The 104891-nt window shown below is 44.2% G+C and overlaps 1 protein-coding gene across 2 annotated transcripts; it reads right to left on the bottom strand.

The window, feature by feature from the left end:
• Positions 1 to 28338: 28338 nt before the first annotated feature.
• On the bottom strand, positions 28339 to 83448 carry LRRC32 (leucine rich repeat containing 32). 2 transcript variants are annotated; one of them, XM_075592669.1, is made up of 3 exons: positions 83363 to 83448; positions 47939 to 48029; positions 28339 to 30759 (listed from the first exon to the last, which is right to left on the bottom strand). In XM_075592669.1, exons 2-3 carry the CDS (start codon positions 48023 to 48025, stop codon positions 28825 to 28827), a joined length of 2022 nt encoding a protein of 673 aa, XP_075448784.1. In that variant the 5' UTR covers positions 48026 to 48029; positions 83363 to 83448; the 3' UTR covers positions 28339 to 28824. The 2 variants fall into 2 exon arrangements, with proteins under 2 accessions (XP_075448784.1, XP_075448783.1); XM_075592668.1 differs by lacking the exon at positions 83363 to 83448 and adding an exon at positions 58920 to 59059 and having other exon boundaries at positions 28340 to 30759.
• Positions 83449 to 104891: the final 21443 nt, after the last annotated feature.

Raw genomic sequence — 104891 nt, 5'->3', positions numbered from 1 at the left:
CTTTCGAATGAGTGTGATTAACTTCAGTTGTGCTATTCAGGTTGTAAGAAAGGTATTCCCTTCCCCAAAAAGCCTAATCAGCCACACCTTTCAATGACTTGAAACAGGTGCAAATGGTGTGAACTAAGTTGACCGTGAAATGAGGCTGTAATTAGTGTGTGTGCTGAACCCCACCCCCTCTGTTGAAGTGTATGCTGTGATGAGATATTAATTGCAGCTGCTTTAACACAATTGTAGATGAGCTAAGTAGTCATCTGCAGTGTTTAAGTTATGAAAACAATGACATAACATATGATACGTGTGCCTCATTATGCTGTCTGTATATGACATAAAGCAAAAATGGACCTTTTCATAAGCAACTATAGATGTGTTAGTGCCAGTGATGTTTGTAGGCCGTTACATGCAATTTCTTTGATGCATGCTTAAAATAGGCAGTAATGTCATGTTTGTCAGAGTAAAATCAATAAAATACACAATAATATGATACATATTTCTGTTCTGTACCTGTAGCTACTAATAATTTCTCATGAACATGTGTTACACATGTGTACTACCCTGTTGTTCCCCATCTTCGCCCACCATCAATTGCTTCCACTGCAGCTATGCATTTTGGGAATTCACATGTAAATGAGCACGCAATGGCACGTGCTATATTAGTTACTGCTTTTAGTAGGACTACTACATATATGTCTATTTTGAGATATATATATACAGAATCAGACATATACATATATAGATGCAGGTATGCTTATATTGTGAAGACAGTATAAAAAGCAGTGTAAATATGCAAAATAACTGTAAGCAACGACACGCCTAGTACAGTAATATTTATCACCTGCTGGAAATTGTGACGGATAAATTCCAATGTCACGGTCACCAGCCAAGCCTTCCACGACGACGGTAAGTAATTTTGGCCGAAGCAGCTCCTCCAATGGAGTCAATATGAGACGTTGTGGTGTGGGCCCACCTCCAGTGCCAGTAGCATGCACGCGTTGGTCTTGTATTTTCTTTTTCAATTTGGACCTAATATCATCAAATCTTTTCCGACAATGATACTTGTCCCTGACACTATTCCCACAGGCATTGACACCAATGACTATTGTGTCCCACATTTCTTTTTTGCTTGCTGCACTTGTCCGCCCTTGAAAAACATATAAAAGATATGAGGTAAATTAATAATAATATAAGCACCAGTTTCCTACACTGCTAGCTGTTCCAAGAGATAGCAAACATGCTGTTTTATGTGTAATATGTGCAGCACATGAGCATTCACTACTAAACCTATACATGTAAGCAAGGTTGCATTCATATTGTATGCAGTTCTGGCAAATTGACCGCCTGTGTTTATTTGTCCTTGTAAGGCATGATAAAAAGCTGTGTTTCCACACTAATGAACATAGAAAGATATTGTGTACCCATATTTGCATATGAACAAAACTCAGATGACCTAGGATCACATGTATTTGAATAATAAATGTAAAGTTACACTTACCTACTAAATGTCCATAGAGACTGTCATAGTGCTCCAGAATGCCAGTGACAAGAGCCCTATTTTCCTGGTCATTGAAGCGAGGATTACGTGGCTTCTCCACACGTTTTTTCCGAGCAGGTTTAGGGTCAGAGCTTGGCTGGTGCTGACTGGACTCTCCTTCTTCCAATGGAAGAGCCTCCAAAAGCTGGCCACCAGCAAGCACGCCACCACCAGACACCCCATCAGCAACTGCGCCACCAGCAGCACTCCCAGCACCAGCACTCCCACTCCTAGCACCAGCACTCACACTCCTAGCACCAGCACTCACACTCCTAGCACCAGCACTCACACTCCTAGCACCAGCACTCCCAGCACCAGCACTCCCACTCACAGCAACAGCACTCCCACTCCCAGCACCAGCACTCCCACTCACAGCAACAGCACTCCCACTCCCAACAACAGCACTCCCACTCCCAGCAACAGCACTCCCACTCCCAGCAACAGCACTCCCACTCCCAGCAACACCACTCGGTGCACCAGCAACATCACTCCCCTGAACAGTACGTTCACTCCGACGCGTACTCCCACGAGTAGCACTCCCACTCCCACCAGCATCACTCTTCCCACGCTTTGCGGGCATACTTCCAGCACTCACAAAAAACAGACAAGAAATGTACAGGCAATCACACGACCCACTTCCACATATAAAACAAGACAAAGATGTAAACAAAACAACAAAGGACAAAGCTCACCCAATACACAACAAGTCTCTCAGTCAATATGCAAATCTTCAATCGTCCAGCTCTGTGCGTCTCTCTCTCTCACTCCCAACAACACAGAGAATGATTAGCAGTACACGTTGCCTTTAAATATGGCGCGCAATCAAAAACATGCTTGTTTCGCCTGATTCAGCAAGATTTGTGATTGTGCAACCTAACAGCACCCCGCCACGCACGCCGATACACCTGTGTGTGATCGGCTCATCATCGTGAGAGTGGGCGGATTTGTTTTCTGGTTGATTTTGAATGTATTCGGCACTTACTGCATACGGAGAGGGAAAAACGCCAATAACATGACTAATCGATAAGCTTGCCGATTTCACATAATCGTCGCTTACTGCATGAGGCCCTATGTGTACTACTCCCCTGAGGGAGTCGCAGAAGAGCAACTCCGTCGGAGCCAACGAATCCGGTACCCTCCAACTCGGGTAACCTACGATCAAATGGGGGCACCCCATTTGAGGCTCAGCAGTGTTCTTGGAGTAAGATACAGTCTGTGATTGTGATGCTCACCGAGTTATGCAACCTCGTTTAGAGTTATACCTGTGCTAAGTTATATATTTTGATGCATTTTTATTATATAATTTCTGTACGGTTTGAGTTAATTATCCCAAGCGAGGTCGTTGGGGTTTTTCACCAGGGGGAGGATGTAGCCAGGTCCCCCGTGGTATAGTTGCCCCCCCCCTTCTGCCAGCGCGAGCAGCATTTACCTGGGAGTTGCGGCCGGTTGCCGGGGACGCGAGCGGAGCGGTTGCTAGGCAAGCAGCGGGCCGGTTGCCGGGGACGCGATCGGGCCGTTACTAAGGCCGCGGTCGCGTTGCGAGGGTACCGGCGGCTCGGGAAGCAGGGCGCCGCCATGTTCAGCGCTGTTGCGCATGCGCAGGAGGCCAGCTAGCGCGAGAGGCCCCCAAACAGCTCGCGCATGCGCAAGGCGGGAAGGACAGCCCCCAGGGTGCACAGGGGCAGAGCCACATGACTCCAGGGAGCCAATAGGGCTGCAGATCTCCCCAGAGGGATATAGATACATTTCGCGGGGTTTTGCAGCCACGCAGGCAGTCAGGATCCGGACCAGCTAGGGGTAAGAGGTGGATGCAGGGGTCAGTGACCCTCTGCATTAGGCCAGCAGCCCCCAAGGTCCCAGTTAGGTCCTGAGCCACCTAGTAGCTTGTGGAGAGGACAGGCCCTAGATAGGGACACTGCCCCATTAATTGGTTACTTAGCTAGGGACACAGTGCTGAATCCGTGCGGCCCTGCGAGGTGGGTTCTGGGCTCAGAACCCCACCAACGACCCTGGGACTAAGGTGATATTATCCACACTGGAATTCACCCAACGCGGTGTGGAGGACAACGTCGGATCGGGCGGATCTCCAGTGATATCGCGGTACCCGTGGCTGGAGCCCGGGCAGGTAACCTGCAACTCACGTGCACCAACCAGGCCTATCACCAGACATAGTGGCTGCGCAGTCACACATACACATGCACAGTGGTATTTGACTTTGGGTGTGCGAGACATTTGGGTGGGGTTACTGGACACGGGGTGGGATCACTCTGTGGGAGGTTAGCGTCCGCCGTGACGCCTAGAGGTGGTTAGCGTCCGCCGAGACGCCTAGAGGTGTTAGCGCCCGCCGTGGCATAGAGTGGTTAGCGCCCGCCGTGGCGCAGAGTGGTTAGCGTCCTGTGAGACGCCATGTGTGGCTCCTCTAGAGAGGAGTCATGGGTATGTTGATGTGTTATGCTATGCAGTAAAGGCAGTTCTGTTTTATATTTGCTCGCTTTGTTTGGTTGTTTCCTGTGAGGGTCTCCTCCCACTCCGTTGGGATCCCTCCCAGGTGGAGGCGTTGCACCCAGAGATGTATAACATGCATGTAGAGAGAAGATGCTGTAAGTGATCACCCTAGTACAATTACCCCAGGTTCCCCATGGCGGAAGCTCAGCCCTCCTGTGAGCCAACAGGTAATGCACCACACCTGAGTAACCTTGTATGTTCCTACACCTCCACAGTATTATCTGCGAGTGGGTGGGGGAAAACCCGTTACATATGTTTATATGTTTATATGTTTTTCTTTCCCCATTTCCTCATTTATACTCCACACTTCCATTCCCTTTGTATCTCTCTTTCCCCCCCCCCCCCCACTTGTACAATAATTAGAACAGTATACTTTGCATAAGCAGTCAGTTAGCATTTCCATTTTTGTGTATTTATCTGTTATTTACGTGATTAAATTTGTGGCTTATTCTGAGACTCTTTACGTTTTTCCATTTAACTGACTGTGCTGGAGCTAACTTTGGGGTTTCTATAGTAGAAGGTATGTCTTACATGAGGTAGCAGAAATGTCCTTGTTCAAGTCACTGGTGAGTGTATATTGGTAAAATCACTCACTTTTTCAGCCGTGGGAAACTGGTGCTGCCGGCTTGCTCCTACCGAGGGTTGAACAACAGGAGGAAAAGCTTTGTGAGGCGATGCAGCCGCCTTCGGGAAAAATTGCAGACCGGGACTGCTCTTATGTCGGTATTTAAACTTTAATTGGCACATTGCAACAAAAAATCCGCTCTTACGCGTCTCACACGTCAGCCCGCACTCTATCACTTTATAACTCTTTGATAAAGTGCGTGCTGCCGCGTGAAACGCGTAAGAGCGGATTTTTCATTGCAATATGCCAATAAAAGTTTAAATACCGACATTTCCGGTATATAGCAGTCTCGGTCTGCAATTTTTCCGAAGGCGGCTGCATCGCCTCGCAAAGCACTAAGGTAATGAAGCTGTTTTAATGTAATTTTTATTTATAGTGTGTGGGAGCAGGGGGTCTCCTGAGCTGAAGCGCTTTGATTTCTGCCTCAGGCACCCCCTGCTTCCTGAGTTTCAGGCCCTGGTATGGGGCATCGGGTAGTGGTATCGCCGCCATTTTTAAATCTTCTGCGTCACTTGACCATGGGATTTAAATAATGAAGGAGATACCAATACCCCATATCTGGGCCTGTAACTCGGGAAGCAGGGGGTCCCCGAGGCTGAAATCAATGTGGTTCATCTCAGAAGACCCCCTGCTTCTGCACACTATTAATAAAAAATTACATTAAAACCGCTTCATTACCATAGCGTATAGCTGCTATGGTAACAAATTAGTTCAATTTTTTATTTGGGTTTTAATACTAGTGTATTGTAGCAGGGGGTCTCCGGAGCATAACCTCGTTGATTTGAGGTCCGGGGACCCCCTGCTTTTCGAGATACAGGCCCCGTTATGGGGTGCCGGTATCTCCTATGCATTTTATTCCCATGGTCACGTGACTGTGGGAATAAAATGCATAGGAGATACCGGCACCCCATAACGGGGTCTGTATCTCGGGAAGCAGGTGGTCCCCGGACCTCAAATCAACGCGGTTCTGCTCCGGAGACCCCCTGCACAGCTACAATAGTTATTAAATATATATTAAAAACATTATTTTCGGGCAAGATTTGCGCAGGAGAGGCGACTCTCTCTGTGCAGCTCTCTCTGCAGCAGAAAGAAATCGCAGGGTTAGGCCTTTTCAGAGAGGCGATCATCACGTCGCCGGGAACTCGCCCGCTTTGCGAATGTTGCTAACACAGGTATTCTGGGCTTTCTGCATACCGTGATAGCAACGCTGTCAAAAATGGCGATTTAAACAGCCCGGCGATTTCTTTATCGCCGCTTTGTGCAAGGACCCCATAGTTCATTGTATTGATGTTGAATATATTTGTACAGTATATTGTTGTCATATCCCTTCTTAGATGCCTTTTTTTCTGTAAACAAATCTGAATTAGCAAGCCTCTCCTAAGTAAAACTTTCCATCCCCTTTATTAATGTGGTGGCTCTTCTCTGTACTTTTTCCATTTCCATAATGTATTTTTTTTAAGTAGTGCCCAAAACTGTACTTCATATTCAATGATACTAAGGATTTAGGGAGAAATCCAATGAGGAAAAACGGAGCACAGCAAGTCCAAAAATCTGGGGCTAAGCAGCAGTAGCAGGAGGTAAAAAAAAGTTACCTCCATGATGTCAATCCACTAATAAAAGTTTATTTTTAATTGCTACTTCTGCTTAGCCCCAGATTTTTGGACTTGCTAGGCTCCGTTTTTCCTCATTGGATTTTCCCCTATTTGCTACGTGACTGGATGCACGCCTTGCAGGACAGCAACACCAGAACTGTGAGTAATTTATGTGATTACATATGCTCTAGGGGGATTTGCCTATTCCAAAAGGATATGTTGAGCCACAGCTGTTTTCATACATGATGGCTCTGGGTCTTCAATACTACAAAAGGCATTTCTTCACCCCACCAATGAGCTCTTCAATCAAGCTGCTTCATGAACTCACTGGTTGTTATTATATCTGTCCATTCTTCAATTAGATGTTTATCATATATATCATCATGTTATCGTTAGTCCCTGAACTTTGATGCACTGATACTTGAGATTCATTTGACTAAGGATTTAACAGTGGCTATATGCTTTCTTCTCTTCCATTCATAGCCTGTTTATCCAAGATAATATCTAATTTGTCTTTGCAGCTACTGCTTGACATTAGTGTATCATATGTCATATGTGGCCAAGTTCCCCTCTGGGTTCCCCATGTTCCCCTTTACCTCCCGATCCGCACGGAGGAGGGGCAAGGGAGCATTCGGCGGTAGCGGGTGATTGCGGGGAGGTGCCGGGAGCTGCGGGGAGTAGTGGCAGGCATCGCGGGCTGATAGCTGAGGCAACCGGGTCACCAGAGGTCCCCGGCGGCACCCTTCACAGGGCGCCACCATTTTGGTCTGATTGCGCATGTGCAAGGTTTGCGCATGGGCAATGCGGTCGTGACAGCAGCGGCCATTGCCAGGAGCCTCCGCAGCGGAACTACAAGCCCCATCATGCATAGGGGTAGGATAGGTCACATGCAGCCATACAGCCAATAGGGCTACAGCTTCCCTAGCAGGGGGAGATTGATATATTTGGCGCGCTGCGAGCCATGCCAGTCGGAGCTGGGACATCAGAGGATGAGGGTGTAGGTGCAGGGAGTCAGTAGGCCCCTGCACTAGGCCAGAGACCCCAATTAGGCCCCAGCTAGGCCCTTCACCATAGTTTGTGGTTGCTTCAGGGAAGGCCCCTTAGATAGGGACGCTTCCCCAATTACTGTCTAGTGTCAGGGACAGTGAAGACGCTGCACGGTGATTGTGTCCTATGGTCTGGGACAGACTACCTCCCTGTGAGAGACTGCAAGGTGATATTATCCATGCCGGAATTCACCTCACACGGAAGCAGACGCCATCATGGATAACAACGTCCGATCAGATGGATCCTCTGTGTTAATCTGCATCACCCGGGTGGTGGAGCTCCCGGACAGGTACCCAACTAACTGCATGAACACTTCACGAGATAGCACTATCTCCTACACTTTGGGTGGGCCTGACATTGGGGGAAACGGATATTAGGGTATTGGTGCTGGCACCCAATGTACTTTGGGGACACTCATTGGTGGTATCAGGTTGAGGTCTATTATACTGTGGTAATGGGTACCGTTTATAGAGTGTTCAGTAAAGGTTATTATTATATACGTGATTGTGTGTATCATTGATATTGTTCCTGTAAGTGCTTATCCCATTCAGTCGAGATCCCTTCCAGGTGGAGGTGCTGTCACCAGACGAATCAGGTGCATCCCAAGCTCCCAGCAGCGGAGGTTCAGGCCACCTGTGATCCACAGAAAATGCACAACACGCACCGTAGCCGCCATATTGCTTATAGGGTGGGGGAAAGTGCGTTACACATATAACATTATTTGTCAGTTTCTTTCAAAATACTGCATAACATTCCATGAAACCTTGAAATATATATATATAAAGCTAAGTATTATTATGATTCAGTTTTACCGTCCCCATAATGACTGTGTATGTCCAAAGTTGGAGAAGAATAGGCGAGAGCAAGCAATACTCATGGGAGGAAAACCCCACTGTGGAGGAAACTTGTTCTGACTAACCAAGGCTGAACTTCTGCCCTTCCTCTGGACATGCTAAAAAGAAGAAAACTAAAATATAGGGAACTAGATCTGATAAGATAAATATAGCGTACCCATGGAAACTGAAACTACTACCAGTTCTTGTTGAGCGAAACATAACCAAAGATGGCCAAATACTGTATATGTGCTGCTCGCAGTCCCAGTGGAGCAATGTATTTGTGAGTGATGACACCAGTGTGTTCGTTGTATGTAAAGGAAGCAAAACATTGCTTTGGGGAAATAGAAAAGGTGAGAGACACGGTGGGTTTTTTCCTTGGGTACTGGGTGTGACCCTAGAAATCTGCTGAGTAGCAGGACACACGGATCCATTTTCTTTGATAATTTTAGTAGTCTTTTTGTTTTAATATTGCCCACGTTTTGCCCCTTGTAAATATGTCATGTATAAACATCTAAAAACAGAAATGGGTGGTAGGTAAGATCCAATGACCTAGTCGGTCCATTTTCCTGTATGTTGTGAGACCTCCGAGCCAATTCGATGCTTTGGTTGCTGTCAAATTCAAGATACCATTGTGTCCATTCCAAGCAGTTTTAATGCCCTTACTGGGTTACCCTCTACCACCTTTTGTTGAAGGCTGTTCTATGAATCCACCACCTTTTCCATGAAGTACTTCCTCCAGACAGATGATCATCTCTTGTTATACTGTAGCACTTCTCTTTCTCTGAAATATGCTTCCCTCTTGTACCTTGTTTAAAAAAAAACCTTGATGCATTAGAAAGTTTTTATCATAGTTCTCCTTTCCCTTCTCTTCTTAAAGAAAGTATAATGGTAACCTTGACCAGTCAGTTTACAGAGGTTAGTACGAAGTAGCTTTTGGGGAGCACAGATGCCACCATATGTTGAAAAAATATAATATATATATAGTGTAGTAATTTCCAAATTGAGTCGAGTTGCAGTAGGCTACGTGTGTTCCCGTGATTGCCCTGTGCCAGCCGTTTCAAAACCGGGACCGATCGCAACCGGAAGTGACGCGACGGATCGCCGGAAGTGACGCGACGCATCACAAATGCAGGGGCTTACTGTGGACAAACGAGCCACTCATCTATAGTTTTTATGTGTCAATGCTACATTGTGCAAATGTAAGTTCAATATTTCTTGCCTAAATATACATATTTATTGAACATGCAATGTTGCACTGGGTGTTATCTCTATTACATCAAGGATAATCACGCTGAGACAAGTTGCCTTCTACTAATTGGAAGAACCCAGACAACTTTACCTGATTGGGAAAGTGTAAGTCCCCATTTTTTTTTTTTTTATAAAAATATTTTTTCAGGAAGTAATACATTGAGAGTTACCTCTCGTTTTCAAGTATGTCCTGGGCACAGAGTTAAGACAAATAATACATGGTTACAAATACAGTTACATAAATGAACAGGGTATACATGACTGCACCGACACACTTTATTCGAGCAAATACCCGGTATGTACCTGGCAGATACCTGGAATAAGCCACTACTAACCTCTGACAAGCCCTGTTGCATTTGCCTTCCCAGCCTGGGTTCATGCCTGGCTGATGGGCGGCTGATCTGTTAAATGATAATGATTAGGATTTAATAGGCTGCAATGCTTCGCGTGTCTACCAGATGGCATAAATTCATGAATTGTAATGCAGTTTATATATATATACTGTGCAGTATTGCAGCCAGCGGGAATAAAATGCTTCAATCCCTGCTTGGAAAATAACTCAATGTACTCGGGCAGAAAACAGTCACAAACCTCAATACACCCGGGTATACCCGAATTCGTGGGACTAGCCAAGCTCGAATAAAGTGTGTCGCCAGTGTGATATACAAGACATTGCATGCACAGTTAAAGAAAATATATATTATGGGCGTATGAAACAGTTACAGACCAGATTAAAATGTGAGACAGCTTTAGATTTGAAAGAACTTAAACTGGTGGTGGATGTGAGAGTCTCGGGTAGGTTGTTCCAGTTTTGGGGTGCACGGTAAGAGAAGGAGGAGCGGCCGGATACTTTGTTGAGCCTTGGGACCATGAACAGTCTTTTGGAGTCTGATCTCAGGTGATAAGTGCTGCATGTGGTAGGGGTGAGGAGCTTGTTCAGGTAGCTGGGTAGCTTGCCCATAAAGAATTTAAAGGCAAGACAGGAAAGGTGAACTTTTCCCCTAGACTCGAGTGATGACCAATCTAGTTCTTTGAGCATTTCGCAGTGATGTGTGTTGTAGTTGCATTGGAGAACAAAACGACAAATTGAATTGTAGCGGGTGTGACGTTTGCTAAGGTGGTATTTCTGTGAATACCTAGTTGTCGTTTAATTTGGAATTTACTACACTATACATATTATATTTTTTCCACATATGGTGACATCAGCGCTCCCCAAAAGCTACTTCAGGAGAACTTGGGGTTCATAGGGTTGAGCTGTGACTTTTCACTTTATACACTTTGTATATTATTAATTTATATACTGTACACATTAGCACTTTCATAAATAAGTTAGAGTGTGCACTTTAATAATTTTATATGTAACGGTGCTTCCCTAAGCCCTTCTGATCCTGACCCCTATGTGAGAAACTGCCCCCCCCCCGTTACATGTCATGTTATGTGGTGCACCTGCTGGCTCACAGGACTCCTGAGTCTCTCGCTCGATGGTATTGGGGATTTCACCAGGACTGGCTCGTGAGGTAGTGCTGAATTCTACTCACAGTTGGTACAGCGCCTCCATCTCTTCCAGGTCCCCACGACAGCAGGGAGGAGAAGCTGGAAGAGAACCCCTGGGTGCAACTTCTCCCTGATTAACTCCAGTCTCAGGCAAGAAGTTTCTTTGAATCATGGACATCTTTATTGACATCATCCACGGCAGACTGCCCATCACAGAGGCTGGTACTTAGCCGCACATCAGCATAGTTGCCCACCTCAAGGAAGTTCCCTCCTGACTCTGTAATAGAGACAGGGATATCTTGGCCACCTCTGCCCTAAGGGAGGGCCCCCATCTGTGCCAGAGCCCTGGCACATTGTGGGGTCAGATTGTCACACTCTGCAACTGACACTTGAACTGCACAGATCCAGCTCCAACTTGAACACACTAACTTTAGGAAGTGATGCGTATTATATAGCTCCAGAAAACCCACCCCTATGTCACTGTTAGTGGACACAGGGCATGCTGTCACTTCCTTTGCTACATATTACACCTCACAAGGGGGTGAGGCCAATCCTCATGATAACTTCTGGCAAACCTGCCCTCTTAACAGGAATTACTGCACAAAAGGAGAGAGGCATGTAACCACAAAATTACACAGGGCGACATATATATCACTGTCAATACCTCTTAGAGGAGCGCCTCACCAATTTCTTGCACTTGTCTTGTTTACAGAGGTAGCAGACGCGTGCCAGCGGGTCCAATAACTCATTAGTCCTGCCCCGTCAAAGATACTGTTGTCTGCTCCTGCTGATGTGTTGTGTGTGTCCCCAGCTACAATGCGCCAGGGGGAACAATAACATCTGCTACATCTGTATGGGAAGAGGAAACCGAGACAAAAAAAGGGGGGGGGAGGAGACCGCACTACCAAGGTGATACTAAACCACACTAATGTGACAGGAGGGGTGCTGAGGAATAGGTCAGAACCAAACACATAAAGAGAAAGAATCCTCTAGCAAGCACTCTTCCTCCACTAATTTGGAAAATAATAAATTGTTTATTTAGTAAATGAGAGAAACAAAAGCAAGTACAACCTAGTAGGTGCTGAGTAGTAGTACAATAAAACTGTATATAAATACATCCATACAGTAGTACGTGTACCTGCTATCTATGTGTATAGTCAAGTATCAGTATTTGTCTACTGTGTCTATAATAGCGCCTAGAGAGTAACACACATCCCACTCCAGGTCAAAACATGCAAGCTGATATCCTTCAATGTAATGAAAGGGAGTGCTGAGTGGAACTGGGTGACACAGTGACACCATACCCTTAACCCCAGATATACACAGCCCTATGGTTGTGGGTATAAACCCACTAAGGGCCTTATTCAAAAAGCCTCGATAAGGCCCTTATCGAGCACTTATCGACCAAAATGGCTATTCGTATTCAGAAAGCCTCGATAACTGCTCGATAACGGCCTGTTTCGACGCAAAATTTTATAACCCACAGAAAATCGCCAACTGAGCGGCGATCAGCCGCTTATCGACCATTTTTGGAGGGTTGATAAACTCGCGCGATTCAGAGACGCGCGAGTCGGCTGTCGCGGCCTATCGCAGCCCATCGCAGCCCTAAAAGGCGTTCTTCTCCCCAAATACAATACACAACAAACTTTTTGGTAAATTGGTGGGGAGATGGCCTTGATGAGCTGCGATGTGTCGGGATTTAGAAAAAATCAGGCCCCTTTCCTGCCTCGGATTTATGCCGGGGGTCTCCTGAGCTGATAGCCATTAATAGCAGCTCCGGACACCCCCGGCATGCATCCGAGGCAGGAAACATGCATGTACAGCAACTTCATTACCTTAGCGGCTAACCGCTAAGGCAATGAAGGGGTTAAACACCCGTGCCAGGCTTACTGTAAGAAACATACAATACAATACAATACTGTGGCTAGCGAGGGTGGGTGAAGGGGGAATGTGGCCCTTAGTGGCTGTTTAGGCCTTGCGGGGGGGTTGTGGGTATCCCTCTGCATTGAAATGTCCCGCGTCCCGCGTCACGTGACCGGGACATTTCCTTGCATAGGAGATACCGGCACCCCATAAAGGTGCCTGTATCTGGGGAAGCAGGGGGTCCCCGGACATAAACCAACGTGGTTCAGCTCCGGAGACCCCCTGCACCTCTACACTATTAAAGAAATGTATATTTAAATAAATAATTTTCGGGCGACATTTCCGCTGTGAGAGGCGGCTCTCTCAGAGCAGCTCTCTCTGCAGCAGAAATGAATCGCCGGTTCAGGCCTTTTCAGAGGCTCGATGCTGTCGCTGGCAGCAACTCGCCCATTTTGGGAATTTTTCTATCACTGGTAATCGAGCCTTTCTGAATACCTTGATAGCAACACCCAAAAAACGGCATTTTAAATTCCCTGGTGATTTTTTTATCAACCCTCTCTGAATAAGGTCCTAAGTGTTTATAGGTTCACAATACCCACACACACCTAAACCAGAAAACCTCCACTAGGTAAATACATATAGTGGGGAGATGGAGGGCTAAGAACAGGCAGAGGAGCCTGATAGGGGGGAATAGAAACGGGGGATATGGACAAGAGGGTATATGGGGATATAAGCCCCCTACTACCTTACACCACAGGGTGCTCACTGTGGGGAATGCATATACGGCACTGTGGTGATAGAGCAACACCAGCGTTGGTTAGTGCTGCCTCATGCTGAGTACCCAGGAGGCAACTGTATCCACAGAGATAGCTAGATAGCTAAATCCTAGCTAGTGGATACCTCCTGGGGCCCACAACTTAGTTTAGCTAGTCCTAAATGCCCTCCGTGGTGATAAACTCAAGGAGTAAAACAACTCGGAGACCGCAGCCTAACACTGCGGTCGCACCTATGACGTCACACGTGTTGCATCATCAACACCCGACGCGCATTTTGTCTCCGTGGAGACTTCGTCTGGGGTGGGCGGCCACTCTATCCTCTGCCTCCTTTCTACCCCATGGGCTGCCGTGATTGGTTCTAGTGACATCCAATCAAAACGGCTCCTCACAGATAGTGGGAGGGGGAAGGGGGCGGGATTAATGTCCGTCCTATACAGAGTAAAAAAGTATAAAAGCTTAGAAAACATAAACACAGAGATGACTTTGAGACACACTAATTAAAACCCTCTATTATGCAACTATACAGAGAGAAAACAGTCAGTAGGTACAAATTAAAATATACTTATGTAACGGATTTTCTGGCCTAGCCTGACCCACCCAATCTCACATTGGCCCCTGTGGTCTAACCAGTCCCCATTACAGTGTAGTGTGTGGTGGTGCACCTGTTGGCAACAGGACTCCTGAGTCTCCCGCATGATGTTGTGTGGGGATTGCCAACCCAGACAGGCAGCTGAGGTAGTGTGCATGAGTCCTACCTAGATCCAGTGCAGCGCCTCCACCTCATCAGGATCCCAGCGTCCGCTTGTGGATGGTCCTGGTAAGGAACTCCTCTGTGGTGCACTCCCCTGTGTACTCACTCCACACTTACACACGAAGGTATGATTGAACAAGATCATCTTTATTGCAATGCGGTGGGCCAACTGCCCCTCACAGCGGTTGTACTCAGCCGCTCATGATCATCGCACTTCCCTTTGAAAGGTGTCTTTTCCCAAATTGGTGGATTCCCTATCTCCCCTCAGGGAGATATTCCCTGTGTCAGGTCCCTGGTCACAGTCTTATGAGCTGTCTCCTCCCAAGTCTGTACTCAGACTTGCTCCTTACTCCAACTACTACAACCAACTCTACTGAACTCCTCTCAACTTCTAACTTTAGGCAGTGCTGTGCCTTATGTATCCTCTGGAGGCAGGCACAACTCTGACATCACTAATTATGGATTCAGAGTATGTGGCCACTCCCATCCACACATAGGGCACCTCACCAGGGTGTGAGGGCAAACCTCCATGGGCATACTGCTGGCATGCCCATAACTTACCAGGCTTTACTGTCAGCAGGAGGGATGACTGTAATCCATTTAACAGCATGGTTACATTCTCCCCCTGGTGTACCCCACGACCCAGCTGGGACCTAAATTTGAAGTACCTTTCTTCAGGAAGCACTGTAAAATGAATGACATACATAATTAGTCACAACATTGACAGATTTCACAAAACATTGCATCAAACAAGCCCTGACCAGCAGCCACTAACTTACGCAACAGCCATCCTGTTCCCCCTAATAATAGTGACGAGGATCGGGTTTCTTAACTTCCCGACCCTCCATGTCCAGGACTGTCACACTGTAATCACGTGGCAACCCCCTTTCAGGTCGATACACCACTTTATGCTTATAGACATTCCTGCCTATACTCCACATCCGCATAAGGTGCGCTATCCTTTCCTCGGCTCTGCTGCCCTTAATGGCACCCCCCTTATTTACCATATACTCTTCTATGGTCTCTCGCAACCACCTGTCCCTATTGTCCTCGATCTCCTGCATGAGGGGTTCCCATGGCTTGGAATATCCCTACGTTCCGGAAGTCTTATGAACTGTCTCCTCCCAAGTCTATACTCAGACTTGCTCCTTACTCCAACTACTACAACCAACTCTACTGAACTCCTCTCAAATCTAACTTTAGGCAGTGCTGTGCCTTATGTATCCTCTGGGGGCAGGCACAACTCTGACATCACTAATTATGGATTCAGAGTATGTGGCCACTCCCATCCATACATAGGGCACCTCACAAGGGTGTGAGGGCAAACCTCCATAATTACTGCTGGCATGCCCATAACTTACCAGGCCTTACTGTCAGCAGGAGAGATGACTGTAATCCATTTTACAGTATGGTTACACTTATGTAACCTAAGGCATAAATTCATGATGTAAATGAAAAATGAATGACAGCTATCAGCCCCTTGTTAATAGTGCTAGCAGCTCACTGCATGACCTCTTGGCAGTAAATGTATATGGCTTCATAATTGTATATGATGAATAGATGTATAAATACAATTAAATGCTAGCCAAGTGCAAAAAGACTGTAGTTTACTAAATCAGATGTTATTTACACCAGGTCTGGGTAGACTACTGCTCGAGAAAGACCAAGAATGTCATATGGTGCAGTGATAACTTTTACCAAAAGGCTGTATAACCATAGCCCTCATTGAGACCGTGTGGTACTTGAGTGCCTAACAGGTAAATCCACCTGGCTTCTGATCTTAGCAGTAAAGTATCCAAATCCCCACGTCTGGCTCCAAGTGTAATGTGGTCAATTCCTTGGAATGATATGGCTGAGGTATCACTATTGTGGAATTTTATGACATGTCTTGCTTCTAATTTTGATTGACATCTCTGCTGCTTTTGACACCATCTACTCCTGCACATTTTTCCATTCCCTTCTGTCCATATCAATGCATTCTCCTGATTCTCTTCTTAACTTTCTATCTGCTCCTTCAGTGTCTCAATTGCAAGCTTTTACGCTTATCCAGTTGGCCTGTCTGTAGGTGTGCCTCGGATCTCTGTCCTGGGACACTCCTTTTCCCTCTATATACACTCTTATTTGCGAATCTCATTAGCTTCTTTTATTTTAAATATTATCTCTATGCAGAAAAACACACAACAATTATTCAACCTTTAAGCTAACTCTTGAACTCCAGTCCCAAGTCACTGATTGCCTCTCTGCTTTTTGGCTGCATGGTCCACTATTGCCTGAAACTTAACATGTCTAAAACGGAGCTCATCATAATCGCACCTAAACCAGGCTTAATTATGTCCTTTTATGTCAAAGACAATAACACTACTGTTCGTCCAGTCTCACTAGTATGCTGCCTGGGTACAGAATAATATCTGAGTCCTATCTTTCCTTCTCCTTTCACTTAATGCTGTTTCTAAATCCTTGCTGATTTTTCAAACGCAAAATTGCCAGAATTGACCCTTTCCACTGTCACTCTATAAATAAAACTCTCATGCACACCCTCATTACCTTTAGACTTGACTATTCCAACCTTCTTCTCTTCGGCCTATCTGCCTCTCAGCTGCAAGCTCTACAATGTATTCAAAATGACGCTGGTACAGTTATCTCACTATCTCCTAACTGTGTCTTCCTCTCTCCTCCTGAAATACCTTCAGTGTCCCCCCATCAAATTCTGCATCAACTATATCATTATCCTTCTCTTCTTCAAGACTCTACATTCTTCTGCTCCCTCTCACATCTAAGGCCAGGGCCATGGTCCAAAAGACAGTGCTGACCCACACTGACCCACGCTGAGCCGCGCCACTTACCCCATCATCCCTACTGAGTGTGGCTTTAGATAGCGCTTCCGTACGCTTCCGCAGGCGTGCGGAGGCATGTGGAATTGAAGCCGACAGTACAATTTAATTTTTCCCGCTGAGGGATGCGGAGGGCCGGTCACGTGACTGCCAAAAGTCAATGGCAGTCCGTGACGTCGGCGCCTTGATGTGGAACGCTAGCCCCGCCTCCCGCTCCGCCTCCTGCCCGCCTCCCACCCGGCACACAAGCGTGCTCGCTGACACTCATGCAAGGACACAAAAAAGCTCCTGCTTGAGCAGGAAAGCATGAGCATCAGCGCTGCTCAGTGCTGTTATGTTTACCATGCCCAAGGCCTAAGGCTACGGCCCCCCCGCTGCCTGCGCTGCAGCGGGTCTGCGAGGCAGGTGGCGCGTGCAGCTGAGTCCCCCGGTCTGCAGTGAGCTGCAGGGGAGCTGACAAGGGTGGGGCGTGGCAGGGGAGTGGCCGTGACGTCACCCGGCAGGTTCGCCCTCATTGGCTGAACCGCCGGGGGACGTGGCCTAACGCTCAGTTGCGACTCATTATCTCCCTTTCTCCTAACTGTGTCTTCCTCTCTCCTCCTGAAATACCTTCAGTGTCCCCCCATCAAATTCTGCATCCGCTATATCATTATCCTTCTCTTCTTCAAGACTCTACATTCTTCTGCTCCCTCTTACATCTTTGTGCTAATCTCCATCTATACCCCTTCTCCTTCCTTATGTTCTGTTGAAGACTGTCTCCTCTCTGCTCCATTAGTCTTTACAGCATTCTCAAGTCTGAAACCTTTCTCACTTCTTAGGCTGCGCTTATAGTGCCGGCGATAGCGATGCCGCGTCAAAACAAATACATTGCCGCCATCACGTGCGCTTCTAGTAAGCGCGACGCGGTGGCGCGAAGTAGTGACGGCTTGGTCGCGATTGCTGGAAGTCATCTCAATTTGATTTATACAGCGACCGCGGCCTGATGTCACCGTCGCGTCGCTGTCACCGGCACTATAAGCCCAGCCTTGGTCCCTACCTGTGGAACTCCTTCCCAACATTTGGCAATCTACAATCCTCCCCATCTTCAAATCATGCCTGAAATCTCACCTCTTCATCAAAGCATTTGACTACTTTGGATGTGTGGCTACCCCTCACACTCCTGATGCCCTTACTTGGCACTATTGTGCTCTCCAAGTCTCCCATTATCCTGTTTAGATGATAAACTCTGCAGGGCAGGGACTTCCTGATTCCCATTGTTCAACTTCCTGTTTAATGCACTTGTGAAACTTTGTATATATCATGTACCTGTACTTTGGAGCAGCATAAATAATATATATACATACATATACAGTATATATATATATATATATATATATATATATATATATATATATATATATATATATATATATATAAAAGCTACATACATCCAATGTAATACACGGTGTCACATGCTTTAAGCCTTAATGATGATGATGGTCTTTTTATAGCCAGTCTGCATCATTGTATTTGCAAACTGCATTTTATTTACACGTCACCATGTTTGAGATACTTTCCCACGAATCATGGAGAAAAAGTGTCTTCTTACCACTTTCAGATGTTCCATAACTTTTTCAATTTACACTATTGCTTAAACCTGTCTGGGGTATGTAACCAAAATAAACATCTCCAAAGTCACTGTAATCAAATACTGTAGTTCTGTTTAGTAACCTAGCATTTTATATAACTCATTTCTTTCTAACAGAAGGAGAACTGGTAAGAACCAGATTTCATTTTCCAGTCTGTCATGTTTTATTTCGGATAATGATTGATGAAACATTGCTTACAAAAGTAATCTTGTAATGTAACTCGAACAGTAATTCCCATATAACATTTATCCAATGCATTTTACATCACATAGCAGGGTTTATCCCCAAAGCAATGATTACCATATGTTAATACAGATTTTAATGTGGTTTCTTATTCTGATTAATATTATCAGTATTTTTTTTAAAATAATAAGCCAACTTATTCCACAGAAGCAGCAAAATGGGGTTGGAAGACAAAAGCATTAACATAAACAAACACTGGTCTTTGTATCTGTGTGAGCAGGGTTGGTTTAACCATGGACTTGGTGGCCGCTCAGGGTAGCAGAGTTTGGGGTGGCAGCTGCCTAGGCTGCGCTTATAGTGCCGGCGACGGCGACGTAACGTTGCGGCAAAACAAATGTATTGCCGTTGTCGCGTGCGCGTATAGTAGAATTGACGCGACGGTGGCGGCTTAGTCGCGATCGCTGGAAGTCAAGTGAATTTGATTTTTTCAGGCGGCCGCAGCGTGACATCACCGTCGCCGGAGACGGCACTATAAGCGCAGCCTTACTCAACAGTAGCCAATCAGGGTGGAGGAAACTGCCCATCTCCCTAGCAACCGGCTTGCTCTCTTCTTGCTCAGGAACAGTTAGGAAACTGCATTTGCATCCAATCAGGAGGAGCTGTCAGGAGCCTGGGGGTTATACATATATACACCTGTATGTTTTCATATACTGTGTATATCAGTGTATTTGGGTATACTGTACATCAGTGTCTGTGTGTATCATTGTGTTAATGTGTACTGTATGTAGTAGATATACACTACGCACCAGGGTGTTGGCATGTAAATACTGTGTGTGTAGTTAGTGAATTTGTGCATTAGAGGTCCTCAATTATAAATGGCAGAACTGACAATTAACCTTCTCACTGCCATAGGGAAATATTTGTTTGTAATTTCTAGATTTTAAGCCATAGACAAAAATGGCTACTATTTCTCCTTTGGGAAACCTCAGGTCTTCTGCTTTATGTTTTAATGTGTATAATCTTACTTCTAAGGAGGAACTGAAAGAATCAGAGTGATTGTACCTCTAAAAGCAAAGTTGGCCAAGGCATCTCTATGACCTAAGTATTACAATATGTGTTCTTAACGAACAGTGGAAGTTTGAGCGGCCTTTGGGAAAATGGTTCTGTGATGGTAATGGTATCCGATTTTCATCGTCTACAGTATCTTTTTTTCAAACACCCATGTTACAAGTCTCGTCTTTTCTCTCTACTCATCTGCTCTAAAGGACTCAACTTGGATAGTTTACCCACAAACTGGCGGATTTCCCATTTGGCTCAGATTGCGCATGCACATGAGCGGCTGGCAAGTACTTAACGCGCATGCGCGGCCGGCAATGTGGTCACTTGGCATCACGTGGTGCGGCTGGAGGAGGAGGGCAGCACCAGGTAAGTACCTAAGTGGCAGCATTTTTTTTAAATCCGACACTGCCCACAAGTGAACAATTTTTGAAGAAAACCTACAGCAATGCTGACAAATCCTATAGTATGTTTGATCCTGTTTCACATGATGCAATTAGTCATACCCTCCCTATTCCCTATTCCCTGCCAACATCCTCATGTGCTGGGATTAATTTTCTAACTCATCAGACCCTCAGCCATATGAACACCTTGCCTCCTTCTTTTCTACCTACAATATCCTTGTCCTTTCTTGAATGAAGTTCCTCCTCAAGAACTTCCAGGGAATTATTCACCTTAATGATTCTACTGGGCCAGAACACTCCTCTTTATTAAGCCCGGAAAGCAAATCATTCCTTCAATTACCTCTTCCTCAGCCCGTACCTCCTGCAGGTCAAGCTGGAGCTGAAAACTTCACCACCTACAGGAAATCTGCACTTGTTATTTTTATTGGAAACATACTTAGGCAGCGCTTGTAGTGCCAGCGGCAGCGGCGTGACGTCGCGTCAAAACAAATGCGTTGCCATTATAGTAAGCGCGACAGAGCGGCGGAGCGACGGCTTGGTCGCGATTGCTGCAAGTCATCTCAATTTGATTTTTCCAGCCTGACGCGACCGTCACGTCAAAACAAATGCATTGTTGCCGTCGTCGGCGTTTATAGTGCACGCGACGGAGCGACAGTGCTACCAAAAATCTGGTAGTCACTGTTATTTGATTTTTTTCGGCGACGGTCTCCCCTTGCAGCCAATCAGGAGCTTCTCCGTCCCTCTGCCTTCCCCCTTTATGACGTCGCCTTGTAGCCAGCGACGTCGCCTAAATTAGAAATATAACTATCCCAATGGCGACGGGTGACGTCATCGGTCGCGTCGCCGGCACTACAAGCGCGGCCTTAGTTGTTCTTGTCTCCTTCATTAAAATCGAACTACATATTGCCTGTTTGAACTGTTTGAACACCAGAAAAGTATAAATTGGTCTCTGTAAAACGGTTGCCTTTTTTTTTTTTTTTTAGATATAATTCTTACTATTAAAGTGTTAGTAAGAGAAACTTACTAAGCGGACACTACCCTTTCTGTGACACTATTTGAGTGACTCATTTGATATGTAGAGGTCCTGGACCTCTTTATTGGACCAAGTACATTTCTATGGTTGGGTATTGGGAGAAATGAAACCTTAAATCATGCAATGAGCAAGGCAAACTCTAAACAGGCAGAGGTGCGCAAACTTTGGGCGCACGATTTTTTTTTGGGGGGGGCGCGGCAGTTGCAGAGGCCCCGCGTTATTCCTCAAAGCATTTCATTAAATGCAGGGGGACTGTGCGAGGTCTCTGTAACTCACTTACCGTGATTCAGCCAGCTTCGGGCAATGCAGCATCAAATGATGCCGCGGGGTCACGTGATGTGCCATCACGACCCCCGCGGCATCATTTGATGCCAGCACAAAGGTAAGGGGGTGCACGAGCAGTGGGGGAGAGCAGGCAGGGGGGCGCAGCACCAGAAGTATGCGCACCCCTGGGCTATAGTACAGTGTAGCCAGTACTAGCAATAATACAGTATTATTCACCGGGGGCGAAGCACTCTTTAGAAAGTGAAGTTTTGGTTGCTGTGTCGGTCCCCACCAAGTGATATCTCGACGGTCTAGTAGGAGCTCAAATATCAATCAATAAATACATAACTTTCTTTGCAACCATGACATACTCAGAGAGCAGCAGAAAGAGAATCTTGCGTGATGCCCTAACACCCCAAGTGCAACAAATAATTGTTATAATTCAGAGAGCAGAAAATAAGCATATGAAGTAATTATTACAAAATAACTTTATTTATTTAAGTAAAATACATTTGGAAGACAAAGATACATTCAACAGCTTTACACATTTCAGATATCAAAAATCCTTTAGACATGCACAATAATAATAAAAAAAATATTAACTCAACAACGCACGTGTTCTTTCTTCATTTCTGGACACAGTGCATTCTAATCGATTAGTTGTCTGTGGCTGAACGTGCACAGCCCATTTGCTTGATAACATTCAATAGTGTTCAAAGGCATTATCTATATACAGTATATATATATATATATATATATATATATATATATATCCAGTGGTCGACAAATCACCAAAAAATCTACTCGCCAAACAAAAAAATCTACTCGCCACCTAGTACCACACGTGTGCTGCTTGGGCCAATAGGAGCTCGCCACGATGTTAAATCCACTCGCCCGGGGCGTGCAAATGTATAGGTTTGTCGAACACTGTATATATCTATATATATATATATATGTACTCAACTCCAGTCCTCAAGACCCCCCAACAGGTCAGGTTTTCAGGAGATCACTGCTTCAGCACAGGTGGTGTCTTTGACTATGCCTCTGTTTGAGCCACCTATGCTCAAGCAGGGATATCCAGAAAACTTGACCTGTTGGGGGGACTTGAAGACTGGAGTTGAGCGCCCCTGACATAAGACAATAGGAAATATTGGAAGGCACAGATGACATTCATGTTCTTCTAAAGACAATATACTTTGTTTCAAAATCAGCAATTCAATAGTAAAATAAACATGTGTAGCATGCTCACCCTGATTAACATTGCAAAGCCTCTTCCAGGGAAATGTGTGTGGGGGGGGGGGGGGGGGGGGGGGAATACAGGAGATTTCTAAAAACAAACAAACCATTGACTGGCTTTGGGATGAGGGACATTTTCAGGGAGACAGGAACGTAACAAGATAAACTGATGCCAAACGAGTTCATTTGAATAAGCATCACTTTGCATCAATGTACGAGGATGGGTGTGGGCTTTGGTACTTTCAGGTTCCAGTTTCCCATTCGTTCATAAGTACACTTCTGTACATTTTAACATCATTCTCTGGGCCAATATTTTTGAAATTGTGTTTTTATTTTGGAACGGTGCACCTCTTTTGTTACACATTGGGCCATATTTACTAAGACGTGTTACCCACATAAAACACCTTCTGTACTAGAAGATACTGTACAGCCCCGTTCAAGTGAATGGGCCATGTTTACTAGACGGGGTTACTCCATAAGTTACCTCCTATGCCGCTCATTTAATGTAATATGTTGTGCTAAAAGCTGTCCTATGGTCAAAGTACAGGTCAAAGTGTAGCTGAAAATGTCACAATCTACAAGAAATCAACACGCTGTTTATGTTGTTGCAAATATGGTCCAATATGTTTGTGATATTTTGCCCCAGTGTGCAATCTAGAGAGGGTTCCATAGAGCAATACGAGAGCTGGGTAAAAATTATGACCATCATTTTCCTCTTTTTTCCTGCATTTGGCAACACTAAAGTGCTGTGTAATAATTTTATTCATATGTTAAAAAATTTAAAAATAAATCAACAGGCTTCTAACATTTGACACAGCTACAAGTAGAAAAAATAAGCTTGATGTTCACCTACCATAAGTGTACTTCTGAGATGCTTGGTATAGCACATAGACCCTATAATGAGAACTGTAATAAGACTATAATCCTAATTATTACTTCCAAACGTACATCTGGATAGGATTATCACATCGTATTATCCGAGGGGCTATAACTGTAGGAACCCAGTCTCCAGACATTTATATTTACATGAGAAAGTTAGTATTCAAAGACATGCTGTAGGTTTTTGCAGGTTGAGCCTTCACATGAAGGTGTTTTGTAACCTTGTAAACTCATGTAAATCAACTGTAGATACTGGACTAATTCAAATTTTTTTTTTTTAGTATCTGGACCTAAAAAATTGTTTTACTTCGAGCCCAAAGACAAAAAAACCCTTTGCATGTCTACATTGTAAAATGGTGCTGGGAATATGCCCTTATTTCAAACACCATAAGCTTACATACGTTTTACTCTATTTCTCATCCAAGTAGTGCTTATCCTATCTTTAGACGTAGTTGTGCAATAAGTAACATTCAGAAGTTGTGTACATTGTGATGCACAGTTGTGTTACTGCCCACACAATAAATATTCCCTTGCTTGAGGTATTTCATATGAAAGATCCCATTGATTTGTCATAATGGGATATTTAACGTCTATCAAAATAAACCCCTTTGCTCCCCATCTCAAATGAAGTGCAATCTACAGATGAAGTGAAATTTGCTGTCCAGAGCCGTGGCTGAAAAAGCTTAAAGCCGCAGCTCTGGAGATAGCGCTGTCGCGGGTGCGCTGTGTGGGACCCATGCTTCCGGATCAAACTCTCCACAGTGATAGTCCTCCAGCATTGGGACAGCCGTGGTTGCGGTCCTGCGGCTTACCCCAGTGCCGAAAACAGTAAGTCTTGCTACATCTGCACAAGATGGAATAATGTCCCATATTGTGGATGGCAGAGTGAGCTACTGTATGACTCACTGACTGCACATTTACCACCCACATGACCTCTTCACGTTATACACTATGTACATATAACTTAGAATAATGACTTACTGCCCATGGTGAAGAGACAGGACTGCTTATTTGATGCCACTACAACATATTCCCATATATACAGCATATTGGGGGTGATGCATCGAAATGGGGCACTTTGCTCCGAAACATAGAGCAAATATTTGAACGGCGTCAACATGCAACAGTGGTTTGCAGCAGATCTCTCTGGAGCAGAAGCTAATGCCACCTAAACCTGGCAGATTTATTTGAAGCAACTCTTGATGCATCTCATAATATTGCGCTGACTCACTCCTCCCCTAACTCCCCCTATAACCACTCCCCAAAATGCTCATGGTGCAAGTAGAGCAAATCGGGGCAACTAATGGAGCAAATCACAAAGACACATTGGCGCAGAACCACACAGTGTTACAATGGCACAAATTACAGCGGTTTTGGAACAATGCTCCACTTTGCCTTCAATAACACATAAAGTGCTATATAGTAACAGCATTGTGTATCACGCGGAGGTCAATTCTGTTTGTTATTGTCCACTATTATTTTAAAATAAGAATTAAAGATACGGTTTATCTTATTCATCATATCACAGCACATCATTAGGGTTAGAGTGCTATTTCACAGGAGATCCTTCTCTTGCACCTGCAAGTTTTATTCTGTTGTTCCTATATAGTAACTCTATATATATTAAATCATCTTTTTATCTGGACCTTCTAACCAACTAAAAACATGGTAATCAAAGACTGCACTTGCAAATGTTTGCAGATATTGATAAAAAGCTATTGCATTTCTCAGGGGATTATAGTTTAGGCATATATATATATATATATATATATATATATATACATATATATATATATATATATATATATATATATATATATATATATATATATATATATATACAGAAAACAAGAAGAAAAAACAGGCGCACTCCTAGGGTGATAAAGTATAAAACAGTATTTATGGGATTGTAAAATATAAAAAGCGCACTCACAAACAGAGTAAAATTAATAGCATTTATGAGATATACTCAATCGCCTTGAAGCTGTGAAGGAATGTATCAGCCTGTCCCGTTGGTGCCACCTCTGGTGTATCCGTTGGTTCAGCAAGGTGCAACGGATACAAACGGGACAGGCTGATACATTCCCTTCACAGCTTCAAGGCGATTGAGTATATCTCATAAATGCTATTATTTTTACTCTGTTTGTGAGTGCGCTTTTTATATTTTACAATCCCATAAATACTGTTTTATACTTTATCACCCTAGGAGTGCGCCTGTTTTTTCTTCTTGTTTTCTGCAGATATCCTTGGGATTTGGTGATCCTTATATACGGGCAGCAAAACTACAGTGGACTAAGTACATTTTTTGAAATTTCAACTGACATCTGGTTTTTATTTTATTTTTTATGTTTCATATTTTTTATTTTTGCTATAGATTTCAGTTGTTTTTATCACAAATTTGCCCTTTTGGGGATTCTTTGGTCAATAGCCTTGTTAACTCTATCTGATTTACACAGCTGATTTATCCTTATCAAGCTTCCTAAGGCGCTACTCCAATTTGTTTGTTTTATATATAAATACATATATATATATATATATATATATATATATATATGTATAGTAGTTTTTATTTACAAGTAAGAGTATTGCTTTGCTGGTCTGTGACAAACTATTTTTATATCATACAGCATATTTTTAATGATATATCAAATGCAGTGGTTACTTGTGCTTGTTTCCCTTGTCATATATGGAATCTTGGCAATGAAAGTATTACGCAGTGTAAATATATGAAGAACTTTAATGATGGTCCTACCATGGTGGTCCTACCACAGACATGATGGTCCTTCAAGGTGTTCCTACTGCAAAAATGTATAGTTACAGTACCTAGTATAACTTTCTCAAAACACCACTGTAACAGTGAAAAAATGTTTTGCAAAGGGAGCCTTAAATAACAGAGAATACGTCTGTTGAGCTGAAGGTATGATACTATTGAAAGCCTTAGTTGTGACATATCAAGACAATTTGAGCAAAATTGATTCAGTGGGGGTTATCATTAAACTGAAACAGCGCACTATTGCATGGGAAAAGCTCCTATTACCCTCACTGGGAGCTCTTATCACCACTATCACTGTTTAATGAATAACCACCAAATGCTGTTTTTGTTTTGCATCTCTTAGCGTGAGTTTATCAAGGCACTTTGCATTAGTATTACTGCGTGGGCATCATCTTACAATATGGGGAATGCTATGATAGAGATAAGGGAACTAACTTACATATTATAACGGGATATATGGAATTCTGCATCTCTATGGGTCGCCCAAAACAATTCTTAACAGACATTTTCTTAAGTGTGCAACATGTATTTACCAGCTTCATAATCACAGGCTGGATACAGCAGCACACCAGCAATGCATAGTAAACTACTGGACATTTGAACATAATGCCACAATATTATATTAATTTTTGTCTTCATGCTAAAAGGCCACTTAGTTTAGCCACGATTTATTTTCACTTTAGTCTCGTTGGAAAATAATACCATTTATTTATTAAGTACAAACAGTGTGCTCCACACTGGAGTTATCAATTCATAGTCTAGTGCAGGGGTGGCCAACTCCAGACCTCAAGGGCCACCAACAGGTCAGGTTCTCAGGATATCCCTGCTTCAGCACAAGTGGCTCAATCAGTGGCTCAGTCATAATGGCATAGTCATATTTGCCCTTGAGGACTGGAGATGGTCACCCCTGATCAAGTACATAACCTCTTTTAAGAAAATATGAAATTGGGAACATCATGTTCAGTTATAGCTTGTGCCAAGGTTAAGTTCTGTTTACTAGTTATAAGCACGATAACCACAATACAAGGAGTTTTTGTAAATGGAATGACCAATAAAGGGAGACAAATGAAGGCAGATGCTGTAAATAAGTGGACATGTTCAAGGTCAAACACAATGCTGGTAAAAGGTTAAAAAAACTAACCACAGCGAAAAATCCATGTTGTAGAGAAAATGAAGGCCATGGTCCACGTGAAGAACACCTTTTGCAATATGGAGATGTTATTTATTAAAGTCTCCCAGTTGCAAAACTGGGGAAAAACTCGGTGCAAAAACAGCATTATTTTATAAAAAAAAAAAAAATAAGAAATCCCACTGAAAGAATTTGGCTTTTGCGATGATAAAAAAATGTTTGCTAGTAGGTAACAGTCCCATCTTTATGATTGTGTGTCAGTTCCACTGATTCTGATTCACACGTGGAAGATCAGGAACAACCCCTTGTCAACACAGATACTGTACACAAGCAATGGGGCTGCTTCAACTCAAGCAGCAGGTACAGCACTGTACACAAGCAATGAAGCTGCTTCACTTCAAGCAGCAGGTACTGTACTGTACACAAGCAATGGGGCTGCTTCAACTCAAGCAGCAGGTACAGCACTGTACACAAGCAATGAAGCTGCTTCACTTCAAGCAGCAGGTACTGTACAGTACACAAGCAATGGGGCTGCTTCACCTCAAGCAGCAGGTACAGTACTGTACACAAGCAATGGGGCTGCTTCACCCCAAGCAGCAGGTACTGTACACAAGCAATGGGGCTGCTTCACCCCAAGCAGCAGGTACTGTACACAAGCAATGGGGCTGCTTCACCCCAAGCAGCAGGTACTGTACACAAGCAATGGGGCTGCTTTCCCCACAAGCAGCAGGTACTGTACACAAGCAATGGGGCTGCTTCACCCCAAGCAGCAGGTACTGTACACAAGCAATGGGGCTGCTTTCCCCACAAGCAGCAGGTACTGTACAGAAGCAGCCGGTTCTGTTGCTTCAGGCCCACAGAGAGACTCTAACCATAATGAGCAACAGGGAACTACAGTATATGAAAAACTGCAGCCATGATGCGCTGTGCCAGGAGCTGAGATTCCTGACCATTGATGAATAGTGTGCTGTTTTTGCTCTGGTTTTGCCGTCGGGAGTAAACAGACCCTATGCAGACATATGTATTGAGGTAAAAGGGCTGCAGGTTTAATTTTTCTTTGATACATCTTGTGTTGTTTTGTTGCCCCAGAGTTGCACCTCCTTTGCCTTGATACATGCCGCCCTATGTCTTTAGAATCTACTAAGCTTTAAATTGCTGGTTAAATTTCTGTCTGCGAAAGCAGCAGAATGACCCCAGACCGATAGCAATCCCTGACAAAATCAGCACCAAAGTTAAAATAATGACTACGTTCATTTTCTTCAAGTCCTCTTTATCACAGATGTCAGGCCGGATTTGGCCAACTAATATTTCTTCTTGATATCCAAAACCTTTTGAATAGTGGCACGTTGTTACGTCCAATGCTGCAATTGCCACGATCGCTCTTTGAATCATATGGGTGATCCAGGAATTTCCACAGCAACTGAGAGGGTTTCCATTCAGGGAGAGGGTCTTTAAAGTACCTTCTAATGCTGGCATATTGCTGTCTTGTAAATTAATGAAACTGTTGTGGCTTAGGTCGAGAATTTCTAAATGACAATCTTTAGTCCACATTGGTAACCAAGTTAGTTGATTCCCCGAGAGGTTTAAATACGTAAGGTGAACAAAAAGGGGCAGATCGATGTTCAGCAGGGCTAGAGAATTGTCTTCTATAGACAACAGCTCTAGAGAACTTTCCAATCCCGCCAATGCTCTCGGTTTTATTGTAAGTCCTTGGTTCAATGACAGATCGAGAACAGTCAATGGAGTCTCATAAAAGGCATATTGAGGTACATCGTTAATCATGTTCATTCTAAGGTTTAAATGTCGTAAAGTAGGAATGTTAAAAAATGATACACATCCATGTTCCTTTTCGTCGTTTCTTTGTTTTGCCACTCCCAAAGTCGTACTGCACAGACTAATCTTATTGCTTTGGAGGTCAATTCTCACAATGCTTGGCAGACCTGGAAAAATGCTGGGTTCTAGTATATGTAGGTGGTTATTTTGTAGGTAGAATTCTTGTAAACTATGAAGAGAGTTCGTACTCCCTGATATGTTCTGTAAGGAATTGTCACTTAAATCAAGAATGACTAATGAGCTCAAAGTACCAAATTGGCCAACGGAGAAGACTTTGAGGCAATTTTTGCTTAGGTTTAAAAACCGAAGAGATGGCATAGTAACAAAGAAGTCCTCAGGGATGGATTTTACTTCATTATAACTTAAGTCTAAATGGCTAAGCTTGGATAAATTTACAGGGATGGTGTTTTTAAGGTCCTTATTTTCACTCTGATTTAGAAGGCGGAATGGATCACCCATCCACTCCATTTCATCATGAGATGCGTCTGCACCAAGATGTATAAAATTCTTTGATAGGTCTAGGAAAATCAGATTGTTCACCCTCGGTAAAACAGGAAAACGAAATAGTTTATTCTCGCTCAGGTCCACGTGTTCAAGTTTGTATTCATCCTCCGAATCTGATGTATGAAACATTTCAATGCTGTTTTTGCTCAGATTAAGAGTCCGAAGCTGTCGAAGGCTAAAATCTGAGATACAGGTGATGGAGTTCATGGCGAGATTTAGATTGATGAGATGTTTTAGGTTCTCAAAAGATCCTTCCTCTATATCCATGATAATGTTATTGTGAAGATCCACGTCCGTCAGCAATGGGCATCCAAGAAACATCTTTGGTGAAATCATCGTAATGCTGTTCTCTGACAGTGAAAGAGATTGAAGAGATGGGGCTTGTTCTAGAAAGTAGTTAGTCATGTCAGTGTACAGGCTGTTTCTTGACAGGTCCAACCTGCTTACATGGGGTAATACTCCAATTCCTGATGCCCCATTTTGGACAACTCGATCTAAGTAGTTCCCTGAAAAGTTTATTACCTTCAAATTGGTCATGTGCTTGAAGGTATCATGCTGAATAAAGCCTATTTTGTTTGCACTTAGATCAAGATTCTCTATAGATCTATAAAAAATCAGTGGCTTCTCTGTTATATTCTGTAGTTCATTTTTGGATAAGTCTAGTGCTTTTATGTTTGGATGAAGTCCCAGGGGGATTTGGTGAAAATACTTGTTCTGACAAAATGCCTCCATATTTACCTGTAGACCAAAGAAAAATGAAATATAATTAATAACAGAAGTTGACATAATTGAATTACTTTTTTTTAGTGTTAGTGAAAACCTGGAACAAGAAATAGTCGTCGTTACACGGATTCTAAGTTCTATTTTAAATATTCAACAATACTATTAATATTATTATAGTTTATTTATACAGTAACGACATATTCTGCAGCTCAGAACAACGGGGGAACAGGATTAGATAACTTACATAAACCAAATAACATACCAAATAAGGACAAACGAACACAAACAGAGAAAAAAGGTACTGTAATGGGGGCCCTGCTTGAGAGATCTTATAATGTAGAGGGAGGAAGGTGGGTCCAGTTGAAACAAAAGTTTAAGTGGCTGTTCATTGTGGGACTGAGTGTGTCTCAGGATGGAGTTTGGTCCAGTCACAGGGCTGGTCCCATTCAGGTTTGCGGGTGTGGATGTTTGGGGGTGTCAGATGGCATGGAATTTGGTACAGCCACACAGCTGGTTCCAATTGGGTTAGAGGGTGTATATGTTAGAGGGCTGCCAGACAGGCTTCCTTAAAAAGTTTTCAGTGAGCTTTTAAAAGTCTGAAAGCTGTTGGAGAGGCTAATGGTGCGTGATCGGAAATTTCAGAGAGGGTGCCGCACGGGAGAAGACTTGTACGCAGGAGTGAGAGGACATAATAAGGGAGGAGAGATCAGGGGTGTTTGGGGAAGTATTTGTATATAAGGGCTGAGATATAAGGGGTGGAAGGAACATGTCTTGATTCTAATTGTTAATACTGTATGATCTGACTATGATACATGTATTTTACACTGTTGAAGGAAGACATATTTTAAAGAAAAAAGTGAAACATTAGATAATTTCTACTCTGCTTTTTTCTTTTGCATGTGCCCCACCTTTTACTTTTTGGCCATGTTCATTTTAATATAGGGCCACCATGCTGTGTGGTTGTAATTTGCAGCAGGAAATGCAATAATTATAGCAAATGCAACTGGAAAAGGTAACACTTGCCAGATACTTCAGTATCACTTTGTAGTCTATGCATCATGCTCCAAGAGAGATCACTTTGGCATGTACACCAATCGTCAGATCTACTAAATGGCTGGTATTTACTTAATATGTAGATTTGACAAAATCTGTATCATCAATGGACCGCAGCATTAAATGCATTCACTAAGTATACTATATATAATATTTTAATAGAATGAGGGAGTAACATATGCAAGTCTCCCAGCTTCACTACTGATGCATTCACTGCCATACTTATCATAGAACATCCATAGCTTTCAATAGAATATTTAACATTGTAAATCTGCTGATACCTTTCGCCAGCTGATTTACAGCCTGGAGATTTCAATACATAGAACCCAGAGTTTTTTATTTTTAGATTGTAAGCTCCTTGGAGTAGGATCCTTCTTAACTACTGCACCCGGGTACATGTAGGTTTCACTTTTATTCTTATTGTCTTCAAACACCCATTGGAACGCACCGCAGAATATCAACCAAAAGTGCTTGTGGCGCAAAGTGACCATAAATAAACAATAAGATGTGCAAATAAACCCAGTGATTAATAAACACTCAAAACGCATATACTGTTACTCCATATGTAGATCCTCTGGTTCATAGGCTCCTTGGTGACCTCATAACTTTGCGCCACAAGCACTTTTTGGCTGAGTTCTGTTATAGTTGCGGTTTGGGGAAACCGCTGGTGTTCAGGCAGCCGCTTGACTTTATCACTATATTTGTTGCGCTTTATCTCTGTTTCACCGCAGAATATGTTAACATGTTAGAAATATAAACAACATGTGATAATGCCGGCAATTTCTTACGCGTGTATTTTCTGCCATGCACTAGATATCATGAAAAATCAACATCACGCTGCAATATACACAATTTCCTTACATACCAGGCCAAGTCTAAAATACTGTAGATTATAGGTAAACTAACACACATCCATTAAACCTTTTATGAGGCAGTATGCTGCAAATATAGTATAATATCCAATATGGATTATAAATGTACAGAACTATATTTATTTCTGAATCAATAAATGCTGAAATGCATGTAAAAATGGCCTATTAGGAGAGAAAATTGGTTATATACATATTACATTTAAGTGGAATAATACACAATATTATGTAATGTTAATCATACATTAAAAGATGTTTCATGGTTGAGGTATTTATTTTCTGGCATAATTGTATACTGCACACAGCCCCCTGAAGAAACAAAGGCCTCCTTCACCCACTCCCCTTACTGTATGTTTATTGGCTCTCTGATAACGACAAGTGGGGAGGTAGAGGAAACACTTAATTGACAAACCCTATCACAGGTCCCTTGGAAATGGGATTTGCACTGAATTCCCCCTAAAAACGAAATCAATCAAATATTTGCTTTAAGTATGGTTACATTTGTTTAGGGAAACAACTAGGCAGTGTTTCACTAAGCTCCCATAACAGGTATTAGAGCCCAATCTGAGTTACAGGGCGTTGAGTTGAATGGCCGTTAATGCCGATCGAGCTCTGATACCCGTTACCCGAACTTAACCTCTCAGATTGTTGAATTATTAACAACATATTTTTGGGGTCAACTACCAGCTATTGTACCTCTAAGCCCATTAAATCGCCATATTTAGCTTCCTATCCACCTACTGTAGTATGACTTTCTAAACTAATAAAGTAGCTGGCTCTGCCCTTAGTAAATGTATATATTTAATTGTATTGCAAATTGCAGACAGACCATCTCCTTTGCGAGATACATCATTTACAAAGACTGTGCTAATGCTTTACACATTGCTCTTATATTAAATGTAGGTTTGGCAATGCCACAGAAGAACGGCTGAGATTCCCATGACCATAACATAGTGAGTTTGTGAGTTTAATCAATCACTGTAGTAGGAAGACATCTGCCCGGCATTAATAGTCTGGAGACTCAATAACAACAGATGTTATTGCCCAATCCTAATGTAGTCCGCTCATGTGCCTTACAGCAGCACTGCATTAAGGCCTATTTCTATAAGCAAAGTAATATGTAACTGTGAGTTGTTGTCTAGAACTGAAAAGATGTCTTCTATTGTAAATGTCATTGTGTTATTTGGGTACCATAAGACGGTATGCCCAGCTCCAGCCCTCAAGCCACCCCAACAGGTCAGGTTTCCATAGGGTTACCAGACGTCCCAAACATACGGATTGTCCCTTATTTCATTGACTTGTCCCGTTGTTCCGGAAAGGTCTGTCGGGACGCGTTAATTGTCCCATATTTTAGTGTCTTCCCGTGCAGTGCCTGAACTTTACATTACTTTAATGAAATCGGTTCTAAAACCTTCTTTCGTCTTTCCCTGCCAAGAGCAGAGAGGATAAATACCAGAGTACAGCAGTCAAGCAGGAGATACCATTCAGCTTGAAGCTTTTCCAAATCTTTTGTCACGCATTATGACATCACACTTTGATACTGGATTTCAGCGTCCCGTATTATAAATACTTAAATGTGGAAACTCTACATTTTCAGGATATCCCAGCTTCAGCACAGGTGGTTCAATCAGTCACTGCTTCAGCATAGGTGTATCAATGAGAGCTTCACTGGAGCCTGCCACCCAGATGAAGACACTGGTGTCTTGAAATGGGTTGGAAGGGGAATGTTTCCCTGCCTGAGTGGTTTTTTTAAATGGGAAGTAGATAAAATATACAGTGTGTTTCCAATTTTTTTATTACGAATGGGCAAATTCGTGGGTTAAAAATTCAAACCCCCCCTGGAACTCAATAGGTCTGAATCATACTAAACTCGATGTATGGGCCAGTATGCAAGGCAGGAAAAAATCTAAATCTCAGATTTGGTTCTGGTCCCCCTACCCTGCGACCCTTTCAATAATGGCCCCTGAGTAACTGTTAAAACTGTACGCTTATAATATATATTCTCTCTAACTGTGCATGCAATGTCTTGTATATAATGTATAACCCTGTTAACTTATGTAACTGTATTTGTAACCATGTCATCTTAACTCTATGCCCAGGACATACTTGAAAAGTGAGGCAACTCTCAATGTATTACTTCTCTGGTAAAACATTTTATAAATAAAAATAAAAAAGTCCTCCGAGGACCCCTATCTCCTCCAGTGCAGTTGTAGGGTCCCCATGTTAATTGCAAGCAGATTCTGCCCACCTCCTCTGATGCAATACTTTCCTGGTGTCAGAAGAGCCCGGGGAACAGCAGGGGAGAGGAAGCCTATCAAGCCCCTGATTGAGTCACCTGTGCTGAAGATGGGATATCCTACAAACCTGACCTGTCGGAGGGGCTTGAGGACCAACGTAGAGCACCCAATTTTGTGATGTCCTGGAAATGCTTGCCGAACACAAGTGCCACAGACATACAGTATAGACCCATATTTGGTGGTGCTAATCCACAAAACCCCATCCAGCAACATGAGAACTTATTGCCCTTTGATGTGGGATTTTCACTACAAAGTTTTGTTACGGTACATCCCTTTTCAAACAATTAGCAATTATAAAGTCAAAACAATTGTTTTTGTAGTGGAAAGCAGAATGCCGATTAGTGTTAAGGGCATTTTGATTGTAAGGGTCTCACGCTACGGTAGAGCTGGACGCCATTCACTTCAATGTGCCTAGTGTGCAACATTCCCTGCAACCTGTGCACAAAGATTGTAGCAGCACCCACTGATCTCTCCCCGACGTGCTCAGCCTCTGAGAGTCTGTAACTTCCCTTCATAAATGGAGAGCTGAATGTTATGGGAAATTGCACTAATTTCTATGAAACTCCAAAACGTTTCATTCCATAAATTGACTCCTGACAAAGCTACAACCTTAGTGAAACGTGTAGGGACCCTGATGGCGAGAGCCGAGAGAGGATCCAGAGAAGTGCGGTCTGTGTTTCCGGGCAGTCGTAACCGGAAAGGACATCAGCAGACAGAAGTGACATCAGCAGACGGAAGTGACATCAGCAGATATCCAACTCGAGTAGACCTCAGTGTTGCGGAAGCGGTGAGATCGCGACTCACCATACCATCGGGAATTACCGGTTTTATCTGTTTAAGACCTTAAAGAATGACCTTCCTGTAAGCGTTCAATCTGGAGGGCTGCTTTGATTTTGATAAAAAGTTGATCACTATTTTATATACTGTCAGCACCATTATTCAGTTTCCTCTTTTTTGAGATCACCAACCCACATGACATCTTTGCCACTGATTGTGATATGCCCATTTGCAATCACTCACATGAGTAGAACCATTGGAGGTTACACAGCGTCATTGCCGTTTTTTACTTTGCAATATTACACCATTTGCGTTCTCTCTGTGTCTCTTTTTCCCCTCTGCGCCATCTCCTGCTCCCCTTTTTTTTAAAAAGAATCTTCATTCCATAAATGACATCATAACTTCAATATGCTTTAGAAAAAAACAAAACAATGTTTGTTTAAAAAGAAATGAAAGAGTATGAAAAATCTTTAGGGTACAGTCTGCCTTTAATCAAGCCCAACATATTCCCAATCTTTGACCTTTTGCCCCCATTTTCCAGTGAAGCTGTCCATTCTTATCGTCCTTTGTTAAGTATTGTATGCATGGTCCCATGTTGTGTATATATAGATAGAAAGGTGCTTGTTGAGTTAGGTGTGATAGAGCTGATTCAGCACTACCACAGGGAAAGTTCCATCAAGTCAGTGGGGTTTTCATTGCAGTAGTGCCGAATCTGCACTATCACACTTTACTGAATAGACCCAATATACGCCAACCAACTTTATTTAATTTTGGGAGTGCACAAGTTTTTATTAATTAATAAATTAATTTTATATATATAAAAATGTATATACTGTATATATATATATATATATATATATATATATATATATATATATATAAAGAAAAGAGCGCAACCCCCATAGCGTAACAAGTAAATTTAATAGGATGGGGGGATGGGCAAGGGTGGGCAAAAGGTGCACTTACAAGTACAGTACTTATACAGTTATAAAAAGCGTTTGTGAATATATCACCGCCACAATGAAAGTCCTCTGAGGAGATACTGCTGCACGGCTCTGCTCACAAACAGCTCACAAGTCTAGATGATAAAAATGTCGTGTTATAAGACAAGCTCACTGCTTGTAGCCTCAATACAAGCCCTGGACACGATCCGGCCTTGACCGCGTCTCCGCGCAATGACATAATGCCATTTTTAGAAGAGTCCTAACGTGTTTTGTTGCTCACGGCGACTTCATCAGAGGACCCTAAAAAGGTGTTTAAACTTGGGAGGTTTTTCCATTTTGCTCTATGGGCATGACCTACTATGGTTGTTCCCCCTCATACAGAGGTAAAAGGAAAGGTTCACAGTGTAGTGTTAGTAGTGTTAGGACCTGCAAATTTGGTTATGCCTTGACGTTAGCATGCAGACTTATAGCACTTTGGCCAAAGGGTTTAACTAAATGACCAAGAAAATATTATTATTGGAGATTTGCAACGCTCTGTAGAACTCCTTTTGATATATATATATATATATATATATATATATATATATATATATATATATATATGTATGTATATATATGAGCATACAGTTGTATTTACATTTGCATATTTGCTTTGCTGTGGAGGGTTTTTGTCACTTTTTTTACTCACCATAACTTAACTCAGTATTATGGTTGGCCCATCCTTTAGCTTCTTTGCATACCCAGTTAATCAACCCCACACTGATGAGACCCATTAAGGTCGAAACGGCTGTCTGTGGGTGGGTTTTCTGGGTATGCACCTTAACCCTGTCTGTGCTCAAAGCTGTGACCATGCAGCAAGCTTAAGCCTATAGGGAACCATGTTAAAAATGGTTTTTGAAGCAAAAAGTGGCACTGTGTGCTCATTTGCATGTCATTTCCCAGAATCCCTTGCTGCAGTGGAAGTGCTGTGTGCTGGGTGATAATGGGGAAAGGAAGGGTTGCAGACCTGCCTAAGACATGCAGATGAGCATGCAGTTGTATTTACATTTATATATATATATATATATATATATATATATATATATATATATATATATATATATATATATAATGTGGTGGTGTTGGGGTTTGCGCTTGCTGGGAATGTGTGTGTTAATTCATAGATATATACATATATATTTTTTTTATGTGAGCTTTTTTAATTGTTTTGCATAGGTTTGTTAAAAAAGTGTTATACCTGCAAAAAAAAAAAAAAAAAAAAAGTTTTATGACATGGAATACATTAGCCTTAATAACCCATCAAGAAGCAATATTATTGTATTTTGGATGTATTACATATGAAGGATATGTTTTTATTAAGTGAGATCAGGCTAAAGTATTAATTACTGTATTTTTGTTTTCAAGACTTCAGTGCAAGAAACATTAGTTATACAAAATTATTGCACATTAAACAAATTCCTTCAGTCGCTGCTTGCTTGATTTCTTTGATGTTGTTAGATAGAGTTCATAGTTTAGAAACAGATGCTGGGAGGGAAACAGCAGTCATTATGGAATGGTAAACATCTACATTCAAAAGAGACTTTACATTCCAAAAACAACAGTTCCTAAAATACTTTCTGGAGAGGAGATGATTAGGCATTTTTCACAGGGAATTAGTAATGACTGATTCTAGTCTTCAAGGAGAGAGGATGCACTGAACATTTCGAGCATAACTACTTTTGGAAAGTTGCAGTATTGTCAAAACCACTGTACACCCAGGTTATTATGAGATTCAAGTTAAGTCCGGGATCAATGAGTTTCCAGAGTCCATCAAAATATAGGTCTCTCACCCGGAATGTATTGCAATTACCTTAAAAAGGGAGGACTGGATTGAAAGCTCAAGATGACATGGAGCAATGTTGGGGATACTGGAGTTGGTATTTCTCTGCATGTGATATTTAGTATTGCTAGTCTAACTCCATGTCATCATGAGATTGTAGTCCAGTTCTAGTTTTCCAAATCTCAGATGCCCATAGAAATACACTGTAAATATATTGCTTCTCTGAGATTAGAGTTAGAAAACGTGGACCAGAAAAAAAAAAGGATTTCAGTATTAGTGGATACCTTTTATATTTGGACTAACACTTTATATTTTAGGACAGGGTTCCCAGAAAACTTGTCCTAAAATATAAATTGTTAGTCCCCCCAAAAAATATCACCGGATACTGAAGTACTCTTTTTTTTTTTGCACCGGGCAAATGGACTAACACGGATAACTCAAATTAAAACATAGCGTGGCGTCTACTCTTATGATGACATGGAGAAAGGTTGGCAATACTGCAGCTGTTTCAGCAAATAATAGCCAAGACCAGAGGCATGTATGTATGTCTTTATTTATATAGCGCCATTAATGTACATAGCGCTTCACAGTACTAATACACGTGATAATCATATAAATAACAAATAATATAAATAACAGATCATGAGAATAAGTGCTTGAGACATAAAAGTAAAATTTCGGAAGAGGAGTCCCTGCTCCGAGCAGCTTACAATCGAATTGGTAGGTAGGAAGAACGTAAGTGTGTCTGCAGGGGGCCAAGCTTTATGTATGAGGTGTATAGTATTAGGCATGGTGCTACTCATATGCTTCTTTAAGCAAGTGTGTCTTAAGGTGGTCTTAAAGGTGGATAGACAGGGCGCTAGTCGGGTATTGAGGGGAAGGGCATTCCAGAGGTGCGGGGCAGTCAGTGAGAAAGGTTTATGGCGGGAGAGGGCTTTAGATACAAAGGAGGTCGAGAGAAGACATCCTTGAGCGGAACACAAGAGTCGAGATGGTGCATAGCGAGAAATTAGGGCTGAGGAGGAGGAGCAGAAGAGTGTAAAGCTTTAAAAGTAAGGAGGAGAATTGAGTGTGAGATGCAGGATTTGATAGGAAGCCAGGAGAGGGATTTCAGCAGGGGAGACGTTGGGACAGATTTAGGAAAGAGTAGAGTGATTCTGGCAGCAGCTTTTAGGATAGATTGTAGGGGAGATAGGCGAGAGGCAGGAAGGCCGGACAGCAGGAGGTTACAGTAATCGAGACGGGAGAGAATGAGGGCCTGAGTCAAAATCCAGTCCTCAACCCCCCCCCCTCCAAACTGGTCAGGTTTTCAGGATATCCCTGCTTCAGAACAGGTGGCTCAATCAATCCCTGCTTCAGCACAGGTGACTCAATGAGTCCCTGCTTCCGCACAGGTGGCTCAATCAGTCCCTGCTTCAGTCTTTGATTGAGCCCCTGATTAAGCCACCTGTGCTGAAGCTGGGATATCCTGAAAACCTGACCTATTGGGGGTCTTGAGGACTGGATTTGAGCTGACCTAGACTCATGACTATTGACCGCAGATAAGAACCCCTTGGCCCACCTTGGCCCACCTAGTGAGCCCATTCTCCTACTTCCTGTGAAGACCCTCTTAGACCCTTTTGGTATCTTTCATATTTAGGATAGCCTTGTGTTTGTCTCAGTTTTGCAGCTAAGAGACTTGGGTCAACAGATCACTGTGTATAAAGGATAATGTCTTGACAAAAAATAGTGGTTTGGATTAAAATCTCCCGGGTTCAAAACGGGGACAAAATGTGGAGCAATGTCGAATATTGCAACTTCTTTTATTGACTGAAAGTTCTGAAATACATACAGCAAAGACAGGATGCGGACAACAGCTACAGTCCATGTTAAATAGGTACATTTTGAGGAAATACTTAATAAGTAGAGATGGGCGAATCCGTCCAAATACGTTTCTTGGGTTTTCTCTAATTTCCCCCTCCCTCCTACCCCCCCAATTACCATTTTGCGGTGTAAAATCTGCGGACCGATTTGGTCGGTTTTAATCAGTGCGGTTTCATCAAAATCCACCATTGGATACACCCCGTGCATGGATATGTAGAATCCAATCCGCGGGTTCAGCAACTCGACAGATTATTAAGCCTCTGCCAACGGATTGCTGAATCCGCCGATTGAATTCTGCAAATCCGTCCACGGGGTGCGGAATCCGTGGAGTGTATTGGTAATAATAATGAAAAAATCCCAAAACGCAAATCGCCCTTTTTGAGATTGATCCGCGTTAATCCGCGCACCAAAGAAACCGTCCGATGCGCTGCGGATCCAAATCCGCTAAAAAAATTCACCCATCATTATGGTTAAGTGGCTGCAACATTAAAAGTGTCTTTTGGAAAATCAAATAACTACTCCAGTCTGAGCATTTTTTGTCAAATACCAGTGCTAGAGTTGGATTATCAGCAGATAAACACACGCTCCTGTACTGTATGTAATGCACCTCTGTTGTTTGTTTAAGTGTGGCCATATGTACCCCTCAAAATCTCTCAAAACCTACGAGTTATCAAAACAGACGAGCAACTCACTCACTCAACGTGACAGGCAGAGATTAAAAGGTCACCTAAAGGTGAAGTAACATTTAGAAATATATTGCCCAGCTGAAAATAAGAAAACTATTTCAGTCACTTTGTTCTCATGTTAAAGGTTTTATTATTTAAGAAAAATTTAACAGACTTTCAAGTGCAAAAGAGTCTCACTGCAAAAATAAAAATCAGCTCTCCAAATGATGTGGCATTCGGTAAGGGTTACTTAGGTACCTACAGTATACAGTACAGGCATACCCTGGTTTAAGGACACTCACTTTAAGTACACTCGCGAGTAAGTACATATCGCCCAATTGGCAAACGCCAGCTCACGCATGCACCTGTCAGCACGTCCTGAACAGCTATACCGGCTCCCTACCTGTACCGAAGCTGTGCGCAAGCGGGGAGACTATAGAGCCTGTTACAAATGCGTTATTTACATCAGTTATGCACGTATATGACGATTGCAGTACAGTACATGCATCGATAAGTGGTAAAAAAGGGAGTGCTTCACTTTAAGTACATTTTCGCTTTACATACATGCTCCGGTTCCATTGTGTACTTTAATGCGGGGTATGCCTGTACCTATCTAAGCAAGGAAGGCAGGAGTCAGTACGTCAACTCTCCCTGTGAGTCGCATTGATCCGGATCAGTCTTACAATTTTTGTATGGCTGTGCACTGCAACCCGGTAATAAAATGCAGGACAGAACCCGTTCCAAACTATTCAAAACTATTTATTAAGGCATAAACAAAATCACATATCTCCAGGAAAAAGACTCTGACGTGTTTCATACCACAATGGGTACTTTATCGAAGAGTAACTGGATACATTCATAATTTTAAATGCAGCATCACTGATAGAAATGATACTTTTACATCTAAATACTTTTTTTTTTTTTTTATGGTTCAGAAACCAGAACTGATTTCGATCCTTGGAGGCCGACATCTATTCCAAGTTTAGAATTACGCAAATGAAAATATCACGTGTGAGCACATTCACATGTCTCAGAGAGGTCTACAGCCCTGCTTTCCCCCGTTATCTCCTGGCATACAGTGCTTCCACGGCAGCAAGGGATTCTGGGAAATAACCTGCAAATGAGCACACAGTGTCACCTTTTGAATTGATTTAGGATTGCAATTGACAACTGCAGACAGTGGTTCCCCTTTGCTCCGGCAAAGAATGGGATTTAATGAGGCAATCCATGCGGGCGATTGTTTTTGAGAATTGTTTTATTTTTTAACATAGGTTTGAAGCAGGGGGTCTACGGAGCTGAACCACATTCATTTCAGCTCCGGATACAGACTGCTTCTGGAGATACAGACCTCTGTAGAGGGTGCCGGTATCCACTCTGCATAGCTAGCAGGGATCACGTATTGGCCAATTTTCAAAGCTGTCACGCCCTGCGGGCCAATAGGAAGCCGTGACATCATCTGGCGTGGTTTCTTATTGGCCCACAGGATGCAGGAGCTTTAAAAAGCAGAGAGATACTGGCACCCACATCGGAAGTAATTATCTCTGGAAGCAGGGGGTCTCCGGAGCTGAAATTAATGGGTTTCAGCTTCGGAGACCCCCTGCTTCAAACCTCGCCTGGGAGGATCGCTCTTTCAACAAGTAGCAGAATGAAATGAGAAAACGACTAGTCAATTTCACAAAGATGTACAGTATCTGATCAAGATGGGGAAAAAAAATATCATTTAAAATGTGTTGCATTTTCAGTCAGTCAAAGCAACATCAACTTTAACAGATTGGCCCAGATTCACTAAAAGGTGCAACACTATAGCACAACCGAACTTCCATTGCTAATGACCATATTGTTATTGATTCTTTAGTGAATATGGGCCATTCAGCGCTACAACATTCTCTATACCAGGGGGGCTCAACTCTACTCCTCAAGCCCCCCACCCCCAACAGGTCAGGTTGTCAGGATATCCCTGCGTCAGCACAGGTGCCTCAATCAGTCCCTGCTTCAGCACAGGTGGCTCAATCAGAGGCTCAGTTTTCAACTGAGCCTCTGATTGAGCCACCTGTGCTGAAGCTGGGATATCCAGAAAAAACTGGCCTATTGGGGAGGGGCTTGAGGACTGGAGTTGAGCCCCCCTGCTCTATACCAGCAGGGCCGTTTTAATACCTTCGTAGGCCTTGGGCACTTTTATTTCTAGACGCCTGTGTGTCCGATATTTTTACTCATTTTTATGCTAATTTCGTTTGCTTGTTTCTTCCGATACTAGCGATATTTGGCATCGATACTTTTGTTTCGATATTTAAAGGTATCGATACTTCGAAGGCATTTTAAATTATTTTGTTTTCTCTTATTTTGTGATTTTATTTTGTTTAGGTATTTTTTCAAGTGAAATATTGTAGGCCCTAAAAGGTTCGTAGGCCCCAGGCACTGTGCCTACTCATCCTAATGTATACCAGGGGTGCACAAAGTTTTTAACTTGTGCCCCCCCTACCTGCTTACCTCCTGCCTCGCGCCCCCTCTCCTCCTCGGCTCCGGCGTCAAATGACGTGGCGGAGTCATTTGACGCCAGTTACCATGGCGACGCGTCGCCAAAGATCAGGTAAGAAAAGCTGCAGAGGCCTCACGCGATCCTCCCGGCACTTAATTTAAGTGCCTTGGGGGGAGCGTGGGGCCTCTGTAGCCACCGCGCCCCCCCCCCAGGAAATTCTCCCACCTCCCCCTGGGGGCCACACACCCCCACTTTGCGCACCGCTGCTCTTTACTACATTTCTCTCTTTCCAGACTCCAACATTTCTTCCATCTTCAAAAATGTAAAAGAAACAAAAAAGCTCAGTTAGGGCATACACACTGATCATAAGGACGTGCTAAATGAATACATGCAGTACTTTCTCTGCCTTGCACAATCTCCATTATATAAGTGGAGAGTTTGCTGGTAAACATTCACTTTTTTTTGTCTGTGTGTGTGTGATGTTGCAACTCAAAGCCAACACATTATATTAGGAGCACATTTTTTAAATTTTCTATCTCTGTTACTTGGGCTTAGTTGGGAATCTGTTTACAATTTCCCCTGATTTCTTTATTCTGCAGACCATGGCTGGAATAAACATGCACTCCCCCCCACCCCCTCCAACCCCCCCCCTCCAACCCCCACCCCAACCCCACGAGTTATTTTCATACAGGGCAATGTGAATTCGCTCGAAACTCATTACGTGAGTCATCTCGAATGGGAACTGAATTAGTAGGATACATGAAAAGTTTGTACTATTCTTCTGCAACCTTATTTTTAGTTACTACTTCCTCAGTTCTGCAGTTTCTTCTACGTATGTTTTTGCGCATGTACCAATGTATTAAGCAAAAAAACAGAAGGGCTCACTATTATGTGTGGTCATTTCTTCTTAGTGTCACATGAGAGTAAGCAGGGATAAGTTGAATAGGTACCTTCTTAGGCACAGTTTATACACTCCGCTTGCTAGCGAGAGTGCGCGCTCCTGCTGCGCCGCTGCAGCACAAGTGATTCCTGGTCCTAGTGCTGGCGGCAATGAGGGGGTGTGGCGGGGTTGTGGGGGACGTGTCACAAAGCTGGTTCGCCCTCATTGGCTGAACCAGCTCACGTGATGCTAACTTCACTCGGAAGCCGCCTGAGAAGACAACATTTATTGTCTCCTCAAAATGCTGCCGTATCAACACGCCTTTTCGCCTGCAGGACTATGAAATACTTAGCCAATTAGTGAAGTGTGGTTGACGCGCACGCACGCGCACACAGCAACTCCGACACTATAAGCTCGGCCTTAGAATTGTGGAAGGATACACACACCGGCTCATAAATTCATATTGGGGACATCATTCACCTCCCACTTGTTTTGAGGAAATGCCCCTTTATTATGTCTTCATTGATGATATGAGTGATAAGAAATGCTGATAATTACCCTAGAGTAGGGATGGGCAATGCCAGTCCTCAAGGGCCACAAACAGGTCAGGTTTTGAGGATATCCCTGCTTCAACCCAGGTGGCTCAATCAGTGGCTCAGTGTGTAAAGCAATATGATTGAGCCTTTCAAATACAGAAAGTACGCCTATTTCATAGACATATAAGAGCTAGCACAAGAGCTGGAGGGTCGCCGGCTCAGTGGAAATGGGAGGAAGTACTTCTTAACAGAAAGGGTGGTGGATTCATTGTATAAACAATTTCTTCAAAGTGCAGGTCTCCTCAAAGACAGATAGAAAGGAGAGCTCTACTCACAAGTTCATAATGAAGTTCTCCATTTAATGTGACAGCAAAGAACAGTGGAACCACATTTCAGGTCCCTTCCTTATTTCTCTGGACCTTTAGGACCTTTCATCATCTCTGTCTTTGAGGAGACCTGTACTTGGAAGACATTGCTTGTCTGTGTTGTGTTGGTTGCACAAGCAGGACTCTCCTCACCTGAGGCTGTTTCCCCGTACGTTGGAATTGGATTAATGGTGTAGCCTCCCAAAAATGGTGGTACAGTAGAGGGGAACATGGTAAGGAAATAAAAAAAATGCTTGAGATAGACATAAGACTAGCCTAAAAAACAAACAAAAAAAAACAAATCCAAGGATCGAAAAGAGCTACAAAGCCCAGAGTGGTGGAGTGTTTCGCATAACAACTTTTTGGACCTGATGGATTGTACGAAGGTAACCCATGGTAGTGTTTAATAGAGGGGAGCTGATAAAAAAATGCCCACAGGAGAAAAAAAAAAAGAATTAAATAGAACAGACTGGAAAAGTACAGGCATACCCCACATTAACATACACAATGGGACCGGAGCATGTATGTAACACAGGCATACCCCGCATTAACGTACACAATGGGACCGGAGCATGTATGTAACACAGGCATACCCCGCATTAACGTACCCTTTTCCCCACTTATCGACGCATGTACTGTACTGCAATCATCATATACGTGCATAACTGATGTAAATAATGCATTTGTAACAGGCTCTATAGTCTCCCCGCTTGCGCACAGCTTCGGTACTGGTAGGGAGCCAGTATTGCTTTTCAGGACGTGCTGACAGGCGCATGCGTGAGCTGCCTTTTGCCTACTGAGCGATATGTACTTACTCGCGAGTGTACTTAAAGTGAGTGTCCTTAAACCAGGGTATGCCTGTAGTAGGTAGATGAGATGTACTGTACTGAAAAAAGGAACGGGAGAATTCATTTTGCATTACAGGATAGTATGGGCTGGCATGTATCGTATGTGCTTTACTGTCAATGTTTGACACTTCCCCTAATCTCTTACAGCAAGTGTCCCTGGTGTATACTATTATTTTCCAACTGGCACCTAACCGGATGTTCTTGAACTTGCATGTTATTTAGGAAACCCTTCCTATTAAAACTGCTTTAACAGCATATTTTTGTCTCTCCCCTGCCTGCTGACACTCTGGTTTCACACTTTTTATACCTGTCTAGTCCCCTATGGGTTCAGGGTGGAAATGAATAAGAACTCATCAATGTGCACATCACAAACACTGCAATGCATTGATTCACATAGCAGTGAACACATTCAATAAATGTAGTCTCGTTATATGAAGCAGGTTTGTCATTTTTCATACACTTATTTTAGCCTCTTCATTTATTAATATAACTAAGAACAATTAAAGCCTCTTTACCACGCTGCTGATAACAAAGCATGGTAATATTGTAGCTTTTCAGAAGTAAAATTGAGTTTATCATATGGGCAGTAATATGAATATGTATACCTAATTCTGTGTTGCATTATAATACAGTAATGTGAGCACATGTAATGTGTGCAGGACATTTCTATTATAGGACGTTGTTTAATTTTGGAAGGGATACATTATTATCAATTTCACAAAGAACTAGCAACCTTGTTCCAGATAAAAAAAATACAGTAACTTTAATTTTGTAATACTATTAAAAGTGCAGACTCCACAACCACATATATAATGGTGCCTTCCCACTATGCTTCCAAAAATCTACTCACCACTGCGTTAGTGAGTGTAAGGGTCCTCCGTCGTGGCCGTTCCCCTTCGGCACCAACACATCCCTGAACTCCTTGCCTCTAGCAAGATGGACAGCATGTAAGGTTGTTTTGCCCTCGCCCAAGATGGCCGAAGTGGATTCATTCCGCCCTCAACCTGGATGCAGTTGTAATCGGCTGCACCTGTTCCTGACCTTTATAAGGAAGCTATTTCAATTCAGCCAGCACATGAGCAAGGTGCCTTATCCCATGTGCTACTGGACCCTGTCTGGTATCCCACTGCGCTTTGCCTTGCTGAACCTCTGACGTTACTTGGACCTGCCCTGACCTTGAAACCGTGACCCCCGACTACGCTGCTGCACCTTGCCCTGACCTGGCTCATGACCCGGATATTGTCCTCGATCAGGACTCAGTCCTTAGGCCTGTGGTCAGTTCCCATATCCCTTCTCGGCCCTGCGAATTGACCTCCTGGTTAGTAACGAGCACTGTCACATTGTCCTATTCAACATGGGCCGCCTACATTCTTATGAATGTAAGCTACTAACGTACAGTACACGTGTTACATTATAAATTTGAAAGGCAGTACAGGTTAGTAAATTACATACAGGTTGTAAGACCAATGCTATGTATAGGAGTGAGTGACTTGTACCATTGGCTATTGGCTACCATGCCATGATGTGATTTATTGCACATGCCTTGCTATTCAATCCTATGGAAAATCTGGAATATTGTATGATATACGGTCAGATATTGTAATCGAAAGGTACAACATGTTTAACTTTATTTCTATGTTGGTCCAATAAAAGATTTAATATCCTGGACTATATTTGGCGTTTTCTTGGATCAATATTTGGCTATCCATGAAAGAGCAAAACTCATAAGAATAGCAGTTACATGGAATGCAACTGTGAAGATAAAGATCAAAGTGTAGCAGAGTGAATGCCATTGTTCGTACCATTAAACAAGGTGATTCTTCCCAGGGGCGGTATGTTGAGGTCCCTTCATTCACCACTGCCAGGAACAGTATGAGATATAGGCGCATGGCTCTGTGTAGAAACAAATACAAATGAGATTTCAAAGGGTTTGAAATGAAACTTTGAACTTCGATCAGGTTAACCAGGTGCAGTGCTTTCTTGGCAACAAAAACTTTACAGTGACCCACATACTGTATCTAAAGTTTACTAGTTATTGCACATTGCAACGCCCTCCTTAAAAATGTAACTTTAATGGTGATCATATTTTTCTAAGTAAGTCAACTAACTGATACATTGTTTAACAAACATTGTATTTTTTGCTTGGTATGCCTATTGAACACATGCACGTCTTTCTTGGGTGCCTCTGGGTGGGTCTTTGCTACCTTTCCTGCATGGGAAAATAAGTCTGATACTGTAACCTTCATTATGCCATCTGTCTTTCCTATCTCAGCATGCGGCAGCAATCCTGGGCAGGCCGGCGCTTTCTCCACCCTCTTCCCAAAGGAAACTGTCACAGAGTGTCAGGTCATCCTGTGGTCGGCATCTTCCTTTGCAGCCTGTCACTTGTTTCCCCCGCTGGCTACTTTGTCTGAGGCTCCCATTTACTACACTGTAAAGAAGAGCTCAGCTCTCTTTATTTCAGTGGAGTGGAACTTTTCCCCACTCTCGAGCACAGGCAATATGTAATAGGGGCCTGGCCTACCCAACAACAGGAGGATGGAACCTTTGAAGAGAACTAATGACAGGCTAAGCATAATGACTCTAAATACTGTACAAAGCAGGAGTGACCCAAGATAAGCATTTAAAAGTGGAGCCTGGTGCTGTTTGCAGGAAAGGTGGAAGAGATTGTCTGATCTTGCGGTTACCTGGCAAGGGAGGGTTAACCTATTAAATATGCCACTGCCATAAGTTTATAAAGATAATTTAAAGCAGCAATCACCCCTGCTTACTATAATTTTTAAAAATTGTTTTAACCAGATGTATCTGCTCTTCAGAACCCACATAGGGCAAAACTGCTTCTTTATTTCAGGGCAGATTCAGTGTCAAATTCCAAGGAGATTGATAGAACAAAATGGATAATTGTGAGTCAGGCAACACATACAGTAAGGAAAATGTTGCTATCACCAGTGGTTCAAATGCCTTAAAAAAGTAGTCTTACTATAACTGACCTTAAGATATTCTAAAATAAGTTCTTAAATAGGGTAAGATAGGGAGAAAGATATTATTAAAAAAATAAACCCCTTTTCTTCAAAACAGAAGTAGTATTGTTGGTTTGTAAATATAAATGTAGTAATACTCAGGGTTTTTTTACCCAGTAGTAGGCATCGCACTATGATCACTGGCTTTCACACTGCACGTATTCATTCATTAACTGCTCAGTTCTGCTCCCTCTAAGATAACATAACGGGCACTGCTGCTGTGTTATTAAAATCTCATTCGAGATGGTGGTATTTATTTTGATGCTATCTCCGATGTCCTGCGAACAGGCACACTGCAATAATTGTGAATCATAAGTTCTTCCCCCAAAACTCATAAGGAGAATGTTAACCAACCAGTGGTTTGTTTATTTGAGATTCACACCACTGAATCCAGAAAGGACCTTCCTTCTCCCAAGCATTCTAACAAAAGGAACGTTTGAATGTTTCCTTTCTCCGAAGCTGTCCCCGTGAACGTTTCCTGTTTTCAAAATGAGTTCCTTGAAATGAGCGGGGGAAAAATTCCTGCTAGGAAGCTTGTACAGAGAATGTATCTTTTTTTGAATGAAACTAAATTGAAACTAAATGCAGGGGCACAAATACTGATCTATTATAAGGTTTTTAATTAAGGGAGCACACACTGGGTTTTTTCCACATGATGTAAGGTAATATAGAGTATCTTTCGAGGTGTCATTGTTATGGAATGTCACCTTGACTTGCTCTCTTTGTTTGTGTTATTATAGTGATAAAGGCTTGTTACAGCTGCATTCCCCACCCCCCCCCCAGACATTTCAGAAGCAGGTGATTCCCAGGCAAGGTGATGTAAGGAAGGATTTTTGTGTGTCAGGCATTGTTACTTGTGGACCTGCGCAATAAACTGAAACTCTGAAAGGCTTGGATGTGAATGCATACGCTAAGGGCACACCCCTCCACATTTCTGCAGGAGCCTTTCACAGACATTAGTAATTGGGAGAAGGTCACTCTGCTGTCTGGGATAGAACAAGACGGCAGAATTTAATCAGCTGAAGCTTAATTTCTCATCAGATATTGTCACTGCCCTCAAATGTGTGGGATAGCCAATAAACAGTGACAACGATGAGACAAGATGGGGATTTTACAAGTGGTGCCCCACACCCCTGCAATGTCCTTCCCCTCAACATACAACTGGCACCCTCTATCTCCACCTTTAAGACCTCTTTAATGAAGCATATTGGTATCTCCGCTGGCTGATACTATACATCTCAGATGCACTGTCCTTGGCCCCCTGCAGACGCACTTACCAGAACACCCTCCTACTGTCTCTGTACGTTCTCCCTAATTACCACTTAGATTGTAAGCTCTTTGGGGCAGGGACCCCTCTTCCTATTGTTACTGTCATATCTGAAGCGCTTATTCCATTATGCCACGTGTATTACTGCTGTGACGCGCTACTGTATGTACATAAATGGTGCTATATAAATATACATACCATAGGTAGGCACAACTAGGCAGGCTCCCTAACAATCCTTCCAATGGTTTATTCCAGTAGATTCTCAGGACTTTCAAGCAAAAATAATCTCAGCTCTAAATGTAGCTATTAGTTTAGTCTCATGTATTTGTAATTGACAATACTTTCACATATAGATTATCTAGGGCAGGGGGGCGCAAACTTTTTTCCCTGCGCCCCCCTGCCGGCGGTTCCCTCTCTTCCGCGCCCCCCCTAACCACCAATGACCCGCCCTCCGGCGTCATGACATCACGTTGCCATAGCAACGTGACGTCACATGACCTCGCGGCGTCATTTTGACGCCGCGTTGCCATGGCGACACAAGAAGGAAGCCGCCGGAGTCACGGGTAAGTATGGTTTACAGAGGCCCTGCAGCTCCCCTGGCACTTAATTTAAGTGCCTTCGGGAAGTGCGCGGGGCCTCTGTAAACCCCGCGCCCCCCACCGGCAGTCTCGCGCCCCCCCTGGGGGTCGCGCCCCACAGTTTGCGCACCGCTGATCTAGGGGACGGGTCTCAAACTCAGTCCTCATAGGCCACCAACAGGCCAGGTTTTATGGATATCCCTGCTTCAGCATAGATGGCTCAATCAGTGGCTCAGCAGGCCAGCTTCAATAAACTATGTGGGCTATTTACTAAAGTCGCTCGGCTGCAAAACTGAAGCTAAAACCAGCAAAAAACAATAGCAGCAGATTTATCAAAGGAAAAAACTGCAATTACTATCAATATGATTCCTGTTCTTTGATACATATGGTGCTATTCCTGCACTGCTTTTGGCCCAGTTCCCTGGAGACATTAGTAAACAGACCCCAATGTTTATTAGGCAGCATTTTTTACAATATGGGGGTTATCTGTCCCCAGTTTTAGAACTATGAAATATTAATATATATATATAGTAAATTTTGTTCCATGAAGTAGTCTTTGCATGGAAAAACAGATTAACTGTCCGGCAAAAAAATGCACCTATCAAATGTGGAGCAAGTGGCACAAGAAAGGAGGTAAGAGATTGTGGCCCATATTACATATACAGATGTTTGCCAACATTATTTCAACCTGTGGCGCGCTGCAGAGAGACGTACACAATGCACCAGCAGGAGAAGCAACCATTATTTTGAGTCAGCTGCGCGCAAAAGGCAGGGGGCCTGTTGTGTCATTTCACCCGCAGGAGTGCGCCTGGAGCTGCATTATGATTGGCTACATCTGTATATACTAAGCAGACCTGCCACAAGTCACCTTCCGGCACCAGAACATACCGTATAGGGGTGCCAGGTATCCAGTATTGAATCGGACTGTCCTGTATTTGGACACTGTCCAGTAAAAATGAGAGGTAATACTGGACATATGTGTCCGGTATCACCTCTCTGGGCATAGTAACCTGAATGGCTTGTCCCCTCTGGCTCCCCGGGTACCCGCCCTCTCTCCTCTTAACTCCGCTGCTGCCGGGTGGTTGCGGGTGGCGGCGGGCTCACCAGCGGCCCCTCTGCAGGGCGCCATCATGTTGGAATGGTGTATACGCATGCGTGGAGGCTCGCGCATGCACAGAGAGTGTGTGGCGGCCATTAAAAGGTTTCGCATGTGCAGTAGAGTGAGCGCACGTGGCTGCCCATAGGCATAGGATCCGCTGGGACTACAAAACCCATAGTGCTCAGGGGCAAGGATACCATGTGACGCCAGGGAGCCAATCACGCAGTTAGTTTTCCGGAGACAGGAGATAGATATGTGTGCGCTGGAAGAGGAGGAGTAAGTCGGAGATGGGACAGGACAGGGGTAAGAGATATATGTGCAGAGGTCTGTGACCCTCTGCACTAGGCCAGATTTCCGCCTAGGCCCCACCTAGGCCCCGACTCACGCTGCTAGATTGTGGCTGCTACAGGGACAGGCCCTTAGTCAGGAACCCTACCCCTTTAGCTACATATATAATTCAGGGACACAGCTGCACGCTGTGCGACTCTGATACCAGTGGTCTGGGACCAGGCTACTGTGGCAGAATCAGAGACTATCATCACGGTGGGACACTCCAGCGGGATACCACCCCACGCGGAGGCGGACGCCCCGTAGAGGACAGGAGGACAGCACTGGATCGGCGGATTACTAGCTGGTTTCTTGCCAGCGTGCCCGGGTGCTGGAGCACCCGGCAGGTACCTTGCAACAAGTGCACCAACTATAACTACAAATTAGTGGGCCGCGCGGTCACACACACTGGGTTTGGGTGTGGGACACTGTGGGACTGGGATTCTCAGGACACGGTGTGGGGTACACTGTGGTGGGGATACAGCCGTGTGAGGTGCATGGGTAGTTATACATTTAGTCCTATAGAGTATAGACGTTATAGAGCAAGCAAGTCAAACTCAAAGGCTAACCCGGGCCAAATAAACAAGGTTTAAGTTTAGGTGGGCCGCAAAAAAACAAAAACTTAAATTTTCATAGAAATGTAGGTTTATTTCGAAAAGTACACTATAAAAAAAAAAGAACAAGAACAACGATAAAATTAATGTTTTCTTCCTGACACTTGGCATCTCTGACTCTCTCTCACTCTCAGACTCTCTCTCACTCTCTGACTCTCTCTCACTCTCTCACTCTCAGACTCTCTCTCTCACTATCAGACTCTCTCTCAGACTCTCTCTCTCTCTCAGACTCACTCTCTCTCTCAGACTCAATCTCTCTCACTCTCAGACTCTCTCTCACTCTCAGACTCTCTCTCTCTCACTCTCAGACTCTCTCACTCTCCCTCTCAGACTCTCTCACTCTCAGAATCTCTCACTCTCAGACTCTTTCTCTCTCTCACTTTCAGACTCTCTCTCTCTCACTCTCAGACTCTCTCTCTCTCTCTCTCAGACTCTCTCTCAGACTCTCTCTCTCTCTCTCAGACTCTCTCTCACTCTCAGACTCTCTCTCACTCTCAGACTCTCTCTCTCACTCTCTGACTCTCTCTCACTCTCTCACTCTCAGACTCTCTCTCTCACTCTTAGACTCTCTCTCTCAGACTCTCTCTCTCTCTCTCAGACTCTCTCTCTCTCTCTCTCTCTCTCAGACTCACTCTCTCTCTCACTCTCAGACTCCCTCTCACTCTCAGACTCTCTCTTTCTCTGAATCTCTCTCTCTCACTCTCAGACTCTCTCACTCTCACTCTCAGACTCTCTCACTCTCAGACTCTCTCACTCTCAGACTCTCTCTCTCTCTCTCTTTCAGACTCTCTCTCTCTCTCACTCTCAGACTCTCTCTTTCTCTCTCTCTCTCTCAGACTCTCTCTCTCTCAGACTCTCTCTCTCTCTCAGATTCTCTCTCTCAGACTCTCTCTCTCAGACTCTCTCTCAGACTCTCTCAGACTCTCTATCAGACTCTCTCTCTCAGACTCACTCTCACTCTCAGACACACTCTCTCTCAGACTCTCTCTCTCTCTCAGACTCTCTCTCTCTCAGACTCTCTCTCTCAGACTCTCTCTCTCAGACTCTCTCTCTCAGACTCTCTCAGACTCTCTCAGACTCTCTCTCTCAGACTCTCTCTCTCAGACTCTCTCTCTCTCAGACTCTCTCTCACTCTCAGACACACTCTCTCTTAGACTCTCTCTCTCTCTCAGACTCTCTCTCTCAGACTCTCTCTCTCTGACTCTCTCTCTCTCAGACTCTCTCTCTCTCAGACTCTCTCTCTCAGACTCTCTCTCTCAGACTCTCTCTCTCAGACTCTCTCTCTCTCTCTCTCTGACTCTCTCTCTCTCATACTCTCTCTCTCTCAGACTCTCTCTCTCAGACTCTCTCTCAGACTCTCTCTCTCAGACTCTCTCTCTTAGACTCTCTCTTTCTCTCAGACTCTCTCTCTCTCAGACTCTCTCTCTCTCTCTCTCAGACTATCTCTCTCTCTCTCTGACTCTCTCTCTGACTCTCTCTCTGATTCTCTCTCTCTCTCTCTGACTCTCTCTCTCTCTGACTCTCTCTCTCTCTCTGACTCTCTCTCTCTCTGACTCTCTCTCCCTCAGACTCTCTCTCTCTCTCAGACTCTCTCTCTCTCTCAGACTCTCTCTCTCTCTCAGACTCTCCTCTCTCAGACTCTCTCTGTCTCTCAGACTCTCTCTCTCTCAGACTCTCTCTCTCTCTCTCTCTCTCAGACTCTCTCTCTCATACTCTCTCTCTCTCTCTCTCTCTCTCTCTCAGACACACTCTCTCTCTCTCTCAGACACTCTGATACACTCTCTCTCTCTGACACACTCTCTCTCTGACACACTCTCTCTCAGACACTCTCTCTCAGACACTCTCTCTCAGACACTCTCTCTCAGACACTCTCTCTCTCAGACACTCTCTCTCTCAGACACTCACTCTCTCAGACACTCTCTCTCTCAGACAGACACTCTCTCTCTCAGACAGACACTCTCTCTCTCAGACAGACACTCTCTCTCTCAGACAGACACTCTCTCTCTCAGACAGACACTCTCTCTCTCAGACAGACACTCTCTCTCTGACAGACACTCTCTCTCTCAGACACCCTCTCTCTCTCAGACAGACACTCTCTCTCTCTCAGACACTCTCTCTGACACACACACACACACACAGATACAGATACACACACACAGATGCAGATAAACACAGTTGCAGATACACACACACACAGATACACACACACAGATACACACAGATACACACACACACAGATACACACACACACACAGATACACACACACACAGATACACACAGATACACACACACAGATACACACACACACACAGATACACACACACACACACACAGATACACACACACACACACACACACACAGATACACACACAGAGATACACACATACACACACAGATACACACACAGATACACACACACAGAGATACACACACACAGATACACACAGACACACACAGAGATACACACACACAGACACACACACAGACACAGACACGAGAGCAGCAGTGGAGAGCAGAGGCAGCCACGGATGTGAGTGACTGGGGGGAGGAGGAGGGAGAAAAGGCATGCGATCGATCCGTGCAGGACAGGCACATTTACAACTAACTCCCTCCCCCCCAACCCCCCTACCTTCTCCTATCACCCGGGGCATAAGGGGACAGGACACCGCGCAGCCACCAGCAGGCAGAGGAGCGGGGAGGCAGACACACACACTCACCGTGTGCTCTGCACAAAGCGGAAGCCCCGCCCCCGGCTTCCTCTCTGCCTGCAGCCAATCCCCTGCGGCATGAAGGAGGGATAATGGGGAGGGATAAGCGGAGGGATGGTGGGGAGGGATAAGCGGAGGGATAAGCGGAGGGATGGTGGGGAGTGATAATCCACGTCGCACAGATTGGGGACCACTGGGCTGGGCCGCAAATATGTTCGTTGTGGGCCGCATGCGGCCCGCGGGCAGCAAGTTTGACTTGCTTGTTATAGAGTATAAGATATGTGTTCCAGTAAAGGCCATTCTAGTTTACATTGTGTGTGTTCATTGTTTGGGTCCTATGAGGGGCTCCTCCCACTATGTTGGGATCCCTCTCAGGTGGAGGCGCTGCACCAAGGTTGTAAGCATGTCACCTCAGGCTCTCCGTGGCGGAGGCTTAGGCCCCTGTGAGCCAACAGGTTAAGGGCAGCACCAGTAGCCATCTTGTTTAAGGGGAAACAGGGCTACATAGGGTTGCCAGGTGTCCAGTATTGAATCGGACTGTCCTGTATTTTTACACTGTCCAGTAAAAAATGAGAGGTAACACTGGACATGTATGTGTCCAGTATCAACTCTCTGGACATAGTGAGCTGACCAGCTTGGAGGGCTGCTGGATTTCCCTGTGAGGGGAGAGAACAGGGCTGTTTCTAGGGGGATGGGCAGCTTCCTCCAACCTGATTGGCGGCGGTGTCAGGAGCCTGGGGTTGGGGCCAAGGAGAGGAGGAAACAGCATGGAGTGGTGAGGTGTGTGTCTCTGGAGCACATTGTGTCCAGTATTTTTGGAGAAGCCGCCTGGCAACCCTGCTTACAGCTCATTCAAAGTCAATAGATTATAAAGCATCTTCCAGCACCAGAAGTTGTCTCGTGGCAGAAGAATGGTTTATATCAACCAGACGTTGTGTTAAAATTCTACTTCTAAATAATCCGGCCAACTGTAATTACTGCAGCCCTGATATTGCCAGCCACATTGATGACTTCCTGGGTGCAAGTAACTTATGCATAAAACAAACTATAACATGTGGGGGGTGAGTAACTTTTCTTTGATTGGCAAATGTCAGTGGTATTTGTCAATCCCTGAATGTAAGTGCATTGTTGAAGGTTGTTATGTGAGGCATATTACTGCATGTGCCACACGTGATCACTGTGCAATTCATACAGTGAATAAATGTAACGTCCCTGCATTACAGAATTCAATGAAACAGCAATGCAGATTTTATTTATTGAAGACTTGGAGTTATGTGATGCCCTTTGTCCATATCACATGCACCATTAGATATTTGGATGCTCCAAACCTGAAAACAGAATTTGTTTTCCTCTTTGTGGTCAACTGGGAAACTACAACAAAATAATGTGCTGATCCTGTGCCAAAGGACGGTCTTCTTTTAACTTCTGCAGCCAAAGGGTTATTAATATTTATTATTATTGTTATTCATGGAACTGCTTGTGCGCTGCTGTGTACAACAAATGCACCTTTAGCACACTAGCACATTAGGTAAGTTAGTGAGCAGTTTCACAAAGTTATGCTGATTTCTGCACATAGATCATTAACACTTGTATGTACAGTAGTTGATATTACAGGCATGTTATAATTAACCGTTTCACTGCCTAGGGGGTGTTGCAGTGGAATCATATTATACATAGAAAGCATGAAAATAATCCTGTAAGGGTTGTCTAGGTGTTTTCCTTTTGTAATATAATATCTGCTTCTGCAGCTTAATTACATTTGCCTTGGCTTTTCTTTGGAATTTATAGGTGCGTTTTCGCCTAGGGATTTTCTGCACTAGGTAGGTGGCAGGGGGTCTCCCGAGCTGAACTGCATTCATTTCCACTCCGGTCACCCTCTGCTTCCAGAGATACTTGCCTCCGTTGGTCATGGCAGTAGCAGTCACGGATGACATTTTAAAGGTCCTGTATCATGTGGACCAATAGAAAGCCGCAATGGATCTATTGGCCAGCATCACCCTGCATGAGATACTAGGATCACCTACTACAGAAGTATCTCAGGAAGCAGGAGGCGCCTGAGCTGAAATTAACACTGTTCAGCTCTGAAGAGCCTCTGGTTCCCATATGGGGGGAGGGGGGAAGGTATGCCCCTTTAAGTTGAGTAATAGTCAAATAAAAGAAAATATGATACATATATATTTTACAATTATGTCATTATTTATTATCTAATTAACAGCCAATGAACAAGCAGCCATGTGTCTCAGAGTAAACAGGTTAGATGACATATACAAAAGTTCCTCCTTTCATTTAGAAATGAAATACAATACTTACATCATGTCTTCTGCTTATATAACACTGATATCTACCTCCCTATAGCTAACAATAATTGCATGCTGTGGCATGCACCTCTACAGTCTCTGTTGGTTTCCCATCATACAAGTGACAGTGTAAGCTTTTTCCACAATGTATACATTACATTAATAGATTTTTATCTGATGCAATTACTTTAGCCGGGTGGTATATTTTCCTATATTATGTCCTGTATACTATGTTGTGTAGAACACTGTGTACATAGTGCTGTAGAGAAATACCAATACAAATACACACATGCATAGTAATATGATTTGCTTGATTAGTAAATTGACTGTCAAGTGATTTTACAACACACTCTTTTCTTCTGTGTGACCTCCTTACTGTATCACTCACTGCAGAAACACCATGAACTCCAAACTCTTAGCTTCTGATAACACTGTGAGTCTCCCTTATACTGTACATGAGCTGTTTGTTTTGCCAGCATCACTGGTTTTCAGCTGACAGACTTACATGTTACTGCCTTTTCCTTCTTCAATCTAGCTAGCAGTTTATATGATAGACAGACAAACAGACAGACGATAATATTATCCAAAAAGTCCTGTAGACAGACAAATCAATCTCTAACATCACAAGATCTTTGCATAGAGCTAAATTCATGTTAACTGTAATACAATCACATGTTATATAAAACTATCCGGCTACATTCCTGTGCTGTCAGTAGAATCCATTGCCATGCCTAAAGGATGCATTGAAAATTCACTTATAGAAATCAAATATCTGCATGACATGCTCCTCCAGCGTTAATAATAGACACGACCACTAAAGTAGCTGAAAGCAACACAATGTGTTCTATATGGAAATTCAAGAAGACTTTACCTTATCTGAAGAAGAAGTTAATTTCCTCCCTGGATCTTTTAAAAAATAATTTGGCAAGCTTCTTGAACTCATTCATTACTATTGCCTTGCTGTTCCTATGTGGGAAGCGTCAATGGAAACTTTGCCATCTGAACAGGAACTAAGACATTTTAAGGGAAATATCCTGATATCCTTATATGGGACGCTCTCTGCTTTTATGTTATGTTAACTGCAGGATGTGAGCTAGGTCTTAGTGCTAGTGGTGTTAATGGAGAGCGATTGGTACTGTGTGGTGGAGACCTTCACATAAGCACCAGATACATTTCCATCATTTCCTCCTTAAAGCATCACAAGGTGTCTTATGGAGTAGCACTACTTAGTAAATATGTGCCAGGAACTGTTTAGGTGTATGCAATCTAGGGTAAATGTAAAAATAATGGTGGGGGGCGAGAGGGGGACCTACACAAATGTAGTGATCCTCTACAGCAGGGGTCTCAAACTCAGTCCTCAAGGGCCACCAACAGGCCAGGTTTTATGGATGTCCCTGCTTCAGCACAGGTGGCTGTATCAGTGGCTCAGTCTTTCACCTGTCCTGTTGGTGGCCCTTGAGGACTGAGTTTGAGACCCCTGCTCTCCAGACGTAACAATTAACTATTTGCAGTAATTAAGAGGCATGATGTTCTGTCCTGGTAGGTTTGGATGCATTTTACTGCCGGGTATTTGCTAGTCTCACAACAAGGACAGTAGATCATAAAACCAGGGCAATGGACAAGAAAAAATGAGATGGGGCTTCCAAAGAGCCAATTAACAAATTGCCCAACTACAAAACCGGGGCAAAAAACGGCACCAGATTTATCAAAGAAAAACAATGTCATTGAAACCTGTGCGCTTTGCCCTAATTTTGCTGCAGGGAGACTTTGATAAATTGCCAATTTAACTACAGTATAGCCATAGTAAATAGTGATACATCTATCTATAGTATATCCAGGCTGAATAGGAGACATTAACTTAGAGGGTGTTTTACCGTTAGCACCTACATAGAAATTGTAGAATAACGTACTGCGAGTGTGAAATTGCCATTTGTTCTTCCCATGCATCACATGTATCTGCATATGTTTTGTTTTTTTTAAATCACCATTTTTTTGCCATTATAGAGCTCAGATAATTCCAGATAAAATATGCAGAGACTCGCTGAACATGACGAAGCAATCTGGGGCTGAGGTTTTTTTTAAAATAACAGATTAATATGAATTTATGTCAATTTGTTCAAATAAATCTTGGGAGTTTGTACAGAACAGAATTAATGAGTACTAGATATTACTGTAGGTGATACCTTTTTTAATTGGACTAACAATTGATATTATAAGACATGCTTTGGGAATTCTCTCTTCTTCAGGTCTGCGATACTGATTTACAGAGATTCCATGGGCTTAACACAGATGTTAAAATCTAGATAACAATTTAAGGCAGATGTTGTAGAGAAGGAATGGCAGGGAGAATGCTGAATAAACAAACGGGAATAGATGGATGTAAGGGGCAGTGAGAAATAGGACCATCCATCCATTAACAGTATGCAGGGGGGGGGGGGATGGGGTGGGAAAGAGAGGGTTAATGGTAAAATTAACAGAGAACAGAAAGGATCGGCACTGCCATGTGAGAATATGAGGTCGGCAAAATATCAAAAGGTTTTCCATAATATTCAGTGGTAATGTTTGCACAGTAAAAAGATAATGAGACAACCAGTCTCAAATTAGTGCTACGAAACCTGCAACAACAGGATGATATATAAAGTCCAGATATATGTCATCAGCTTGATTGTATGAAGCAGGGCTAGATCATAACCATATATAGCGCTTTAGTGAGTGTCATATATGGATGGAATGAATAAAAAAAACCTTATGACGACTGTAGAGGGAGAGAGGGGTGGCCCGGTATTAAAGGGGTTACACCCCATTTGGCCATCCCCTGACATCACCAGGGAGACAAGGGGTTAACTGGGCTGAGGTCCAGAAATGTGATTTAACGCCTGTTATGACATGTAAATGTGTATTCCCCTGTTCCCCTGTTTTATTATAACATCTGGTTTAATCAGTGTCTGCATCACACACACACTAGGATCCATCCGGGAGCACAAGGGTTAATAGTTGTTTAGTGATTATAGCCCTTTGTGTAATTTTCCCGCCTTTTCAGGCACCATTTTGCAGGCTCCCATAGGCCGTCATTGAGGCTCTATGTGTTTCATTGGCGAATCTTGCTATTGAGTCCTGTTTCCTGAGAAGACCAGCAGATGGCGTCCGAGAGGAAGAGCGGCGGTTTCCCATTGTAAGTCAATGGGCCCATTGACTTCAATGGAGAATCCTCTAAAGACCTTTCCAGGAACGAGTTGGCTGCCGTCCAAACCGCTTAACCGCAAAGCGGATACATTTTCAATAGGAGAGCTTTGATCACTTAACAAGTCAAGTTCAACAACAAGTGGCGTGGGAATAAACAGTTCTAGAGCACCTAGAAATAAAATTCTTTCTGCCCCTAGTTCCTAGGGCTCCCCACACTCGACCACAACCGGGTCCCCGTATCCTGAACCCCCGATAAGGGTCGAACCGAGAAGAGCGGGTCGCGCCATAGGTTCCAATGGCGGCGGCAGAAACGGCTCAGGAAAACGGCTAAGTGTGAAAAGCTGAAATTTGGTAATCCATAGCTCCGGTTCCGGAGGGCCCAGCGGATCAGGGTTTGGGGCATCTGTAGCCACTGCTCCGGCATCGCTGCAGAACCATCTTTGACCCGCTTGGACTAACCCGACGGAGTATGGACCCCCTTGAAAGTTCGGGATTTTTCCCATAGACTCCAATGGCGGCCAAACCCCATTGACCGGCTATGGCGGAAAAACCCCATTGACTTCAACGGCGGCGTCGCCCCGTTGAAAGTCTATGGCGGGGATTCCCATAGCCCCCAACGGCGGCAGTTTGCCATTGAAAGTTTATGGCGGCGGAACCCGTTGTTTTCAATGGGGATTTAGTGAAAAACCGTGATTTAATTTACAGCGGAGATTTTAGTATTAAAATGTGAAACGGTTTTAAGTGTATTTGTGTATCTCCGGTTCCGAAGGTCGTAGCAAGTCGCAAATTGGACCATAGGGTGTCCCAGTTCCGGCATTGAGAACTGGGAAGTTTGGACCTGCTGGACCTAACGGAACCGGATATTTTAATATGTTTATGTTTTATCTTTCATAATGTGTTTCAATGTATGGGTAAAACCCAGAGGAAATTCCTTTGCATACCAGGGTAGCATATGGCCATAAAGGCGTCCCAATGTCTAGGACTCAAGTATGTTTCAAAGGATTTTGTCACCTCCACTGTTTGCATGAGGGCGGAGATTACTCATACCAGAGCAGTCTTCAAGTGTTCCATTTCACACCTCACAACAAAGCATATCCTGCCAGGAATCCAATCTGGTAGACTAGCTGGCATTCCTGATGCAGAGGAGGGGTTACAGAAATGAGACCCCAGAGCTCTACTGCGCATGTACCAGCTAGCAGTGGGGCATGTATCAAATTGTGCTCCCACGTTAATGAGTGGCTAGAGTTAATTGAAAACCAATCCACTATACTCAATGTTAAGGATAGGGCACAAAAGGTTTATAAACTGCTGTTCACCCTTTATCCTTTGTCTTCTGATATAATCTGATTGTTACCTGATTGCGAGAGAATTGCTATGCTTCATACTGCACCGACACACTTTATTCGAGCAAATACCCAGTATGTACCTGGCAGATACCTGGAATGTGCCGCTCCTCACCTCTGACAAGCCCCGTTGCGTTTGCCTTCCCAGCCTGGGTTCATGCCTGGCTGACGGGCGGCTGATCTGTTAAATGATAATGATTAGGATTTAATAGGCTGCAATGCATCGCGTGTCTACCAGATGGCATAAATTCATGAATTGTAATGCAGTATATATATATATACTGTGCAGTATTGCAGCCAGCGGGAATAAAATGCTTCAATCCCTGCCTGGAAAATAACCCAATGCACTCTGGCAGAAAACAGTCACAAACCTCAATACACCCGGGTATACCCGAATTCGTGGGACTAGCCGAGCTCGAATAAAGTGTGTCGCCAGTGTACTTCTCATTCCCCATCCCCAAAGTAAGTGTACTTCTTGTCTGTTACTGTATTATTCGTGTGTTCACCTATCCAAAGGAATAAATATACTTTATTATATCTAAGACTCGTTCAGTTCAACCCAGTGATTTGTGTAACCTTAATACCTGTGACAGGCTATCGTCACAGGCTATTAAGTTAACTGGTGGCAGCGGCGGGATTGAACTGGACCTGGATTATAGTATTCTGCGGGGTACTGTGATCTAGTAGGAAGTTGATGGTAATTGCAAGTTCCTGGGTCTAGAGATATTGAACACACGTTAGTGCAACAAGTAACGCAAGTTGTCACACCACCTCACCTGCTGCGACCCAGAACCATGAGTGAAACGGAGAACGCCTATTACCTGAAAACTAGAAATCAGCTAAAAGACAAGTGCCGTGAATATGGACTGGAATATGTGGACCAGGAGGTCGAGGACATGATTGCCGCAATCACAGCATATGAAGCCGAGCGAGCAGAGTTTCAGGATACGGCTCAGCTTGCCCTTGTACAGCCGCCCAGAGATCAGGGACTGAACCCAGTACCGGAGCGGCAGAATCCCGGGGAGGGGACAAGTGCACCTCCCGGGACAAGTGCGACAAGAGGGGCACTGATGGCTGCGGCCACCAGTCCGTTTACCCCTGAAATGTTGGCACTGATTACAACGTGGGGAGACCGAGGGACAGCGGAGGACCGGCTAAAGTTTCTCTCAATGGCAGTGAACAAACCCGCTTATTGCCCCCCGATCCAAACCCGCAAAGATGACCTCCAACTGGACAAGCACAGTCTCACCAAGTACGTGGAAGGCACTGATCGGATCAACATGTTTTTAAGGAACTTTGAAACGCAGTGCCGGCGGTACAAGGTGCTTCCCGAGCATAGGGTTGCACGCCTGGACCCGCTACTCTCCGGCTTGGCTAAACAGACATTGATGGCGCTTACAGAGGAGTTTGCTGCTGACTATGACCACCTGAAAGAACTTTTGCTATTTCAGCACGGTTTTACCCCTGAAGCTTACCGGGGTAAATTCCGGCTGGAGGAGAGGCACCCTCAGGAGACCTACGTCACCTATGTGACCCGCATGGCTTTGTACGGGCTACACTGGGTGGAGGGCTCTGAGGCCAGGACTTACCAACGCCTGCTGGACCTCATCTTTCAGGAGCAGCTCATGCAGCAGTGCCCGCCGGCGGTGAGAGCTTGGGTGTATGATAAAAAACCCAAGACCTACACAGAGGCGGCGAGGATGGCAGATGACTATGTGGTCAGCCGGCCCCAGATGACCGCCAAGGTACCAGCCAAAGCGGTTACCGTGCTGGTGCCGGCCAAGAAAGCTGTGAGTACCCCCCAGTGGACCCAAAAGCCGCCCGCGGGCAGCAGTTCACAGAAGGCGGGAGAGCTCCGGCATGAGCGCCGGTGCTACAATTGCAACAGCACTGGTCACCTCAGACCAAATTGCCCGGAACCCCTGCGTTCCAACGGACCCCATCGGGGGCAACGCACCCCAGCTGCAAAGCCGGTAGCCCGCGTGCGGGTGACTTCCACCAAAGAACCAGGACCGGTCATGGAAACAACTCCCAGCGAGACGTCCCATGTCACCCCTACCCCGGTTTCATTGGTGCCTATAGCCAGGAGTGGAGGACATCTCGGCGCAGACCTGCAGCAGACGGACGGCCGGAGCAAACATCTTACCCCGGTCACAGTCGGTGACCGGCAAGCAGTCGGCTTGCTGGATTCAGGAGCTGCAGTGACCCTGGTCCGACCTGATATGGTCTGGCCAGAGGAATTTCTCCAAGGCCCTGGGATGCAGATCACTGTGGCCGACGGAGAGCCACGTTTCCTGCAGGTGGCCCGCATCTGTTTGGATTGGGGGGTGGGCAAGGGTGTGCGGGAGGTGGGGGTTTTACCCGACTTGGATGCCGACATTCTTTTGGGCAACGACCTGGGACCGATGACCTGCACCTATGACCGTGTGCCCCAGCCCGCTGCAGTGGCGGCGGTTACCCGGAGCCAGACCGCGGCAATGCCGGCGGCGGCTGCTCCAGTCCCCCAGCCTTTGGGACCAACGTTAGCGGAGGGCGCAGAGGAGCCCGGGGAGGTAAGCCAGGATCAGTTGCAACCACAGGCTGACTTACTGTTCCCTCTTACCCTGTCCCCTTCCCCTGACAATGACATGACTGGGGGGTGGCCAGACTTAGGAGCCCAGTTTAGGGAGGCAGTGAAGGCAGACCCTACCCTGGCCGGCGTGAGACTTTGGGCGTCCGAATCTCAGGCAGGGGAGGGCACTGAGCGCTGCCTATGGCATAAGGGACTCCTATACAGAGAAGAAGGGAACCCGGGGATAGAGGAGGGATTGACCGGTAAGCGACAGCTAGTAGTGCCCCAGGGGTACCGACAGCAATTGTTACGGGTAGCTCACTCTATTCCGTTAGCGGGACATCAGGGGGTCACCAGGACGTGAGCCCGGTTATTGCAGCGTTACTACTGGCCGGGGGCATCCCGAGATGCGAGCAATTTCTGCCGCTCTTGTGATGCCTGCTAGCGAGTGGGTAAGGCGGGCGACCGTGTGAAGGCACCCCTGAGACCCCTACCGATAATAGGGGAACCCTTCCAGAAGGTAGTGATGGACCTTATAGGACCCCTCATGATTCCTAGCAGGTCAGGGAAGCGCTACATCCTCACGGTGGTGGATTTTGTCACCCGGTACCCTGAGGCGGTAGCACTTGGCACCATAAGTGCCAAGACAGTGGCAGCAGCGTTGCTGAACATTTTTGCTAGGGTAGGTTTCCCTAGTGAGATCCTAACCGATCAGGGGTCGCAGTTCATGAGTGAACTGTTACATTGTCTCTGGGATGCCTGCGGTGTACAGCACCGGCGCACTACCCCTTACCATCCCCAGACAAACGGATTATGTGAGAGGTTTTGGCGAGTTGACTATTATAATATTGTGAATCAAGTTATTTACATTTGATGTCCAACCGCTATGTGCTGAAAACTATTTTATATATAAACATGATCTTGATTGCAGATGCATATAGCTTCTTTGCCTTTTTTAGTTCCGTATATGGAGAAAGTAATAAAAGATAAGGTGGACTTGTTTTGATGTAGAGATACTGGTAATGAAGATCTAAGGTACAGTACATAGAGGGAGGAAACCACATCTCTATTATCTATATGAGGATAATCTTGTAAGGTCATGTCACTCCTTACTGAGAACTAGACGCTTCAGCTTTCTTGTTAAACTGCTGTTGATTTTACTTGAATGCCATACATGTTTCTGTGAATTTTGAGGTGTGTGGAAAGAAAAACATATCCATATCATTGTTATGCTCTCATACAATAAGAAAAACATGCTATAGGCTAGAACTCAAGACATTTTCTTAACCTGTTTGTCAGTTTCAGTGATGACGCGTAATGTACATAAATGTAATTTTTCGGAAACCCATATTTCTATATTTATTCGTCTCCCCCCACCCCCCTCAAAAAAAGTGTTCTGCATTATATTAAAATCATTGGAAACAGAGTGAAAGCAGAAGAACATACTCATAAAATAACTCACAACCTTGCACAACTGTCAACTATAGAATTCCTGAAGTCTAACAGACGTTTGCAATGATAGGAATGTAGGTGAAGGAGTAAGAAAATTAAAGGGACCCCAGCAAACCCTGCAGGAGTCTTTGGGCTCTATGTATCAAAGCACAACTATACGCACTACGGCTTTTATACGCAAGTCACAGTAAAAAATGCGCCAGGCTGTGTCTATGTAGTCATCTTAGTTGTGCAATTTTCGGGTACGTCTGCATCTGTCTGCAAGAAGACGAGGGATTCATAGAAGTGAAGGTCAGACAGACGACGGGAAGGATAAGGTTTAGGGAAGGTGGAAGGCAACAACTAGTTAGGATCAGGGCAGACAAAGATTGGGCAGCAAATCAGACAGACAGTCAAATAGTTAGATGCTTTGGTAGCAAGGCTGCATGCATGATTTGCCTTTCAATAAAGAAGGAGCCTATAAATTGTTGCCCCCCAGTTTGGCGGTTGGGCGATTGATTTTAAGATGCTAGGTGGACAGCCAAACCTTGTCCCATACTAGTATTCTGGGCCTCCTACTCAGTGTCGGTTGGCATACTCTTTATAAGTCTCCCGGGTTTTAGATAAGATTTTCACTTTAGGATGAAGTTATTGCAAGTCCTTTATTTTTTCTGCAGCAGGAACATAACAGTGTTGTTTTATAGATGGACATGCTTGGGGAGGAAAGCCATAGTTCAGCTATGTTGGATATGTTTTGGTATGTACGGCATTGTTGTAAGCAAATTCTGTAGTTGAAAGCAGAATTATCCAGTCATCTTGCTGGTAACCCATACAAGAGCAGAGATATTGCTCCAAGGTCTGATGGGTACGCTCTATTTGTCCATTGGACAGAGGATAATATGCAGATGACAGTTGAGTCTTGATTCCCAACTGGGTGCCGAAAGCTCAACAGAAACGGGACATGAACTGGGCTCCTCAAAATGGAGATCACTTCCTCAGGGAGCCCATACAACCTGAAACTACTCTCTTTAGCTGATGGAAATCTGTTAGCAGTATCAAGTGTGCTATTTTAATCAATCAGTCCACGACTACCAAAATAGTATTGAAACCCTGGGAGAACGGGAGTTCTACATTAAAGTCCATAGAAAAAGAACTCCATGGCCATCTCAGTATAGGTAATGGCTGCAAAAGACCACTCGGTTTAGTGTGAGGTGTCTTATTGCGGAAGAAGACCTCACAGGACCGGACATATTCTTCAACATCAAAGACAATTCTGAGCCACGAGTATGGCATGAAAGGAGTTCCTTTATTTTCTTAATTCCCAGGGGACCCGCGGTAATCACCACCGTTATGGTGGGATTTCAGGACTTCAAACCAGATACTATCAGGCAGAATACAGAGGACACCTTTAAAGAACAAACAGCCCTGTTACTCCTCAAATGGTGCTAACAGAGGCTGACAAATGGACTGATTATAACGGTCTGTACTAATCGCTTGCTGGATGCATCTTCTTAGATTAGTTGAGGCCAGAAAATTCCTCTATTACAGGACAATGCTGGCAGGGTCTGACATCGACAGTTCACCATCATATTGCCTTGAGAGTGCATCTGCTTTACCGTTTCACATTCTGGGACAATACAGCACAGTGAAACTAAATTGAGTACAGCACAGTGCCCGCTGGGCTTGTCTCGGATTTATAAGGGATCTGTCTGAACATCCAGGAAGTTACATCATCTGGTCCGAAGCTACCACGGCCATCCTGCTTCCTGGCAAATCCTGCCCTTACTCCCCTGACAGGAAATCAGCCTCTCTTTGACTCTCATTGCCAGCAGCTACCTCTCGTTTTAAATAGCAGGCAGTATCTACTATCTTTGTTCGTGCAAAGTACTGGATACCTTGTCCTGTCTGAGCTCTCCCTTGCCTTTGTTTTGCCTGCTGCCTGTCTTGACCTTGCAACTGATTCTCACCATCCCATGCCTGCTGCCTGCCTCGACCTCGGAACCAGACCTGACTACCCTTTGCATGCTGCTGCCGCCTGATTCTCCCCAGAATCGCATTAAGAGATTTGCATAGCTGGGGGTGAACCTTGTGCCCATGGCCGTTCCACAGATCTGTAAATAAAAAGAATTTTCAAACAAAAAATAATTATGTTCCAAAATGAAATCAATACAATCCAATAAAAATTTATGTTGAATGTGGGGAAGAGAATTGTCAGAATATGATCGATGTAAGTGTATAAAGACGACACATCGCATGTGGCCGATAAAAATAATGGCAACTATTTAATCTCTAAGGTAGAATCGATCACGTGCAGGGTGTCCCTGATGTGTGACTTTAATGAGGTGACCAATATTGGTAGATAATAAGCTACATATGGGGAATTTCAGACTGCCACTCTGCACACGGAAGCGCAGGACAGATTCCCACATTCTCTACATATGGGGACAACCCCGACGTCATCGACTCTACCACAGAGATTATAGGCCTTCCAGGGGGATCAATAAGAGATTTATGAACCTTGGGTAAATGATAAAATATAGGGTCCTTGGTTGCTCCACATACAGAAATCTGAATTCCAATCTGGATATAATTCCATAAATCTCATATTGATCCCCTGAAGGCCTATAATCTCTGGGGTAGATACATTTTTATTGGATACTATTGATTTAATTTTGAAACATAATTATTTTTTGTTTGAAAATTCATTTTATTTACAGATCTGTGGAACGGCCATGGGCACGAGGAATCTCTTCATGGGATTCTGTGAAGAAGTATACGCAAAACATGGAAATGGTGGCAGGCCTCGTGCGGGCCTTCCTGGGAAGATTGGCAACTGTCTAGAATGTTTTCCACTTTTTAATAATCTTTCTCACAGTAGAATGATGGACTTTAAATTGTTTGGAAATGGCCTAAAGCCCTTCCCAGATTGATGGGCAGCAACAATTGCTTCTCTAAGATCATTGCTGATGTATTTCCTCCTTGGCATTGTGTTAACACACACCTGAATGCTCCAGACCAGCAAACTGCTAAAACTTTGGCTTTTATAGAGGTGGTCACATCAAGGGCATTTGATTAGCAGCACCTGTCTGCTACTTAGCATCTTAATTCTTATGGAAGCAGTAAGGGTATACTTAGTTTTTGACACATAGCTTCTCCATTTTGGCTTTATTTTTGTTAATAAATCATGACGCGGTGTAATATGTCATGTGTTGTTGTTCATCTTAGTTGCATTAACCTAATTTTTAGACCTGCTAAGGAACAGATGATTGTTATTATGCCCTGATATGTAAAACCATAGAATTCAAAGAGGGTGTCCTTTCTTTTTCACACAACTGTATTTAATACGCATCAGCTTGTTCCTATCAGGTTTTGTAATTACATATCATGCCCAATCGTTTGTTCTGTTTGACATTGCTTAGCAACATAGGGGTATTTGTACTACCCGTATTAGCGACCTCATCATCCTTTGATAAAGTCATTCAATGTGACGAAACACGTCAGTACTCCTCCCTCTGACACTACGTCATCACGCAAGGCTCCGTTTTGATCTGAATAGACTCCCGTCACTCTGCAAGATCTCAGGAACTACAGCAAGCAGCCTGTGAATCTACCCCAGCTGTATCCCGACTCCTCCGGTCTAACTACCTCATCAACTGGATTCCACCCCTCACGTTCGTAAGCTGTGGAGCGTGCACTTTTTGTTCTCTTTTATTTGTGTGTATATATATATATATATATAAAATATATATATATATATATATATTATATATATGTTTTTAATGTATGCAAGATCCGACATGGGGTTTTAAAGCGGCAATCCACTCCTGAAGCCTATGGGAGTACAGATACTGTAATGTTAGTGTTTTGTCCCCTGAGAATGTCATACTCTTTTACTTTTAAAAATGAAATGTTTTTTTCAGTTACAAATCGTGATTTTCTTAATCTCTAGTATCTGAGGTTACCCTGGTAACATTTAGAATACACTGGGCTCTGGGATGAGGTCCATTTGAACCTCCTAATATTCCAAATGCTTACATCTCCTGAACAGATTAAAAAAAAAAAAAAAAGCAGCATTAGAAAGGGCAAAAGGAGATATCCCAGAGTGAGATAAAAAAATTAAATGCAAAGCAAAAATGTTGTTCCGCAAAGACTGCTGCTTTAAAAAAGAAACCTGTTGACGAAGTCTTCGTCAGGCTTACAAAACAAAAAAAATCGATTTAAAGGGAAAACATTTTTTTTTTACTGTCGGCACCCTCTTATCCCTGTATTCCCTCTGTCACAGGAGACCAGACAACTTACAGGAATCACAGCACAAGGCAGAGTAAGGCTGCGGTCCCAGTACAGCCTGTGCGCACGGCGCGACGTGCACTGTGCGTGTAAGCACCACCCCTTATAGGGGCTGGGCCCACTACGCACCGTCACGCAGAAGGTACAGCCGCGCCGTGCGGCAGGGTTTTTCACAACTCAATAAAATTGAGTTTACTCCTAGCGACGGAGGCGTGGCCACGCCCCCACCGGCGGTTCACCCAATGAGGGTGAACCAGCCGCGTGACGTAATGGCCTCGCCCCGCAAATCCCCGACCACGCCCCCTCTTGTCGCAAGATTCTCCTCTCCTCACAGACCGCAGATCGCGATTAGCGCTGTGACACGCGCCGCCCCCCCCCCGCCAGGCGTGAGTGTCACAGACATTACTGGGACCGCAGCCTAAGAGGTTAAACAAACAAGGGTTTATTAAGGCAAAAGCCAGCAGCGAGTATCACAAGCTACAGCACATCACACAACAAGCAGTGTAAAACTCTTAAAATAGCCAGATTCAACACTAATGGTGTTATCTAGGGGTTCCTAACTTTGCTGGGTGCAACATATGCCATCTTACCCAGGTCGTCTCCTGCAAATCCAGCCTGTCCTCGTCCTTGAATCCAGAGATGAGCCACCAAATGAATAAAGGGGATGGAAAATCTGACTGATGAGGAGAGGCTAGCTAAATTAGACATTAGAAAAGAGACGTCTAAGAGGGAATATGATAACTATATACAAATGTATTCAGGGACAATACACGGAGCTTTCAAAAGAACTATTCATCCCAAGGGCAGTACAAAGGACTCGGGCCATCCCTTAAGGTTGGAGGAAAGGAGATTTCACCAGCAAAACAGAAAGGGTTCTTTACAGTAAGGGCAGTTACAATGAGGGGTTCATTACCTATGGAGACTGTGATGGCAGATACAATTGATATCTTCAAAAAAGGTTGGATATCTTTTTAGAAAGGAAAGGTATACAGGGATATACCAAATAAGTAAACATGGGAAGGATGTTGATCCAGGGAGAAATCTGAATGTCACTATGTGGAATCAGAAAGGAATGTATTATTTTCCCTTATAAGATATCATTGGATGATATGTCACAGTTTTTTTTTTGTTTGCCTTCCTCTGGATCAATATACTGTAAGTAGAAATATAGGATAAAGTATCCATCATCTACATTTAGCATAGGTTGAACTTGATGTCTTTTTTTCAACCTCATCTACTATGTAACTATGAATCCTCATCTGCTCGAATTTCCAGGCAGCCTCCTATCACTGAGACTACCGACGAGCCACGGTGGAATTCTGCGACGGCCATAACGAAGGGAAGGACCAACGGGCCAATCAAAAGGAATAGGGGCATGGCTACAAGTCTGGCCAATTGCCACTCGTGATGTCAGAGCCAGCGTGAAATACATATCGCCAATTAGAAGAGCGCCTATGGCAGCCATTGCCAGACGAGATGATCCAAGCTGGGGTTCCACAAGGGTGGATTAGATGGCGTCGATTTGAGGACAGATACAACAGCTTTGCTTTTTAGTCTGTATGCAATCTCACCAGGGGCCTGTTGTAACCAACGATCCCTGAACCCTCCCATTTTTTTCCCACTCTCCCAAGTCCTGAAAAACCACCCGGAAATGGGACCTATGTGTCCATACATGGGTGTCCCCTTCAGCCAAGGAAAATGAATGTTCTGTAGGGGGGCATGACTCTGAGGGTTAAAGTGGTTTCTGACCTGTCCCCCTATGTCCAGCAAGCTTGTACTGTACAACAGCTTCCCATGTGTAAAAGCACTACATACACGGTACCACTACTTTTAAACATAAAGAGTTACATTCTTACATGGTTTGGGGAAATAAATACATGCAATACATGGGCAAAACTCCAGTGCCCAACCATAACCCCAGGGTTACCCACAGTAACCTTGAAGAGAACGCACAGTAGGTCGGGCTTGACCTTTATTTTTTGCAGCCCTGCCACACGCTCCGTCACACTATCATTCACTGTACCCGAGGTTTACAGACACTGGATATTCTTCAATTGTCCACATTTTTTTGGTGTCCTTTCTGGCTTTTTTACTACACAAATTGTAAACTTTATTTGAAAGACCAGAGATGTGTATTGCACTTAACAAAGAAATAAATCATATTCAGTTTGCAAAATAGGTCTGCTATTAAAACATATGTAATTAGTTCCCGATGTGTGTGAATAAACCATGTAGGATTAATTTCATTGTAGTTACTCATTTTGATGTTCTATGCTAAGGCGTCAATTGTAAACGCCAGATGTGGCTTAACTATTCCAAATCATGTTTTGGTTGAGTATATAATACTTTCCCTCATTCCTCATAACCATAACATTAAATTGTTTAATCAATGAAATTCCTTTAGTCACTTCTAGACTTAATTCTACCAGTATGCTGACTACTCAGCCAAAAGGGAAACCACAGTTATAGAGCAATATTGAATTTCCCATGAAAAATGATCTAATCTTAGTTTAGAGGAAAGTGAAATAATGTGGTGGGTTTTAAAGCAGCAGTTCCACATACTAGGTCAGTAGGTTAAGTCAATAAGTCAATAAGATGTGTGGCATATTCAGCCACTTGGGTTTTCTTCTGTAGCTTGTCTACTCTACTGGTGTAAGCCACTGGGGTTCCATTGGCTTAAGGGCCCCATAGCCCAGCTCCCCATGTTGATCACCTCTTTGCTGCCAAGCAGTCTGGGATGCAACTTTTTGCTGCTCGGTGGCAGTCAATCACCGGCAAGCAGGGATAAATTGCAACTCAAAATCCATAGCTCTACCATGCTGTGGTATTGACATATTTTGACACCTGGGACCCGCTGTCCACTTGTTCCACCGCTGTCAGACCCATATGAAGTTTGTAATGCTCTATGTATTGCTAACCAGCCTGTAGGAAGACTGGACACCAATAGGATGCAAAATACGTTCTCTGTATCCCCACCGCACTGTAAGTAACAGGAGTTGGAGCTTTGTGCTTCTGATTGGCTTTAATTCAGCAGTATGTATCTGGATCAATGTCATGTTACCATAATCATTTATTGTATGTTTTGAATCCGTTACAAATTACATCTAATCGAGAGTTCATTTAATCTCCAGTATGACCAGTTCTCATGATAGTCCATTAGTTGGATCATCATCACACTTCTACATGTATGTACTCTGTACATGAGATTTGCTTTTAAAAACTTACTGTATACATCAAATCTTATTTACACACTGCATAAGAGAATGCAAATAGAAAGAAGATCCAAGAAGGGTTTTCACGAAAATCCTTTTAAGAGACGAAAAAACATACAATACATGATGAAAGTCCATTGTATGTACATGAGATTGTTCCTGAGGCCTCATCTATTTATATATTACCCAATACTTCCACAGTTCATATGAAATCTAAAAACAACCTTCCACAATTACTTTTGTATGATCATTTCCATAACACCCCCTGCAAGCTCTTGATTCATGAATTCCCGTTCCATTACATCTTTGGAATGTGAGTGCTTCCTTTCTTGGACATTATTGTTACATTTTCTCTCAGCCACATAACAGCATATGTATAATATAATGGTTCAATAAAATGCACTGCAAACTGTTATGGTTTTAGTACTGTAAAACACACAGTATTTTGACTAACCCAGTAACCTTTTGCAAACAAACCTAACTCAACTCAGCTTAATATAAAAAGGGATATTTGACAAAGTTTTCCTGCTGAAAAGCTGGTGTAAAAAAAATGTATGAAAAAAAAAATATATAAATTTAAAAGCAATTTGATTGGGGATACAGTATGTATTAGATTAATTTTTTTTTGCTGAAGTCTCCAGGCTGCAAAACCAGTGCAAAAATGCACCGGAATTATCAATGGAAAAAGCTCCAATTGCTTCCAATGGGATTTGTTTGATTTGATACATTTACTTGTAGCCATGTATAAAAATGGTATACAGCTCTTTCTCATGCTGTCAGTAAACCTGGTAAGTATGCAGGGTTGCCAGCAACAATCATGGAGGTTTGCCCTCACACCCTGGTGAGGTGTCATATGTATACAAGGGGAGTGGTAACATGCTCTGTGTCCACTGTTAGTGACACAAGAGGTGTGGCTGTTTTATGAGTCTATATAAGACACTGCACTGCCAAAAGTTAGAGGTTAGCCTAAGGGCAAGTGTTAAGTTGGGGTTCAAGTTCAAGGCGGTCAGATCTAAGACCAGTTACTTACCCACTGTGATCAGGGACCTGACACAGATGGTGATCTCCCTTAGGGGAGAGGTGATCAAACTCTTTTGAGAGAAAGGAGGAACTTCTGAGAGGGATGCACTCCACCAAAATGAGCGGCTAGGACGACCGCTATGAGGGGCAGTCTACCTGAACCTGGAATAAAGATGCACAGTTTCACAAGATCCTTGCTGTGTGAGAGTGAAGTTATTACACAGAAGGAGGCACCCAGAAGGAGGTCCCCATCAGACACTTCTCCCTGCAGCCGCAGAGATCCTGATGGGGTGGAAGCGCTGCATTGTATGTGAGTAAGACTCAGATCACACTACCTCAGACGCCTGTCATGGTGATATTCCCCATACCAACCAAGCGGGAGACTCAGGAGTCCTGTTGCCAGCAGGTGCACCACACATCACACAGACATGTAATGGGGCCAGTAGACCACAGGAGCCAATGTGAGATTGGGTGGGGGCCCGTAAAAACCGTTACATTTTGGAGGCGCTGCTGAGATACCTATCAACAGGACAGGCTTTGCTAGGCACACTATGAAACAGGGAGAGTGTATGTTGCCAGTCAGTGCTGTGTATGGGGACGGAGCCTAGGGGTAGTCAGGAGTGTGATGGAATTGTCAGCTCGCAAAGCACAACCTAGGATCCTGAGAGGAGTACAGTGGGTCTGGAGACAGGGCTATAGCTGTTCTAGTCACCTTGAGGCAGCTAGTTGGTAGGATGCCTGTTAACAAGGGTCAGGAATCCTGGAGAGAGTCTGTGCTAGGTTGGCCAACAGTAGGTAGACGCCCTAGTACTGCATGGGAGAAGCCAGAGTACTCTAGCCAGTAACCAGGACACTTACCGCAGAGCACCGACTGGAGGAAGGAGGACACAGCATACACAGAGAGAGTGAGCCTAGTCTGAGGTAGTGCAACATGAGTAAGACGTACATTAGATACACGTATGTGGTACATCGTGGCATTCTTTATTGCATCGGAATGGCAGCTGCCCCGCAGAGAGGAGCGCCATGTGTGATAGAAGAAATTATAGTGCGAAGATGACGACCGCAAGTAGAGAAGCTCCGCGCGGTGCGGAGAGTCAAAGATGGCGGTCGGTGGCTGATTGAGGGACCGCACGTGGTGTGTATGCCACCGAGGAGGGAGTTGCAGGAGGGACTTTTGCAAGTATATTATGGAGTGGCGCCAAGGCTGTGGCCGCGCCATTTTTGTCCTGCCTAGGATCCCAGGGTGCTACCCTGGAGTACAGTGCTGAGGACATTGTGCTTATGTGTGGCGCGGATGGAGAACCTGATTGCCAGACGGTGATCCCTATACAAAGATCTACCTCAATTGTTATTGTGAATGGCCGTGCAAACCAAGATGGCGGTTCCCGCTTCCCTGGGAGACAGCGTGGGCCAAGTGCAGAAAATTCTGCAAATGCAAAGGTTGCAAGAAGTTGGCCGGGATTGGCGCCACGTAAAGAACCCCACCCTGCTGGGGGGGGGTATGGCGCGAAATCTGTGGCCGCGCCCTCCTGGACTGTGACAGGCTGAGAACCAGTGCTGGGTCACCCAGTGAATTTGTGGGACCCTCCCCTAATATCTACCAAGGGGAGGGGTTTCCAACTTTGCCAAATCAGAGTGGAGCTGGCTGAGGGAGGAGTTAAAGGAATGACCCCTGCCCTTCAGTTGCGAGGAGCTGGCGAACAGGCAAGACCACTGTGTAAAGTGTCCCCTGTAACCAGCGTTGCAAGCGAACAAGAGAAAGAGATGGACATCTCAACCCACCCCTACTTGTTGCCAGGAGGCTTCCTGGTGATTAAGGCGGGTGACACCGAGACGATACGATGCCTGTGTATGCAGTGCCGATTGACCGGCGGAGAAGCCAGCACGACGGCAAGGTGTCCCCAATGTGGCATCCATTATCTGCGGGCCTTGCAGCCTTTTGTGCCGGGGTATACCGCGGAGGCAAGTGGAGAAACCACCAAGCTGACGGCTGTAGCCTCGCCCCAAGTAAAGGAAGAGCCAGCAGATCCCGGAGAATAGGGATCGCTGTTAATGATTGCATCGGAGCCTAAAGAGGTCGGGACCTACTATCGGTCCCCGACGGGAGTGCCACTTCCCGAGTCGGAGTCTGCATCTTCGGACGAAGAGCAAGCGACCCCGACGTCGGTGGTGATGCGCCTACCGGCGGACCACTGCAGCGGAGCTGAAAAAGAACCCACTCTTACCTGTCAAGAGGCAGAGCTGAGTCTCGAGGTGCCGAGATCGCCTTTGCAGAGACAACTGGAGCGGAGGAGTCCCACGACCATGGTGACTTCCAGCACGGAAGGCGGAGAAGACCCCATCCCGAGCCGACGGAGCGGTGAGACACATCCTTACCCTCCACAGGCGCCGGTGGTGGCGATGGCGAAGGCAGGCCTAGCCCAGGCCTGAGGGGAACGGAGAGCAGAACCTTCACTTCGGCGGCGGATGTCGTTGTGGAAGAAGAGGTTCCGGTTGGGAGCCCAAACCAAGATGGCGACGCCTTATTCCCAGAAGTTGATGACATCACTTCCGGCGGACACTGCGGAACCGGATGGAAGATGGCCGCGCCCTCACGACCGCCGTGCTGCACCAGGTCGCCTGGGTCCAGGAAGAGTTGGCAGGCCCTGCGGAAGCTTGGGAACAAGGAGACGGGTGCGGTTGACGCACCACCTGTTGGTACCGGCCGAGGTAATGATAAGCTGCAGGTCGTAGCCCCGCATCGGCCCATGACCTTTCCCTATGCCCAACCCCCGGCCTTAGTTAAAACCCCCGCCCCTGTCACCTCCTCATCTGGGTCCCAATCGAGCCAAGGGTTATCTGGGGAGTCACGGGCTACATCCGATGAACGGACTGGGGAAAATCTGGACTGGGGCGATTGTTTTACCTCCAATGAGGGATCGGGGAGGGAAATGGCTATGCGATGAGTGTCATCATGTCCTAGCGATGGTAACAGTATGGTGAATGTAAAATGTAGGCCTAAGCGTTTAGGGTCAAATTCCAGGTCCACCATCCGGAATCTCTTCAGGGGGAGAACCAGAAGAGAATGAGGACACGGTAGCAGTGGCAGAGAGAGTCCAAGGGAGAGAAACCAGGTGGTGGGTGCTGCATCGTATGTGAGTAAGACTCAGATCACACTACCTCAGACGCCTGTCATGGTGATATTCCCCATACCAACCAAGCGGGAGACTCAGGAGTCCTGTTGCCAGCAAGTGCACCACACATCACACAGACATGTAATGGGGCCAGTAGACCACAGGGGCCAATGTGAGATTGGGTGGGGGCCCGTAAAACCGTCACATACTGCATACAGTATTTTTGACCAGTTTTGCAGTGGGGAGCTTTCAATGATAGGGGTGAGATGAATCACCATGGAGATAGCTACTGTAGTTGCACTATTTGTTTTAACACCTTTCTCCATATTCTGCTTGCCTTTGTATCAAATGTACGATCGTTTTCTACATTTGAAACAAATTGTTAACCGAAGAAGTGTACACTACACAGACCAGGTGGGAATATAATACACAATCTCTCTGTGTTATATATCTCATTGTAGTCAGTTCTATAAACTCACCCCCTAAGTGCACCCTGATGGTATTGCAGCCGCTGGCGCATACAGCGGGTACAGTCCCCGCCCCATTGTTGCACATCAGATGCTATTAAATTGTGTTCTGCGTGTCCTGCTGCAACGCGCGGGCAGCAGCCACATCAGCATCTGCATCTGTATGATGCTAAAATTGGAGCGAAGACCTTAATACACTGACGTAAAGAAACAAATATGAACATTATGCATTTTGCTCCTAATTTAGTAATGAAATGATCAAAGTCATAGGGGGCGGTGTATCAGGGCAAAATGTACGCAAAGTGTATCAATGTATCTAGGTGTTTGTTCTAAGGTTTGTGCCATGCGCGTCAGCTTGTGATTTGGGCAGTGGCAATAGCAGGAGTCGGGGAGGAGTTACATGACAATGGGTTTTATCTTGTATTTGTATCAAAAATCTGTCATGTCCGAGGTGGCATCAACTTTTCTGGCTAACGAATTGCATCAAATGAAAGAAAAAACGGCTTCCATGTGATGCAAACGGGAACAGAAAATGGAGCAATGTGTCAAAACAAATTTCTATTTTCCCTTTTTTGCATTCACCCTTCTCTCCTTTAGTGGTGCTAAAAAATAAAAATGGGATCAAGCGTATAAGGGAAACCATTCATATTTAAATCAATTGGCTTTTTTGATACATCAGGTGCAGTATTTTTGTCCTCGTTTTGCAATCGAGACTCTTTGGTAAATAAACAACGTCCAACGTTTTTTTTCCCGAATGACTGAAAATAACATCAGCTCATCGCCCTATCATTGTGTTTGCTCAGACATAATTTGGAGCAGACTGTTTGCTTTTGTTTTCATTTACGTTTACAATGTGTATGCCGTGCCAAACCTTTTCAGCCAGTAATTGTACCCAAAGGAGGCTGCATGAGTTACATACTGTACATATTTCAGAACTTATGTCAAGTACCTGGAGAGTCCTGTCTGAATAAACTGTGCTGTAAAACATGGAAATCTCTGTTTAGAGATCTTCAGAAATAAACTTCCATTTCTTGTTGTCTCAAGTTGCCTCTTTGTGATGTCGCTGATATCTTTTACGTGCAGTATCTCTGTATGTATGTATGTATGTCTTTATTTATATAGCGCCATTAATGTACATAGCGCTGCACAGCAGTAATATACGTGACAATCATATAAATAACAAATAATATAAATAACACATAAAGGGGAGAAGTACTTCAGACATAAAAGTTACATTTCGGAAGAGGAGTCCCTGCTCCGAAGAGATTACCATCTAATTCTTTGGTAGGAAGAACGTACGAAGACAGTAGGAGGGCGATCGGGTAAGTGTTTCTGCAAGTGGCCAAGGTTTATGTATGAGGTGTTAATTATCAGCCATGGAGCTACTCATAGATTTCCTTAAGCAGGTGTGTTTTGAGGTGGGTCTTAAAGGTGGATAGAGAGGGTGATAGTCGGATACTGAGGGGAAGGATTCCAGAGGTGTGGGGCAGTCAGTGAGAAGGGTTTAAGGCGGGAGAGGGCTTTAGATACAAAAGAGATAAAGAGAAGACATCCTTGAGCCGAACGCAAGAGTCGGGATGGTGCATAATGATAAATTAGGGCGGAGATGTAAGGAGGAGCAGGGGTGTAAAGCTTTAAAAGTGAGGAGGAGAATTGAGTGCGAGATACACGATTTGATAGGAAGCCAGGAGAGGGATTTCAGGAGGGGAGACACTGAGACAGATTTAGGAAAGAGTAGAGTGATTCTGGCTGCAGTGTTTAGGATAGATTGTAAGGGAGACAGGTGAGAGGCAGGAAGGCCGGACAGCAGGAGGTTACAGTAGTGGAGACGGGAGAGAATGAGGGTCTGTGTCAGATTTTTTGCAATCGTGCAACAGATGAAAGGGTGTATCTTCGTAATATTGCAGAGGAAAAAAACAACGAGGTTTTAACTACAGTACCTTTTGAATGTGAGAGGAGAATGTGACAGAGGAGTCGAGTGTGACCCGTAGGCAGCGTGCTTGGGCTACTGGGCTATCTCTGCTAATTTCTCAGACTCGGCTTTTCCTGCCTTGATGTCCCATACTGAGGTAGAAGGAGTTAAAAATCGTCAAAGTTTCCCTGCTGCAAAACTGAGGTTTCTGGTAGACATGGACTGAAGTTGGGAGAGAGAGACAAGTGGAGGAACGGGAATTATTTTATCAAAGTTTCTTAGCTGCTTTCAAGGCTTTTTAGGTTTGATCAATCTGGTTCTATTTGTTGCTCAATTTTTGTCCCAGTTTTGCAGCAGGGAAACGTTGATGAATAGCCCTTGCTGAGAGGCATGACTGTTCTCATTTGACAGATTTTTTAACAGAACTGCTGCGTGAATGGTTGTCAGTGTGAGTACAGCCATTTTATCAGCCACATACTCTGCAAAATGGTCATGTGAGCCATAGTTGTTCCCTCTGTGCTGTGGTACAGGGGCATCTGGGAAACCAATGGGAAAAATATCATACCAGAGTGTTATTCTCAGTATGGGCGGCTGTAAGATGAAATGTATCTCATCCCTACCAGTGTGCAACCCAGTCCAGACCAGTACGTGCTGGCTATGGGAGCTGAAATAAACCTCATCTCTCCAGTTGTGTGCGTCCATTCACTACCAGTGGGGCATTTTTTATTTTAATCGTGTCTGTAACTGCTACATACGCCCATAACATATATTATCTGTAACTGTCCATGAAATGTCTTTAAATATAATGTATAATCTCTGTCCATTTAACGTAACCATGTATTGTTATCATAACTCTGTGCCCAGGACATACTTGAAAACGAGAGGTAACCCTCAATGTATTACTTCCTTTTAAAAAAAATTTTATAAATTTTTAAAAATAAATAAATACAATTCTTTAAAGGTGTACACAGTAAACCCCTTTTGTCTTATCGAGTAAAATAGGTAAATAATGTTTTTTTTTATGAATGCACCAATAAGGGCATTATTTTCTTGTAATTCACAGAGATAATATAGAAGTTTCACCACCACAATTTTTAACATTTTTTAATACATTTTAATTGACATATATTTTTCAATTAGAAATAAAAAAACAGCCCCAATTTATATTTTAGTTTTATTATGTGAAAGAAAACACCCATTCTCCATAGTCCTTAACTAAAACCGAATTAATTGATTTCCGGCAAAAAAAAAACCCCAACTAAATTATACACAAAATATTTACATCCCAAAACAAAATGATGCACTTCTTGCCCACCTCTAAATACTGGCATAAAGGAACAGACCTATAGAAAAATGACTTTAAATAATGTTGATACAGTATATCAGGAGTGTTTCCTGATCATTCAGTATATCAGGAGTGTTTCCTGATTATTCAGTATATCAGGGGTGTTTCCAAGTTCTCAAGGTCCACCAACAGGTCAGGTTTTAAATATATCCCTGCTTCAGCACAGGTGGCTCAGTCATCGACAGAGCCCCCGATTGAGCCACCTGTGCTGAAGCAGGGATATCCTTAAAAGCTGACCTGGTGGTGGCCCTTGAGGACTGGAGTTGGTAAACTCCTGAACATTCCTCTCTGAGTGTATTGCTGCACAGGTAAAGAGGTTATTTGATCAACACCAATTAGCATTGATATATATCAATGTTTTCCCTCGTTTATTTCAATATGTTGACTGACTCATTAGAAAACAGAAACATATTAGTAGTTTGAAATATTGGTTTTAACTTTTAGGATGTCATTTATCAATTGCCAGACTGCTAAAGCTGAGACTTCCATATTGTACTATATGTACTATATGTATCAAAGGGGACAATGTCACTGAGTGGATACACCTGTTTTTCTCTTATACATTTGGTTCAGTTTACTTGCCCCTGTTTTGCAGCAGCTGGGAGATTGGTATAAATGAGCCTCTTGATGTTTATACAGTATGCTGCTAAACAACGGCCTCATGGAGATTAAACAAACAAACTTTATTGAATCTCCCTTGGTGATAACTGTTGGTCAGCCCAATAATCTATAGATACATTATTTTTGTTAATAAAATAATGATGATGTTATCATTAGCCAAATAGACATACATGGAGGGCAATAATTAAGTGATAAATTTCAGCAGACCCTCTACCCCCCCCCCCCCCCCCCAAAAAAAAAAAACATAATTTTTTCACAGGATACAAAAAAGTTTAAATGTTTACTTTAAGAATGATTTCATCTTATTGTGGAAAATAATTACATTGATAAGTTATTTGCAATTTTTGACCCCCTACATGGGCCTGCCCCTTTAAGTGATCTGTCTGTTATTAGGACATACAGTCTATAACATTCTGTTTCTCTGTAATTTCTCATCCTTTCCAGAGGTCTATTCAATGAATTATGGGCCCCAAAAAAACAAATGATAGAGGCTGAGACTGAGCCGCTGATTGAGTCACTTGTGCTGAAGCAGGGATATCCTGAAAACCTAACCTGTTGAGGACTGGAGTTGCCCACCCCTATGTTACACTGTAGTTAGCAGAATCAAATGCCTACACCAGGAGTCAAAAATCCCCACCAGAAACAAGAAACTCTTATCAGCACAGAGAGCACATTGGCTATTGATTCATTTTACAGATAAGGGAATGCATTCACCAGTGTCTTACATTTCGTACACCCGCAAGCATTATATATGGCAAAAAAAATACTGTTTCTTTAAAAGAAAACACTTCTGTGATTTAGAACAAACCCCTTCACGTATTATACATACCTGCTGGTACAATGAGTACAGGGTTCCACTTCTTCCCCCAGCTCAGTGAAGGCTCCGTTCAGTTCTGGGAACAGTTGGGAAGTGCTTCCGCTGGGAAGTCAGAGCTTAGTGAATCTTGGCTGACTAAATCCGAGGGAGATAAAAAATAAGTCATAGGCTCTGTCATTGCAATGTTTTTTTTTCTTCCTTTAGCTGCTCTAGTCATCACAGCAATCCATTTCTTGAATGGACGTCTGCTTATCAGCCTTTCGCAAGATCTACTTTATCTGTAGTTTACACTAAGAATTGATGTTGGGAATTCCTCATAATCACCTTGGTCAACACACTGCACTCCGTTCCGCAGTAAAACCGAAAACTCTGCTGCGTCACCATCCACACACCATCCATGGCAAGCAACAGGAAGATAGGTGGTGAAAATTGTTAATAAAAAAAATATTACCAATCATAACGTGTGTCTGTTTTTTTTTCCATCCAAAGAGCAGAAGGTAATAGATTCATTATTAGCCGTGACATGGAAAACAGAACATAAAGCTCTGAGATTAGTCACTGGGGAAATACTATGTCCAAGCCATGTGATCAAAATCGACTCTTTAAAAAGAGATAATATGCTTTCAACAAGATGGATGATGCCTGTAGTTGGAAATATCATTGTGAAGGCAGAACAATGCATTACGGGCTCCTGCATTGTTAGTAGATGATGCAAAAAAAAGGAGTTTTCTTTACCACCCTGTTCCCTATTATTGTCCTTTTGTAATGCAACCTACACCGTTGGAAACAACCTAACTGTACAAAGCATTATTACATACAGGTGGAACTTTGATATCTATTTTATTTGTATGTACAGTACGGTGGCTAAGAGCGTAAGACATCTAGTGAAGCTAAAAGCCTTGTTACCCACTTTGTCTGCCCATGGTCCTGTTTGCTGTGATTCATAATAATCCGTTTGCCTTCAGTGTGTTTTTTTTTTCTTTCCATTTTTGGAAAATATTTGTGTCAATATTAATAAGTACTTCAGTAGTACAGTGAGAGACTGAATTACTGTTTTCGGTGCCGCAGACAAACAAGCACAAGTGAGCGGCGCCGAAAACAGTGTGGGGGCTCCATGCTTTTGAATGGGACCCCTGGAGCGTTAATCCTTCACGGATGGGGCAAGGTATCAGAAGCCAAACCGCGTGCTGAAGCTGCGCGAGTGGACGAAGGGATTCCCGGAGTAGTTCAGAACTCTTGAGGTAAGAAGCAGTCTCCCTGCAAAGGCTAAGGACATTTAAAACCCCTTGATGAAGTAGATGCCCAAATACATCATGCTGCGAAGGATAGCAGACTGGGATTGCTGGAGAAACTACTGGCATGGCCATCATTCGTCATCTACATCATCTGCCCAACCCACTTCATGACGTAGATGACCGAATTTGGTCCTATAGTATTCCCCTTCATGATGTAAACACTGATATTCGGGCATATATACATCATCAAGGGGGTTTAAATGTCCTTAGTCCTTGCATGGAGACTGCTTCTTACCTCAAGAGTTCTGAGCTCCTCTGGGAGTCCCTTCATCCACTCGCGCAGCTCCACCATGCTGTCCGGCTTCTGATATAAATGGCAGCTGATGGCTCGGAATGTCTAATACTGCTGAGGTCAGAAGCATGGACCCCCGCAGTATTAATCCTTTTGTTTTCTGTGACTCGGCACAATTGCAGCACCGAAAACAATAAGTCTGGCCATATTTGTAGGTGATACCTTGTTTATTTGGACTAACAATTGGTTACACGTTTGACAGCGTTTTTACCATTTTTGACATGTTTACAATTTGAACTTGGCAGACTCGCTTTCGGTTTGGATCATGAAAACCTTGCAGTACTTCTATGTATACAAAAAATATATATAGTAAAAACAATTACGATAATGGTGCAGATTGAGATTTGTCTTGACTCTTGTAACCTCCGGCTGCCCGGCCTTCCTGCCTCTCACCTGTCTCCCCTACAATCGGTTCTAAACGCTGCTGCCAGAATCTCTCTACTCTTTCCTAAATCTGTCTCAGCGTCCATCCTGCTGAAATCACTCTCCTGGCTTCCTATCAAATCGTGTATCACACACTCAATTCTCCTCCTCACTTTTAAAGCTTTACACTCTTCTGCTCCTCCTTACGTCTCAGCCCTAATTTCGCGCTATATACCATCCCGATTCTTGCGTTCTGCTCAAGGATGTCTTCTCTCTAGCCCCTTTGTATCTAAAGCCCTCTCCCACCTTAAACCTTTCTCACTGACTGCCCCACACATCTGGAATGCCCTTCCCCTCAGTATCTGACTTGCACCCATTCTATCCACCTTTAAAACCCACCTTAAAACACAACTCCTTAACGAAGCATATGAGTAGCTCTGTGGCTGATACTTTACACCTCATACATGTAGCACTGTTTACCTCCCCCCAACCCCGCCCTCCCCTCTGGGAGATTACACAGCCTATGCTAAGTGTGTGTGGTGCACTACCTGTTTGGAGCAGGAGATACTGAGCTGTCTGTGGTAGAGTAGAGACTTGGACAAGCTTGGGTTCTTGTTCTGTAGTTCTTTCTCTGGTGTTCAGCGCCTCAGCCGTAGTGGGTCCCAAGGTGTCTGGAAATCATCTCCCACTACTGCATTGTTCTCCCTCCTGCCCAAGGACTGATACTCAGACCGGAGTATATAGTAGAACAAGAATTTTTATTGGTATACATCAGGCATCCACTGCAGTTCTCCCTACAGTGGTGCAGTCATGGAAGTCCCAGACTTCTAGATGGTGCAGGCCCTGGTCTTACAGGCCTTGGTGGCTGAGCTTGATGTTCCCTCAGTCCAAAGACTGAGGGTGAGCATGCTCATCCCTGCCATGGGAGAGACTCACAGCTCTTTCTTCCTCTCTTCACCGGAGCAGGAAGCAGACTAACTAACTTTGCTACACCCACTTGGAAGACTGAAGAAGGGGCGGGCTCATGAACTGTACCTATCCCTGATAAGCTTACACAGGCCTTGACTTACCACCTTACTCCCATCACTCACAAGAGGGACATAAGGTGGGGTCAAGAGCCCATAGATTTAATCTGTTACTGCCTGTAGTTAACAGGACTTACATAACAGAGATAACAGGGGAAAGAAAGGTACTATGGGACATACCCTGTTACATACATAATCCTTGGCCCATTGCAGACACACTACCAGAACATCTTCCTACTCTCTCTGTACGTTCCTCCTACTTAACAATTAGATTGTAAGCTTTTTGGGGCAGGGACCTAAATGTTACTTTTATGTCTGAAGCCCTTCTTCCCATTATTTGTTATTTGTATTATTTGTTATTTACATGATAATCACATGTATTACTGCTGTGAAGCGCACAATAAATGAAGGGAATTGTAAATGAATGGCGCGATATAAGTAAAGACATACATACTGTACATTTTTGTGGTTTGATTAATAAGATGCTGTTCTCCTGCTAAAGTTTTGCAGTCAGGGGACTTTGATTACATAGGCTCTCTGAATTCTAACTATAGCAACTCAAGTGGGCTATGTTCCTTCAGAGCCTTGGGAAACGCAGGAATCTAGGGGACTTAAGTACGTGTCAAAATCTCTTGGCTGCAAAAATGGGGCAAGGTGATGCAAAAAACAGCACCAGATTTATCAAGTTAGAAACAATTCTATTGAATTCAATGGAGAGTATGTTTTTTATTTTTTATAATTGCTATTGTTTTGCCCCACATTTGCAGCAGAGAAACTTTGATATATCCCCCGAAAATCCTTATTACCAAGAAAGTCACACAAAGAAATGGAATCGTATGAAGGAAATAATTTGAGGTTGAGGAGATGAATATTGTCCCATAAATCATTGTAACGTTAAAATGGCCACTACATCGCTCGGCACGAAGCTTTCATTTTATGCACGAAGCAACATTTTTGAATTAAATACCTTGAAAATGGTAAAAGATTTTTTTTAAAAACAGCAGTTTACCAACTGACAATTTTCATGAAAATTCCAAAGAAATTAAAATGTTGGGCCAAAATTGCTATTTTGAGCCATTTTATACAAATTACCATTCCGATTGTTGTGTAAAAAATAGCGATATTGATCAATGGTGAGCTCATTAAACAATGAAGTGTTTCCACACCATTTTTGTTGAGTGCCCCAGTTCCTTTACAGTGTCACTTTCCTTCCAGTTCCATATCCAATAAATAATAAACCAAAAGCATTCTCATATTTATGTTTTAGATTCATTAAATGAATCACTAAAATGTTCCCAAATAGGGGGAAACCATCACAGCATATTAAAAAATACAGGTCTGCAATGGAGCACCTGAGATTAGATGCCCGCCAATGAAAACACATTTTTGTTGCTATAACCTGGAAACATGCCGGTCTATAATGATTCTTTGGTAGCTGTTTCCTGCAGAAGCATTTCAGAGATACTGTACCTGCTTGTACATTTGTAAGCTTTTGACTACTTTTAAAAGATTGCCGTTCACTCTGATAGAAATAATACAAATGAGAAACGCTTGAGAGGAGAATAGTTTCCTGGTTTATAACAATTGTTATAGGATGTAGAAGAGGCACAGAAGATTGGTAAAACAAAACGGGTACTCCAGTGCAATAAAAACACAACGTTTAGTTACATGCAGTGAATGTTTTTGTCCTATATTCAGACCTTTAATTTGCAACAAGGGAATTATTTTTTTCTTTTTAAATATCCCATTGTTTAATGCAGAATACGGCCTCATTTCAGTGAATTTTGTGACATGGTTCACATTTTTGTAATATATAGATAATGTTAATGTAAACATCTTGGAGCCAAGAACGTTTGCCAGACCACTGTGACATCACAATGTCCAGTGAATGTGAACCTAGGCCTGCAGGGATTTAAGCTTCAGCATGCTTGACATAAGGCAGCCCTTCTACGTATATTTCCACCTATGGCTGAGCTTTCTTACATCAGCACGCTGAAAACAATTCCAGTAATCATAGTTTTAATCGCTACTGATCTGTTGTTGACTAGAGATGCAAAGTAACCAGCCCCAATCCACCCCTAGACAGTCTCATATTCTTGTATATTTGTATTAAATATTGTGCATTTAGGCCACGTAAGGTTTTCATAGAAAGATTAAAATTCACCAAAAAAAAAAATAGTCACATCCCATTCTCGTATTTTGTGAATAAAATCAATATAAAGTTATCTTCAAATTCTCTTTTCTTTTTCTCCCATTTTGCCCTTGGGTAAAACCCTAGTAAGCCGTAGAATGCAGTGGTCGTGGGAGGCTAATGACGATGCCCACAAGTGAAGCTAGTGGATTGCATTGTTGGCTGCCTGCGAAGCGATGCCCATGTCTCCAGTTAAACTAACCAGCAGTATCCCTCAGATATTCTTTCAAACCTTTGCTTCAAGGAACACATTTGTTTCAAGTGAAAATTCGTGTCTCAGGTGCAAAGGTAATTGGAGGAGGAAATTCAGGCGGAGGTCCGTGAATGACTAGGATCACAGATGGAGGTAGAAAATGCCACAGGCAACTAAAGTGATGCACAACTGCTGTGGGCATTAAGCAGCAGCAGCAGATGTGACAAAATCTCAGTAGGCTTTCATCAACACTGGTGGTAGTTGTAGCGTGGTGTCTGCATCAGCATGTGGTAACGACGTAGGGGTGTTGATGGTGTGTTACAATGTGTTGCTCTTCACTCTGGGACATGATGAACCAGCAGCAAATCGTTACATTTGATTCTCGTGTTTGTGTATTTTAGATGTGCCAGTTCTATCCTGTTGGCTTCTAACGTGGCCATATGCAGCTGGAATGGGACGTTTGGGTTGTGGATGTCCGGCCTCAACCAAGTACCCCCCCCAGCATTTTGCCACAGGGGGATTCTCCACCACAGCCGCTCCTCTGCTTTACCCTCCGCTGCCGGCCACTTCAACAATAAGGTAAGTTTTAGGGTAGGGGGTTAGTTTTAAGGTACAGGGTTAACTTTAGGGGTTTTAGCGGTTAGGGTAAGTGGTTAACTTAAGGAGTTTTAGGGTAAGGAGTTAAGATTTTTAGGATAGGGGGTAGCGTTAGTATTGGGGTTTAAGATTAGGAGGTTTAAGGATCAGTGCTTAAGTTAGTGGGGAAGCGGCTGGCGGTGACAGGTCCTGGCAGCCAGGTTACGAGATTTGGTCGCGGCGAAACGACCACGTATTCAGCCCTGAAGTCAGCTGGAATTAAACGTATTCCACATCTCTGGTTCAGAACCATCCCAAGACATAGATGTCTGGATGTTGACCGTAATCTCCCACATGCCTCTCTGCTTATTATATTGTGTGGGGTGTTTGGGAATCATGGGATTTTGAAATGCAACATTGCTTCACTCTAACAGACATTCCCAATTGCTGACAAACCTTCTACAGGCATACCCCGCATTAACGTACACAATGGGACCGGAGCATGTATGTAAAGTGAAAATGTACTTAAAGTGAAGCACTACCTTTTCCCACTTATGGATGCATGTACTGTACTGCAATCATCATATATGTGCATAACTGATGTAAATAACGCATTTGTAATAGGCTCTATAGTCTCCACGCTTGCGCACAGCTTCGGTATAGGTAGGGAGCCGGTATTGCTATACAGGACGTGCTGACAGGCGCATGTGCGAGCTGCCATTTGCCTACTGGGCGATATGTCCTTACTCGCGAGTGTAAAGTGAGTGTCCTTAAACCGGGGTATGCCTGTATATTACTTTCATTATATTCTAAAACCAAGCCAGACATAGGACTTCAATGAATGTCCATTCTTAGGTCCTTTTCCACATCATATTTACGAAGATGTCTTCTGCTGTAAGACACCTTCCAGCATTACAAGGCAGCCAATTCAAGTGTCCGAATGTTGTGTAATTTGGGGGTAAGATAGAACGGGTAGAGGAGCTGCCCTCTGTGTGCTCGAATAACAATAGCAGCAGATGTGGTTTGGCTTTCTCAAAGCGCCCTGAGAGGCGGGAAACGCGTCAGGGTATACTCTGTGCTTTTTTACATTGGCTTACATGCCTTAATAGAGAACTTTTTATTAGCATAAACCAGCCTCTATCTCCAGTTGCTGTGCCCGAATTTCTCTTCACTCTATAATTTGGGGGTAAAGCAGGTTTGTGGGACCTGTCAGAGACACATGAAAGTGCACATAGTTGTTCTATCTGCCCATGTTCTCCACCGACCACCGAAGGCCCTCAAATGTGTCAGTCATGTGTTGCTTTATATAGACCCATGTTGATGCAATGTACTTCAATACAATCCTGACAGATTGCCAATTTTTACTAGTTTTTGGCAAACTGTCGGCCTCCCTTGAGAATTTGCGCAAACTCAACGGACATCAGTTTCAGAAAACATTCCCATGAATAAATAGAGATGTCTTTAAAAAAAAAAAAGTGCATTCTTTAGTGGAGGGAGCATGACACATTCACATACGGTACTTCACGCAGACATTACCATCAGAAGTTCTGTCCTTCATTAATTCCACTGAACTGGACACACAAATAAGGAAGATGTTTAGTAAAAAGAAATAGACTGCATTTTCATGAGAAATAGCTCTTTCTAAAGCCGCACTTGCACATACCGTTGTAGCCAACGTTATTGTAAGTGTTGGCATCAGGCAGCACACCATACACAATGTACCAGTGAGAAAAGCGGCCATTGTTTTGAATCAGCCACATTATTTCCCCTGTAGGCCTGTGCCAGTGAGTGCAGTAATATTGGCTATCTGTGTAGCGGTTTCATGGATCCCAAGTTGTTCACTAAAACCTACATCAATTAATAAAACAGATCTGTAGCCTGTGTGTAAATATTACATAGTTACATAGTTACATAGTAGATGAGGTTGAAAAAAGATGTACGTCCATCAAGTTCAACCTATGCTCAATTTAGACAACAGATACTTTATCCTATATCTATACTTACTTATTGATCCAGAGGAAGGCAAACAAAAAACCCCATTAAGGGGAAAAATTAATTCCTTCCTGACTCCAAGAATTGGCAATCGGATTAATCCCTGGATCAACATCCTTCCCATGTATACTTATTTGGTATATCCCTGTATACCTTTCCCATCTAAAAAGATGTCCAACCTTTTTTTGAACAAATCTATTGTATCTGCAATCACAGTCTCCATGGGTGATGAATTCCACATTTTAACTGCCCTTACTGTAAAGAACCCTTTCCTTTATTGCTGGTGAAATTTCCTTTCCTCCAACCTTAAGGGATGGCCCCGAGTCCTTTATACTTTATAGTTCTTTTGAAAGCTCCTTGTATTGTCCCTGAAAATATTTGTATATAGTTATCATATCCCCTCTTAGACGCCTCTTTTCTAATGTAAATAAATCTAATTTAGCTAGCCTCTCCTCATAAGTTAGAATGTCCATCCCCTTTATTAATTTGGTGGCTCTTCTCTGCACTCTCTCTAGTTCCATAATGTCTTTTCTTTGGATTGGTGCCCAAAATTGTACTCCATATTCAAGGTGTGGTCTTACTAATGCTTTGTAAAGGGGCATAATTATGTTTACTTCCCTTCCATCCATTGCCCGTTTGATGCAAGATAAGATCTTGTTTGCCTTTGCAGCTGCTGCATGACATTGGGCACTATTGCTAAGCCTGCTGTCTACAAGCACTCCTAAATCCTTCTCCATCAAGGATTTCCCCAATATATCTCCATTTAATTTGTAAGTTGCCTTTTTATTCTTGCATCCCAAATGCATAACCTTGCATTTATCTGTATTAAACCTCATTTGCCATTTACCTGCCCACGTTTCCAATCTCTCCAAGTCCTTCTGAAGAGAAATTACATCCTGCTCTGATTCTATTACCTTACACAATTTAGTATCATCAGCAAAGATGGAGACTTTGCTCTCGATCCCAACCTCAAGGTCATTAATAAACAAGTTAAAAAGCAGGGGTCCCAGTACCGATCCTTGAGGTACTCCACTCACGACTTTAGCCCAACCTGAAAAAGTTCCATTTATGACAACCCTCTGTTGTCTGTCCTTTAACCAGTTTTCAATCCAGGTGCATATATTATTACTGAGTCCAATTTTCTTTATTTTGTACACTAACCTCTTGTGTGAAACCGTATCAAAAGCCTTTGCAAAATCTAAGTAGACCACATCAACTGCATTACCCTGGTCTAAATTCCTACTTCCTTAAAGAAACAAGTAAGGTTAGTTTGGCATGATCTATCCTTCATAAATCCATGCTGACTATTACTAATAATTTTGTTTTCCATTAGGTATTCCTGAAAATTATCCCGTATTAAACCTTCAAATAGTTTCCCTACTATTGAAGTCAGGCTTACAGGTCTGTAATTCCCCGGGTGTGATCTAGCTCCCTTTTTAAATATAGGCACCACATCTGCTTTACGCCAATCTTGTGGTACTGAGCCTATGGAAATGGAGTCCTTAAATATTAAATATAATGGTTTGGCTATTACTGAGCTTAACTCCTTGAACTCTTGGATGTATGCCATCGGGGCAAGGTGCCTTATTTACTTTAATTTTTTGTAGTCGCTTATGAACTTCTTCCTCAGTTAACCAATTGTTCATTAATATGGAGGTTGTGGCTTCCTCCTGTGGCGCTACTATTGAACTTGATTCTTCCCTGATTCGTCCCTAAACACAGAGGCATATTCTATGTCTACGTTTCAGTAAAACATAGCGAGACCAGATGGCAGGATGAGGGAGAATTGTAGTATAGGCTGGCAACTAGGTGTAATTCAATAGACAGCTGTTTGTTGGAGATCACTGTGGCAGTGACATGAAGTGGAAATGTGTGTCAAGTGGAATAGAGCTAGTCTTCACCTTACCATTCCCTTATGGTAGAATGAGAGTTGATGTGATAGGCTTATGTAACGGGTATTCCCCCACCCAATCTCACATTGGCCCGGGTAGTCTAACCAGTCCCCATTACGTGTTCGTGTCTGGTGGTGCACCTGTAGGCAACAGGGCTCCTGAGTCTCCCGCTTGATGGTATTAGGGGATGTCATCCAGACAGGCAGCTGAGGTAGTGTGTGCGAGTCCAACTTACTTCATGTGCAGCGCCTCCACCTCATCAGGATCTGTGCTTCCGCAGGGAGATGGTCCTGGTGAGGAACTCCTTCTTGGTGGTGCCATCCACTGCTGAGTAACTTCACACTCACACAGTGGAGGTATATTCGAACAGGGCATCTTTATTGATGGTTGGTATGGGCAAGCTGCCCCTCACAGCTAGCAGCTCAGCCACTCATCTCCTTGCAGCACTCCATTAGGAAGGTCCCTTCTCTAATAGAGCTGCTTTCCACCTATCCTCTCAGAGAGATTCCCCAGCTTCTCTGGCTACTGTCAGCTCCTCTCCTGAGCTGCTTTGTCTCTCTCAGCTCCTGTAACTCTGCTGCGTATGCTCACTGACTCACAGCTAGCAGGAGACACTGCAACATTGTTGCAGACCTTCACGTGCCTCACACTGAACTGAACAGCACAACAACAGGAAACTGAACTCCTAACTTTAGGCAGTGCTGTGTCTTATATCACCCCCCAGAGAACAAACATGCTCTGTATCACTAAGTGGGAACACACTGCATGTTGTCACTTCCTTTGGGGACATATGACACCTCACCAGGGTGTGAGGGCAAACCTCATGATTGATGCTGGCAATCCTGCATACTTACCAGGTTTACTGCCAACATGAGAAAGAGATATGTACACCAATCTTAGACATGGCTACATTCTCCCCCTGGTGGAACCCCAACGTCCTCGCTTGGAACCTAAATTTGCGGAACCTTCCTTCAGGTAGCACTGCAAAACATAACAACACATATTACATATCTTTTCTCAAAACATTATAACAGATACATCCTAACGTAGATGTGTAACACCCAGAATTATTCCCTTCTGTAGAACCCATGACTGGTACCCCCATACCTTCTCAAGGTGGTTTGCGCACAGCATGGTCCACTGGGCTTAGAGCATCAATGCAGTAACACTCTGGGTGACATACTGGACACCCACAATCAGCCCATAACTCTGGCTTGGATGCTAGTGGACTGAGAGGATCATGCCCATACACCTCCCTCAGGCATCTCCTGGAGATGTAGACTATCCCCTCTTGACTACACCACTTCTCGTCTAACCCGCCAGGATCCCAATCTTCTTCTTCTAATCCTTCCTCTTCATCAGTGCCATATCCCCTATCTTCATCAGGGGACCCCATTTCGAACTTACTTTCTCCTTCCCATGGATGGTGAAAATAAAGTAACCACTTTTGGCGATCCCTAATAACTCTTTCTGACAGTGGGGGCACATAGGGGGTTCCCTGGGCAATAGGCACAATATGAGCAACATTACCCAAATCCCCAGATGAAACTCCCAATGTTCCTGGGAACCCAAAATTTAACCCAATGCTCTTAGAATCACACCCCACCACAACAGTACAATTGTCATCATTAGGGCTGTATAACATCCTTTGCATAGCCATTTTCCTCCCCGATCCCTCATCGGATGTAAAGCAGTCACCCCAGTCCAGATTTTCCCCAGTCCATTCTTCAAAAGTGGCTCGGGACTCCCCAGACAACCCTTGGCTAGACTGGGACCCATAGGAAAAAGTGACAGGGGCATGAGTTTTAACTATGGCCGGGGGTTGGGCATAGGGAAACACTGCCGGCATACGCGGGGCTACGACCCGCAACTTCTCGCTACCTTGCCCGGTACCATCGGACTGGCACTCCGGTTCACTCGCCTCCTTACTCCCAGGCTTCCGCAGGGCCTGCTGGCTCTTCTCGGACCCAGGCAACCTGGTACAGCTGCTTGGCCGAGAGGACACGGCCCTCTCGCTGGACTCGCCGCCATCTTGCGTTGGGTTCCCAACCGGAACCTCTTCCTCCAGAACGACATCCACCGCCGTAAGTGATGGTTCTGCTCTCTGCTCCGTTCGGGCCTGGACTTGGCCCGTCTCCGCCGTTGCCACCACCGGCGCTTGTGGAGGGTAAGGATGTATCTCACCGCTCCGTCGGCTCGGGATGGAATCTTCTCCTCCTTCCGCGCTGTAAGTCACCACGGCCGTGGGACTCCGCCTCTCAGGTTGTCTCTGTACCGGCAACACGAGACTCCGCTCTGCTGCGACACAGGTAAGTGCCGATTCTTTCACCGCACCGCTGTAGTGGTCCGCCGGTAGGCGCATCACCACCGACGAGACTTCCACCTCTTCCTCGGAGGATATCACGATCGGATCCTCCGCAAAGTAGTCACCGGATTCTTCTGCGATACAACCAGTGGTTGTTGGTACGAAGCTGGCGTGCTCCGGTACCTCCACTAAGGTCGCGCTCTTCTCCGCCGTTGGTTCTTTCTGTTCCGTAGCCTGCAGCAGCACAGGCTCTAGGAACTGTGCCCCACAGCAGGCACACTTGGGACCCCAGGTCGGTTTGTCACCTGGGAATTCACACTGGTCACAAGCACATCTTATGCACCCCTCTCCATCCACCCAGGCCACCCGGTATTTTATGGGTAACACAACATGGTTAAAGTCCATACCACCAGTCAGGTTCAATTTCTTTTGTAGACACGGGCACACCAGAAAGGATATTTTCCCCCCTTTGTATCGCCAGGCTCCATACAACTGCGGGTGTGCTTCTCTGCATTCTGTACTGTCTTTAGTATGAACAGCGGTTGCTGATCGCTGTTCACTGCGCTTGCTCCCCCTGGTGGTCTGTAAAGGAGGGGCATGCTCTATAAGAGAGTGGTTCTGGCTCTGCGCTGAGTCACTCACATCACCGGGGAGGGGCTCTGAGTCCGTCACAGTCCCTGAGGGCGCGGCTCCAGCTTTCGCGCCATACCCCCCCGCAGGGTGGGGTTTTTCCTTTGGCGCCAATCCCAGCCAACTTTCTGCAATTTTAGCATTTGCAGAATTTCCTGCAACTGGTCCACGCGGTCTCCCAGAGAAGCGGGAACCGCCATTTTGATTCGCACCATCAGTCTCTTTGAATGTTGAGGTAGCATTTAACCGTTGGCATGCCGACTGACATTCAATTTCCACAGGCTCTCCACACATCACTACAATGTCCTCCTCAGTATCCTCGGGGGTATTGCCCCTAGACCCCAGACAGGACAGAAACGGCGCAGCCACAGCTTTAGCACCACTCCATAGCAGGCTCACAAAAGTCGCTTCTGTAGCTTGCTCTTCACCCGCACACACGCCATGTGCGCTCTCTCCATCGGCCTCCGTCCGCCATTTTGGACCTTCCGCACCGCGCGGATCCTCCATTCTTGCGGTCGCCATTGGATTACTGTGTTCGTTCTGATCGTACATGGAGCTCCTCTCTGCGGGGCAGCTGCCATACCGATACAACAAACATGCCTTGTGCACCACCTTGTGTACCTAACGTAGATCTGACTCGTGTTTGCACTACCTCAGGCTAGGCTCACTCTTTCTGTGTCTACTGTATCTCCTTCCTCCAATCTGTGCTCCCTTCGGTAAGTGATCTGGAATGGAGACTAGAGTACTCTTCCATGCAGTACTTGGGCGTCTACCTACTGTTGGCTAGCCTAGTGCAGATCCTCTCCAGAATTCCTGACCACGTTAACAGGCTATCCCTTCAGGCATCCTACCCCTAGCGCTACCTCAAGGTGACTAGGACAGCTATAGCCCCCGGCTCCAGACTCACTAACCCCTTAGGTCAGTCTAGGGCGTGCTTTGCAAGGTTTTTCGTTCTCCTGACTACCCCTAGATTTTCCCTTTCCAGCACAGAGTGGCAGCAAACACTCTCCCTGTTTCCTAGTGTGCCTAGCAAAAGCCTGTCCTGTTGACAGGTATCTCAGCAGCGCCTCCAATTGTAACGGGTATTCCCCCACCCAATCTCACATTGGCCCGGGTAGTCTAACCAGTCCCCATTACGTGTTTGTGTCTGGTGGTGCACCTGTAGGCAACAGGGCTCCTGAGTCTCCCGCTTGATGGTATTAGGGGATGTCATCCAGACAGGCAGCTGAGGTAGTGTGTGCGAGTCCAACTTACTTCATGTGCAGCGCCTCCACCTCATCAGGATCTGTGCTTCCGCAGGGAGATGGTCCTGGTGAGGAACTCCTTCTTGGTGGTGCCATCCACTGCTGAGTAACTTCACACTCACACAGTGGAGGTATATTCGAACAGGGCATCTTTATTGATGGTTGGTATGGGCAAGCTGCCCCTCACAGCTAGCAGCTCAGCCACTCATCTCCTTGCAGCACTCCATTAGGAAGGTCCCTTCTCTAATAGAGCTGCTTTCCACCTATCCTCTCAGAGAGATTCCCCAGCTTCTCTGGCTACTGTCAGCTCCTCTCCTGAGCTGCTTTGTCTCTCTCAGCTCCTGTAACTCTGCTGCGTATGCTCACTGACTCACAGCTAGCAGGAGACACTGCAACATTGTTGCAGACCTTCACGTGCCTCACACTGAACTGAACAGCACAACAACAGGAAACTGAACTCCTAACTTTAGGCAGTGCTGTGTCTTATATCACCCCCCAGAGAACAAACATGCTCTGTATCACTAAGTGGGAACACACTGCATGTTGTCACTTCCTTTGGGGACATATGACACCTCACCAGGGTGTGAGGGCAAACCTCATGATTGATGCTGGCAATCCTGCATACTTACCAGGTTTACTGCCAACATGAGAAAGAGATATGTACACCAATCTTAGACATGGCTACACTTACATGAGCTGACAGATCACATTCCAGAATACAGATGATGTACAATTGTTTTTTTATTTTTATAAATTGTTTCCAAATGAAATTACAGTTTTCTGATTGGCTGGCTGTGTGTGGCCTGTGGAGCTGACTGAATGCACTACCACCAGTGTCATTCCACCCATGGCAGGTATCATTCACTAATGCCCACCCCCATTAGGACTAGAACCCACCACTGCTTTTCTTAATTTTTGTACATTTTCAAACAAGCCAGCACTCATACAGTTTTGATAGCCACAAATGTAACATCTAGGTAGCGCAGTACTTGGCTTGTTGTTTGATGTATGTCCTAACAAAAGGACATACTCCTTTTATTTTCATTGTTGCCATGTGACAAGAAAATTTTATTACAGAACAGTTTTTATATGTGACTGCTGACAAAGCTGCAGGGTCCAGTGAGTGCCATAATGGCATATTACCATCACCATTCATCAGTACCTGCTACCTTCCAGTGTACACCACCACAGCCATCATAATCAATCAACATAAACACAATGTTAGTGGCATCATTTAATATTTTAGCCCTACAGCTGCCCTATGAGCAGCACAAAGCTATGAATGGAGATAAAACTCCAAGCTCATTGTGGGGGAATACAAGTTGTTGCCCAACCAGTGACATCTGATGGGGGAGCTGTGTGGGCAACGGAGACTGTTTGAAGGGCCACAGCTCCAGTCAACAGTGACAACAAAACTGGCATCAGCCAAGACATCCCACATATATTCCTACTGCTACTAGATAGGAACCTTTATTCCCATGCAGCAAGAGTGTGAGGCTAATGATAATTCTGAATTGGCGAGGCATGTGCTGGATGCTATACTCAGTGATGAATCCCTGTGTAGTATCCGTGGAACAAATATCTATTATGTTTTCGCCAAAATGGCAAGCACCCACCACCTGGTATGCACCACCACCAACACTAGTGTCCACCCCCATCACCACCACCACCAGCAGTACCAACTAAGACTTGCCGGCCAAGGCAAACCAACACAACCAACATTTACAGAAATATTGAGGATGAGTGTCTGGCTGAAGCTAAAGAGTTGATACTTGAAGACTGCATGTCAATGTGCTGTATACTGCCTCACACTCAGTCTCTGATCCTTACCTTATGCAATGATGTGTCTCCATAGCTGTTCTCCCTCAGCACTGCCGCATTCCTTTGTTTCCTTTGCCTCTACCAAGATGGCCAGGATCTGTAATTGTTTCACCTTACGCAAGATGGGCAAAAACCACAAATTTATCTCACTTTGCCCTCAAGCAAGATGGCTGAAGTGGCCTCATGAGCTCTGACCCAATATGGAAATTGTAACTGGCTACCCCTGGGCTAGGCCTTCTATAAGGAAGCCAGTTGCTCTCAACCAGCGCCTGAGCAAGGTGTCTGTTCTTTGTGCTGCTGGACCTCGTGTATCATGCTCCGTGCTTGTCCTGTCCTGAACATTTGACTCTCCTGAACCTTTGCCTCTCTCAAGCCTGTGAACTATTACCATAACTACGCTGCTGCACCCTGCCCCATCCTCATCCTGTGACCTGGTTATTCTCTTCAATCAGGACTCAGTCCCATGGCATGTGGTCAGTTCCCATATCCTTCCTTTGCCCTGCAGGTTAGTCGTTTGTAGAAATAAGGGGAGCGCAGGTAATCGCAAAAAATATAAAAAGCAAAATATAGAGCGTATAGTCTGATACAGGTGAGAAAGTGAATCAGTTCACACCAAATGCGCACTCACAATATACATGGAGTCATCAGGCATCAACTCCCTTAAGGGCTTTGAATCAATGTTCTTTGCATCTCACAGTATAAGGCTCCAATATGTCAGTGCATAGGATGCAGTATGATGCAGTGTAGTCAGCAGTTCCTTTTTATTTTACTGGATATAGATCCAATGTTGGTCTTTCTCCCTCCTAATAGAGGTAAATGAGAATTTTAATCCTAATAGAGGAATATTAGTATTTTATCTGGTAGTGTTAGGACCTGTGAGCATGGTCTGCCTTGTCGTGGCTTACAGGCTTACAATGCTTTGGCCAAAGGGTTAAACTAAATGACCCTTTTTCAAGAGAATAAATAAGTATTTTACTGTGTATTTTTGTCATATTGGATGTAGCGTTGGGGTTCTCTGTCACTTGATGATGCAGTGTAGGTACAGTATCCCATGTGTAATGGTGTTTCCCCCACCCAGTGGGAGATGTGGCCATTACGGATTGTGTGGTGCATGATACCTGCTGGTAACAGGAGGGCTGACTCATCTGCCGATGGTAGTGGAGACACAGGACTTGGCTTCTGGGGTTCATACCCTACATACAGTATCTCTTTAGCAGTGCAGCTCCTCCATCTGCCGTAGGCTCCAGGAACTGAAGGTGATCTCCCATGGTAGAACAATTACCTCTCCCTCCAGAAAGGTCACGCACCAGGCAGGAGGTATAACAACAGGAACGGTTTATTATCTCTTCTGTACAGCACAGTAACAAGGAAGGCCTCTGCCCAATGCAGTACTTCTCAGCAACCACTGAAGGATGGTCCCTGGACCGTCACTACAGGCCAAGAGCACCCGCAGCTATCCCAGCTTTTCCCTGCCTCCCTAGCAGAGGCAGAGGTATGGCATGGCTACACGTAAAATGAAAGAGGACAGCAGGATAGTGCAGATGCTACTGGTACTGTATTATAAGCAAATAGGAGCCAAATACATACTTACATTTTAAACCACAAGGGTAAGCATTTGAACAGTAGCAGATGTATGCTGTGGAGAGAAAGAAATCAGTCTCACAGTAAGCGGGGTCTCAGCGGATCTCTCCGACGCTCGCGTCCTGAAACTGAAGCGCTGTCAGCTCCCTGAACGTTCAGGTCTCTCTGCCCACCCTCCCGTCTCGTGATGACGTGGTTTCCGCTAACCAGCCCTCTGCTCCGACTCTACGCGCTCGCTCCTTGCTTCCTCAGGAGTCAGCTGTAGTTTAACTGGTTGGTCCGTTCTAAATATCCTACTCTACCCAATCAGGGTGAAGCATAAAGACATGCCTCCAAATCAGATTGTGAATATTCTAAATACCCATGGTGTGCTGGAAAACATTTCTTGCAATGTATGTACTTGGCAAAGAAGTGAGAAGGGCACAAGTTCTCAGAGGGGATTGGGTCAATTTGTTGTAGTCAATCACGTGACTCAGAGGGTTTTGGTGGTGGTGAAAATAAAGGGCGTCATTAGCATGATGGAGATGTACTTTCTGTTGCTAATAGTAGAGATAATGATGCTGATGATCATTCTTAGGAGGAGGCTGTGGAGCTGCTTCATGCGAGCTCCTTCTAGCAGCGAGACCGGCCACGCATGGTTGCGGCAATAAGGGACCTTCTTGCCTGATGATTAGCCAAAGAATCAATAATCCAATACACAATACATCAACCCACTTTTGATTGGGTGCGCATTTATCGTAGCTTACATAATAAGGTACAACTGCTGTATAGCAAATTGCCCTTTAGCTTTGTAGAGGGCGAGAGCTTTAGGGAGCTCCTAAAACAACAAATTTGTAAATTTATTTTTTCTCTTTCTCACTCCCTCCTCCCTTGCTCCCCCAATAGCCTTAAATTAACACTCACATATCAACAATACAAAATAACACTATCATACACAAGTCAATAAAGCACTCAATCACACAGACACACAATCTTAAAATCTCTATATCTCCTCTCGCACACCTGCACACACAACACTCAAGACTCACAAGCAAATGAAGCAGATCACTCCTCTATATCCTCTTTTGGGTTCTGCAAATTGTACATATTGGCAAATTTGCTAGCTGTCTGACGACTCTTCTGTAAAAGCCTGCTAAGTTAGCGGCTTTATTATCTTGCGTGCGACTGCAGTTTAGCTAGATTTGCACGTCTCTACGTCTAATAGTACCTTGATAACCCCTGTGAGGTCTGTGCTTTGGCAAAGTGCACTGATATTAATCACACATAGTTATCGCAAAGGAATAGATACAGCAGGGAATTTAATCTTGCTGGCTTGAAATCAAGCAAGAACGTCTCTCAGTAGACATTAAGGCACAGGTAATGAGTAAAGAAATTATCACAATTGGGATACAGCCAATTTAAACATAACTGCAAATCATTCAGAAAAAAAGCTTTTGCATACTTTATAGTTGGATATTTATTAAGTTCACTTAGAAATGTTTCATATGCACAAAGATATGCCTAACAAGGCTATATTTCATCCATGCTTCTCTACTGGCCTCCAGTGGTGAACAATTTGTGATATGTACACATTTATTTATAAAATGTTTTTAATATACTGTATTGAAGCAGGGGGTCTCTGGAGGTGAACCCCATTCATTTCAACTCAAGGAACCCCCTGCCTCTGGATATTTAGACCTCCGTAGGGGGGCGCCAGTAGCCGCTCTGGCTGGGCTCACGTGGCACGGAGCAAGAGCTTTAAACCCCAGTCGGATCGGCTACCGGCGCCACCTATGGAGGTCTATATCTCAGGAAGCGGGGGGTCTCCAGAGTGGAAATGAATGGAGTTCACTTACGGAGACCCCTGTTTCAATACAGTATAGAAAAATAATAAAACATTCCTGTAACAGCTTCTCAGGGAGAAACAGAGACGGCTTCTCTTTGGTACTCCTCTGCACAGCTATTACAGCGTGTCTGGCCTGGGACGATTAACACTGCTCTAATCCAAACAGTTACAGACAAGATTCAAACTGTGTTAGAAGAGGTAGGATAGGCCCATTCAAGTGATTAGTCTGTAAGGTTTCTTCCAGTGTGGAAGGGGTCTTATGAAGTAAATATGGCCCTATTATTACACAACACATTATGCAACAAGGAGGCAGGCACACGGACTTAAGCAAAAAGGTTTTATGGCACATTAAACCTTTTTACCTAAGTCCGTGTAACTGCCTCCTTTTTCTATTCAGCTTTTTCGGGGACCCTTGGAGCTCCCTGGATACAGAGCACCGGCAGCTAAGTACTTTCTCACTACCATTACTTGAGTGCCTGCATTTCTTCTCCCCTTTACAACACATTCCCTTGAATGGGCCCGAAGATGTCTACCAGCAACTACATCCTCTACTGTATCACTAGTGGCTCAGATAACATCAGCAAGTAAAATATTTTAATTTCAGTTGAACTTGATAAACGCATGTCTTTTTTCAACCTCAACTACTATGTAACTATATAACTTCTGTATCTGTATACTTGCTGTTTGTTGTGCTGGGAATGTGCAGTCGTTATTTATTTTTTCAGTGTTTCCACCTAGAATGAAATATAGGGGATAAGTCCACCACCTGATTTTGAAGCAGGTGGTACTACGATAGGGTGATTAAGGTTGCACAATGAAATCTAATTAAAAAAAAGTTTCAGCTACAGCCCTCATTTACTCTATAAGGCTTGATTGGGTCTTCTGATGCTGCATAACTAAATTAACCAAGATGCTGACAATTCATTGATTGAAGTGTTATTATGCGAGTGGCTACCTTGGAACGGTTATGATGAAATGATGGCACAAGATGCAGATACACTCATTTATTATTTTTACTGAGCTTACCTCATTCTCATTTCTTCCTATTCACACTCACCAATTTTAAGTCTAATAGAAGCTGGGAGGTCTTAATAAGTTGATACCAATATAGTGAGAGGCATATAGTCAACATTGCTCTCAATGTATCAAGACACAATGCCACTAAAGCGGTAAATGACCACTTTCTCTATGTGTATTTTTATTATAGTAACAAGGTCTCCATCTCTATTAGTTACAGTTGGCTAATAGGGCTGCAGGCATTTTTAGAGGCTAGGTATGTTGGGGTGGGGTAGAGCTAGTGAGGTGGGTAATGGGGAAAGGCATCTCAGGGGGTACATTTCCTTCCCCTTGGTGAGGAGGAATGGTTTAACACCCTATGTACTGTATGTGCCATGGGGATTAGTTAGACATTGCTGTGCAGTGAAGGGGTGGGTAGTTAGTGTAGTGCTAGGGTGTGAGCGCTAAGGAGAATTCCGTGACCTATCCATGGGTTGACACTGACTATCTGGCCACTTTGACTACTAAGGGGTTAATATAATATTATGCTCTGGGGTGAGTACACAAACAAGCACATAAAATACTAACTCTATTGTCACAGGAGACCAGGTTTATCAACACCTTTTTATACCGGGATCATTGATTGAGCAAAGCAAGGAGGTAAAATAAATTGTAATTTATTTCAGGAAAAGACATATACACAATGTAACAAAATTTGCAGGGTTAACACACTTACTGGGAATGGGGCTAACGAATAAATGTATCCTCTAAACAAAATTCACAAAAAATGACCTATTTAGGAGCCCTTTTCCTTGACCGGTAGATACTCACAAAAGTCCAGGAACTGATTTCAGCATGCAATGCCAGCCGCGACCGCTATGTTCTCAAAAGCAGGACTTAAAAACTTTTCTGAGTTGAAAATCCTTGAAGCCGGCTCACGTCTATTCCGCATAGAGCATCTTTGAATTTCCCGCTGATGGTTTGGCGCTTGGAATCTCCTCTCATTGGCTGCAATGTTTCTTATGGGTTTCAATGTCCCATTCACAAACCTCTACAGCCTATCAGAGCGTAGGAATTCTCCTGCCAGCCAATCACCGATTTGCCGGTATTGTAAAGCCGGGTGGGTAACTTTTCTCAGTCTGTCAAGGGGCATGCACCAACCTGGCACCTCTGCCTCTTTGCTTACTGAGCCCACCCGCTGTCCAGGCTCCACAGAGTCTGGGCTCTGGCAAATGGTGGTTGGATAGCCCTGTGTTAGCCCACGATGCAGGTACTCAAGCAGAACTGCAGTACCCCTCCAGTTCTAACACCTTGGCATCC

The sequence above is a fragment of the Ascaphus truei genome, chromosome 3, assembly GCF_040206685.1.
Source record: "Ascaphus truei isolate aAscTru1 chromosome 3, aAscTru1.hap1, whole genome shotgun sequence".
In the NCBI taxonomy this organism is placed as follows: domain Eukaryota; kingdom Metazoa; phylum Chordata; class Amphibia; order Anura; family Ascaphidae; genus Ascaphus; species Ascaphus truei.
Note: the sequence above shows the minus strand (reverse complement) of the source record. Positions and strands in the feature narration are given on the sequence as shown.

Bases quoted from the DNA above. Each gene is read 5' to 3' on its own strand.
- LRRC32 (XM_075592669.1), bottom strand. From the start codon at position 48,025: ATGCGCCTATATCTCATACTGTTCCTGGCAGTGGTGAATGAAGGGACC. The intron at 30,760-47,938 runs GTACGAACAATG...TTTGGTCTACAG, and splicing joins AAGAATCACCTTGTTTAATG to GTAAATATGGAGGCATTTTG.